Consider the following 144,179-nt stretch of genomic DNA (forward strand, 5'->3'; position numbering starts at 1 on the left):
ATTATTAAAATGTAAAAACATTAGAAAAAATAAGAAAACTAAATGATTTGTTATTATTATTTAAAATATTAAATTCAATATAAAATTGTTCCCAACTGTTACTGCTAATTAACTCGCGAGTTCGGGCCGGGTTACCCGATTTAATAAACTATTATATGTAAATGCATGTACAACAAACTATAGTGCACACTCTCCAATAAGGAAAATTCACGCGTTTGCAAATGAATACGCAAACGACTTAGATATATTGAATATAACACTTTTGAATCTTAACAGGCAGTGTATCAATTTACTATCTTCAAATTGAAATACCTTAACAATAGAGTGAGCCGATAATGTATGAAGTTTTTTTTATTTAGATATCAAAGTGAAAGGGGTCTGAAAAGTTGCCTTTTGGATCGAATTGAGCGTAAAAATTATTTGAAAAAATATTCCATACTACTTTTGGCCTTCAACAGAAGTTTGAAGTTTATAACTGTCTGAACATTTTTTTATTATCTTTATTGATAAAATTATTTTTTTGTTCGTAAAGATATAATTTAATAACATTACAAATTCAAACAAGTTTTAAAACTACCGAAATGCAAAAAGTTTACACTCCGCGGAACTGATTCCGTTGAGCGCCTGACGAATATTCACAAAAACAATGGCACATTAAAACAATGCCACCCATTTATTACAAAACAAAGTGCAACCCACGCCCTTAGATGCTTATAAAATAAGATTTAATGCAGATTATACAATTTAATTAGACTGATTTTCTTACTTAAATACGAAATGACAGCCGTCTTAGGGCAAAAAATGAACTTTTTCGAAAATTTCAAGCTCTGGTTGAGGGCCAAAAGTAATATCAAATATTTTTTGCGTCCCGAGTAATCCAAAAGGCAACTTTTTAGACCCCTTCCATTTCGAAATTCTGAAAAAAAAAATATCAGCCCACCCTACTAAACAATACTATATTGATTTCAATTGTGTACCGTTAATTGACTTATATCTGTATTCGAAATTATTATTTTTCTAACTTCTTCTAATTTTAAGATTCTTTAAATATAACTTATCCAAAAAAATGCAATTCTTTTTTCTTCACAGCAATAAATATTTGTATTACTATGCACACCCATATATTTTTTACTAATATGTTAACATGATCATTTTTATATTTCATTATTTTTTTTACTCTCCTATGTATTTTTTTTTTGCTACTTTTGTGTAAAATGCATGTCTGTCTTTATATTGAAAAATGCATTTCTGTTCTTTCCACTGCAATAAATGTATGAACTATATGTATATACATATATTTATTTATTATTTATTTATTTTGTTCATTAACGCCCAAAAGGCATTTACAAAAAATAAAAATAAAATACATGTTAACATACTAAATAATAAACACAGAATAAATAGAACAAATATGTGGAATTAGTTAAAAAGGATAAAATAAAAGGTTTTACAAAGTAAAAAAAAAAAACAATAATAACAAAGGTATGCAGGAAAAAACAGTAAGCATATAAACAAAAAATGCAAATATATAAGCTTACGAAATAAATTCTGTAAAGCAAACAATAAAAAAAGTGTTACGGTAAGCAAGAAAGACATTTTTAAGTTAAATTAATAAACAAGCAAGCATATATTATCACGAAAAAATAAGAAATAAAAATATGTATCTATGAAATGCGTATTTGCCAATACTACAATGCACTTTGATATAACAGTAAAAAATAAAAAAACAAGTATAAGGTAATAAAAAAAAACAAGTAAGTATTTTTTTAATTTATGGAATTGAATTGTCAATAATAGTTTGACGAGCAGCTACAAATAAAATATGTATTGAATGTCTGCAGCCGTTCCATAAGTGTTACCTAACCTATGCAGTCTCGGTATCGATTAATTGTTTTGTTGGTTGGAAGAAGTACTGGAGCAATGAAACAATAAAGTACTCCTAGTGTTGACAGCAGGTACTCTAAAATTAATCAATTCAAGTATTTTTGGTGCGTCAAAAAGAGAGTTTACAATTTTATACAGTACAATGAGATCATTAATAGTTCTTCTTTCAGAAAGTGTTGTTAGGTTAAGCAGTGTTATTACAGTGGAATTAGTATAAAAGAATCCTCTGAAGAAAAGACCACATAAGTCTATGGCAAAGAAGAAGAAGAATATGGAAGTCTAAAGTTCACAGTTAAATAAAAGGGAAATATGGGTATTTAAACAAAGGGAAACTGGTGAATGTTTCACAGTGTGTAAAAATATCACTTAAACCAACAAATGTTGTTGTTTGTTGTATTTTTGATCCTTTATTAATATTTGTGATGATATACTCGTATGTCAACTCAAAATTGTTAGTCTAATGGAGTAATGTGCAATACACTACCTTTAAGTAGATAAATAAATAAATAATACATGTCATGTCATAATTAAAAATATATACCCATATATTTTATACTAATATGTGAAAATGATTATTTTCATATTTTTATTTTTATTTTTCTTTTAAATATCATTTTTATTTTTTGCTACTTAACTAACTAACTACTAACTAACCATCACGCCATTTCCCCAGAGGGGTAGGCAGAGAGGATAGAACGCCACACCACTCTGTCCTGGCACACTTCCTTTGCTTCCTTCACATTCATACATCTTCTCATGCACGCACGTCGATTATTCCGACTTTTCACATGACCACTTTCAAGAATTTGTTGTACTTGATCATGCCATGTCTTTCTCGGCCTTCCTCGACTTCTACAACCAGACACATTCGCATCATAAATCTTTTTAGCCGTTCTTTCATCATTCATTCGCTCCACATGACCGAACCATCGCAAAAGACCTTTCTTAATTTTGTCGATAATGCTTCTTTGCTACTTCTGTGTAAAAAACATTTTTATCTTTAGTTATGCATATAAATATATGTAAAACATGTTAAAACCTACAAGGCGTTTAAATAAATAAATAAAATCGAATCATCACCCCCGACTTCTAATCATTTAAGCCTATATACATACATTGGAGTATAAACTGAATGTTGATTTACTTGGTAAACGCACTCGTGTTCATGAGGAACAGAAATTTGAAGAGAAGTCTTAAACAAACCTTAGAAGGAGTAATTCAATCTTAGTTAAGAGTCTCGTAAGGAAGGGAAGTTTCGTACGGCCCTGTTAACACTTAGCTGGAGGGGAAAACTTTTAGTACGATTTCTTATCTTCCTGTGGATTTTGAAAATTAGCTTACGGAATTCAGAACATTTTGAATTACAAATAAAACATCATATCTATGTTATGTTACGTGTTAAGTTTTGTTTCGGGCAGATATTCATTATGCTTCATTCCGGAAAAAAATATTCACATAATTTCTTACAAAATAAAACCTAGAAATATATTACTTAAGTCCCGATAAACCGCTTTACAGGAAGTCATTGGGTGGTCAAATATACCAGTAAATTTTAAAAATATTTTTTTTATTTCAAAACGATAAAGTATAGAATTCATCAGTTAAGAACACCTTGATAAAGAAGCTTGTGTTGCTTTTAAATAAATACAAATAAAAAAATAAGTTGGTAAAAACAAAGTTGTTTTATATTAATTTTATTATAACTTTAATTTTTTACGCAAAAATCTACTAAAAACTGATAAAAATGCAAAAATGTAAAAATACACAAAAAGACGAGTACAATAGAAAAAAAACCGGGAGTAATACGATCGTTAAAAAAGAATAATAAATAAAAACATAAATACACACATAAAATCTACAACAACGTTTACAATCAAGCAACTTGTCAGCACGATCAATAAATCTGGAAATACTTGAATGCACTCATAACTAAAACCACGGTAGTCAGCAAACGGGGAGGCACCCACGTCGACCTTACTTTTGATGGTGGAGCAATAGAACAGGTCTCCTGTTTTAAATAGTCGGGCTGCTGGTTGAATGATGAGTGCGACTTGTAACGCTATCGCTTTTCGTGGTAGGCGGTCGCTTTTTCTTCAGTTTGCAATAAGATGTAAGGAGAGTGGTTCGATTGTGGGACCCTGTAGACACTTCTAAATATTGAATAATTGTGGATCAATCTTCATCCCTACCTTTACATTCGACTATGAAGTTATAACTCGGTTATAATCAGTTGAACGAGCAGGATTCCTTAATCTCAGATTTGTGAGTGGATATTAGATTGCATGATTTCGTCATTCAGTTATAATAAAAGCATATGGAACGAAGGTGAATCACAAGACTTTTTTTTCTACCAATTGAAAAGCAAACCTCGAATTACAAGCGTTTATTACCAAAGAAATAAAATAAAACAAGTTGTTTACGGTGGCACAATAAATTAAAATTTATAAACGACTAGCTGACCCGACAGACGTTGTCCTGCCCAAACGTTGGCTTGCCTTGGGAAAATACTTTTTATTGATAAGTAGGTACCTAGGTACTTGCTTGTGATTAAATTCCAAAACTAAAATTAGTTAATATTCAAATATTAAATTTAAGTAGGAACTTGTTTATGGTAGAATTCCAAAACATAAAATAAATATTTTTTCAAATATAGCATTCTTTTTGCAAACGTCAAACTCCGGTCGTCTTACCAACAAAGGGATATACTTATGTAAGAATACGATTTTAAAAAATGTATTGAAATTAATAATATTTTAGTGTTAGCAAAAATCGAATAAAAAGGAATAAATGAGTAGAAATTATAAGGAATTTAAGAAAAGAATCCGATTGAGATCCACAAAAAACAAATAACGTTTGTAAATATTCAAAAACAAACTTTTTTTATACACAAAAAAAACAACATCTTTCCATTTTTTTTGCAAATGCGTTCTCCTCAAATGCAACCCTGGTAGATCGATAAATAAAATATTTATGCTCCTAACTTATTTTTACATATTCGATTAAAGATTCTAATATCTACAAACACGCACAGCGCAAAGATCTATATTTTTCTGAAAATCGCTCGTAAATCGGTTAAGCCGTTTAGGAGGATTACGGTGACATCACACGTACAGAGGAATTATATATATAAAGATTATTATTGGGTATGTAAAGTAATTACTTATCGGGAATAATTTCTATGTAACAATAAAACGATTGGGTAATTAATCATTTCTATCGTGAACATTAGTTATGTACGCTTAACTGTAATGAAATAAGAAAATTAATAATAAACTGGAACGACAAAGTCAAATGAATAATGGGCTTAAATGACGATGATGTTGTTTGAAAACTCCGTAATTCTAACCATAAATTTAAATTGCAATAAGGTACTGTGCCAATCAAGATTAAATATGTAAGGCTTCAGGCTGATTAACCCACTTGTTGGACCGTAGAGCATTGGGGAGTGATGATACCTCGACCGGAAGACTAGTAGACTTCGGGTGGACATGACCAGGTTTGGTGAGGTGTTCGAGTCGCTGTCAGAGAAGATAAACCATAATCGAAGATCACAGCTTATAGCGTTCGATGCGCGAGTACCTATAGAGAATTATCCGGTATGTGCCTATGGACACTGGTACTGTCTAGAGTAGGTAGAGCACTGCGTATAACATTCGTACTGGAGTATCATGACGCGCGGTATTTCTGTAGGAAAATATGGACAAGCAAATTTTACACAGGCGGACAGTTCAATAAGACAGTTATTGGAAATGTTTAGTATGAAAGGTTCGCACATGCGGTTCCTCGACCCAATGATTGGCGTAGAGATGTTTATCAACGGAAAGTTCACTTTAAAGTTTGTTGTATCTATTGACTGTAGTATAACTTTCATATGCGCTGGTTGGTTCACTATAAAGTTTGTTTGAATTATGAATGTTATGAACTGGAAACTTCTACATACGGCGCGCGGCGGTTGATTAACTATAAATATCGTTTTTTTTAATTGAGCGATAATCAAAACTGCGCAGTAACGGAAATATGTTAGATTATCCGTCGTTCAAATTATATTGAGAGGTTTCTGATTATTTAAACTTGCTTAAGGCAATGACTTTGAACTTTCGGAACACTCGAAAAGGACAATTTGAGCCTAATTTTGACGACTTTTAGAATGCCCCACCCTCTTACCCGAATCTGTTTTAAAGGCCTTGTGGCCCCTTTTCAGATCCGCGCATTGCAAAAACAATTTTTTTTAGCTGTTATGAACGGTAAATTTATTTTATTTTTTCAAACAATCTTTGTTTTTAAAAGATTTTTATTTTTTCTTTTTACATTTACTACTTTCAATGCCTCGATCGCCGTCAGAGCAACCAGTCAAGTATACACAGTCAATTTGTCCGTCACCCCTAATCAAATTTTCCCAATTCTGACGGCGATTGGGTATGTTAGTTCATTCGCTTGTTAGTAAACCGGAAGAAACATTAATGAGTACTGGATGGGCGGGACACCCAAGAGTTACAGAAATAAAAGGGTGATCTGTACGCGCGCACAGGCACTGCTCGCCTCAAGGCGGCTCGCCAAGCACTCGGTAGCCGGTAATCTGTTTAGTGGATACGTGGAAAGCAAGAAATGAAGGGATTTCCCTAATATTTTTTACGGTAGGATTCCTTGGAATGATTTGACGTCATAATAGAATATTCGAGATTTGTGGTGCGTAAATTTTAGATTAACCAGTTATTTATAGGAAACGTAATGTACCATTAAAAATTCAGACAAATAAAATCTTGCATTGAGATGGCGAAGTCAACCTACTTGAAAACAAAATGCAAAAAACTTTCATGCAACCGAGACCTGATGTTAAGCACGAGATAGAGAGCTGTAAAAGCATACGCGTTATCCATACAGTATGGAAGGAAAGATTCGGAGTAGACGAGGAGGGCGCAAAAGAGCATCATGGCTTGGGAATCTTCGACAGTGACTTGGAATACTAGATGCAGCAATGATGATCAGAATGGCCTAGGATCGAGAAACGTTTCAAGTCATGGTCACTAACCATCGACAGAAGCGGCACGAGAAAAAGATGAAGACAGATAAAATCAAAAATACAGTTCTGCGTGTAAATTAAACCCAGAACCCTGGACGAGCTTTTTGGACAAAACTTTGAACGAACGTTTGAGGTCCTGGATTTAATTTCTGGCAAAGTGTATGTAAAAAAATGGTGTCAATGATGGTTATACACCGCTATAATTTATGGCGTGTGAAGTTAAATACTGATCAACTTAATTTCTAAGTAATAAAAATGATTCAAATACGCTGCAAATGGAGCACCAATGCGGTGTACTATGCACCACACTGTGCAGATAGGGAAATGATGACAATGACGGTTTTAAATACGCTATTTCTCTGTGGTTATGGGCAAATTCATATTGAAAATAAGCCAATAGTTAGTAGCATTTAAGAAAGTGAAAACCATATTTTCGGTTTATAAAGCTTTTTTAATATCATTACTTGTTATACATTTGTATAATATTTTTTGTTAAATTCGTCATGATTTATCTGTTCCTTTCAGTACTAAGGTATGGGGTCTTCGAAGGGCAGCGTATCTTGATTACTTGTTAAATACATAAGTGAAGGAAGAATGATCAGTCTTATGCCTTAGATGTCTATCTAGAGATCGTGGAATATTGCAGCGTAAAACACATTTAAAAAAAAAAGATTTATGTTCACATTTTCACGGTACTGAAAACAAATAGGTACCATACCTAAATTTTAAGTACGAAATTAATATTTAAAACTGGCAAAACCGAATTGTGCGCGCTACACCGCGAACCGCAACCTTTCAATGGGGTTCAAAAATAATTTTAAATGGCCAGACTTCGGAGACACATTAAATTTTGCTAACGCCAAGTTGGTAATTTAAAAAGTATAAGAAGTTTTTAAACTCATCACGGGAACGCAACTGCTTCATTTGATAATCCTGTTTTTTGATTTATTTAAACAGTGCCATAAATTTCAATACCTCATTAAGTAAATCATGCATGGTTATTATACGGTAGGAACTACCTCGACCGGGAAAATTCTTCTGACATAATGATAATAATAATTATGGATAACTTATATAGCGCCATTTTCGTAATATAATACCTCAAAGGCGCTTTATAAAGTGATATAAAGATATAATTTTAATTTTAACTTTTTAATATAAGAAAAATAATGTACTTTTTCATATTACTTTTCCACCACATGCTAAGAATTTATTCAGATGATTGAGAGAACAAGTGGGTTTTAAGTTTCTTCCAAAACATCACTTCGCTCTCACAGTTTCGGATTTCTGCTGGGAGAGCATTCCATGCCGTAGGGCCTGCGACCGCAAATGCACGTTCGCCGAATTTAGTGCGCTGTTTGCGTAGAGGTATAATAACTTTTCCTTTCGACGTAGATGTAGCTGATTTAAGCGTAAGACGTCTGTCAGCTAATTCATCTGGAATGCAGAGTTCCCTTAGATATTCTGGAGCAGGGTTGTGCAGTGACTTATACATAAGCCAACAGAGTTTGTATTCCACCCTCTGTGGAAAACGTAGCCAGTGCAATTCTCGAAGCAGTGGAGTGATATGACTGAATTTAGAGATTCCAAAAATAAGTCTCGCTGCGGCATTTAATACAGCCTGTAGGCGAGTCATTTTATTCATCGGTAGACCTGCGTAGATACCATTACAATAATCGACCCTATACACTACAAACGCATTTATTAATTGACGGGCGGCACCAACTGGCAAATTTTTGCGTATGCATTTAATCTGTCTCAGCTGGTAAAAGCATGAACTTATCGTTCTACTAATTTGAGCGTCAAGAGAAAGGTCAGAATTAAGGATGACTCCCAGTAGTTTAACGGTGGGTAAAGCGGTACTCCTCACATCGGGTAGTGCCGTATCCTGAATCAAATTCTGTCGTCTGGCTGAAGCCATCCATAGTTGTTCCGTTTTAGATGGATTAAGTGTTAGTCTTTTTTCAGCAATCCAGTTTGCTATTTCAAAGACATCATTCAAAGATCATATTTTGTATACTGCCCAGCTTAGCTGAAAAGTCGTAACTGTAAAATCTTCGGCAGCTCTTTGAATGATATAAAGATTAATTGTGAAACGAGGAATGTTATGGTTTGAACTATTTGCAGGGAAATAAAAGTTAATTAAATAAATAAAAAAACTGTTAAATCTACGACTTTTAGACAAAAAAGCAGAGATTCATTCCTTAAAACCGAAAGAAAATAGCTTTTTATTCTTAGTGACATCATCAAATAACAAGGTAATAGTTATCATACACAATGTCATATAAGCACTAAAAGTTGTAATACGAAATATACTTACAAAGATGCTATATTGATTAGGCAAATTCCCTATCCTTTGAACTAATACTTAAAATATATATTTGAATATCAAAATTTGAATAGAACGTTAAAAAATATGTCTTAAATAAATTATAAATAAAATACATTAACATTGTCATATTATAATGCTTATGTGCGCCCTATTTCAAGATTTAAAATAAAAAATATGTTGTTTAATAACTTACAACGTTCCAAATAGAGATAACCGTTATTGTATCACAGGTAAGGGAGAGTTGTGAGTAGTTTCAGAGGGGTTGAGTTGATTACGGTTTAACGGGGTAACTCTGTTTTCGTGTAATTAAATCCACTTTACTTGACAATAGCTAAAATGGACGAAAATTAATTTCAGTAAACAGAAGAGCCAGTAACCTAATAGCTTTTCTTTTCAAAAATGATTACAAAAGAACAATGACTTAATTAATCGAATCACATTTCAATGAAATATTATTAAATATTTGTAAATAACTCAGAGTAATAATGCGCCAAGCTATAGAGGAGCCCAAACGTAGGAAAACTATTCTATTTGGTATTAAGCTAGCTACAGTTTGTAGCAAAACAATAGGCCGTATTTAGGTCGAGAATTTATAAATGGATAATAATTTGCATTGTAATTGCTTTTAAATATGTACCTGTGTATTTATTATTGCAGGGTTATTCCAATTTATTTTTCTATAATTTGCCTTTATTTATTTTATAAAACTGAAAAAACATGTGTGTGTTTATTTTATATTTTATTAATACATTTTATTCATACTATTCTTATGGTTCATTTGTTGAGACATAAATCCCACCTTCATGGAACCAAAGTCCTGTGTTGAGTTTGTTTGTTTTTTCGTCACATCTCCGAAACGGCGAGTCGTAGCGGCCTGAAACTTGGACACGTCATTTTAAGTGTAATTTCAAGGTTAACATTGCTATTTTCGAGTAAAATGAATCGACCTCTACTCGATTAAAACTCAAAATTTATATGGATGCCTAGTGCGGCCCTGAAATATTGTCCATAATCAACTATCATTATCAACAGTAAACATACTTTAATTCACAAATTTATTTCCTAAATTGAGAAAAAATAGTATCTGAAGTAAATATGTTGATATAAGGAAAGTTTTTAAGCGACATAATACACGTGTCGGGACAATAAATGCCAAAAATCAATGTTAATCATGGGAAAATATTCGAAATCGATTACCTGTGAAAACTGACTCCTTTAACACCTTTGACGCTCCTACTGCTGCAACCAAACATACTGCAATTGACCATAGTCGATTTTTATTTATTATCACGTAAATATCCAATTTCTTTACAAACAAAGCCAAGCATAGCTACAAAAGCATCCAATCGAGCCGTTATGTTTATGTTGTCAAATAAAACAAAATGGCCACCAATTGGTTGCTAACCAACACACCAACATCGCTTGCGTTCTATGAAATATAGTGATAAGGCTTCTCTATAGGTTCACGCATTATTACTCTGAGGTATATAACCACTTATCGAGTTTTATGTCTACCGGTTTTGAGACGTACCTGCCTCTTCATCAGGACACCAATTAAACCAACATGCAAACCAACATGCAAAACCCACTCTACACCTTCATCATAGTTGTTGAAAAAAAATTAAAACCAACACGACATGCATTTTAATAATCACATTCAACGATAAGAACAAATTTGCACTCATTAAATTATGAAAATATTTTATGTTGTTTCAGAAATAGTTGAAAAAAGGTAGAGGGAATGATGAAAGGAGAACGTTATTTCACCCGAGAAGCGCAATTTACAATCAAGTCATAATTAACAAAAAAACTGTCGCCGGATATAATTTACATTACTAAATGTGATTTTGAAAATTTATGTAAAAGACAATATTGTGCAAAATAAAAATTAACTATTATTATTGTTTATTTCTGATAACACACATGGTGAATACGAAAAAAAGATTGGAGGCCTTCGAGATGTGGACATATAGACGAATCCTAAAGATTTCCTGGAGATATTGCATTACAAATGATGAAGTTCTCAGCAGAGTCGAAGAAACCAGGCACCTGTCAAATACTGCATCCGAAAGGCGTGCAGAATGGATTGCTCATATGCTGCGACAAGAAAATCTCATGCATAATATACTGGTGTGAATGATTGAGCGATCGATTGGCAGAAGGCGTGCTCGCTGAGAGCATCTGGAGCAAATATGCCACTATATGGACTGTACGTCATTTACTGAGATAAAAAGTATCGGCGAAGACCAAGTGGAGTGGGAGAAGAGATGCGGGGCTTAGCTGCCAACCAATTCCCAGGATAGCAATTAAAGAAGATTTACGAATATAAAATGTAAGGTGGGCAAAAGCGTTAACCTGTATGCTATGAGGCCGACTGATATTCAATAGTTTTTTTTTTTGGATTTTTACTCGAGTGTAGCCATCAAATCGAATTTACAAGTCCTAGAATCCGTTTGCACACGGAACTGTTTTTTTATTTCGCCTGGGCACGGCATAGTTCTGAGACTTCTAAAAGCAGTAAAATTATTTGTTGCAAAAAAACGAGCTATCTTTTAGGGCCTTACTAATAAATCTAATACAAAAATTACGCCAAGGCATAGTGGTAGAATAAAGATGAGAATATCATCTTTATTCGGTCACTATAATAAGAATGGTTTTCCTATCCGTATTCTACCACTATGCCTTTGCGTAACTAAATACCAAGTTTATGAGTAAGACCTTCATTGTTTTTGTAGAAAAAATCATATGCACCTGTCGTCATAAGTGCACATTTAATATAAAACTTAATGACATGACCATCCATTTCTAGGTTTTTCTTATGTTTACTTAACCCATCAAAATAAAGAGAGTAATGTTTTTGGAGTAAATGTGAATGTATCTCATTAAATGCAGGTTTTCATAGCAAAGAATACTAATTAAAAAATATCGTGATCCGTATTTATTCTACATATAAATAATATTTTTATAATACCTGGAAAATAAAATGTTAAAATCGATTAAAAAATGTTATTTTAGGCGGTGAATTAAAAAAAATAAAAATAAGGTTAGTTGAAAAATGAAAAATGTTGAAAGTTGTTGTTTGAAGTAGCTGGCTGTTGATGAACTAATTTAATGCACCCCGGATGTTAATTTAGTTTCTAATCCAGTGCCAACACAGTAAATGCAACTATATTAACTTTAGATGCAACTTAATCGTAGTTCCTATTCCTAAACTCAGGAAGTTTACCTGGGAGAATTTTAAATTAAAAATTTTAATACGCCGGGCTCTAGTTTTAGTTTTCTCTATTTTAAAAATAATAAATTTACACATATAGCGAACAATCGAAAAACGATGCCTAGCAAGTATATAAGGCAACCATTATTTTACACGAATTAATTTGCATCAAGTTATTAAAATATTGTGTATTTTAGAAATCTCGGTAAAACACGTTAATAAAAACGTATTTATGATGAATTGATTTATGCAAATGTTCAAGTATTAATATTTTCATTTTTCGTAAATAATTGGGTTGAAAATGGAAAAAAGGTTGTGATAGAGCGAGAAACAAACTTCGGATATCTGATTTATAATTCTCTTAATTACAACAAAACCAGCCGTTGATCAAAAATGTATTTCTTATGAATAATAAAAAGTCTGTATAGATAAACTATTATATTAGTAAAAACCATTTAACTTTTTATTCTTATGCCATAAGAGAGAATATTTCAGTTTAAAAATATGTGTGTTTTGGTAAGCAAATTTCATTTAACATCTCAAGTCATTAAATAAGCTAATCATTAGGACGTAATATCGTCTTTTGTTATTTCAATTAATTTGGTTTAATACATATTTTCTTGTTAAAAAAATAATAATCCATCTATTTTGAAGTTGACATAAATCTTGATAAACTTCCTGATATATTGATTCCAGTATTTTTTAATGGTTATAATTAAAACATGCTAAATATTAAAAATAAGATTTGTACCGTGTAATTTTTGAAATATCTCTAAATAAATAAAATTTATTTTTATCGTTCACGTTTTCAAATTAGAGGATAAACTAACCCTGATGGCTTCAATCGTTTTCCATTTACGTGGCCTTTTATGATTCGGTATACTCCCTTGCTAACGTCGATCACGTGGGAAAATCAATTATTATTACGTGCCATGGCGTCTTCGCAACCCCTTAACTGTTTACCGAATCAAAATTCAGATAACACAATAAAAATGTTCCGCAAGATGTCAAAGGTTAAAATAGGAAAATTTCTGCTTTCGAGAAAACACCAACAAAAAAACCCAAAGAAAATCTGATAAATTTACCAAAGAGTCAAATCATTTTTCAAATACTTAGGGGTATGTTTTGCGTACATGTCTTGCAACATCGTAAAAAATAACTTAGCGATTTAAAAAAAAACCTTATCTTCATCATCATTCTCTTGTCAGCGTGTGAATAATTTATAGTGGCATACAATACGATGGCAAGAGAATTAAATCCGGGTAGGCAAACGCGCAAATTACTCTACCACGTGGTGGAGTATTCCATACTAGATTTTTTTTTCAAGAGTTTTACCTAAATGAAGTTATTAAGTCTTAAAAACTCGACCAGGATTTTTTCCATTTCAAAATATTTTTTGCTTATGCAACCCTTTGAGATCTTATGTATGTTCACACAAGCACCAATTGCAATTTTATTTTTCTAATAAATCAAATATCCATGTCAATTTTTTGTTTTTTATTTTCTATTAATCTTTTTACTATTTGTCCTCCAGGTTGCAATACTTATCCCCGCATAAAATCTTATGGAAGCATCTCCACTTTTCTAGCAAAATGCTATTTGCATATTATATATGGTAATAATTAATTTGACAATGTTTTAAGTATGTCCAAATGCTTGCAGACTGGCTGGATTTAGGGAGTTTATATTTAAATTTGTTGTAACAGAGAGGGAAAACATTTTTGAGGAGGGAATATGGGAGTCTAGGTATTTACAGTGTTTATAACCTATCATTGGCTGGTTTAAGTGGCCACTTCACACCCTGTGTAACATTCACCATTCTGCCTATGTTTGAACATTCACATTTCCTCAACTCTTCTATCTGTTGACTTTTGTGAGGTAAAAGAGCTGAAACCCTTGGAGAAAATCCAGCCAGTTTGTAAGCATTAAGACATACTGAAAACATTGTTGAATTATATATCTGGTAAAAGAAGAAGTATAAAAAATCGAAAAATTGTTTTCAGGCGTTGCCTAGTAGGTGAATTGGTTCAGCCGGATGAACCTAACTCACATGATGAAGGTTTTAGCTCTTTTACTTCACAAAAGTTAACAGATGGAAGAGTTGAGGAAATTTGGATGTTTAAATATAGGCAAAATGGTGAATGTTACACAGTGTGTAAAGTGGCCACTCAAACCAGCCAATGACAGGTCATAAGCCCTGTAAATGCCTAGACTCTTTTTAAGAAATGTTTTTCTTCTCTTTTTATTTTAATAATAAATTTGTGTATTATGTAGTTTTTTAGATAAATTTAGGTTTATTTTGTTAAATTATTAATTGATCATATTGTTTTACTGGTAAGAAAATTTGATAGTTAGACTCTCGCTAGACATTCTGATTTCTGACAACAACAGCAAGCCTATGACACCAATATGTTACAATTTATGTATTTTTTATAGATGTTTTTGTTTTATTTGTTTTTTCCATTTAATGAAATGCATTTCAGTAACTAGTCCTGATTTTAAGTAATTCCCACAAGTAAAAAAACACCTTTGGTATCTTACATCAATTTAAACTAACCTAGCAATAATTTACAAACTATATTAAAAAAATCAACGAATTTTCAAAAATAATTCTCCTATTTCAAATATTTGTTATAACTGCCTGATTTATTTCAGGGTTCAGAGTGTAAAGTAAATCTAGACAAAAAAATGCTCTTAGAGTAAAGCAAATGTCTAAAAGAAAAATATAGGTCTTGCTTGGAATCTACTGTACGTTCGAGACAAAATTCTTGCACAAAGCATTTGATAGCTGCACTTCCGGATATCCGGAAGTACGTCCTTTGGCTTCCGGTCTGGGCAGTAATATTTCAGGGCTCATACAAGCACGGCTTCGTCGTTTCAAATAGAGGATTGCATATAGAATTCTCTGATTCAATGCATTGGTACAACGTAGCAAAGTTATGTTGAGTGGATAAGAAATAAGCATTGAATGTAATTTTAGAGTGTTAGTGACATGGATATATAACACGGCCTCGAATTTTAATCGGTATTCAAAGTAAACGTTCACAGTTCATTAAGGTATTTGTACGCTTTAATATTTTATATTCCATTGGTTGACACGATCAGAAAAATGCTTGAAAACCTGCATTGAAATTCGAAATTTATTTAATCATAAAAATGTAGAAAAATTTTTTTTTTTCTAAATTTGTCGCAACAGAAAGGGACAACATTTTTGCGTAGGAAATATGAAAGTCTAGGCATTTATAAGGCTGCTTTAAGTGGTTATTTTACACACTGTGTAACATTCACAATATTGTCTTTCTTTAAACATCCACATGTTCTCAACTGTCTCAATTGTTCATATCATCTCTATGCAGATGATTTACAACTATATCTTCATTGCAGATCTGAAAACACCAGCGAAGCAATAGAATCGATGTCTAATACACTAAATTGCGTGTCAACATGAACAAAAGAGTATGGTTTACTAATAAACCCATCTAAAACACAAATTGTGTTTGCGGGTAGTCAATGATTGCTTAGTAAGCTAGACGTATCTTCAATTAATCCTCTTAATGTCAATGGTGCCAATATTCAATACAGGAAATCCCTAAAAAATCTAGGAGTACAAATGGATGACCATCTCTGCTGGCGGGCTCATACTAATGAATTAAGCCGCAAAATATTTTTCAGTCTACACTACACTAAATTCACCCTTGTACAAGCATTACTACTACCCATTCTAGATTACGCTGATGTTTCCATGACTGATTTAAGCTGTGAGAAACTTGATAAACTTGAACGACTTCTGGTACATTTTTGGTCTTAGGAAATATGACCACATTTCTGATTATTGTAGGCAACTGAAATGGCTCAAAGTTAGACAGCGGAGAGACTATTACTCCCTCTCACTTTTGTTCCATGTACTTCATAGTCCTAACGCTCCTATATACCTGCGTGAAAAATCTCAACGCTTATCAGTTCATGGTTCACCTCTTCGTTCTAATTCTCAAGGCACTCTCTTAACCCGTCCACAATTTCTCTTTCTTCTCTAACTCATATAGTGTCCATGCGGCTTGACTGTGGAATCATCTCCGATCCACCATCAAAGATGTTACTACATTATCTCTATTTAAATTACGTCTGAAGAAACATCTTCTTTCTCTTACTTAATCTCTCCTCCTTTCCCTTTTCCTCTTTCCTCTTTTTTTTCTTTTCCCATTGAGTAATAGTTTTAATTTAAGGTAATTTATAAACAAATACGTTTTTTTTCTATTTTTATATATCTTTAGGTTTTTATTCTTTTTTTTCTATTGAACATGTTCTGTGACTTGAATTATAAAGATAAAACTTTTATTTTATTGGTTGGTTGGAAGAAATTGCCATTTGGCAATAAGCCCGCCAATGTACAAATAATATTTTGTACAAAAAGTTAAATAAATGAAAAAATATTCTGTTGATTTTTGTGAATTACAAGAGCTGAAACATTTTCTACGATCAATCAAGTGGAGACAAGTCTACTTTGTAATGTAGTAATTGGTGCGCAAAGTGGCCACTTAAACCAGCCAATAAGAGATCATAAGCCCCGTAAATGCTTAGACTTCTATACCCCCTTCTCAAAAATGTATCTCCTCTTTGTTTGATTTTAATATCTCCCTAGAGAGTAAGCTCCTAAGTTTTTTTACCTATTTATAGAAATAAAAATATTACAAACAAGGACATTTCCCTAAATGTATTTTTTTGACGAAAAAATGGATGTACCAAGAAAAGTAAAATTACAAAAAGGCATAGAATTAAGAATAGCCCAGAAACCGCATACACACATCAAACAGAAGGCGACTCAACTAGTCATAAATAAGTAGGTTTACGTTTTGACCTATTAGTTTCTTGGTAGACGTCGCTCAGTACGCAACTCCTGATTTGAATTTAACCATGCCGTGTTGTGTCCTTTTAAAGTGTAGAAATACTGCTAGGATCTTAAAAAAACTGGATGCAATCACATTTCATGTGTAATTATTAAATGAAAAATTAACAAATTGTTTTTTTTTTACCTTACATTTGTGTTATGGTTATATTCTTCGCGACCTGGCAATATTACTCGGTGACTTCAAATATGCGCGCGGCGAAAGTGTGTCTAAGTGGGGGAATTATTGGACACAGTCCGATGTATTCAAATATGATTCTACGCTCCTTCTGGACTATTCTTAATTCTATGCAAAAAGGTTTGCATGAAATGAGGAAGACAAAACAACCCATTTGGACGAAAACGTAGGACAAATGAATTTTAAACTAAATTTTTGTAATGCTCCTAGCTGTTAATTATTTGTTGAAATTTGAGTGTAATTTCAATATTGAATTAACATTTTGATGGGCAAAACAGGCAGGTACTTTTTGCGGTTGTAAAATGAATTCGTGTTATCTATGTAATCAAGTTCTTCAAAGCGGAAACAAAGCAGTAATCTAAACGGATTTACAAGCTACTAATAGTTTAGTCATCGTTTTTTAATAAGTTGATTGTGTAAATCTAAAACTTATGTTTGGTCAGAGTTTCACAGAACCATGCGAACACAGCTTGATCGGACAAGTAAAGTAAATTAGCGCCACTTCCAGATAAATGAAACAACACAACGCTCATACGTAACTGGCCGTAAATTACTTTTCGGCTTATTGCCTCTAGAAAGGAGTTTTCTACAAGTTGTGAAAGTCTCGAAATTTTCGCGATAGCAGTTTTCCTCGGTTTCCTGAGCCGAGAGGACGCGTTTTGCACGTGGGATGACTATCGAAAATTCTCGTAATAATACGCGGTACAATCAAAACAACCTCCTCAGCTGCTTTGCCACTGTTTCTTGTTTATTTTAAAGACAATTTTGATTAATTCTTTCATTTAATTAATTAAAATGATCAAGTGCTGTTGTGAGTGCACCAAATTATTTATCTAAGGAATGACGGTAGTCTTATATTTTATTACTTTTTTTTTAAATAGATTATTTTTGTTATAAAAATTGTGAAACTATTTTTTTATCGCCATAAATAAATTTATATTTTTTGCGGGTATGAAAAGTAAATTGACCTAAAAGGATAAATTAATATCTTAAGATAACGATTTTCCATGTTAAATAATATAAATACGTATTTACTTTAAGTCAAATTACTAAAATATATATAATTAGTTGACCTGATATAGAATATGATTGTTTCTTTCTTTATCAAATCTTTAAAATAAGAAAACTAATATTTTGAATCCAGTTGGCATACAAAATTTATTTTAGCGATTTTACAGTAAATACGTAGTTATATGTTTAAGCCTTAAAAGATTTTTATCATACGAGAGAATAATACACTATTTTCAATCAATTAATAGTTATAGGTTTACTTTATTTTAGTTAATATATTTTTTGAAACATTGTGAATAATGTGATTATTATTGAATTTGATCGATTAATAATAGATTTAATTCGGTATCATAATTATGCACTATCGTAAATTATATGCACAAAATATATTCTGAGAAGCAGATAATTGTTATGATCCCGTGGAAATTCGCAAATTTACCGATCAGAGGTCCGAGGTGCGAACCCCGCTTTTCTACAACTTGATTCCTGTTATCTAATAGTGAATTATTTTCGACTCGTCGAATTTTCTTTTTTTTCACAAATATTTTCTTGAATCAGTTGATTTACGACTAAATTATTAATGTTATCAAAAATACTTCAAAATGTTCGTAGACAAGGCTAGATTAATTTATTGCAACAGAGAGGGAAAACATTTTTCAAATCATTAAAAGTTTCAAAATCATCACGTTTTTATAAATTAGCTTTTTTACCTCACATAAGTAAACATATGGTAAAAGTTAAGGAAATATTCCCGTTTAAAAGTTTAAAAAAATTGACAGTATTTTCAGGCTTTGCCCAGTTGGTGAAATAATTCCGCCAGATAAAACTCGCCTGCATTAATAGAGGTTTCAACTCATTACTTCACAAAGGTTAATAGATTGATAGAACAGTTGATGAAAAATGGATGTTCAAACTAAGGCAGTAAAATGGCAACCGAAAACGACAGTTCATAAATCTCTGTAAATGCCCAGACTGCCTCGTTCCTCCCTTAAAAATGATTTTCCTCTCTGTCGCAATAAATTTAAGAATGATAAATATTTGCCTATTATGCTTGTAGTCCTGGGTTCGATTCGAATAGGGTATTCCACCAAAATTTTGCGGATTAGGGTTTCATGATGATAATATGTTTATGTTACACGGTGTGTAAAGTGGCCACTTAAAATCAACCTTGTAAATGCTTTTACTTCAATATTCTCCTCTCAAAAATGGTTTCCCCCCCAGTTTTAATAACAATAATAAACGAGAGTCGTTATTTAATAAAATACACATGTCATAAAAAAAATTAAAACATTTTAAAAAGAAAAACATAAAGTATTAAAATATATTTGTCCCAATAAGTAATAAAATAGTATATTGTTTATGTTCAAAGCATTAAGTCTGTGGTCAAACATTAATTATTAAATTTTGTCATCGGGTGCTCAAACATTAGTTCTTATTAAGATTCAAATAAAAGAGTACGGACATAATATTGTACACACATAGGATAATGAAGATATATTAATTTTGTTTTTGATACTTTAGAAAAATAAAAAATAGTATTATGAAGGAAAAAAAAACTCAACAAAGCAAGATTAAATGGTTAAAATTATTTTTTAAAAAGTAGAAAAACAGAGAAAAAAAACTATTAAATTAAAGAGGTGATTTTCACAAAAATGGCGATATATAAATTATCCAAACATTATTATTATTATCAATAAACGTGTACTTGAATATATATGAAAATTTAGAAAAAAAAAAATAATACAGTGGGTTGTCATAAATAAAAACATTCCGCAGGCAGTCAACATTTCAGACGGTTGGTTGACACAGGCTGAAATGAAAGAAGCCTTGTCAAACTTGAAAAACGGAACGAAACCAGGGCTGGTATTCCAAACGCTTTCGTGGCCGTATTATCTCGTGTATTTACATACAAACATACGAGAAAAACTTTTTTCTCCTGCCACGAGCGTGGTTAAGAATAGTACCCCAGGAGTTGACGATATACACCCGCAATTTCTCAAAAGTAGCATCACTGACATTGTTGGCCATTTACACCAACTAATGACTGAGGTGTGTGATCAAGAGGGGTTCCCGAGAGACTGGGTAAATGGGGAGATCGCCGCATTGCACAGGAATGGTGATCCATTAAACTGTGATAACTATCGCGGCATCACGCTACTTAGTGTACCGGGAAAGCTGCTTACATATAATACCGAAAAGAGCTCGAGGACCCATTTTGAGAGTATTGAGAGAGAATAAGGCAGGTTTTGTACCTGGATAAGTCATGCGCGGATCATATCCACAGCGCTGTATTATATAGGAAAACAAAAACTAAATAGATTCTTGGCCATGTGATTCGTAGATTACAAAAAAGCGTTTGATAGTCCGCACAGACCTACAGTCTGGAAAATACTATTGTGGAATCATGTCATTTTTCTTCTTTTTCAACCTTTTATCCTCCACTGCTGGATATAAGCTTCTTTTATATTTTTTGGTCGGTTGCTGCTTGTAGTCAATTTTTACCCCCCAGAGCAGCTATGTCATCGGACCATATTTTTTGAGGTCTTTCGACGCCTCTTTTATTCTCTCAAGGTCTCCATCTTAAAATTTTAGGGGTCAATCTTGGGGGGTTTTGGCTCACAACATGTCCTGCCCATTGCCATTTCAGTTTTGCTACGCGATCCATGATATCCAGTTTTCAGGTTTTGTTCCTAATTTCTTGATTTCTTACTCTGTCTCGTAGGCTTATACAAAACTTGGATCTTAAAATCATATGGGGTCATATTTACATTCCCCTGCCCCTTAATAATGGTTTTTACGATTGGTAATAAAAGTGAGAAACAAAACACATTATTAAATATTTCATCTTGTTTCTGGCTCATGTTACCAAGAATTTAGAAATTTCAATTGGAAACAAAACAGTATTACAGAGAAGTCGGCAACGAATTTAAAAGATCTTGAAAAAAATTAACGAAATGTGGAGATATAACATAAAAACACCATATATAACTATTAATGCATTAAATACCTTATGTTTTGTGTCTGGAATATTGACGCAGTCGTAGGGTTGAATGTTTGGATAATGGATTTGACTATTAAAGTTTTAATGACAATGCATAAAATTTACGTTCATTGTGTGTAGTAGATGGTGCGGCGGAATTCGCAACTAGATATATTTACATGTAAATTTTGTACGTAGAATGATTCCACAAATAAGTTTATTAATTAAAGTAAACAGATTAAATGTGTGGGAGACATTAAAAAAACTTCTAATTGCTTACTATGTATAGACAGTGCCTTTGTATTCGCTACTATTACATATTATTCATTCACAAATTAAACTGTTCCGTAAAAACTGTAAAAATACTATATTATTTAAAGCAGCGTTAGCAAAACCGTGACGCCTTCAGAAAAAAACAAAAAAGTAGTTTTTTCGTTACAAGTAAGAATTATTTTTTTAATTTATTTTTGTAAAAATGTTACGGCAGTTGCCTACACCAGATTTTTACCACGTTAATCTAAACTGTTATTTAGAAACCGTCTCAAAAACACTTTAATTTGTGAAACGGTAACTATTGCTACTTCTTTTGAATAACCGAAACGCTCATTTCAAATTCTTTTATTTAAAAAATATTTAACAAAAGTGATGGAATGAAAAATTTTATAGGCATCCAAGATAAAATTATTTATTTAAGATAAGTAAAATTGATCTAATTTTTTTGCAACAGAGGGAAAATATTTTTGAGAAAGTAATATGGAAGTCTAGGCATTTACAAAGCTTATTACCTGTTGTTGGCAGGAAACTTAGATATGAATAATTTCCTATGGAGAAAATCCAGCCAGTCTTAAAACATTTGGACATGCTCAAAACATTGTTAAGAAAATGTTTTGTATCTGAATTAATTACCTAGAAATAAAAAATTTTTTTTTGATAAATAAATATTTAAAAAAAAATTGAATACATCTCGGTGTCTAAACATTCAGAGTTTTACGAATTGTTTAGCACATTAATTATTTTAGGTATTGAGTTAAACGCAATGAAAAAAAGTGAGAATATATTTTTATTTTTCTAATGTAATAAATTATATGGGACTAAAGATCAGATATTAACTTCCCGATTTATTACAAAAAAATATGTGTCCAGGAAGACAAAGATACAGTTCTGTGTGTGAAATAGAACCAGATCCCTGGACCAATGTTTTCGAAATAAGTTTTATAAACACAATGTTTATTTTACACTCTATATATTTTACAGATTAAAATGTAAATAACAGCAATATTTAAACCGCGGAACTCTTCAATAAAAATACAAAAAGATAAAATTGCAGTGATATCTTATTGCGCATTTCTATAATCCCTTTAATTGATTATATTAGAATAAATAAAATAATGATTCTGTAACCTGAAAAAAAAAAATTTTTTTTTTAAAACAGTAAAATTCATTTCACAAATTCAATTTTATCTAAAATTTCAAATCATCTTATATATTTTGTGATAAAACTTCGTAAAAAATTAAAACCAATAATATTTTAAGTATATAATCCTCACACTTTTCATATATCTTGTATAAAAATATTATCAAAGAAACTAATTTCTTTTTAAAAAGTAGGTAATATTATTTTTAAACCTGTTACAAGTTGGGGTGACTTTCCATAAACCCCGAAGGAATTTTGGATGAAATGGTGAAAATTCCAAACAAAAAAAGGGCTTTTAAATGTCTAAGAAATTTGCTCAGAATTTTATATTCCGATTTTGCAAATAAAAACAAAACTAAGTTTCCGTCAAATTACTACTAATAATTTACTAAAAATGCCAATACATTTAATCAATTAACTTTCAATTGAGAGAATAGTTGGTGTTAGTAAGTTTTTTATTTACTAAAATTTTGGGTAGTAGGTAAAAAAACATCTTCATAAGAACATGTTATAAATTTGTTTTGGATACAGAATATCATTTTATTCCGTGATTTAAACAAATGAAATATAAACCTAGTTTTATATAGAAACTAAGGTTGAACAAAGTTTGCGCTTTAAATATTAATATTATTACGTATGCTTAGAAACACAAGTTGTCAATACAATTATTACTCTTGTAATCAATTATAATTAAGAATTTGGGAACATGTAATTGAAATTCAAATTGCAAATGGGTGAAATGGATTGGCTTGGGTCTTGATCATAAAAATATAGCATGTGTTTGTAAAATCTGAACTAAACCAAATAACCGTTCAACGCTTATGATTTAAATCGGTTGAATTTCCGCCGAAGTTATTTTGCACGACCTAGATGGAAAATTGCCCTAAATTCCTCTTGATGTCTTCCTTATTATGAGTAGCGGAAACAGAGCCTTAAAAAATATGTTTTTCCACTTTCAATTGATATTTAATGTGCTTTCTTACGCTACGACGTTATTATTTATCCATAAAAGATTTTTAGATAGTAACCTTGAGTGCTTTAAAAATTTGTAAGAAACCACTCTAAATACATGTATATTTGTAAATGCCCAAAACTCATTAACATGAATGGCATTCGTTAAAATAGACTGATGCATAAAGCCTTAGACTAGGCATCTTGCCTTTGTATAAAAATGATTGAGGTATGCTTCACTGATGTATTGACGTATAATTTTTTGAAGGAATTTTATTTGAGAGTAACCATTGAGTCAAAATCAATCGTCCAGGGTTCTGGTTCTGTTTCACAGACAAAACTGTATAATATAATCTGCCCTAACACGGTCAGTTAATCAGATGACAATCCGTCGATTGATTGATAATATTGCTCATAGGTATACTTATTATCATTTTTAGATAAGTGGTCCATTGTATTAATTTGGAAACGGGTAAACTATTTTATTTCTTGTAATTATTTGTGTTTTACATCTTAACGAGCTAATAAGATTTTTTTAGGTAAACAGTATGGCTCTTGATAAGTGTGACCATCTTCAAAGAATTTTAATTAAAAACACAAAGATGACATCGTTATCTGAATTTTAATTTGAGACCTTGAACCGTAAGCACTGAATCTCACGAAAGCAAATATTATTTTAAGATGGCATAGCGGAAATTAAATTCGTAGCTTTTTCAACAAATACCACTACTTAATAATAATGATAAGACAAAATGGTTATAGTTATTTCATGCCCTCTTAAGTAAGCCGAGGGGTTATATTATTTTGTAATGACTATTTAAATTCAAAGAAAAGAGTACCCATTAGAACGAAAGGATTCAGGGGATACTTTGTTTCTCCAAAGAACTTTTATTATATGCGGGTTTACTAAACCGAGTTGCACATATTAAATTCACACTGTACAATATATGTTATTGGATTTTACTATTTAACTCTGTGTGGTAAATGGTGTCACATAAGTCTACATATAATACAAGAAATGATATATCTCTCTTATATTTTTAATTTAAAAAGTAGTATTTTGGTAAAACGACCTAAATTATATGATTATTTATAGAAATTATGTAAAATTGATAATAAAACCGTATATTTACGTGTTAAATTTTTGTTTTTAAGTACCGGTATGCTTTGTCTTTTACTTAGTCTAACATGAAGTTACATCCCCCTTTTTAGATGAATTTTTTAGCATTACCAGTCTTTTAAGAGTAAAGATATGTCCATATGTATATGGATTAGAAAGAATTATGTTTTTTTTATTGTATTTTTCTGAAGCAATTTTTCTTTTTTCCCCTTTATTTTCCACTCTGCCTCAAATTTTAAATTCATTGAACTTGTTGAATTGATTAAAAGAAGTTTTAATATGCATTTTTTTCAAATAATTTAAAAAATATTTTAATGCGATTTGTAATAGCTTTTATATTTTTTTACAGAAATAATGGAGTGGCCTGTAAGAAGGTCATGAAGTCAGCAGTGCTTTATCCTTACGGCGCGCTGCAGGGCGGGGGGTGCTGCCGGCTACACGCCAAGCATGCCGCCTACTGTAGCGCCCTCTATACTCTAGTAAGTATTTTTCTGTACTAAATAATAAAGTGGCCTTCTAGAAATCTATAGTACAAACGTGCTGCTGCTAGCCACACAGCAAGCATGCCGCCTACTGCAGTGACTGCAGTAAACTTTGGTCAGTGTTTTTCACAGCGCACGGACGCGCTATGAAACCAAATTCAGAATTCACAATAAAAAATAAATAAAAAAGTTTTTTTATGCATTTTTTTATTATTTTCAACTTATACACAGACAAATTTTGTAAAAAATGCGTTTTCAAAACCAAAAATGGTGGTCATGAAGTGCAAGGGGAACACTGTGAAATTATGCGTAAACCCGTTGCTTCAGTCATATTCCCGTATCTTATATTAGCGTGTTGCGAAGAATCCCCGAGTTTGGTGTGACCGTATGTAATGTTTAGGTATTTTTAATTAAATTGTGAAGTTAGTGATATATTTTGAATAAATTAAATACACATATTTATATAGAAATATTCGAAATATAGGCAAATTTTCGTACATTATTTTTGCCAAAAAAATATTTCGCGTTGATTTATAGCACACTTTTGCCCCCTGTCCTAGACATCTTATTTTGCAAAAAATGTTTCTTAATTAATCTTGTAAAAAACCTTTAATAATTATATTCAAGTTTATCCAGATTTTTGAGGGAAAAATTATTTACCTAAAGAAGTCATTTTAGTTTCCTTGCACATGTTTCATCAGATCTGTTTTTTTTTTTTTTTTGCAAAGTAAATTAATTTTTATCTTACAGGTTTATAAACATAACTACATGTATGTCTCGTAAAGAGCTTTATGACATTATAAAATATATATATATTTTTTTTAAACCAGTGCAGGTATTGTCGAAAAATATTGGGGAAACGCACTAGTTTGTAAATAATAAATCGTAATTTGTCAGGATTATTAAAAAAAAAAAAATGGATTGCTAGTCACCAAATTTCTAGCATATTTCAAAAAAACGGTTACAATATGGAATGGGGATTATTATTTTTGCCTCAGGTACGAACAACAGGTACGAATTAGAATAAGGAAAAACGGCCTCCATTTGATTTTTCAGATCCCTGCAAACAATAAAAAAAAATTGAAATATCGTATTTGACGTCAATTTGAGTTATGCTTCATAGATGGGACACAAAAAAATTAAACTGGAAATCAAATTGAGGTTTACGCATTTAGCAAATATGCCCTGGAAACAGCTGAAATGGTTTTTAAATTATATATTTGGTGTATAATGGCTACTTACTTATTATTTCATGGTCCTGATGTAAAAAAATTTGTTTTTTATCAATCGAAGAACTTTCAGAAACAGCAAGAAAGAGGCAAGAAATAAAGACGTGAAAATGTTTCGTGAGGAAATCCTCAAGAATCATTACCAACCAGGATAATATATTTAATAGGTTATTTATATATTATCATGGGATGCTTATGTATTTTTATTCCGAGATATAAAAAAATATCTCATAAGAAGCGCTGTGGTTGCTTATACTACCAAATTTTGAAAACGCAAAAGAGAGCAGTGCAGAAAAAAATATTAAAAATGTTGAAATAGAGACTAATGAGGAAGACAGTATTGTTGAATCTGATTCAACAGATAAAAAAGCAATATGATTTTGAACAATATAAATAAAATAAATAAGAAAATCCATAATAATTTTATTTATGTATACATTTTTTGTTACTTATTATGGCAAAACCTTCAACATGATTCAAATAATATTTTAAACTTATTTTAAGTCATAAACCGTTAAAAAATATTTTTATCGTTTTTTTTTTATTTGGGCCCACTGCGGGATTTTAAAAATCTAGCCTCTATTTATTTTTTTCAAAAAAAGTGACTAAGATGTATTTTCAACAAAATATAAACGTTTACATATATATTTTAGATTACAACATATCCCGCAGCTACAGAGCGCATGGACAGTTACGTATCTAGAACTTAATGATAGTTTAAGTTTATGTGATAATAGATTTAGTTAATTAATTAGCATAATAAACAAGTTATAAGTATACCGAACGTATTGCAGCAACAAAGCGCATGGGCGGATGAAGTTTTAGCAACTAAAAACGATTGAAAAAAATTACCAGAAATAATAAATTAAATTAATCGAGCATACAAATAAGTTTGGCAATGAAGAACTTCAGCCCCATGGGAAATTGGATACGTAAAATGTTTTGTCGCGCGGGGTAAAAAAATAGAGCATTCAATTGTACGGCAAAGTTTCTTGAAAATGTACGTCAAAAATAATAATTGAATAAAAATGCACTACTTTGAATGACGTCACGGGTTCATATGAATCAACCTATGATTTCATTTTTATTTTATTTATGCAAATATATACATATAAAAAAAAATACTTATGTATCCCAAACTCTATGAGGCCAAGGGTCCTGTGTTAATATGAGAGCTGTGGAAGATTTCCGGTCTGCTTGTTGTTTCTGGACTAATGGGAAGAACTGAATGAGAATAAGCGGAAATGAACCTCTGACGTCACACGCGGAGTTATTTCAGAAATACAAAACTTTCAAAAATCGTAGCGCTGATAATACGATGCATAAAAATTTTTTTTTTTTTTTTTGCTAAGTTTAGTAGTCAATTAACAAATAATAATAATATTTATAAAAAAAAACAGAGAACTTCTTCGTTGTAAATATACAACGGTACAAAAAGTAAACAAAAAAAACTAAACAAATAGAGCATTCCTCAACATAATATTATTATGGTTAGAAAAATGACAACTATGATTACAAAATGGTAACCATCATGATGTAATGGCTAAGGTTCCGGGTTCTATTTCCTGTGAGAACATAAACATTTTAAATTGTTGTCAAGAGTACGGTATTCCCTGCTCATTTACTGACATCTGGCTAACAACTCGGGCTGCGGCTTCCTGCAATGATTGCTTCCTGGTAAGTATAGATGCATAATGAACATGTCATTTTCTAGCAGGAGCAAACCGTGTATAGAAGCAATTATGCGCAGCCTACCATTATATTTGACTAACTATAATAGTGTTTTATTGTCACTTTATTTACTGAAAAACGGATTAAAAATTAACATTTATTTTAAATCATTTCCACCGTTTGTATTTTTATCCTAATATAAATATCAATTTTAATAAAACGCGCCAGCGCCTGCGGTGAGCCAAGAAACTAGCCGATCATTCCAGCTAATTTTTTTATTCAAATAAGTTTACAATATTTTGAATGTATTAACCCCAGTGCGGGTTTTCTTTCTCTTAGATTAAACTTGCAGATTACACAAACTATTTGAAGATTCTTGATTTGGAAAACAGTATTTCAAACATTGTTTCTTAAGTTATTTTTCTTTGAGATGGTACTTTTGACATAAGACCATAATTACTTTCATGCGTCATACTACAGGACATATAGCGCTCCACGCGGCCGTTTTTAGCACTATTAATTACTAGAACAATTCGGCCAGTTGACATTTCAATTGAATACCTAATATCGACTGAATTCATGGTGGTATTTTTTATTTATTTTTTAATGAATTATATATTAAAGTAATGAATTATATAAAATATCTATAAAATATAATATATCACGAAGTTACATCGTTTGAGTAGATTTCATGGATGAGAGTTTTTGAATCACACAGAACCACAAAAAAATATAAATTCATAGTATATATTTCTTATAGATTGGAAAACAATAGAATAAAGAATATTTGTACCAACATGGGAGGTTCATAATATAATGTCAGTAATATGTACTTCAGTTGAACAATATTTGGGTTAGTTTCATGATATGACGAAATATCCAACTTAATATTCTTGTTTTTCGAATATCAAAATAAAACAATTAGAATCCTGATAACATCTTGATTCTAATTGTTTTATATTGATATTCGATAAACAAGAATATTAAGTTGGATATTTCATCATATCATCAAACTAACCCAAATATTGTTATACTTAATGTCTTACTTTCAAATAATAAAATAATCTTTTAAGAAATGCAATAAAATTGAATTAGTTTTGTAGAAAATTGGACGAGGTGTGAATAATACCTTGTCATAAGAGGAGGATTTAGAGTAGACTGTATTGTAGGGAAAGGAAGGTTGCGCAACTCCACTAACCTGCTGATGATGAGGCGTGACGTATGCTGGAACTTAGCTGTCGTGAGACGCTGGCACAGCTTGTATGGAGCTGGCGTTCTAAATGAAAGCTGGGACAGGTCGCTTCATAAAAGATTCGTAAAGCACTTCACTTGGTTAATAGTCGATTAGTACGGCTATTTTAATGTTGTTTCCGGCACTCGCACGTAGAAATTTTGTTGCGTGGAGTGCGCTAGGAAATGGGAAAGATAGGTAATAGGTATATTATATATATATATATATATGTATATATAGATCAGTTTAGCGTTGGTCCGAACGAGTTTTATTTTTTCCCTCATAAAATTAATTATTAATTGTAATAAAAATAATAGATTGTTATTTTAAATAATTCATAATAAAAAAGCTAAAATGCGCTGCTAATGAAAAAAATAATTAAGGGATTTAAAACGAAGACCTTGTGTTATTTTAAAGAGACCGAAAAAATAATTTTGGTTTCGATTGTTATAATCAACCCTTCTAAATACCCCGAGGTGACAAGCCTCTTCCTTTGTTTAAGCCTTTAGTAAAACAAACAAATATTATAATAACTACCCCTTTGATACGTTTTTACCATTATTTTAAATCTTATTAAAGCTAACTACCGATCCCCTTTAAATAAATTTTTAAAAAAAGCTTTCAGTTTTTAGAATAAAATTTTAAAGAGTGACTGTAATCAAATGTACGAGCTTCTAAAATATAAAATTAACTTAGATTGAAAGTTACTTTTCGTTCTTTTTTATTACTTTGTTAATGTTTAAAATAATATAAATGTAAATTATTGAGTACCTTATCATTTGAAACATCGCATTTAAGTTCGTATCGGACACCATATTTAGAATTTTAAATTTTTAACATTAAAACTTAGTTTAAAAAGAAAGTCCGGCACGCTGCTCTACGGACAAGAAATTTATGTACATTACATTGTTTTATGAATTTAGTTGCATGTTAAATTAAGACGGTTTTTTCGTTTGCCAGTGTACGTCCGGCACTCTGCCAGTACGGGCGCGTGCGCGTCGGTAACAAAGTTTTTTTGTTTATAAAGCTATATTATCACATATACAAATATGAACACAATACAAAAAAAAAACACAACAATAAATACCAAATCCTATACATAAAGTTCCTAATTCAGTATTTTTTACAGCAAATGACTTTATTATCCACTGCTACAAGTTATGTATAAAACGGATCTTAGTCATTACAGTATTTATTTAATCGCTGCGCATTTTCTGCTATTTTGCTAAATTTACATACATTAATTTTCATCAAATTTATACCCTTTTAAGCTCATTTGTTCATCTTCATTCATCATTCATTCATAACAAAATGGAAAGTACCGCATTCAATTATTTAAACAAAATACCGACGTGATAATATTTATTTTATCACCTTCTACAAATTCATTGATTGAGGAGGAAAAATAATACCCCCAAAATGAGTAAGAAAACACGCTTATTTGTATATCCACTCGTACACAGTAAAAGGACAAACACCTTTGTATTACGAATGAAATAGTTCTCTCGTCAATCTAAAAGAGTAGTAACAATCAATAACAACAGGCTCTTGAATAGCTACATCAAGAAGAAATAAGAACTTCACCAAAATTCAATCCAAGAAAGGAAAGCGCTTTCTTTTAAGTGCCTATAAATTATATTGAGTTCTGAAAATATCCAAACATTCCGCATAACAAGTTTATTTTTTTCCAAGTAAAAAACGTCCTGTTTTTTATTAAAACTATTTTTCAACTAAAAGTGCTTCATTAATGAACTCGTTAGAAACTAATAATATAAGGTGTTCGTTAATTTTGTGGTAAAAATTAAGGAAGTTTTATACGCAGACTTATATGAGAGTCATTCACAAAATAAGGTTTCCATATTTAAAAAAAAAGCAGTTTTATTGTTTTCATGGTATTATACATCATTTAAAACTTAAAACTAATTATATTTTTCTACATAATTGCCGTTTCTGTTTAAACACTTTTGCAGATTATGCTCCAACTTTTGTATCCCCAAGTCATAAAATTCTGCCGCCATTCCTTTGAGAAATCGAATAACCTCATCCTTGAATTCATCATCAGTATAGAAGCGCCTTGAATTCATCATCAGTATAGAAGCGCATTCCACCCAAGTGTTCCTTTAATTTTGAGAATAAGTGGTAATCACAAGGGGCTAGGTCCGAACTGTAGGGTGGGTGGAGCAAAACATCCTAGCCGAAATCTGTCAGCAGTTCTTGAGTTTGATTTGAGACATGAGGTCGAGCGTTGTCACGAAGAAGCCTCACATCACTGGACAATCTTCCTCTCCGGCGGTTCTGGATCGCACGTCTCAGTTTTATAATAGTGTCGCAATATCTATCGGAGTTTATTGTTGTTCCATGTGCCAAAAAGTCGATCAACAGTAGGCCTTTTCTATCCCGAAAGACGGTTGCCATGACTTTCCCAGCAGACTACATCTGTTTAAACTTCTTCGGCTTCGGTGAAGTTAAATGACGCCATTCACACGATTGCTGCTTGGTTTCGGGGGTGAAGTGAAACAACCATGTTTCGTTGCCTGTTATGATGAAATCCGAGATTCTTCGTTGTTGTCTTATTGATTTATTTAAAAATTTATATACATAATGTAAAAAGAAAGAAATGGGTAGAAATTATAAGGAATTCAAAGAAATAGTCTGCTTGGGATCCAACAAAACCAATGTTGTTTGTAAATATTCAAAAACTTTTTTTTATATACTAAAAAATAACATCCATCCATTTTTTTGTATCCGCTTTCTCAGCGAATGCAAACCTGGTGATGAATAAAAAAAACCCTTACGCTTCTAAATTTTTTTGTACTTAATAAATTGAAGATTTTGTGAACATAAAAACCTTCTCGCGGCAAAGTTGTACATTTATCTGAAAACCGCACGTAAATCGCTCGAGTAGTTATCGAATCCATCGAGGACAACCATTCGAACAATGCCTTTTATATATAGATAGATAGATAGATTTATCACGTTGTATATTATGGTTGATAAAGATGTACTCCAATTATTTTTAGCGAATCGGGTTGTGGTCCCGTGGTAGAGTTGTGGGCTCACGGGCCAAAGATCCAAGGTTCAAATCCCACTCTACCACAACTCGATTTCCATTTTTCAAGCACAAGTTATTTACGACATTTATTAAATGATCTGAAACTTTAAATATTTGAGTAAATAATAAGAACTCACTCACCCTTTGATGGAGGAGTTTAGTGGGATTTTAATATTAATTATGTCCCGATGAAGAGACGGGTGCATCTCAAAACCGGTAGACGTAGAAAAGACAGTAAGTGAATCTTATCCCAATTTACGTGCCCGAAAAATAAAAATTAGAAAATGTATCATCATCCCCCTTGTTATATTAAATACTTACCCTTTATATCGCTTTTTTTTATTGAATTTCATAACTGATAGTTTTATTACTGTTAATATCGCAATCATATTTTTTAATTACATCTTGTTTAAAATCTACTGTCAATATTAATTCTCGAGATCCGCACTCGCCTGGGTCTCGATCAACGGTTACCTGTTCTTCAAATACTGTTATTTTTTCTTTCAATTACTCTGAGCATGTTTTTGGATATTTTATGTACTTTTAATTAGTTAAAGAAAATATTTTTTTCAATATTACTTTTCTTACTGTATTTTGTTTTCTTTTTTAAATCAACTTTATTTTCTTTTTTTATTGCTTTTTATCTGTATTTTTTTTAAATTCTTTAAAAAAAAATTTTCCCTTTTTAAAATCATTTTTTTTGCATTTGAGTGTGTTTTTATTCTAAATTTTACTTTTTAAATAACTTTTAGTTTTTTTTTCGTTTCTATTATTACTTTCAATTATGGAAATATTAATAGGATAATATAACGTTTTTAAACCTTAATTATTTTTTCGCGTAATTACTTTGAGCATGTTAAAATGTATTTAATTTTGATTCTATAATAATATCATTCTTGTACTTGAAATAATATAAAGTGGGTTATTGATAAATTCAGCACGAATTATAAAATAGAAAATTTACTAGTCCATTAGAATAAAGACTAATTTTGGATACTCTAAAACTATGAAATTGTACTGAATGTTTGTGAATGAAAGAAAACGAATTAAAAAATATCATCATAATTGACCATTTCGCTTATAAAGTTGTTGCTGCAATTTGATTATATTCTAATTGCGGCCAATCGTTATAATTTAAAACGTAAAGGCAAGACGATCGGTCTTACGGTTCAGATGCAGTTCAGAACCATGAAACATTTCAGTAAAGATCACCTTAAAAATTGAATATCCACATAGTTCTATTTTACACAATGAACTGTATTTTTCATTTCACGCGGACGGAAAATATAATATAAACATATTGACATACATGTTTCAAACGGCATTTGTGGCTCCATACTGAGGAAATTCACGCTGTGTTGAGTTTCTCATCAACAGACGTATCGGGTTATGTTACAGTTCACTTCATCGGACCTGATAATACATGTATTTGGAAAGCTGCCCAAAACTTGTACCTGCATGCAATATCCAATTATTTTAAAAGCAAAATTGATTTGTATTTTTAGCAAGAAAATAATATTTTGCATCAGAATTCATTTCAAAAGAATAATATACACTAACTCAATTTATTTGAATAGTGTTAAAAAATATAAATAAATAAAATATTTAAATGACCAATATAATATCTATAGTCTTGTAGTGTAATGGAGAGCGCGTTTATCTACCATTCAAGAGGTATTTTAAAGGGTTTTTTCACACCAGCATATTTTATTGTCCCTGGACAATAAAATATGCTGAAGCTAACCTGAAGCGTACGACTGATCATCTTACCTTCATGTAACAAAAAAACATGTGATCAAGATACACTGCGAATGGTGTACCAATGCAGTGCTCTATGCACCATTAGGTGCGGAAAAAAAAAGATGATGATAATGATGAGACTAAAGTTTTCAAAGTTGTTTTGCTGAAGAGGAAGTTTAGCGTTTTTTTATTATTATTTAGTAACAAACTAATGAACACGAACAAATAAATATGTATCGTATTATCACCGCTTTTTTTTTTTAAATTAAGTATTTTTGAAATCACTCCGCGTGTGACGTCACAAGTTCTCTTCCGAAAATTCTTCTTATTGGTTAATTGGCTTCCCATACACCGAAAATCCATCTATAAAATAATTGACGATACATAAAAACCATCAAATTAAGAATAGTCTATGTAGAAATCATATACGCACATCGAACTGAAGGCAATTAAACTACTCATTAAAGAGTTGCTTTACGTTTTGACCATTAGTTCCTTTGTAAACGTCGCTTAGTACGCAATTCCCGATTTAAATTAAACTATGCTGTGTTTTGTCGTTTTAAAGTGTAGAAATACTGAAGGGATCAAAAAGAAACATGATGCAATCGCATTTCATGTGTAAGTTGCAAATTCACAAATCATATTACTAAATTTTTTAATTATTTTGCCATCTATCAGAATGTCAAAGAGAACAAAATGGTCATTTTGTTATTGTTGTCAGGGTAGTCAATAAAGTTACGCTGCTTTGCTCATCTAATGGGAGAACTAACGAGAATTGGACCTCTTGGATTGAACAATGCCATGGTGGACATTTGACCGACATTATCTTTAAAAAATAATGGCATCAAATATTATTTAACATTACATCCGCTTTATATAAAATAAAATTTGTTTAATTTTTAAAGTTCAAAGTTAAATAACTCTTATTAAATAGTCTTTTACTTATCTACTCTGTTGTGTCAATCAATGTTTTCACGTGTACAGTAAAATTTTAGAGACATTTGTTTTTTTTTTTTTTAATATAATTATCTTACATTTATGTTATGATAATATTGTTCACGATCTGGCAATATTACGCAGCGACTTCACGCATGCGCACGGTGAAAGTGGGGCAAAGTGGTGGGCGATCGACGGTTTTTTGGACACAGTCCGATATATTCAAATATTATTCTACACGCCTTCTATATATTATAATTCTATGGTAAAAACATTGAAAAAAAAATGGTATAATTTAATTAAAAAAATTTAAGTCATCTTAGATGTGTGTGTGGATAAGATCTTTAAAAAATATTTCATTAAGTAGGCTGTGCCAACCATTTCAATTTGTAAATTATAAAAACACAAAAAACATTATTTTTCCTGATTGCTTTCGTGCCTAAATTGTTTTGTTCAATTTTGTGACGGAATAACGTATTACATTATTTTTACTAAGTCATCTGTCGCAATATGGCTTTATATTTGACGAAAAACTCATTTTCCATATGACGCGACGCATCCCTTGTGTATCGCTCGGGATAGGTTGTCGCAACCCTTATTTTATTTATATTAGTGAGGATTACAGGCTGATTTTGGAAATAAAATATTGTTTCAAAATTTATGAGCAAATGAAAGATACGTTTAAAAAACTTACTCATTTTTTTGTTTATTTTTCTTTTACTGCATCTCTAAGCGGATGATAAGCCAAGTCTTTTAATGGACCTTGAAAATTATTAGCTTACAGAATTTGGAAGGTTTTGATTAATAAATTAACTCAATATATATCTTACATTCTGTGTAAAGTTTAATTCCGAGCGGATAAAGATTACAGTTCTGTGTTTGAAATAGAACTGGAATCTTGGATGAGTGTTTTCGACTCGATAGCTTCTTTCAAGTATATTCATCTGGAAAAAGAAAACTGAGTGAAGATAAGTCCGCAAGGTGGTTTTAGACTGCAATATGTTATTATTCCTTGATTTCTTAAGTTAAAGATCTGTTACTTTTTACCATTCTGATAAAGTTTGTAAAATTATAAATCAATAGTCAAAGTTCATTCCACCACATTTCCAAAATCGTTTTAAGAGCGTGATTCTTCCTTTTTTTCTCTTTATTTCAATAAACGAGTTTTTTTTTAAACTTTAAATTTTATGTACCGAGATTATATATAGTATAATTAAATTCCACGACTTTCACGGCCCTTTTCTCGGAAAATTTGGCTAATTATACGGAGAGCCTTTGTCGGATATTGTCATTTATTCTCACGACCATATTGCAAACATTAATGGCAGCAAAAACTGCATTTATTTTTATCACTATAAAGTATGTCTATTACAGCATTTAAAAAATAAATGACGTAAGATTAGGTTATAATTATTGTTATTTATAATTGTTTTAACTCCGATGGCTTTCATATAAGCCAACAAAAGATAAGTCCCAAAATCAAGTTGATCGCAACACCACACACTAAGCGGGAAATTTTTTTTTAGTAAATATGCATTTCTTCTTTTCTCCAAACTACTTACAGCATTCCCAGTGTGAAGTCTGACGGGTACAACCACGGCAAATATTTGTAATATCTTAAGTAAGGATATCTTTTTTTTTCCAAACCATCCCCAGCATATCGAAGTACTTCAACTCCAGGGGCGCCCAGATCAGAAATCCTCACTCAAGTCTGCTTCACACCAATGAGTTTTAAAAAAACATACGAACACGAGTATTCCAGAACACCTTTGCTGTTTGGAGAACAAATTTAAACATTTTGCACGCATTATCACAGACGCATTTAGCTTCAAACATTGCTCCAAAGTCTTTGACAGTGTCAGTTTGCTTGAGGGAACAATCTCCCATACATGACCGCATACAAATAGTTTTTAATGCCCTAGTGCAGCGATTCTCATTTTTTTTACAATGGAACCCCAATCGATCCCCATGTCGACAATAAAAAAGCAAATTGACATAAATTAAATTTTAAAGTACCATGTCACCTTGTTTTTTGCATATCGTAATGTTCGACTTAAAGAGAATGACAGTATTTTGAATTGGAAATTTTTGCAGCACGTATTGAAGTGAAGATTGTATGTGAAGAATGAAACTGTTTCTCAGTTTTGCTATTAATAGAACTAAAATTAAGTTTAATGTCCAACAGTTGAATACGGAGATTTGCACCCGAGCAGCACACAATCTAGTTCTGAACTTGTTTTTAGTGCAGGCAAAAGCTGAAAATATAGTCTCACATCGGTAAGTCATTACAAACGAAAGCAGAACTATAATAGCCTTTACAATGACTGCAGGGTATGTATTTTTCTTTAAGTCCAATCCAAAAGTCATTCATATTTGAATCAACTGATTCAAATTTTCGTTTTGGAGACGATAAATTCTTAATATAAATCAAATTTTCACACTCCGATACAATAAATATTGATGGTTTGGTCTGATTTTCGAATGAATTCTGAATCCAGACGATGTCTTGTAACTTCTCAGGATTTTTTGAGGTTCAATTGTCAGTAGGGTCGCAGTGAGTCAAATCTCGCAGGAAGGTGTGATTTTATAAAATGCTGCGAACGTCCAGTTGAATTCCACCGGCAACACTTCTGAATATTGCGACATGTAAGCGTCCATTTCACAAACACTGGGTATTGGGATCACACTCATAACGGTGTGATCACGAAAAAGACCGAGATGATGAAAGGCGAGTTTCTGGCATCTCAAAACCAACCAGCCAAGGGAAGGTAACCCTGACTGACTAATTCACCAGAGAAGGCAACGGGAAACCACTCGGGTCATCTTTTCCCAGGAATCACTATGGCAAGTACATCTAATAAGCAGTTGTCCTGGTTGCGAAATATAAAAGTAGCGCAGGATCGAGATGCTTTTGCTGTTGTGATCATCAAAGTCAAAATGAATCTGACAAGGCGCCGCAAGAAGACGAGATATGTAGATTTATGGTTTTTTTCCGAAACCCCTGTGACCCTTCTACGGAACCCCAGGGTTTTGCGGAATACCTTTCAGGAGCCGCTACCCCAGCGTGTGATAAAACATAACATTTAAAAACATTAAAACTTGTTTGTTTTTGAATTCCCCAATCTAATAATTAAATCACTTCTCAGAAGTTAAAATCTTGTATTTGTCTTCAAAAAAATTGATAAAATTAAAATATTGCTTGGTTGTTTTACAAATGGTACATTTTTAGGTATAATTTTAGTATAACATAACAGTACTTTTATGTGAATATTTAGTATAATTCCACTACAATGCGCTTTTTTGTTTCAGAACATATCCTTACTCGTAGTACTTCTTTACACTTGGAGGATAGGAGTTAATATAAAGAAATATGGCGATCTAGAAGATGTATACTATGGTAAGACATAATTATTAATACTAATAAAATTATCTTTATTTTTACATATTTTATACCTACGTTATTTGCAATTTTAATAAAACGTTTGAAAAATGAAATTAAATTGAAAATAAGGAAAAAAAACGAAATAAGAAAACTAATTTGAATGCCATCGTATGTCTTAGGGTGGCTGGACACTAAAATTGAATGCAATAAATCGTGTTCTTAAAATGTTTTATTTTAATTACGTACACAAAAATAATAATACTGTCTCCGAGGTGTAATTTCTAATATGTTGGCAAATGCGTATTGTAGAGTTTCTGCGAGAGCTAGCACATGCACTGGCACATGCGGTGGCGCGTGATCCGTCAATTTTTCAACACATCATAGAGCGCTGGCTGAACGCTTGGCAACGCGTCCTAACGTTGGGAAAGCTTTTATTACGCTACGAATTACGCTTTGCCATCGTACTGGCCCACGTATTGGCCCTTTAAACTTGCTTCATGCGCGAGATTTACAGGTTTGTTTTTTGGTAAAATTACAATCACTTAACGAGATTATTCTCGAACCCGGGCTCGGTATAAAATGGAATTAACAAAATTTTTGTACGATATTGTAATATTTGTATAAAAATTTGAAAAAGTTTTTTTAGTAATTCAAAATTAACCCCCCCTCCCCACCCACGATATAAATAAAGTAAATATTTCAATAAGTAAAACCCGTAAATATGTTTCTAATAATATGCAATATATATGATTGTTAAGTGTTCAAGATTGTTAGTGATAATTCTCGATTGAATGAGTTCATTGTAATTTATTATAGAAATAAAAGACAAGTAATACTTAAATTCACGTATTTGGAATAACCAGTGACCAGTTTCATCGCTTTCACAAAATCTTTCATTTGACCAGTGCATAAATTCTTTGTTAAAAAAATTTTTTTTTTCTTCCACTATTGTAGATAACTTTGTAACACCTCATTGCAATACGGGTCCTGGGTATTTAATGGTATAATTTAAAAAAAGGTGGAATGTCGTTTTGCATTATAAATTCTTCTTTCTTTTATTTATGATTTTATTGCAAAAAAATAATAAACATACTTAATAACAGGGAATCTATATAAAACTAATTAATGTCAAATGAAAACGGAGTGTTCTCTGTTTATGATAGTCTCCATCTAACATGGCACAGCCTGTTCTAAGATGGAAATATATTATTATTTAAAAAAAACATTGACAATTTCCTAATTTTTTAATAATGATGCACAGTTTACTTGTAAAAACCTAGAATACTGATATTTATCCTTTTGAAATACTTCATGATTTTGAATCGCATAATATTGTAACATACGATTTTACTATACTATGTCGTAATGTATTCTCAAGGTGAGTAGATTGACCATAAACCGGTAAAAAAGGATAGTTTAATACCTTACTGATTCCAGTTGGTTATGCGCAATCGCCATAGAAAATTTTTCAATAAACACAGAATAAAAAATATTGTTAAATTGAATTGGTGTGCTCCTCAAAGAAGGCATAAAATTTTATTAATATTACTTTCTTTTGTGGTTATATTGGATCCTTTGTTCGTTCAAGGATAATAAATGATGAAGTGGTCGAATTAATTGTCCTTTCAGGCACCGGGTCAACGACAATGCGAGCTTCTGTGATGTCCTTACATCCATGCCAAGGATCTCCATCTAATTCTGTAGAGTTCTCGGCGACAACTTGAATGATTATCATTAATAATGAAATTCTTGTGTGGGGTTGGGCGTTTTGGCCTTTGTTGCAATTAGAATGGAATTTTACAATAGAGAGAGAAATATTAATCAAGGAAGATAATAGCTATAATCCTCGTTTACCTAACATAGCTCTTTACTTATGTTTGTAAATTTATTACGTTGTTTCGTAATTTCAATGCAGGTATCTGAATTATATCATAATTCTGTCAGTTTTATGATGTTGTCAAATACAGCGATAAATAACAGCGTTCATTGTACAAATTTGATGATACATATTATATCAATATAGTGACATACACACGATGTCAATTAGAGAAATTTTCACTTGGTTCTAAGTACAAAGGTAAAATATGTACCCAATATAGTAGTTAGAGTTAAGTGTTTTGAAATAAACTAAAAAGCAAATTTATGCCAAAACTTCAGGATGAAAATGTTGGATTGTGTGTAATATTGTGATAACTTTGTGTCAACCGATTAAAGCGCTAAATTTGCTATAAAACACTCACAATTTATGAAAAATAAACCTGGATTGGTTTGTTAGAATTGCTTCCACGAGCTAGTAAGGTCTTAATTTGCGCTTGGGCAGACTTGTAAATTTGGTAGTAGTAGTCTGCCTTATAAAAAGCAACATATTTATGTAGCTCCATATTTTAGACGGAGCAAAATTAGGTTAAATCGAATTCATCTCAGATCACTACAATTAACAACATACTAATTTTAAAAACATCTGTTGTAATTACTAGAAAGATTTGTTAACTTAAAACTGATTTTATTTCATTAAAAAATAAGTACTGATTGTTCAAAAGTCTAATTTTTAGGAAAGCATTGGTTTCATCAAATATATGGACGGACCACGCATTCTACACACACTATAAGTTTTCTGTATCCGGGCGAATAAAGAGTATGAAATAAAACCAGAACCCCGGACAAGCATTTTGGACTCGACAGTAACTCTTAGATAAAAATATTAAAAAAAGAAATCGACCAATGAGTTCGTGGTTGACGCGTTTGTCAAACATGCTTAAGGTCGCAAGTTTGATTCCTAAAAAAGTCGAGATGAAGTATTGATTTTATATTTTCTCTAACATAGCTATTCTTATTGGAGCTGCGCTGCATTAGTGCTTTTTTTAGAATAATTATTATGTATTACACCAACATAGCACTGTGTGCAAAACAATATTAATAAATGTATAAATGACGATGGATTTACACTACAATTTTTCATTATTCTTTGACTGACATCTGAAGGGTAAAACTGATATATATTTACCATACCTTAAATATAACAAAACAATCAGATACGCTTTTATTTTAATAAAAAGATATTTTGTGAATTGGAAAAATAAAACGTGGAATATTACATTATAATGACATTAACAAAATATGTATAAGTGATTTTTAACTGGCGTTTTTAATATCACAACTTGCTTGATTTTGAATAAAATACGAGTTGTCGCACGTGATGTAAATACTATTTCTGAAATGAATTTAAAAATGAGAACATTGCGCATTCATTTCACGATGATTCATAGTTGAAAAAAATTCATAATGTTTAAAAAATACTTTGAATAAGATATCATAAATCATACAGTAGAAAGAATAGCGTGCTTTGTCATTTTTATGTACAAAAAATACTGTATGATGAAAAATAAAAAATATTTATTCAAAAAAGATCAACTAAGATGTCACAGGATATGCGATACACGGTTGAGTGTATACGAACGTGCTTGGAAAGTTCAAGGGGTATAAAACTTATTATTCTGCACAGATAAATGGAAATTGTACTTGATTTATGAAGAAAGTTTCGGTAAAATGAATAAAATATGAAAATTTTCCATTCCGATATTGCTCTTATGCCGCCCTAATCGTATTTCCATGTAGCAGGGTATATGGGAACTCTAAAGGGGTACTCGTATTTAGTGAGAAGGCATATTATAATCAGCAGATCAGAATGTGCCTTTATATAGTACAGAGTATAACATATAACACTTACGCCAGTCAATTGTTTACACTGATTCGTTTTGAAATAATATTTTAGGAGTAAGCAGCCTATCTGTGTCTGGGCGAAAAACCAGAAACCTGGACGAGTGCTTTTGAATCAATGGCTACTCTCAGGTAAAATCGAAAGAAAATAAATGAAAATAAGTCCGCTTCGTAGTGTAGTCGTCGAGACAACAATAATTCCGCCTGAATTTGATTCCTAGTAGCTTAAGGTTAAATTATCGGTTTTTATGGTGAGTCCACACTGCAATATTTAATTGTTTCTGGATTTGTACCGAAATCGTAGGACATATCACCTTATCTTCTAAGTAACAAAAATTACCAGATACGATGTCTGTATGTAATTGGAGTGCCAATGTAGTATCTTATGCACCATTTAGTGCAGAGACAGAAATGATAATAATTATGAAAAACTTTTCAATATCATCTAAACAGGGTAGCTGGAGAAGTGACGTCCAAAGGTAAAACGTTGGTGCCTTATATTTTTTTTATTTTATTTGGGATTTTTACAGCTGTTACATAATCAAAATAAGTAAAAAAATATTAACAATACTAGAGCCAATTAAAAAAATCCACTGTAAATCTAATGACACATAATATATAAGAAAAGAGTTGACGTAATTGTATGTGTGTGATGTTTGTATTCATGTGTATGTGAATGTGTGTATGCGTGAAAGAATGAGGGAGAGGATGCGTGTGTGTGGGTGCGTAAGTATAAAAAATAATTGTTTAAAACTTGTAATTATATAAAAATGGCACAAGAAAGAGCTTGGTAAAAAGTTTAAAACCTTTTTGTTAAAATTCAAATCAAGAAATGTTATAAATTGTATTTTTTTAAGTATATTACATTTCAAAACCGTATTCTGAAAAAAAATATTTTATTTTAAAATTTAACTGATACACACTGAATGAATAATGTGCGACGAGTCCCATACAATACGAGTACGTAGGTAACCATAAAATGCAGTAAATACGATATAATGTCAACAATAAAATAAGGTTTGACAATACGCGAACGTTGATTCAAAACGAACATACAAATACATATTTAATGCACCTACATAATATATAAATAAGAATAACATATAAGTTTGATAGACAAGATTCGAATTATAAAAATCAGGTGTCTCAAACAGTTGGCCCGCAGTACGGGGATACTTAATTATATTAAAAGATCTTCTCACAATATTGAGGGGTATACGAATCACCCCCATGTATGTCCCGCAATATTAAGTAATTTATGAGCTATGATTTTTTTATTTAGTTTTTGAAAATTTTCGACCTGATCAGTTTTTTTTAAAAAAATTCTGGAAAGTTTTTTTAGGATTCTACTTCGGTATCTTTAGAGGCTGATTTCAGCAAATAAAAGCCTATTAAGTAATATTATTCCAAAAGTTTAGAATTTAGCGCAGTTTTTAAAATTACTTAAAAACTAAAAATATGACATTTAGATTTTTTATTTAAAGTTGAGAATTCAATTCTGTCTCGCTCGAACTTAAATTTTGCATTTTAGGTCAAAACTTTTTTGGTTTCATTGATGTTACGAAGCTGATTATTTTATGCGTGAAAGTAAAACAAAAAAAGAGTTAAAATTTTTTTAATGGAAAAACCTTCCAGAAATTAAAAACAAAAAAATAAAAAACCGATCAGTTCAAAAGTTATCAAAAACCCATTAAAAAAATCACTACGCGAAAACTAGGCAAAATCACGGAACATACATGGGGGTGATTCGGACACCCCTCAATATAAGGCATCTTCATTTAACCTATGGACGTCAGTTCTCCGGCCACCCTGTATATATTTTCAGGATAATACCGAGATACCCATGATTAAAAAAAAATTAAACACTTTATACACGTTCTTGTTGGCTTCGTGGTGTAGTGGTCAGCGCATTTGCTTACCATGCAGGTGGTCTCGTATTAAATTAAAATTACGTATTTAAATTAAAAATGAAGATGTTCCGTCTATTTTTATCAAACTATAAATAAACAAGTTCATGGTCGGGTTAGCGTAACATTCATACATATTATTTGATGTAAGTTTTAATAATGCATTATTACTTTGATTGCAGGAGTCCAGATTGCTTATTTTGCCATTATCGGCACGCAGCTGTTCATGATAGGGCTAAGTGCAGTGCTTTTCTATGGAATATACAAGGTAAGGGTCATTCATGTTTATTTTTAAACTCCCCCATCAGAAACGATAGATTTATAGAAAAATTGCTTGAGTTGCCCTGAGGTACAAATCACTCATAATTTATTTATTACCAAATCTGTTTTCAAACTGAATTAAAATATTTCTACTGCATGAAAATCTTTGGCGAAAAATTTCGGATTAAGAACTAATATTAAGATTTAAATATATTTGCATATTAATAAAATATGAACGTTATTTGATCAAGAAACGAATACGGAATTATTTTTGAGTAAAATGGCACAGTACTCATTAATTTTTTAACTATATTTTCAGTGACTTTCTCAAATGCTTGTGCGATAATTGTTTGGATAAAACACTATTCTATCTGTTGACTTTTTTAAATTAAGTAGTTAAAACCTATATTGAAGTGGGTGAGATTCATCAGGCTGAATTATTTCATCTACTAGCAACGCCAGGAAATACTATTAATTTTCATGCTTCTTTTTTACCAGTCAATTTAATCAACAATATTTGGAGAATATCCAAATATTTTTATACAAGAGTTCATAAGATTGCGAAGTTTAAATGCCTGAACTTCCATTTTTTATACTCAAAAATATTTTCCCTCTTTGTTACAATACATTTAAATCTTAATGACTCTCCTCGGAGTGAAATCTAGCCTTGTCTACGAACTCTACATTTGGACATACTCAAAACTTTGTCGAAAAATAAAACCCTTGAAACCGGTGTTACTTTTAGGATTAAGATACAGATAAGGATAAAAAATCTCCCAAAATATCAAACTAATAAACTTCAATCTGTTTTCAATGCAGCAGCAAGGCTTATTACGGGAGTAAAAATAATATTCTCACATCTCACAACATCTTCGAGATTCGCACTGGTTAACAGCCCAGAGAGAATAAAATACAAGCTTTGCTGGACAGTATTCAAATCCCTTCATGAAATGGCTCCAAAATACCTATCGGACCTTTGTATTAGGGAAAATACATGTCAAAAAAAATCTTTTCTTAGGTCAGCATTTGATTCAAGAAGAGGAAAACTTGTCGAAATCCGGCGCTCCCCAAACACTAGATTTGGATATCGTGCTTTTGCCGCCGCCGGCCCCTCTGTCTGGGACCAATTGCCTTCAAACTTCAGTTTAGATCCCAACTAAAATCCCACTTTTTTAGACTATCATACCCTCAATTTTAAATATGGAAATATAATATATCACTTTAGTTTAATATAAGGAATGATTTTGTGTTTTTTTAAATATATTTTTTATTTCCTTTTTAACTACTATAAAAAATACCATTTTATCTTTTACAGAATATTTTATTTTTTCTTTCTTATGTTATACAAAAATATTAAAACTGTCCATTATTTATTATAGGAGCAAACATTCATTTACATTTTCTTGTATACCCACGAAAAGGCCATGCCTTTGTGGGATTTTTCGTTTACTATTTTTCGTTGATATGTAATAATGCTTTATTTTTTTAATACTCTGTTTTATTATTATGTTTATTGTAAGAAAACAAAAAAAAAAAAAATAATAAAAAAAAGTTTATTTAGAATGTAAGTTTAGGTATACAATTGTAAAGCGCCCTTGAGGTGATTTTTTACAAAAATGGCGCTATATAAATCAGCCAAATATTATTATTAAGAACAGGATAATAAAAAGAGAGAAAAAGATGTTACGATATTATATAGGTATGCGCAAATAATCGATTATAACACAATACGTTGAAAAGAAAATTATATCATCGATCTTCGAACACAAAGTAGGTAGGAATAATATACATTTCATTGCTTTATGAACAAAATAGAAAGATTGAGAGGTCATACTCATCTGCGACACATTTTCTTTCTATGTTCCATGGAATTAATCTTCAGAAGTATCGCTATAATATTTCTTCTCAAATCGAATAATCTTTCTCCTATCGATTGTGTCATCCATCTTTATGTCAATCTCTTTCCAATCTGCGAAATGTTCGCATTCGTTTTTATAGATATTATGTATTAACGATAATGGCCGATAGAGTTGGTTGTAATAACGTTATCGCATAAAATCCGTTAAATGTACCCGTTTCAAGAGGCAATTACATCAAGATTGGACAGTAAAATATTAAGTACATTGCTTCCGAAATGTTGTTTTAAGTATACGGTTTAATCATCATTCTTAAGGAGCTCAGATGTTTCAGAATAAATAAAAAAAAATACTTAAGTAATCAAATAATGTACGAAAGATAAATAAATCTAATCACCAAAATGAGCCCTTTAGAATATCGAGTTACGAAAAAAATATATATCCGAAGACCCACGATGCAATATTTTCCCCTTTTCACATAAACAGTTCGAGTAATTGACATAAAGTTTCTCAAAATGATATATTATGTAGTTTTTGACAAATAAGTCTCGAAAATTGTTTTGTCGTATGGTTGAGATACGGTTTTCTAAGAAAACTGTGCCATTGTCTGTGTGTGCCAGATGTATGTCTTAACGGTGACTTAAGATAGTAATTCTTGTGTAGTTGTGATGTCACACTAGTCTACATACGATACAAGACATGATATATCTCTCTTTTATCCAAATGAAGAAGTTTATTTTTTTTTATTCTTCAAATGGACATTTTCACACTGAACTAGGAAAGTAAAGTGTGTATAAATATGCAGGATTTTATTACAAAAAATATTTATCTTTGTAAAATAAGGGTTTCCTAGGACAGCGGTGCCCGTATCTGAACGGTCGGAGTGAACGGTGACTAGAGAGTGGTTTTCTAGAAGAACGTTGTTATCAATTCCGTTTAACACTGTTTTCCTAGGAAACCACTCTCTAGTCACCGTTACGACGGCTGTCCACCGCATTACCGTTCACTACGGCCGTTAAGATACGGGCTTCACTTTCCTAGGAAACCCTAGCTTAAGATAGAGCACGAAGATATAACTCAAAACAAGAAAGACAGACGCTGTTCTGTGACCGGTGTTTGTCGTAAAGAGATTCAGTCGGTTATTGGGAGTGAGCGTGGGTGCACGTATGTAATTTAACCGGCGGATTTATGATTTTTAAGTCCTCTTTATAAATTATGTAAAGGAATTATTGAACAGTATGTTTTTTTTTCCAAATGTACGAACTTCAGAATATTTCAACTTTTGCTTGAGGTAACTCAATATTACATCACTGCGCGCGAAATTTTTTTTATCCTAGACTTTTAAAAGTTGACAAAGAGAGTAGTGTCGTTATGTAGCGGTCGTGATCACCAGATTTTACCAGACTTGTTTTTAAAAAACGAAAATGTATTGCGGTGGGAAATTGACAAACTAAGCATTATAAACAAGTACATTTGGAACAAGGGTCATTGGAAGTCAAAAACTACAATTTTTGGACGAAAGTGAGATGTTTAAAAATCATGGTACAGAGAGTTCATTTGAAAGAATAATCAATGAAAAATTCGTCATTTTTGGTAAAATCACGTTTGCACTTATTTTCAGATACAAAAATGTTCACCGCTACATAAGAAAAGACGTTCCAATACTGTTTGTACCACTATAACGGCCGTTTGGCAAATGGTGGCACCGTTGTTTGATGTTCTGCTTTAAATCAACGCTATTAAAAATACCCGCCCCCTCCAGTTTGTGCATAGTTTTTTTTGTTACATGAAAATAAGATGACCAGTTTTACGCTTCGGGTACCAGTCCAGGGACTATGAAATTTTGCTGGGTAAAAACACTCTTTCTAAATAAATATTTCATGTCAACCATGACAGAAATCAAACCCGAGGCCTCTTGCATGGTAGACAAACGCGCAGACTGTTACAGTATTGCCAATTTGTATATATTTAATGCCGAAAATATTTTTTCGATTCATTAATCGGTAGTTTTTTGTATTGTAATAGAGTTCTATAAATCTGAATTAAATCATCATTCTGTTCAATCTGTTACTTGTCTACCAGGTTTAAGACATACGTTAACAACAGTTGATTGAAAACAGTTGATTGAATCATTGCAATCGAGTTATATAAGTTAAGTTAAGTTGGATTATGGATTCATAATCAGAGGTCTGAGTTTCATTTATTTCTTCATCACAAATCGATTCCAATTTCAGTTTAGTAATTAACAACTAATTTATTTTAATTACGTGTATGAAAAATTTGATTGTTATTTATATGATTTACGTATACATGTTTGACATCAAAAGGCTTATTAATTTTAGCACGAAATAAAGTCCTCTGGCCCCGTTTCCCAAAAAACTTTAAATTGTTTTAAATTAAATTTTGGTGGGCATTTTTGCGGCTTTTGACGCATTTAAATTTATGAGTGAACTTATCGATTTACACTGCAAACTTTCAACATGTACCTCATACAAGACTATATAGCTCAAGGGGCAGAAGTGTTATGAAATACAATTTAGTAAGCAGAAAGCTTCAAGGAAGCAACTGGCAATCCAATGGATATCAAACGGTGGATTTTCAAAAAAATTTTAAAAACAAATTTTAACACGGCTCATTTTTATTCTAGATGGAAATATGGATGTCTAGGTACACATTCAAAACACTTATTGTAATGTGTCATTGCCTACTTGTAGTGATCACTTTACATGCAGTTTAACATTTATTATTCTACCTAATTTAAATCACATTATTTTAAATTTTTTTTTGTAAAGTAAAAAACGAAAACCTTAATTTATGGTAAATTCATTTTACGTAAAAGAAAAAGCCTAAATTTTTATTTTTTACGCTAACAGTAACTAAAATAAACAAATAATAAGAAACTACTATGAAATTGGAATAAGGTTTTGGGAGAGCGGGATCCAAGATGGCGCTGATACGTAAGTCCGCAATACTGCCACGGCACCACATCCCGTTCCTAACTTACAATTAAAACCAGCCAATGTGGGACGACCAATGATAAACTCAACTTTGTACTATGCCTACCCATCAAAGGAAGAAGTGTTGCATATCTAACCCTTGGTGAAATTGTCAAACGAAGTACTAACAATCCTTTCAGTGTAATAAAAATTCCAAGAAATGCAATATAATACATTTCGAAACACAAAAGAAGAACCATAACATGAACATAAAAATAAACAACGAAACTCTTAAAGAACTAGAATATGTGACTTACCTAGGATTCACAATGGACAGACAATTAAAATGGACAAAACACAAAGACGGACTCACTAAAGTAATGGCATCACTACATAGCCTCTTCTACAAAATTAAAGATTTTATACCAAGAAAGGAAAAAATTATGATGTACGAAGCCTATGTCAAAAGCAAATTGAGTTACATGATCGCCTTCTGGGGAACTGGTAACAAGACAGACATAACAAGAATACAAAGACAACAAAATAAAATTCTTAAACTAACATACAACCTACCCTACCTGACCTCTACGACTGAACTGTACAAAAAAACACACCAGTTTGACATAAACTACTTGACTAAAATTGAGACCTTAAAAACTGTGCACAAAATAACACTGGGAAACATACATGAGAAGACGACGACATAATATTAGTCAAAAATGCTGACATACACAAATATAACACCAGACAACAACAACACTGAAATTAGAATGTACTTTCCTCACCTTAAGTTTTGTCTCTGCATACGGGTATTAAACACTACAACGTACAACCTTACTATTTGAAAACTTTTACTGGAGACAAATTTAAAATCAATCTGAAAAAGCACATAATGACTGAACTAACTAGACTAGACGAGACATAAAATGACTAGACAATATTAAATTTCTAATGTAACCCTAACGGGTTTTTTAAAATTGTAAATAAATAATAAAATAAAAAAACTTGATTAAATATACGAGGGGGTACCCAAAAGAAACCGAACTAATAATGTGGTGGGCTAAGTTATTTTGGTACGGGATTCTACTGTTAGAATCATGTAGGCTACCTTTTAGCCGAAATCCCAAGTGTCGTTGCTGAAGAAGATTTCGCTTGGTTGGTGTGAATTTTATGTGAGAGTTGTTTTGTGTGCTCGTCATTTTTGCCATGGATGATCGAGGGCGCAGCCGAGAACTTTTGCTTCCTGCTCGACTGGCACGAAAATTCTTGAAATGTTAACAACGGCCAAAGAAAGGTTTTGAGTTGTTTTCTGATTTTAAAAGAAGTGAAATGTCGATTGATACCTATCCTACTCTGAAAGTCTTTTGACTGTCCGAATCGATGAAAATGTCGTTAAAAATTTCCAAATTATTCTGGTAAACCGACAACCAAAGAAGTTGTGGAGCTATCTGGAGTGATTTGGAGTTCAATGAAGCGAATTTTTAAGTAAAAATTTAGGAATGACGAGGATGATTGCCAAGTTTGCTCTCACATAGCCCGCTGTACCCCACCTTTCCTATTTACCCGGTCTAGCCATCGGTGACTTTTTGAATTCCTATGAATGAAAAAAATACATGAAAAGATAGCATTTTACCGACGTTTCTGAGGTTACGATAAAAGCTGTGAAGCATCATGGAAAATATTTTTTTAAAATGTTTTCATCAATGAAATAAAATACGGGGCAAAGACATTAGCTCTAATGGGAAGTAATTTAAAGGGCATCAATGTAATGATTTAAATAACTTTAAAAAAATTAAGTTCGATTTTTTTTAGGTACCATATCGTATGTAATTATTAAACTTGAGATAAACAGCGTTAATTGTACGATTATTGATAATAAAATTCACCTTTTGGTGACTTGCATAAAGGACATTGGAGTTCAGAATTGATAGCAATAATATAATTTGATTATAATTAATTTAATACTGTAAGAGAAATGGATTTTTGTTACTGAATTTTCAAGTGATTAAAACAATTTTTTTAACTAAGAAAAACAATATCCGACATAAGTATGATTTGCCAAACTCCCAGTAAAAGAGAGAATAAAAGCAAAAGACTTAAATAAAATTTAAATTGTGGTTTATAAAATGGAAATTCAAAAGAATAATTTGATTTTTGACAGAAAAATAGTTTTTTTAGTATGAGCGAAAGCGATAAAAAGACTTTCTGTCTTTCCGTTTCTGGGTAAATGTAAGCAGTACTTTCACTGCGAAAAATGCCAATGGCGGATCTTCTACACTGTAAAAGAACTTCATATGTTTCTTCTTAAAATGTTATTTATCTCCGTTCATTTGAAAAAAATTCCGGATAAGAACCAGTAAATGCCAAAAATATTTCAAAGTTATCTACTCAAAAAATATTGTTAGCACACGTCTCTAATGAGGATTTTTCTAATCTTAAATTAAACTAAAAAATTAAAAACTGGTTTATAAATAAACTGTTTCAAACATTTTATAAACCACTGTTTTAGTCTATATTTCCTTCTCCATAGTGGGTAGATACATAACCATAAAACTCACTTTTATTGGAACCATTAATAACAACGCTTTTCTTCTGTCCCATATAATTTGTAGTGTGGTGACATTTCCCCCCCCATAATGGATACCATAGAAAAATACCTCCACTTACGTAATGTTGTATTTTATTTGGGAATATAATGTGTGATGGGTAGTTTTATTTTGAGACACCCGGTACAGGAATCATAAATAGTGTTAATTTTTTGCTTATAATATATTTCACTTACGAAACAGGAATACATTTTTTTTTTGTTTTCCTTTTTTCATCCCTTCTAATACAAGCGCTTTTTGTTGACTGACGTAAGTTCTATTATGAATTGACGTGTATAAATAGGTTTCTTCGGTTTTTATGAAAATGATTTACAGCTTAAGAAAATACGTGTGTTTTTGTTAAATTTTTTATGGGAATAAATACATAAATAAAATAACACAAAAATAGCAAAAAAACTACACTGAGATTTTTTTTCTTTTTTGCACCTTATCAAGCTAAGGAGTAAAAGTAGCAATTGGTCGACAGATCAACAAAGATTGAACAAAAATCAGATATATTATTATGATCTCACCGGAAATCGAATCCGGGTCCCTTTGCAAAATCTTTGATATTACACTACAGGAACATAATACAAAAAAAAATCTAAATTCAAATCATTTAATTAAATATAAGCGTCCTTCTGAATGTTATTTAGATTCCAAATGACTTCTTTTTACATCTATAAAAAGCAAAACTCTTTTTTTTCTTATATTTATCCAAGCTTTATCCTTTGGTGCATTAAGCATTGGATTTTTACTATAATTATTTGTTATATAAAGGAAATATTATCAGTCTATCGCCTTAGATGACTGTCGAAGAAAAATAATAAAATTAATTAGAAAAAAATAAGTCAGCCGTGTAGAAAAATTAATCTCTAACCTCGGTAGCTAATCATTACACTACGAGGTGGGTAAACTTGAAAAATTTCATTAAATCGGTGGTGTAAAGGAAAAATTGCCTATTTGTCACTTTCAAAACAGTCACTTTTACATAAAACACGGTAAAATCATGCTCTTTCATGTCACAAAATGATATATCGGTATCGACCATTTTCATAATGGCCATATTAAAATATGGAGTTCATCTATTAAGGAATGATTTGCTTCATCCGTATAGTTTGGAAAATTAGGGATATATATACTCTCTTGCAAACCCTTACCTAACCCACTAACGAAATATTTAATGAGTTATTATTTATAAATAAACTTGCAGATAATAAAGACGGTAAAATAATCTGTTATTTTAAAACAGTATTCTTCCAAAACAGTTTCACAAAAAAATACTTGGAAAAAAATACAGTTAAACGTAACAGTTAAATTATTAATATTTAAAGCATTAACTTTGTATTCAAACATTTAACTAAACGTTTTTAAATATTTGTATTTAACCACTTACCGACTTTTCTATATCTACCGGTTTCGAGACGTACTTGTCTCTTCGTCAAGACACCAATTGTTGACACATGCAAAACCCACTATACACCTTCACCATAGTTGTTGCACAAAAATTATTAAAAATGTAATGGTCGCCGTATAAAACCTATTAAGCTTACCCCCCCCTCCATCCCCTCTACTTTTTTCAACTATTTCTCAAACAACATAGAATATTTTCATAATTTAATCAGTGCATGTTTGTCCTAATCAGTGCACGTGCTTATTGAAATGCATATCGTTTTGGTTTTTTATTTTTGTGTTACAAGTATGATGAAGGTGTATAGTGGGCTTTACATGTTGGTTTGCATGTTGTTTTGCATGTAGGTTTAATTGGTATCCTGACGAAGAGACGGGTAAGTCTTGAAACCGGTAGACATAGAAAAGTCGGTAAGTGGTTATTTACAAATATTTAATAACATTTAGTAACAGTTATATCTCAGAAACAACTGTAACAGCTTCACAAGAAAATAAAACTGTTTATGTATTGAAAGATGAGTCATAAAATAACAGATATTTTTATTTTTTTTATTTTATTTTATTTTAATTTATTTGGATAACCAACAGCTATAATTATCTCATATTTATATAACAAAACAAATAACAAATAAGCCAATTACAGGTTTTTACAAGTAGCTTAACAGTAAGTTAAAAAAGAATCTCGTACATAAAATGAATAGTAATTAAATGTAAATTTAAAAGAAAAGAAAAAAAATACTACGAGTTATTTCGAAAGCAAACGCCGCATATTAAAGCAGAGTGACCACCCCTTCCCCCGCATGAAAATGAAGAAAGCTATATCACAAGAATACAATTGTCAGACGACACCGGCTGGGAAACGAATAAGGAGAAAGTAATGTGTTCGGTTTTCTTTTATAAGTTTTTAGATTAAAAATCTAAATAACTAACATTATTTTAAAGCTTTAAAAATCTGACTTTTTGTATTTTCTTTTACCTAGACATAGGACTTACAGTAATGTTTTGCCTAAAACTGTTTAAAATAACAAATAAAAATAAAATAAAATTCAGCACATAAAAATTAAATATGTTTATTAGATAAATATTGATTCGACTTACATTGTTGTCTTGTTAGCATGTATCATAAAACGCTTAATTTTAATTTTGTAACTGTCACTTAAAAACCCTCTGGGCCTATAAATATAGTGCTCTGTACACAATTATATTCATCATCATCATCATTCTCTTTCGGCAACTGATGGCGCATCGCGTACTGCGTTGGTACACCAATCGCAGAGTATCTTGATCATTTTTGTTACATAAAGGTAAAATGATCAGTCTTACGCTTCAGGTCCAGTCCAGGGACTATGAAAAAAAAAAAGTTTTTCAAATAAATACTTTACTAACCATGTCGGGAATCGAACCAGAGACTTTTTGCATACTAGGCAAATGCGCTGAACACTACACCACGAGGCCACTGACTTACATTCAGATGAGAGTAATAAAATAACTTTTTTTAGAATTTAAAAAACACACAATTGACAAAATAATCGTAGTTGGTACACTTTACACAGGGTGTACTGATACGATAACCTTAGAAAAAGAAAAATAAAAAATGTATGTGATCGATTCGAGCGGACGGATAAATAGCGCCATAAATCAAACAGCCCATTATTTGTAGAGACAATACGATATTTGTGTTGTAAGCATATTTGCCCACACCGGGTGACAAGACAAATATACATATTATTTACAATGTTTCCTATGTATTGTGGACATTGTGTGTGTGGTAGTTACTAAATAGCGATGCAAATCGCTTATAAGCATTACTTCACTCGTACAAGCATTACTACTACCCATTCTAGATTACGCTGATATTTCCATGACCGAGTTAAGCTGTGAGCAATACGATAAACTTGAACGACTTCAAAATACACGCATAAGGTATATTTTTGGTCTTAAAAAAAAGGCCACATTTCTGATTATCGTAGGCAACTAAAATGGCTCATAATTAGACAGCGGAGAGACTATCACTCACTCTCACTTCTGTTTACTATACTCCCAAAGCTCCTATATACCTCCGTGAAAAATTTCAACGCTTATCAGTTCATGGTTTACCTCTTCGTTCTTATTCTAAAAGCACCTTCTTAATACCCATCCTCAATTCCTCTTTCTTCTCTAAATCAAATAGTGTCCATGCGGCTCGACTGTCGAATCATCTCCCATCCACTATCAAAGATTTTACTACAGTATCTCTGTTTAAATCATGTCTGAATAAACATCTCCTTTCTCTTCCTTAGTGTCTCCCCCGTTCCTCTTTTCTCTTTATTTCCTTTTCCCATTGAGTAATTTTATTGATTTAAGTTAATAATATACAAATAAAATAATTTAAATTTTTCTATATCTTTGGTTTTTTTTTATTTTCTACTGGAATTTTTTTTCTACTTGAATTGTAAAAATAAAGTTTTTATTTTATTACTTGTTTGGAAAAAATTGCCGTTTGTTAATTAGCCCGCTAATGTACAATTGACATTGTGAACAAAAAGTTAAATGAATAAAAAAAATATATATATTACGCTGTACTTATATTTTTGTAAATGGAAAGATGAGCGTTACTCAAAGTATGATATTACCATAGGCCAGGGGTTGGCAGTTTGTCAAGTGACAAGAGCCAAATTGTCATGGAAACGAAATAACAAAGGTACCGGAGGACCGCATTTATGTAATATTGTAACGAGTAACATTAAATTTGTTACTCGTCACAGAAAATATTGCAACCAATCTTTATAATGTTGTCAGCAGCGAACGCATCCAATGCGGTTTTTTTCTAAGCTTTCTTCAGTGACACAACGTGAATCAAGCATGAACGGTCGTGTACCGATCTTCAATAAAGGAACTACCTTGAGTGTAATTGCATAAGATTACATTGATTTAAATAAATCCAATGACTCTAGACATCCTATAAATCTTTCATTGAATCCATTTCTTAAATTTTACAAATATATACATATTTTATTTATTAACCTTAATCCTATGAGACACAAAATTACACGGCCACGTTATTGTAGTCAAATTGATTGCATTACACTGGCCCGGGATTTAGAATTATAATGTAATCCATAAATTTATCATTGTACATTATTAAAAAAGGCAACAAATGGGTTTTGTCAACGGACAATGAAACGAATCAAGAAACTGTCGTGTGGATCAAAATGAGGGTGTCTTTTGAGAACTTTCTGGGCGAAAAGGTCATGGCTTTGAACCGAAGCATCAATCACTGGACATGATGACAGATCCAACCAAATTACCTATGATTTCAAATGGAACACTTCAGATCATTGAAGAACCAGGCCAGGATGACATTTTTCAAGATTTCGATTTCTACGCGTCGCCATACTTATTTATTGATGCCAGATTTCGGTTAAATGAATAATTTAATGCATTTGTGATCAATAATACTTTAATTGTTATTTTTTATAGATTCCACCAATATGAGTTAAATAAACATATTTAATGCGATCTGAAATCACGTAAAAACTTAAATTAAAAACAAATAAATGTATAAATTTTATTGTAATAAATTCTTATTCTGTAAGGACAGTGTTTTCATTTGAAATATTTTGTCTCTAATTTATTTCTGTGGTTCATGTAGTAAACTTCGAGTCTAGTCAACCCTGTCATGTTCTAGCGTTGTAGCCGGTGGCGATTGATTTTGTGAATGGAGGATAGCGGGTTTGGGAATACAATTTCGGATAAACCCTTTCAAACTCCAAGTATTTTTTATTTATCGATCTTCCACGAACAAACCATTGCAACATTTATATTATGTATGTGGATATGAATGCGAAAAAAAAGTGTAAGAAGTTTTATTTTAAAATTTAATCAGAACAATGCGCCGTCCATGCATCGGTTTTGATAGCTTTATTATATCTGGCAAATAGCTAGTTTTTTAAAAATTGAATTCATGATTGAAAATTTTCATATGTTATTCCGCTTATAAGTTTATTTTTCATTTGGTTCATATTTGAGAATGTTTGTTCCCATAAATATCTAAAGCTAAAGATTAAGCAAAAACCAAAAGTTAGTTTTTTAAGACTTCATATGTTTCAGACAAACTTTTCCATGTATCAAATATTATTGTTTCTATTTCACGCAGTTGTTTTCTAGCTGTCCGCTTGTGTTGAGAATTTGAATTTTTATTTTTCGACTTCTTCTAAGCGGCTGATCAGATTTGTGAATTTGTTGCTCCTCAGCTCCTTGTATTTTAAAATCTATTAACCGCATCTTTCTTTCACCCTGCCAGTAGTTCAACCCGGGACTTCAAGCACGTTAGACGAATGGGTCAATCGCTGCACTACGAGGCAGACTTATCTCCATTATACTTCTATTTTTAGAATAATTCTCCGAGAGCAGCCACACATCGAGTCAAACACACTCGTCAACTTATAAAAATGTTATTGTAAAATTTCCTGATTCAGTAACTTTTTTTTCATTTATCATACTGTCCAATTTAAGGTTTTAGATATAAAATCGTTATTTTAAAAAAAATGTACTTCAAATCGATAAAAACAACATAAATGGTGGTGTTTTTATGTCACAAAACGTAAGTTCGCCACCTAGAGCAACTGGTAATATCTTAATTCCGAAATAAAAAACAACTACTGCACAACATAATTATTCTTAGAAAAGAATATTTTTCTTCAATGAAATGAACAAAGGAAATAAAAGGTGCAGTCAGAAATACAATTAATTTAAGAAAAAAGTGAAAAATCATATTTATATTTCTTTTACAAGTAGCTCTAATTAAAAACACCGTTAACATTGTTTTTGTAATTTATGTTATACTGAAAATGGTTACAAATTTAAAATAAAATTAATATATTATTGTAAAACGTCATCCATCAATTAAATTGACAAGCACACTTCTCTCGCCTGGTTTGCAATAAAAATAAATCTGCGTATCATATGATGTTTATCTAAAGAAATTATTTTTCACCGCTTTCGGATAGGAACAATTTGGATAATGACAATGCAATGTCAGTATCAACCCGCAAAAATAAATATTGTTTATGATGTAAGTAATTTAGTTGAAAATTAAGGTTTTATTTCAAGCGTAATTCAATAGATTTGTAAAACTTATCTGTTTCAGTAAAGTTTTCATTAAATATTTTTTTTTAAAAATACAGTTTAGACAATTTATGATTACTCGTATGCGTTTCACCCGGGGCGCAAACTATCGACGTAATAATTTGATTTGACGCGTTATGTATGTATATTACTAACTTCCAAAATCCTTTTCACCAAATCTTTAAATACAAATGTTACAAATCCAGTGTATTGATGATGTATTTTTAAAATTCCATTCTATAATAGGGCTTTTCTTTTATTGGAGCATGCAGAATTTAGTTCAATAATTGTTTTGAAATAACTGTTACACTAGTATACTTTATATGTCTGTGAGGCTTATTAATTTGTTCATTGATAGAATTAAGTAAATACTTGTTTTCCGAGAAAATTATTCTACAGTTGTGTGATGAAAGTAAATAAAGCAAGGACAATATTAATGCGGGATAAATAATACCGTTAAAAGATAAAGTTGAAATATTTTTCTATTGTTTAAGAAGTGGTTACAATTCAACATAAAAAAAATCTAGGTTTTGATTGATTAAATTATTCTCGTTTGTATGTTTTTTCTACACTGTTCATTAACAAAAATTGTTTTTACAAAATTTAATATGTTACTACTGTAAAATCATGTCATCAAAAATCCAAGCAAGAGAATGAAACAAAACAACCAACCGACCGATAAAGGTTCGTTCCGGTTCGAATGCCCTTTAACAAGTATGTTTGATATTCTTTAAAACGTTAACACGTTTTGAAAAATCTATTTTCGTATCGTTTCATCATGATATACTTGCGAAGATAAAATATGTTCTAAATTGATTTTTGTCACATAGTTGATTCAAAGTCCAATATTGTGCCGGGATAAAAGGTGTTTAAATCAAATATTGACGTACAGGTAATTAATTATGCGACGTATTTTTGAATTGGCTTTTAATGTTAAAACAATTGTTTCTTCAAAACAATTGATTTATTTTTTATTGGATGCTTTTGTTTTATAATCAAACGCAGATGATACGATTAAAGATGCGTTATTACAACAGAAATGGAGAACGATTTAAACTTTAAATATAGAAGCGCAGGCATTTATAAAGATTATGACGTGTTGTAGGCAGTTTAAAGTGGCCGCATCACACACATGGGTAACATTCACTATTCTGCCTATGTTTGAACACTCATATTTCTTCAATTCTTACATCTGTTGATTTAGTTTGTTTAGCAAAGGGAAGTAGTGTTGCTAACCTTTGGTGTTGAAATTGTTAAATATAGTACCTACCTACTAACAATCCTTTCACTGTGACTTGATTAAATTGACGTAATTAATAACTTAAAAATAAGCAATGCTACGTGTATGATTTTGGGATTTATCTTTGGGTGACTAAAAGGAAATTTGAATATTATAATAATTATAATCTAATATGACGTTATTGAATGTATCAAATTAGTAAAATGGGTATAGGCTAATGTGATACAAGTATATACAGTTTTTGTTACCATTCGTGTTTTCAATATGGGCATAAGGATGATTAAAAATATCCGATAAACGCCCTGCATATAATTTGTCAAACTTATGGTGAAAGGGCAGTGAAAGTAGTAGAGTTGAATTTAATTAAAATTGCCATTTACGAAATTAAAAATTTAAAAAGAGTAATTCGTTTACTAACAAAAAAACCTGGCTTTTTTGTACGGGTGAAACTGACAGGAAGACTCACGTTTTTAAAACGATTTCGGGTATGCGGAGAAAGTACTTTCCCTGTTAATTTAGAATATATCAAACATAGGCATTGTGGTAAATGTTAAACTGTATGAGACATCTTATTTTATTTTACTATAACAACTTAAGCAAAATTAATTGTTTTGGGTAGTTTTTCGTGCAACCTTGAAAATAATTATCTTAGGAAACATTTCTTTACAAAAAAAATATATTTGAAGCACTGACTTTGTGGTTATTAATTATAATAAAATAAATAAAACAACTTTATTTTTAAGCACTAATTTTAAATTTGTGGTTGAGAATAAAGTTGTTTTATTTATTTTATAACATTTCTTTAAGCTGATTTCTGGAAGAATTAAATAATCCAAATGTACTGATAGAGATCGGTTTGTATGTTCCCAATAATAATACTAGAGCGGGATCTCATGCACTGTTTTACACACCCAGAAGCCGTACAAATGCAAGTCAGAATTCACTCATTAATAGGGCGATTTGCTTGCTAAATATGGCTTCAGCGGATAATACAATCTATTTTTCTGTACATGTTGACAGTTTTACAGCTATCTGCTTTCTATTCATTAGTTCTAACTTATATTTACAGTCTGTATTACGTAATTAAGTTAAACCGCCTGTAAAGTAATGCAAACAACATTTTGTCAAATAAATAAATGAATAAAAACGAGTAAAAGAAAAACAAATTACAACAGATTTTTTACTACATCAATTATCATTAAACTCCTATCCCCACTTAATAATGCGTGTTAAGTGATAACTTAAATCAGTCAACGAGAGAAGAAGAAGTAGAGCCCTGTAAATGCCTGGACTTATATATTTCCTTCTCGAAACAATTCTCCATCTCTGTTGTAATAAGTTAATTTCAATTACTCTCTAGAGGGTGAAATCCAGTACTTGTCTATAAACATTTGGACAAAGGTATTGTGGGTATGACCTAACATTGCCAGAAAGTAAAATGGCTAGGACCAAATCGAATTTTGAATTTCTTTTCGCGATTTTACCCAAGCACATACATTAATATTTCGAATTTCTGTTAAAAGGTTCGAAAATCATAAACATTCGTTTAAATTCCCAGAAATCATAAAACACGTTTTCCGATACAAAGCTTTAGAAAGTTTGAGTATGAGAACAATATGTACAATGTCGGTGCCTTAATAATTCGTTCCGTTAATGTTGCGAGTTTAAATACATTTTTCCCTTCATTGTTCAACTCAAACGTTGCCTTTATAGATAAAGGTCATTGGAAAGTATCTAAAATATTGCCAATTCCTTTATCAGAGGGGAACAAAATAGTACTTATTTAAAATAAAATATGTATTTTTATTTTTAAAATGACAAGGTGACTCTTTTATAAATTTTTCCATACCCAATGATGGATCGATAAAGTCGTATGCTTCAGGTGCCAGTCCAAGAACAAATAATTACTGCAGTTCAAAAAACAGGCCACAAATCGAACTCAGGATCTCTAGAACGGTAGAAGAGCGCGTCAACCACTACGGAGGTGGACTTATCTCCACTTGATTTCTTTATTCGAGATTGAGCTGCCATCGAGTGATAAACAATTGTCCAGGGTTCTGGTTCACGGATATCTTCAATTTACTTAAGAGGAAAGGCGGTATTACTTTACGTCATACAAACGTTATCCCATATTTTGTTCCTGTATTATAGCACTAGAGCATTGTAATTTTTACACACTATAAGTGAATCTCTATGGTTTTGCTTTTTTGATAAAGTGTTTCTAGGACCATCCAAAAACCCAAAAAAATCCCTAGTCTTATCTGCCGTCTTCGGACATATGGTATACAAATCTAATAAATAATTTTGAAAATGGAAGAAGTACCGACACATAATTTTTTTGCACCACAAAGGCCAAAAAGCCCAATTTCAGTGGTGAATTAAATCATAGGACACCCAGCCTTGAGAAAAATCACATTGAATTTTTGTGTTCTCACCGGAAATCGAACCCGAAACCTTCCGTGTGCGAGTCAAGCATCTTGACCACTGCACTACGGAGGCCGTCAACAATATTCTTTCAGAAAAAACGTTTAAATTGGTTTTGTTTTGAGGTGCGGAAAACGGGACAGAAAAATATTAATTTTAGTTGCAACAGAGGGAAAACATTTTTGAGAAGGGAATATCGACGTCTAGGTATTTACAAGGCTTATGACCTGTCATTGGCTGGTTTAAGTGGTCACTTTACACACTGTGTAACATTCAACATTCTGCATATGTCTAAACTTTGGTTTTTAATGAGTAAATATACAATCTTCTGACAGCCTTCATACTAATGAATGTGGCGTTTGCTATTCCTAGTCGCATTCCAAGTTTTTTGTTAAGCTGCCATTTTCCATAACATAAACTCCCATGAAATTAAAACTCTCGACCCTTTCGATGGCATAGTTAAAGGTATAACCGGGACTGTCAGACATAAATATCAAGCAGTAAGCGTATACGACTTCAGATTGACTAGAAAAACCTGTTTCATAAGGTTTTAAATGTGTTCAATGAGTTTTCAGAAAGTCCCAGGGAAGCTAGAAAAGTCTCTTTCTTTTTGGCACTGTCCAAACTCATTGCCTAGGTAGGATTTTGGGGTCGGCTCTTTTCTTTCTTAGGCTGTATATTTTTCGGTTCGATGCTTTCATCTAGGCCTTTTCTCTGCAGGATTTTGGAGCACTGAGTTATTCAGTTTTTTGGTCATCCTCTGGATGACTGTCAAGAAAGATCCACTCTGACATTGCCTGATTTACTTTCATAAACATTTCCACATTTGGAAAAAAATTATAAATTGGTATAATTTAGTACATAAGGTGAGGATATTTATGTTAAGATTTAATATGTAATATGAGTTTGTGAAACGTATATTACTTCTTGATTATATGCCTCTCCGAACTTAGTGGTGCATAGGATACTACACTGGCACTCCGACCGCAGCGTTTCTAGATCACTTTTGTTACATGGAAGGTAAGATGATTAGTATTACGCTTCAGGTACTAGTCCAGGGACAGTAAAATATTGCGGTGTAAAATCACTTAAAAAAAATAATAAAAGTTCACATCGACTCTGCCTGGGATTGAACTCAAGACTCCAAGAGTGGAAGGGGAATGCGCCAATCACTACACTAAGAGGTCGACTTATCCCAACTTGATTTCCTTTTTCAGAATTTTTACCTGAGAGTAGCCATCGAACCGAAAACGCTCATCCAGGATTCTGGTTCTATTTCACATACAGAACTGTATTTGTCATCTGCCTAGATACCGTATGTATATTACTAACAACTAAGAAAACGTTACACAACAACAATAAAAAAAATATTTCATAAAACGATTGTGTTTATTTACATGATTTCCTAACCTTACACATTTTTTTAAAAACTTTTATTTTGTTGGTCTAAAGAAATTAAGCCAAGGTGATAAAAACGCTTTTTTACTTTAAACACAAATAATTTAATAAATAACAGGAGTTCTCTTTCGAAATAACAGGCATGTTGTTTCAATGAGTCAATTAAGTGACACTAGTAACAAACTATTTAATTGAAATATAGTATTATTATTTTGGAGCCAGGATTTAAGTACCTACATATATTATACTTCTGATTACATTATTCAAGACCATGTACCGTTAATGACATAAGTCAGTTACACTGTCACAGAAGCTTAAAGCTTTAATATCTTACCGCAAATACGATAGTACCTAATAATATTAGTCTGTAGAATAATTCCAACCAAAGCTTATTGTTAATCTGTGCGGTGGTAAGAACATAAAAGCTCTTAGATATAATACGTTGCTATGGAGAAATTGTAATAAAATTAAGTTGGTAATTTACTGTTAATATTTATATTTTTAAAAATTAAATCATATTTTATCAAAGTTTAAAGCAGACCTGTCCAACCCAAATTGCACCCCGGGCCGCATTGACGACCTACAACTTTTCCAATGGCCGCACATACAGAAATTATACACAAATAATTTAATTTTTTAATTAAAACGAGTTTCATACTTGTTGATTTTTTTCTATTATAAAAAAGTATTTAAAAAATTTTAATGCAAAGGTAATCTGAAAGTACCATCAGGGTAGTTGGGAAAAAAACAATACCACCGCAATACAGGTGTGAAACGAAAATACACATTGAACTTACAGAAAAATGTGTTTGTGTAGTTATTTTTAACAATTTCAACAATCAATATTATTAATTAAGACTCATAAATCAAATAATTTTGCAAATTTTATTTGAAATAAAACCAATAATCAATGATTACTTGTTTCAGAGCGAGATAATTTTTTTTCACTTACTTAATTTTTCTAAATCTATTTCAACAGTTGAAATTGCACACCTTAACTGCTTTTTCGGATTAACGTCTGTTATTGACACCTTTTTTTCATTTTTATTGTTTCATTTTAGAAAAAAAAGCTTCACAAACGTACGTAGATCCAAATGCATTAATAATTTTTTGGGCAAAACATCTTATATTAGGATATTTTGTTGTTTTTTTATTTTATTTTATTCAGAAAACATAGTCATACTTAAAAAGTATTAAAAACAACGATTTTCTCGCATAAAAAGACAAATTAAGTTTTCATAAATTATGAAAAAGATTTAAACATTGAATGTGACAAAAAATTATTAACATTTGCGTTTTCCCTGGAGGTTATCATTGGTAATAAATAAAAATACCGAATGCACACCCCGAGCCATCCACGCACACACACCTGAACGCACATATAAAACATACACAAACATATACACTACATGCGGTACATATACATAGCACAAACCACTCAAAATGTGCATTCAGCAACTATCCCAAATAATCAACTCTATGAAGAAATTTCCTGTACAAATGCAACGTGCCGTGAAAAAGGTCAGCATCAATACTGAGTCCATTATAATTTGTTGTTAAGTACCTACAACAAAATTCTATTTTTGGAATCGGGGGGTATATTTTTTAGTTGAATATTGCATTGTGGGTCAATTAATTCTATTTGAATGCTTTCTCATAATTTACTTGTTCTAAAAACATATTCGTTATACATGGCCGCGGGCCGCACGTAAGGGCGCCGCGGACCGCATGCGGCCGCGGGATGGCCAGGGCGGGTTTAAGGCATTAACTTTGTGGTAAAATATTTTGACAAAAGTTTGTAAATATAAGTAGACTTTATGTATTAAATATTAGTAGACAAATGTTTGTAAATATTATTATTTTATGAGTAGATTTTTTTATGCAATGAACTCATTCTTCAACAAAAAATCCCAGAATAAATGGACATGGAAAAATCCTAACAACTTGACGAGAAATGAGATTGACTACTACATCCATTGTACTCACAAACACATTGTCAGTGATGTATCAGTGCTAAATAGGTTTGCAGTGAATAGCGATCATAGATTGGTAAGAGGCACAGTTATTATTAATACCAAATTGAAAAGGCTGAAACTTATGAAAAAGCCAAAACATAATAATGTGTTCGAGATACTCTCTTCTAAGACTCTAGAATACCAAGCAATCCTCGCAACATAACTAAAAAAGTCACCTTTTCCTTATTCAAGTACATGCGAAGAAATGAACCGGTGTATAACAGACACAATAAACAAATCTGTTAAAACAATAACTTCTAAATCAGTTTCGATAAATGACAAATTAACTGACGCTACAAAATCGCTTGTTAAGAAGAGAAATGATATGCGGAGTGAAAGAAAACAGATTACACCAGAATATAAAATATTGAATAAAACAGTTCGTAAAAACATAAGTAAAGATGTGGCAAAGTACAAGGAAAGTGTGGTCAATGACATTATAAATGACAGTGGAGGAACTAAAATTTTACAGAAAAAACTTAGCATTGGCAGAAAACAAATAACGACGTTGTGTAAAAAGGATGGTAGTGAGAGCAGAAATAGATCTGAAACACTAAATATAGCAAAAGAGTTCTACGAAAAACTTTATACCTCACGAAAACCTAAGAGTGAGAACCAAAATAAGATTAGAATTAAAAATATCGAATCAGAAGACATTCCTGATATAACATGGGAAGAAGTCCAACATGCCATGAGACAGATGAAAAACAAAAAAACCCTGGCTCTGATGGTACAGCTATCGAAACCATAAAATGTGGAGGAGAAATTCTTCAACAAGCAGTTGTGACTCTATTAAACAAATGTCTGGAAGAAGAACGTATACCAGAAGAATGGAACAACGCAACGATAATTCTCCTTCACAAAAAAAGTGACCATAGGAAGTTGGAAAATTATCGACCTATTAGTTTGTTATCTCACTTGTACAAGCTGTTCACAAAAAAAATTGATAATAGACTTTCTAATAAACTAGACGCATACCAACCGGTAGAACAAGCAGGATTTAGGAGAAGTTACAGCACGAATGATCATATACAGACCCTGAAAAATATCATCCAGAAATATAATGAATATAATATGTCACTACAACTAGCATTCATTGATTTTGAGAAAACTTTTGATTCTGTAGAGATATGGGCAGCAATGAAAGGTTAAGATAATTGTAGAGTAGATCACAGGTACTCAGAACTCCTAAAAAACATATACAATAATGCCATCTCTATTGTACAGCTCCATGAACCAAGCAAAAAGTTCCGCATAAGAAGAGGAGTAAGACAGGGTGATACAATATCCCCAAAATTATTAGCACTAGCTCTGGAAGATGTCTTCAAAACTCTTGACTGGAACGACAAGGGTATTAACATCAACGGCGAACTCATTAGCAATCTCAGATTCGCAGATGATATAGTCCTATTTGCTAAAGATGAGAAAGAACTCGAAAACATGATAAACGAAGTTAATACAGCATCCCTGAAAAAAGTCTTGAAAATGAATGCTTCAAAAACTAAAGTAATGAGTGATGCAAACCAATCATGTAACATCTTAGTAAATGGAGAAATAATTGAAAATATTGATAGTTATCTATACTTAGGACATAAAATAAAGCTCGGCAAAGATAATCAAGAGGTAGAAATAGAAAGAAGGCAAGGTTTAGCATGGGCCGCCTTTGGTAAGCTCTCATATATCCTAAAATCTCCGAAGTATTCACATTACTTAAAGAAGAAACTTTTTGATGCTTGTGTTCTCCCTGTACTGACATATGGCTGTGAAACTTTTGTGTTCACGAAAAAAATTTACACAAATTATCAGTGACACAGAGAGACATGGAAAGGAGAATGCTGGGTATTTCGTTGAGACAAAAAAACCAACACATGGATTAGAGCGAGAACAAAGATCACCGATGTGGTCCATAGGGCTGCCAACCAGAAATGAGGCTGGGTTGGTCATATAGACCAAAAAAGTCCTGGAATGGTGACCCAGAACGGGTAGAAGAAGTGTCGGCAGGCCTTAGACAAGGTGGTCTGATGACAAAAGAAGAGTTGCAGGAAGTGGTTGGATGCGGTTGGCTCAGGATAGGGAAATATGGAGACTAAAGGGGGAGGCCTATGTTCAACATTGGACAAGAGACGGCTGATGATGATGATGATGATGATTAGTAGATTATCAGTAAATACTTAATACCCATTTCCCTTCCCAACCTCCTACCGATTTCCCAACATACCACTGAATATATTACCACCCACACGGACAAAAATCATTCTAGGATTATAAATCACGAAATTTGCTATGGTTTTCAGCAAAACCATGGGCCGCAGGTACTCAGATCGAGAACTGCAATCCGTCCTTTACACGTATGTTGTTAAACCAGAAAATTGCAACGCTTTTATTCTACACAATAGAGAAAAATGGCGTTTTTAGAGCTATAGCGCATTATTACTTTGAGGATTGGACTCCCTTTTTTCCATCCATTAATAAAAGACACTACTCATACGATTACCAGTTCGAACACAGGGCTATGTCCGTGTACTGTACATGCTAAACTTTGAATGGATTACTTTACTTCCTCGTGTATTTGAGTTACGTCACTTCTGCGCTGACATATGCACATCAACGATGAATATATAAAAAACGCACGAAGTCATATATTGTTAACATTTTTGATTTTTTAATCCATATATTTGACAACAATAGTGATATTCACATTGAATCATTATTCTTAGCAACGGTTTGAAATTTGATAAATAATTGATATTCGCAAAGCGGATGTTTTGCTAGCCTGTCAGTAAATTCGATTAAAAACATTTCTGTGTAGCTATAAATATTTGATTTAAATGAAGTGTTGACTTTAACAAACAGACAAAACGAGTTTATATAAGTTAGCATTTAAACATAATCTGAAATGAAAACGTTTCTTAAGGTCGAAGAGAGGACAGAAGGATTTTCTAAATTCACAAAGCGTGATTTCTAAATGTTACTTACAGCTCAGTGAATTTTGAGCCAAGTTAAGAATTATTGACATATAAATGTATTTCGGTAGTACTTCTTGAGACACTTGTGTTCTATTTTTGGCTTTCGAAAATCGTAAAGATATCTGCACCTTAAAGGATAAATCAAGGGAGTCACATTGAATGAAATGTTCAGGAAACAAGATTTTGTGATCATACGGTTTCCAAAACACCATAACTTTTTAACTAAATAAGATGAAACGGCCTCCGTCGTGTAGTACTCAAGACGCTTGACTCACGCACGGAAGGTTCCGGGTTCGATTACCGGTGAGAACACAAAAATTAAAAATGTGATTTTTCTCAAGCCTGGGTGCTCTGTGATGTAATTCACCACTGTAATTAGGCCTCCTGGCCTGTTGTGGTGCAAAAAAATATATTCCATCAAATTTTAAGGAGATATAAAAATAAAATATCTTTGTTTTATGAACCTCTTTTTACTAACACAACCGACTAGTTTCAGCAACTGTAACTATAACGGTTATATAATAACTGTTATTAAATTATAAGGTTTGAACCTTGATAAATTATAGGTTTGAAACCGGTCGGTAGAAAAAATTAAAAATAAGTGGTTAAAAACAAAGTTATGTTATTTATTTTATTAAAAAGTAATTTAATTTATATATCTCTTAAATATAACAATGATCTACAAAGTTAGTACTACAAATATCCGAGATAATTTCAATTTAAAAAGAATTTTCAATGTAAAACATTTTTTTTCTAATAAAAATAGTAAATTTAAAAAAGCGCATCAATTATTGAAGTTTTTTCAATTAAAAAAAGGTTGCCTTGAAATTTTAATTTTAATTTAAAAAGCATTTTTAAGCCGAAGTTGACTCCGTGTTTTATTTTCGTATAAAATATCTAATTGCGATAATTTCGGCATTTTCAACTTCTAAACGGCAAAGTTATTAACACTAATATTTTAATTTTTAAATTTTACCAATACTCGCGTCTAACCTTTATTATTCTCTACCGTGAATGATATAAATGATACTGTATTAATCAACAAAATATGATTAATGTTTAAGGCATTAACTTTGTGGTCAAACATTTTACTAAATGTTGTTAAATATTAGTATCGGTTTAACCACTTACTAACTTTTCTTTGACTACTGGTTTTAAGACGTACCCGTCTCTTCATCAGGACATTAATTAAACCAACATGTAAAACCTACTATACACCTTCACCATAGTTGTTGCACAAAAATATATAACCAACATGACATGCGTTTTAATAAGCACATGCACTGATTAAATTATGAAAATATTATATTTGGAAGAATAACCAGAAATGTTGATATACGTGTTAAAGAACATATGAAAAGTCTTCACAATAATAATTTCTCCGAATTTGCAAATCAATTTAATTCATGAATTTAATAAAAATCCAGAAGTAAAAACCTTACATACGAATAATAAAAGATTAAAAGTAAATAATACGGAAATATTTCACATTAGGAAAGCTTTAAAAAATAATGTTCCTTCAATCAATAATCAAACAACATTTCAATATAGTCCGTTATACGATATTCCACTGTAATGGTCACCCAAAACCTATTAAGATCATCCCCTCCTTCCATCCCCATCACATTTTTTTCAACTATTTCTCAAACAACACAGAATATTTTCAAAAATTAATCGGTGCACGTTTGTCCTAATAAGTGCATTTGCTTATTAAAATGCATGTCGTGTTGGTTTTATACTTTTGTGCAAAAACTTTGGTGAAGGTTTATAGTGGGTTTTGCATGTTAGTTTAATTGGTGTATGCAAATATTAAATGCCATTTAACAAAATATTTTTAGATTTTTAAATATTATACTCTACAGACGTGCTTTATTTTAAATTGCCAAGAGAAGGTAAACATATGGATAGTAAAATAAAACTAAGCTAATATACCTAAGCTAAGGCATCAGCCTATAGTGTATAAGAACAGGATATAGAAGGGTGATTTTACTACCTTATTTACGACCCAAGGATCGTGGTAACAAGTAACAGTAAGGGAGGGACCCAAGTATTTATGTGAGGGTCGTATTAGCTTAGTACGGAGGCTTTGACTATTTACAATGTACGTATCAATTTAGGAGTTAAGAAATGTGTTAATTTTGCAAGTTACGAGGTAAAACTTAGCTATCTCGTTCGGTTTCCGATGAACTTTGTACTGAGTTACGCTTATTTAACCCTAGATCACTGAATATTAGTCTGACAGACTAAACACCTCCGACATTTTCAGGGTTAAAGTGTGTTCCCGGTGCACCTTCACCTCGCCCCGCTTAGCACCTTTATAAGTAAGAAAATTAGTGTAATTTGTGTGTGTATCGAATATGGTTAGGCAACAACAAAAGCCTTTGAAACGTATAAAGTTTGTACAAAAAATTTCTTATTCCCCCATTAGCTATGGCTGCGGCTAACGTTTCAATACTGTAACTTTGAAGAGGGATATTAAAGCTATTATTAATGAAATCTAGAAAATGGAAAATGTTACGTCACACGCAAAGTCAAACAATTCTACCAACAATAAAAACACAGAGTAAGCACGAGCTGATTTGTGGAGCGACTCTGTTTTAGTTTGCAATTATTGCAAGATATTAAGATTTAGATATCGTAAAGATAACTTTTAGGCAAAATTAACTACACGTTGCTTGACGTACGACATTTTTTCAACAATCAAAATGTTTCTAAAACAAATATTAAAATAAAATGTCATTAGTGTGGCAGACTGCCACTGTCACTGTCACTTAAAAACATGTTAAGTGATTCAAGTTTAAGAGGTGAGAGCAGTTAGGAAGCCGCTTATAAAGTAAATTAGGATAAAATGAAGAGTAAAGCTATATGCAAAAGGAGGGACATTGATCAAGGTGATCAATTATTTCAGATAATTGATTGTGTGCATAATAAAGAGGTTCTTATTGATTTTAGCACATTTGTCTCAGATAAAATATTTGCGACAAAGTAAAAAAGTGTTTTTTTTTATTTACTGCGACGCAAAACTAACCTAAAAATGGTTATAATACAGAGTATAGCAATTTACTCACCTAATAGTATTGTATCACATGTTGAAGTATTTCGCAAGTAGTATATTTTATGACTGAGATAAATACCTACATGAGATTTAAAAAAAATAAATTTTTTTTAAAATTTATTTCAACAGAGAAGCAAAACATTTTTGAGAAGGGAATATGGAAGTTTAGGCATTTTCAGGGCTTATGAACTGTTATTGGCTGGTTTAATTGGCCATTTTACACACTGTGTAACATTCACCATTCTGCCCTATTTCTGCCCTATTCTGCCCTATTCTGTCATAAGCCCTGTAAATGCCTAGACTTTCATATTTTCTTCTCAAAAATGTTTTCCCTCTCTGTTGAAATAAATTTAAATATAAAAACTCCCTAAGGAGGAAATCCAATCAGTCTGCAAGCATTTGGACATACTCAAACATTGTTAAAATGTTATTTTATTTATGTGTTTATTATTTATTAATACTTTTAGAATGTTTGTATTCTTTTTTTGTACAAAATGATGTTCCCTCACTGGGTGTCTCGTGCCGAGGGAAACATTTTACAAAAAGTGAAACATGCCTTAGATGAATTATTCAACAAAGTCGACATAGTAATAAAAATTAAAAAAACGTAATTAATCTATTAAACCTAATTATCATTAACATAATAAGCAATAGAATCATAAAAAAAAACATAACCAATTTATAGACCTGTAGACCAAATTTCATATACAGTACACAAATTTTACCTATTTTGCTTGATCCACTCATCGATCTGTCCGTATGGATAATGGAAGTAGATTGTTCACTTTAACCGAGTAGTAGGCCAATCCTCTTTGACCGAAGGTTGTTTTGATCAGTATCAAGGATTTGGATTTTCTGTTTTTAAACTCGTTATCAAGTAAATACAGAATATCACCACTTTTCCCTATCCTCAATAGTGTATAAAGTAATGCAGTATAACACCAAATTCAACGTATCTCGTTTATTTATTCCATCAATGTGAAGTGATTAGTCCAACGTTGCAGGTGACATTCCAAGGATGCAAATCTTGCAGTGTAGAACCACATTAAATATGAACATTTCAGGTCAACCCTTCCAGGAATCGAATTTGGGACCTTAGGCATGGAAGTATAATACGCCAACCACTACACTTCACGGTGGACTTTTATTCAATCATTTGAAAACACTCGTCTGGTATTCAGGTTCTATTTCACATGCCTAACCGTATTCCCGAATCCACCCAGATGCAAAGCGCAGTAAAAAGTCGTTTTATTTCAGAAAATAAAACCGTTATACATACCATAATTAATAAATATTGCAACGGAGATAGAAAACATATTTTTGAGTAGGAAATATAATAGTCTAGGGATCAATAGAGTTTGCGAGATGTTATTAACTGATTCAAATGGTTTTACTCACAATGTAACGTTTACCATTTTGCTGATTTAAAAAACATGTATTTTTTAAATTTTTACATAAAATTGATGTTGTTGATTTGAAATTAAATGACACGGCAAAATGAAATTCTTCGTTGCAGAATTACACAATTTAATAAATACGGTTTTTGTTACCGTTTATATAATTTATTGCAATATGGTCATGGGTAAGAATCAAAATATCTGAATTAAGTCTTTCATTTAAATTTCCAAACTCATAGTGTACGAGACGATAAAAAAGGTTTATTTAAATTCAATTAGAATCAGGGTTTTTGAAATTGAAATGTTTAAAAGTGACTTGATTTTAAAAATATCAATTTTATTTATGATAGTCCCTCGGTTATTTGAATGATTTTTGGGTAAGTGGAGGAAGTACTTTTACGGTTGATTTTTATGAAGTGAAAAAACTGACACACTTATAAGTAATAGTCTACCAAATTATTTATGAAATATGGATCTGATTACGAATGCCAAAAGTACGAATTTTGCACTTTTCCGTCGGTTCGTCCGGACATTGGTATCGCGTTGAGAGCTCCTTAGATGTGCGGATGCCTATGTGGGTTAAATATGGTGGGACAGGCAGATGTCCCTGATACAGTTGGAAATGTACTTCCTTCCGAGCTGAACGCACACGTTCTATTGTTTTGTGCTCCCTTTACGAAGGCAGTCTTTAGATCATCTGTCTCTGTTTACCCTGGGAGTCCTTCTTTATTTATGGGAGTTTTCTTATTGTAAATAACCGTGTTTTTATTCTGTTCGTTGTAATTTTAGATCATTTCATCCAGTTTCTTTGAAAATGTATTAAGTATTGATTTTACATTTTCTATACTGGCAACTCATTTAAGTCTGTAAATATTCCTTTCCTTCCGAAATCCTTCCTATTTCAAAACTCTTGTTGCTTCTACCATTCTGTGAGAAAGTCACATGTGAAAATTCTCCTCTCTGATAAATCTTTATCATATACTGCGTCAGCATATACGTACAAAGTGAAGTTTAGTGTGTTATAAATAGACTAAATTGTACAGTTTATCATCATCTACAATATCTACACGATACCGGTATCCGAGCTGCAGCAATAGTGAAGTGCTTCATATAAGAAACAATCGGAAGAACAGTAAAAGTGAGTCAAAATTCCATACAGTCCACTAAAACTCTAAAATCCCGCTGTTATCAGTTACTCAATGCCTGAGAGGCATTGAACTGACCAAACATAAAATGTGTTTCTTTTTTGTTTACGTCCCAATGTTTTTGTATTTTTTCTTCCAGTACTTATGTATAAACACAGTTTTTAGGGTAGACCGCGAAACTTCAGAAGAACATTCTTCACGGTAAGCTTTAAAAAATCCCTAAGAAATTTTTCCAATAAGTCATTTTAATTTATTTTTTAAAATCTCAAAATGTAGTAAATCCTTTATTTCTCGGACAAACAGTCCATCCACAAACCCCTACCCAGTCGCTTCCCTTTGTCCGCGTCTGATGCGTATTGTTTCGTTGGTCAAATACGTTTTTATCTCAATTTTTTTATAGGGGAGGGGTAGGGGTTTGCGGAAGGGATACTAGTCCGAGAAATTAAAAATTCACTCCATTTTGAGACTTTTTTGTCTAGAAATATTCGGATATACTCAAAACATTATTGATTAAACTAACTGGTAGAAAAGGAAGTATGAGAATTGAAATTTATTTACAGGCGTTAAATAGGTGAAATAACTATTACATATGAATCTTACCCACATCACTAAAGGTTTCATGTCTTTTACTTCACAAAAGTCTTCAGATGGAGGGGTTAAAGATGAGTGTTACACAGTGTGTAAAATGACCACTTAAACCAGCCGACGACAGGTCATAAGTCCTTTTAATAAAAAAACTTCTACAAAATTTAGAGCCAGCAGTCTTGATTCTTAAAAGGGGGGGAAACGTTATCTTTATTATGAAAACGAATAAAAAATATCCATTATATACAAAAGAGCATTTGAAATGTTTGACATTTAAATGTAAAAAGAATTATTGACCACTGCTTAAATAATTTTCAATTCAAGTTACAAAGTAGCCATGCCTCAATATTTTTTTTGGTTTTTAAGGTAGTAATTTTGAAAACAGGAAATCAAATTTGATTGAGAGCTTTAACACCTGTTTTAATATTTCGTATCACGTTAAAAAGACACAATTATGCATCATTTAAATTTTAAATTAGGAAAGCTGAAAACATTGATGAATACCTTATTTCGGTTTTATTAACCGCCAATTCCGGCATAAAAAGCATTGTGATAAAGCTTTTAAGGCATTTTTCCACCATTTGAATAAGCTTTCAAATAAAAAGCTCGAATATTTCGCGATTCAATTCAAAACGCCTATAAATTGGTTAAAATTGTATTTTATTTACTGTTTTAATTAGAATCAATATATAACACCACATATCTCAACTGACAGGCGTAGGATTTTTTTTAGATAAATGTCTCAAGTGAGATGAAGGAAATGTTGGGAAATGAGAAAATTTAAGCATTGTTGGCTAAGGCTGGTTTTTGAAATCACTTAACGCACTGTATAACATTTAACATTCTCCCTATCATGTTTGTACATTAAAAAAATGGTAGATGTGAAAATCAGTAATTAAAAAATAAAATAAAAAACTTCATTTATGGGAAGATAGTGAAATGTAATAGATAAAAAAAGTAGTACTCTTAAATATAAAACAATAATATGTCTAGACATAAATTACTGTTTTTCCATGTTTTTTTATGTAATGAAGGAGAAGTTAAAAATATACAAATTCTTTATAATAACTCGATGAGAATTATACTCAAAAGAAATATCTATTCTAATGTAGAAATAATGCACGAAAAAATTGAAATTGGCTTGCTCACAGTAAAGCAACAAATTAAATATAATGTAGCAATTTTTATACATAAAATAATTAAGGGGATAAATAAAAGAAAAACAATAATAAAATTTAACCAACAATGTCATACATACGAAACAAGGGGTCAAAAAAAGATAAAATTACCAATGAGGAGAAAAACAGAATCTCAAAACTCATTGCACAAGGGATTGAAGCTACACAATGAGTTACCTGAAGAAATAAAGGAGATAGAAAAGATCGAAAAGTGTATAACATTTATTTGAAAAATATATTATCGAGAAATTATGATAAAAAATTGTTTTGCTATTAAAATTTTATATTAGTTCTTAAGATGTACTGAACTAACTTAATAAAGCAAAAATAAATATTTGGGAGAATAGTGAATGTTACGCAGTGTAATGTGTTTACTTAAACCAACCACTGATAGTAAGTCACTCTCCAAGCACAAGAGTTAGTTTCTTTTTTTGGAGAGTTACAGTGATAAAATTTACTAGATGTGTAAAAGTAGTTATGTTTAGAATTTTACAAAAACTCGTATTTTTTATGAAGTTTATAAATAAAAATAAAAAAAATAAAAAAAATAGATCATAAGTCCTGTGAATGCCTAGATTTCCATATTTCCCAACAATTTCTTCATCTCGGTCAAGATGTAAATGAAATATTGATTCTCTTCATAAATGATGAGATATTGGTACCTTTAGATAAAATCCTACGAGAGTTCCAGTATAAGCCTGCAAATATTTGGTTATACTCATTGTCAGTATTCAAAACAACATTATTATTATATTTTACGGAAACAACACCAATGTGATGTGTGTTATTGATAAAATAACAAAAATTATAAATAATTCAGTATTTTGTAAATAAATCTAATGAATTAATATGCACAGGTAATTTTATATTTTGCGTATGAATTCCTTCAAATAAAATTTATTTATACTGTTTTATAAGTATTTTTCAATAAAAAAATCGCACTTAAGCAACATTTTTCAAAACTGCAGATTAGCGCTATATATGTAACTTGCTTAAATTAAAATTATAATAATTGTCGAAAATTTGCCGTTGGCAGACTACATTTAAAGCTGTCTTGATTTTAATCCATCGCTTTAGCTGACACAGACAGCTTTTGTGCTTTAGTGACAAATGCAATATTTCGAAGCGAAAATAACTGTTCCACAATGGTTTTGAAATTAAACGAGATATTTTTCACTAGCAGAAATCAAGATTCATTTTACTATAGCATAGACTTGCATTAAAGTTTGTATGTCCTTTTTATATAATGCTTAAAATTATTCTTCGTCGATAGTATTTGTATTATTTTTGGATGAAAACGTTTGTAAACAACATAAAAAAAAACACTTACTGATTTATTCATATTTTTTGCTCAGCAATAGACCAAAAAGTTTAATAATACAGCACAGAACTCCCAGGTTTAAAAACAATTCACGTTTTTGTTTTTGTGATAATTGTAAATAACAGTACAAAACACTTCAACTTCGAAATTATTTTTAATAAATGCGGATTATATTTACATATTATATAAATTCAAGTAAATATTAAATTGTTAGTGACATTTTGTGCGATAAAATTAATAAATAAATATTAACGTCTGCGAAAATTAAAAATCCTGAACAACAAAATGTAAATTGTGTTACAGAGGGGAATGAAAGTCAAATATAAAAATATTTTTGTTTAACTAAAAGGACATGAAACAATATTGTTTTCGTAAAATATTAACTCATAATAAATTATAACACATATTGTATTAAGCTTATTCAAACAAACAAATAGGCTATCACGCTGTTTCCCCTTAAGGGTAGGCAGAGACTGAACAGGGAACGCCGTATCAGTTTGTATTTGCACACGAACCTTGCTTTTTCTACATTCATGCATCTTCGCATGCACACACGCTTATTATTCCAACTTTTGACACGTCCGTTTTCAAGTATTTGTTGGATATGGTCGTATCTTGTCTTTCTTGGTCTTTTTTGTTGCTGCATTATCAACATTTACATCGTATATCCTTTTAGACATTCTTTCGCTGTCCATTTGCTCTACATGGTCAATCCAACGAAGAACTAATTTCTTGATTTTGTCGATGATGCTTTTTTCTGCCTTAGACAATGTGTAGATAAAATAAATATATGTACATAAAAAGATCTTTTAACGATTTGTCTATTAAAACATTTCAAGTTCATGCCAGCGACATGTTTAAATTAAAAAAAACAAAAAATAAGGTTTCCTTCTTCGGATTTAACGATGATAGATTATTGAGTTAAAAATTATGTATTGAGACTTTATTTGATTAAAGAGTCGGTTAAAAAGGATTTATTGTTGAACTAATTCGACTTCCCGCTTGACTTTACCTTTTATAAGAATGCCTTGGTTGCGATAATCTTAAACCCACTCAGATTCGGGACAAAGCCTTAGGATTTATTTAATGGTACATTTTACCCCTATGTGTCCACTAGAAATGTGCGATATAACAATATTTATTACTTAATTACATGAAAAGGAACGTAGGATGCCAATTTACTATCACAAAAACACCCCTTTATATTTTCGACGTAAGGGCTATTAAAGAATTTACGGTAATGCATGCACTCTCGAAATTACGTTTTTATACAAATTAAGAAAGCCCCTTTTTATCTCTTTGATTAAAAATATATTTAAAAAAATATTAGGAGGTTATTATTTATTTAAATATGAAATGAAAAAATATGTATTTATTTAATCTCAATTTTAATTCAATCGTTTAAAAATGAGACGAATAAATTTTTTTTTTTCATTTTAATTATTATTTTTAGAAAATCCATATAAAATAATATTTATATAATAATCAACAGTTTGTATTCTCCAATAGTAGTTTTATTGTTTATTTTTATGAATTTTCAACAAATACGAAAATATAAATGTAAGAGTTTATACCTAAAATAATAATATAAAAATTATTCTGTACCGTCAACATAATATAAAAAAAGATATTGTGTATTTAATCTATCAATATTAGTGAAAATTTAGAGTTTTTTTACTATCAATAATGATTCGTTAGTGGCTTTTTTGGGAAAATCACATTAAGTAAATTTGTGGTTATCGAAAAAAAAACATGTCTCCAAATGGAAAGGGAAGAGAATTTTTCTTATTGAAGAATAAAATTTAATGATTTTTATTTTTGTATCAACAAATTACAACGATATTCCACTAAGCATATTTACTAATACTATTCGCTGTTCAAGCTTTGCTGGTTTGAATTCAATGTTTGCTCTTTTGTTCCAGGAAAATTCATCCTTAGTAGTACCGTGGATTATAGGCTGCATTACCTTCATGTCCTTAGAAGCCATGGCTATGGTGTATTCAAATGTGCTAAGGGATCATGTCAACAGGGTAAGCCATTTTTTTATATTAGGCATGGCAAATAATAACACTTAAAAAAAATCTGTAAGATTTATACATAAATAATTTGAAACGTGATAATTTACCATAGTTTTGCATTTTAAGGCCACTTAAAAACAGTAAATATTTTGGCCGAAATTCATTTACATTATTTTATTACACGTTCATTATCTAGTTTGAACACAATATGGAGAGAAAATACGCTCGCACACATTTAATAATGTACCATAGTTTAAATGTTTGATTTTTATTTAGAAATATTTCTGTAAAATAAATAAATTATAAAATTTCTCCAGGCTTAAAAAAAATACATACATAACAAAATGTCACAAAGAAGACAGAATTAAGAAAAAAAATGTATGGTTCATAAATGAATAGCTAAAATACTAGAAAGAAAGCCAAAAAATATGTCTTAAAGGTCGGAGAATAATTATAAGCTTTAGAATTCCTTGATATTTTTTCGTTTCATGGTCATTTAAAAAAAAGGATTTCTTATTGATAATTTTTATTGATAAACAACTTTGTTTTTTATGTAAGAGATTCATAAATAAACATAATGATTTATTTGACACTCAAGATCATGCCTATGAGTGATGTGGTTGCATCAACAAAAAAAGTGAACTTAAATAAATGATACTTTTGTATTTTTTGTTGCCGGATTATTTAAATAAATAATATTTGAGTTTTGTTGGGAAAACATAAATATATTTATTTTATTTATTTAAAATTTGAAGTACAAAGAATAAGTACTTTGGCGGACTTATTGCTAAAAATAATATCTTCCAGCCAACTAAAAAACAGACTGGTCAAAAGAAGAGTTTGTCAAAAATGTGCACTTTGAAACGAAAATAAGTGCTAAAAAAAATTTTATCATTTTATAACATTTTTAAAAATTAATCTTTGAGTTATACGTTGCCAACTCAGAGGTTCACGCTTCGTTACGGACTCTTAACTCACTTAAAATTTTCAGCGTAGTTATTTATAACAGCTTAGTTAAAAATGGCTCTTGTACTAAAATATAAGGGTAATCATAAGAAAGCGCATATCCAAAACATTTACTTTTATTTACAAATCATCTCCGATAGTAAAGTTATCATTAGTACTAACGTTTTCCGTTAAATATTATTCCGGGCATTATCTTAACCGACCTTGGGTTAATGGTTAGTTAGGAGTGAAATACCATTCTGCGGAGTAATTCTGGTTACTGGTCTTCAGGCTCTCGCCCTAATTCGCCTTAGCTTTATTCAGATACCGATATATATTATGTATTGTGGTCACACTCCGCTCCCAAATGATGGAAGTTCGTAGCGCGTGACTCAATAGGAGAAAGGGAATTTTGTTTGGATTTAAGGTTCTTGAACTGACCTGATTTGGGAACCATTTTGTATAAGTCGGATTTGTTCCCAAGTCTCTTACACTTCTATGTAATACTTTTCACAATCTCAGGGCGCCTAAATATCTGTCTGGAAACTTTGTTTATCTGCCCAAACATGGGTTATTACTTCCCATTTTCAATAAAAGCTAATAAACTGAGAAGGGTTGTGAAACGGTGGTAGTGTAGTCATATATGTATGAATACAAATCTACTATTTTTTCCCCCATTTTCTAGAACAGTACTTACGACTAAAGTTCGTATAACGTGGGTCAAAAAATGGTACAAAATCTTGTGCAATATTTGATCCAATCAATATTACATCGTATAATACACAAATGTAATATGTATATATTATAAGTACACACTTTTAAAATTTTCCATCTTTTAAAAAACAAGCACTATCCTGGATTCAAACTAAAGATATTAACTCTTTTTTTCTACAATATAATTTGTTGCCCTTTAATAATAAGGATTGTTTTTAGGTTTTTTTATATTTTTTACTTACTATAAAATAAAAAAAAGTACCCCTAATCTTTAACAGAATATTTTATTTAAAAAAAGTATTCCTGTCTATTTATTATAGAAGCAAAAAGTTCATAAATATTTCTTGTATACCCACGAACAGGCTATACCTTTGTGGGAGTTTTTGTTTACTATTTTTACTGTTAATATGTATTTCATTGCTATGTAATTATTCTTTATTTTTTGAATACTCTTATTTTACCACTTATAAGAAAAAACAAAAAAATATAATAATAAATACAAAATAAAAAATATAAAAAAATCTGTGGTCAAATTCATAAAAATTAGAAAACTTCCTACTTAAAAAAAAATATTTGAACTAAGACCTGTGCGCGCATTTCAAGCTTGTGATGATGTAAACTACAAACTTCAACTGTTAACGTGTATTTGTTGTTGCTTAAAATTTATTTTTCCTCGATCTTTTTTGTTTCACTAAAATTTTTTCACTTTACACTTGCCTTTCTTTTCTCAAAATACTGATTTTTAATAAGGTTGCGGATCCGTGTTATTTTGGAAAAATGTTGTGGACTGTTGGTCGCTGCAAAATAAATTGTTAATTGCCAGTAGTCGCGTACAAGATAGATAGTTTTATCAATTGTAAAACTGTACGTTATCCGTCATGGTGCCTTAAATATATGTATGCTTGATTTTTAATTTCAAAAACTGCTTCGTGTAAAATAGCAAAAAAATGTCCTTTGATTCGGCACGAGAATTATTGTACAAGCACTGCACAATATTTTGCTCAAAATCTTGTATCGTTTTCTGATATGATTCTTGTCTTGCTTTACATATAATAAAGCTTTAAATCTTGATTAATCAAATATTTTTTTTTTGAATAGCTGACTTCATTTTTCAACAAATTCATTTAGTGGTCCTGGGTTTAAAAGATAAAAACTATTTGAAATATAGCTGGGACAAAAATTGTAAACCTTCTGAAACAAAATACGACTAAAAGTTTGTGACCTTTAACGACCACCGCAAGTCACTATCTTAAAAAAAGAAATTTTATTAGTTTTGTGTAGTTGGTTTGCACAAAGTTTAGAGAAGGATAGTAAAAATATGTAAATAAAATATTGAAAACTACAAAAATTTGTATTAACTTTTTTTTGTCAATCTTACTGATTGATATCTGTAATTTATTTTTCACATTTCAACTTTTTCTTACTTTACACGATAAACTCTTAATTTTTTATCTACACATGTTCAAATGATCCAAGTTTTGTAAATAAAACAGATATTAATAATTATTATAATGTATTGCTAAATATTTTATTTACAATTTTTTTTCCGATTTATCCAAAAATTAATATGAATATATGTGCCAGCTATTTGATTGCCGAAAATATTGTATGTTTGAACAAGTTTTGTAAAGATACATCCCATCTTGATTAATTGAAAAAAAAATTTATTCAATAAAATTAAAATAAAAAAAGGGTCAGAAAATTTTAGAAATAATTAGAATTTAAAATTATCGTAACTATTTTTTAAAAATCGGCAGCAAGCTCATTTTATTAAACTTTTGAATATGTTTTGTAAATTCATTTGTTCGCCATAAATCTATCTCACTCTAACACAATCCGAATAGTATTTCGCTCTTGCTCATACGATACGAATAAAACGAATTAGTTTAAAAATAAGGCAAGATATAAACAACAAACAACAACAAACAAACTATCACGCAGTTTCCCAATAAGAGGTAGGCAGAGAGGATAGAACACCACATCACTCTGTCTTTGCATACACATACCTCGCTTCCTCTACATTCATACATTTTCTCATGCACGCAAGTCGATTATTCCTACTCTTATAATGTATGTCTCAGTCTTACATAGTTCACGGATCTTGACATTTGTGCACCTATCATATACCGTTTGACCACACATTCGCCCGAGGGATCGCATTTCGACAATAAAATATATAGACTTAGGCAACATAAAGACTTTAAAAACTCACCCTTAGTTTGACCCTGTACATGAAAATATAACATTTTTTTTCAAATTAAATCTTAGCGTGCAATACGCATGTATCGTATAACTTTTTTCCCTTTTTTTGTATTAATATTTTATTATTTCTCTTTCGACTTGATTTTTATTTTATCAATGTACCGATACTTAAGATAATATTTTGTTTTGTACCTATAAATGATCTCAACGCTGTATGATATTTACCGGTCTAAAGATGTCTGTTAGAGGGGGAAAGCATTAATTTGTCAAATAAATAAGTAGAATAGAAGCAAGTATTTTTAATTTAATTTTCGCAAATCCGACCGAATAACCGAATACCGCAAGCAACTACACTGGTATTTGAATCAGGCATAGAAGTTACATTAACATTCTATCACTTCTTTACAATATTTAAATAATCCCATTTCGCCTCTTTATCTGAGAGAACTTATTCCACCTCTATCACAGCATGGGGTAAATCTTCGTTCAACTAACGAGATAACCCTTTCAATACTCATTCACCACTCTAATTTTTTTGCCTCCTATTTTACAGTGGTAGCTGGTCGATTATGGAATAATCTACCAACTAATGTCAGTAACATTCAAATCACGTTTAAAATATCACTTCCGGAATATTTCAGTTTTTTTTCTCCCTTCCTCTTTCCTTCTCTCCTCTTTTCATTGTATAGTTTAGATATAAAGCCAAATTTTATTTCTTAAAAAATATAAATGTTTATTAATATTTTGTTTTAAAATGAAAATATAATAAACGAACAATATGTTCATATACCACTGATTTTCTCAAATTGAACGGTTTGTCATCGCGATCGCCATCGTTTAAAATTTTAACAAAACCTTTCAATGAGATATTAAATTTATTAAATAACGGTTTTGAAATCTGCTTTCAATTTGGCGAGCCCTTTAAAAAACTAATTAGCATCAATATCTATCAAACCATTCCACGGTTCTTTCATTTTAATAACGCCGATGGGTTAATCAAGGTGAATCGAACCCTTTCAGGTATTAAAAATAATTAGTATCATGGTTTTGACATAATGACGTAAAAAAGCTTAGCGTCAAAAATACCTTTGTCGTTAACGTAAGTTTTTCTTTAAAATTTTTCTTTTTTATTTGATTGTACATAGCTTTCTTTTATCATCGCCATCACTCATTTATTTTTCCGTACCCAGTGGTGCATAGGACATTCCAATAATAAAATTATTACGTGGAGATAAGGTGATCAGTCCAACGCTTTAGGCGTCATTCCAGGAACAATGAAATATAGCATTTCAAAAAACCTTTAAAAATCAATATTTTACGTCCAACCTGCCAGGAATCGAAACTAGGATTTGAAAAATTATGAGCGAATGCTTCACCTACTACAAAAAAGGTGGATATGTCTCCACTTAATTACCTTATTCAGGACTTTTACATAACAGCAACCATCGAGTCGAAACCACTCGTTCAGTGTTTCGGTTCTCTTCCATACATACATATAACAACTGTATTCATCATCCGCCTGAACACATAAAACATTCTTTTTATACTTAATAATTGGACAGGATTCTAAATACTTTTTTACAATTTGTTGTTGTATCGTGGGCTCAGGTACCGAGGTTTGAAGTTCTACCTACCACACCTTGATTCATATTTGCCATCATTTAGTTACTAAGTCTATTTGTAAAACGCCTAGACCCGAAATATTTGGGTAAATCATAAGAACGTTTTTTAAATATTAAAAAAAAAACTGGACACACTATGGGTTCTGCCTACTTAAGCGTGACTATGATACGTTTCATTTCAGACAATATAAAAAAGTATTTTTGACAATTGTCCTTTCAGATAGGGTAAATAGGAACGGGTTTTCCTTACTAAATAGCTTAGTACGTAATGGTTTAACGCCAAAATTATCGTCGATTGATTTTAATTAGAAGGATTTTTTTTTTATGTACTCGTATGATTTTTAAGCGTTCCATTACCACTTTCTGTTTTTTATGTGATCGTAAATTAAGTTTAAACGTGCTTAAAATTCACTTACGTTTTGTAATTTGAACTGAAAATCAGTTTACTGTTGTAACTCGTATAATATATTCAGATTGCGCAAAAGATATGATAAAAAAATCTCGCATTTGCCATTTTTCTCTGTAGTGTAGAGGTAAGTACATGCATTGTGTTCGTAAGTATTTTGGGTTTTTTTAAAAATATATCTACGCTTTCCTCTTCTATTTTAGGTTTGTTCTCTACTAAGCTGGATATAAGACTCTTCTGAAACTTCTTACTTCTTTCTGTCTCCCACATTTTTTATCCATGCTCAACCTGCTATAGAGGCAATGTCGTCGGCCTATCTTTTTTATTACTTTCAAAGACTTTTTTTGTCAGCCCATGGTCTTCAGTTTTTATCCTGGGTGTCCACCTGCCATCATTTTGCCTCCTTAAGTGTCCAACCCACTGCCATTTTAGTTTTGTTGTTCGAACCGGGACATTTACGACTCCGGTTCGGCGTCTAATTTCTTCATTCCCTATTCTATCTTTTAGATATATGCCGAGCATGTCTTTCTATGGATGGTTGAGTGTATTTCAGTTTCTACCTCTTTTTCTGTATATCGGGCGTGGTTTTTAGTTTTTATTTCATAACTGGCAATAAACACGATTTTTTAGACTTGTCTTCTAAAACATATAGGGACTTGTTGATTGTCAAAAATGTACTTTAGCTTGCCGAAAGCAGGCCACCTTAGCACCATTTTTCTGTCTGGTTGTCTTGATCCGCTGTCTGGTTGTCTTGATCAAATTTGACTTTGTCACCCAGGTTTACGTACATATCTACATACATGAACACAATTCAACATCAATGTTTATAATAGCAAAAATGGTTATTTAAAAAAAATGAAATTACAAAAACTAAATAAAAACTTTAGATTTTTGCCGTGTTAAACCACCTTTAAATCAATATTTCATGTCCACCTTCACAGAAATCGAACCTGGCATCTCAAGTATAGTAGGCAAATGCGCCAACTACTACACTACAAGGTAGACTTATTTTCAGTCGATTTCCCTTTTCAGAAATTTTATTCGAGAATTACCATCGAGTCAAAAACCCTCGTCCAGGATTTTGGTTCTATTTCATACCAGAACTGTATTCTTTATCCTCCCGGACGCTGAGTTAAAAAAGTTTAAACATCGTAATTCTCTTGCTGCTTCAAATGGTCACATAGCACAGCATTGGTACTTCAATTGCAGCGTATCTTGATCATTTTCGTAAAACGATTGTAAGAGATAATTGGTCTTACGCTTCAGGTACCAGTCCAGGGCCCGTATTACAAGATTGGGAAGTCAACATTTATTTTCAATTTTATCAACAATATAAATTAAGTTTTCTCTATGAAAAAAAAAAAACATACATTTTTTTCTAAACATGTTCAATAACAGGTTACCGACGAAGACACTTTAAATTTTCATACAATTAATTAACATTATTAATAATCATTGCGAAAATTTTATTATTTTATGTCGTGATCAGCATACTCATGTTTGAGGATGCTGATCACGCCTGACTCCAGGCATGGTCATCTGTGGACAGTCTCCCTCCACCTGGAATGGTTTTGTGCTCTTACGTATTCTGTAAGCTTCTTTATCAAGGTATAATAACTATTTATATAATAACTATACTTAGTTTATTATACCTTGATAAAAAAACTTGAGTGCCTTTAAAACCGGTCGGTAGAAAAAAAAAGTGGTTAAAAACAAAGTTGTATTACAAAACAACAGGCTTTTACATTAAACCTGCAAATAATCCTATGTGACAGTAGTGCCACAGGAAAATATGTTAACTGTAGAGATTTTATTGAGTTTAAGAGCAGGAACACGTTATAAATTAAAAATACAGGTTTTTTTCATTGGTAATTGATTTGTTTTTAAAAATAAGTGAGTTAACATGTTCATCACTATGATTTGAAGTTGTTTTTCTTATATTTGATTTTTAAATTTGGTTTCATTGGAAAGAGCATACGATAATAAGTTTAGACGGATTATTTATTAATTATATATACGGCCTAAGCCAATTACAACAATTATATGAAGAAACATATGTACAAGAAACTGAACAAAAGAACATAAAACTATGAAGCAAAGACAAACAAAGGGAATAAAATAATGTTACACAATATATTCATAAACACGATCAACATATAAGACTTCGAGCTAACCCATACTAAGACATTTTCATCTCACTCTGTATTAATGACAAGGAGATCTACGAAGAGCCGGAAGATCTATCCCAAAGAATTCCAAATTGTGTGAAGAATTGGCTTATCTACACATTCTAGACATTGAAGCATAAAAACAAAACTTACTGTTAGACAATTTAATAAATAGCAAATTTAAACTTTTGGTGATACGGTTGGGAACATGAAAAGAAATTGATTGCAACAGAGATAGGACATATTATTTATTTAAATACATAGTATTTTGAAAATGCATTTAAGTTACATCTCCTTGCTACGTCTCTTCAACGGAGAGAGATTGATAAATCGCTCTATTTTAAATAGGAATAATTACATCTTTGCAATCCTAGCAACTGTGCCACTTTTCTTAGAAAAGGGTGTTGGACAAACTCGATATGGTCAATATGAGTCTAGTCTACTATAATAATGGATGCCAATATATTAATTTATTTTTGTCAAAAAATTTAGTTAACAGATCATTGCCTCGGGGTCTTGTTAAACAGCTAAAAATAAAATAATGAAATAATTTTTCTCACCTCATTGCGTCACAATTCGTACGGAATAATTTTAACAAACAAATATTTTCCAGGACAAATAGGCCCATATTTCTAATGAATTGGTTTAGACCACGTTTGGACAGTAGTAAGATCGATTGCTTCCTACAAAAAGTATCCCAATAGGGTTTCTTTTTAAGAAATACCTTTTGAGATGAATGGCGGTACTTTGAATATTGATATTTTCTAGAAAGCAAGGGTCAAGTGAAATATTTTTGTCAACCCACATAATTTGATACAAGCGCTGGAACGCGGCGGGTAAAATTTATTTATGCAAAAATCCACCTACTGGGCTTGAGAATTATTTAGAAAAAATCATTTGCCTTTTTGAGATTTTGATAAAAAATTATCGAAACATGTGAGAAAATAAATCACATTTTAATTATTTTTATCGTTTGAATTTACCGTTAGAAGGTGATTTGCAAAAGTGAAGCGCTATTTGGTTTGGTAATTAACTTCTAAATCAAAAATAAAACTAAAATATTTTTTTTTCTGTGAACTGATAAAATATTCAGGTTGTTTTCTTAAACTTTTAATTTATTTAAAAAAAAGTGTTTTTAAGATTCGGTTAAATTGAATATCCGAATCCATTTCTTTAAATTTGAGAAAGAAAATAAAATATCACTTTTTTTAAATCTATTTTATTGAATATGTTGAGAAAAAATCGTTAAATGAATAATATTTTTTTTCATAAGATAAAAAAAAACTACTTTTAACTAGATAACACTTAACAAAAGGGAAATATCAAGTTAAAAAAAAAAAAGAATTATTAAGGGTCTATAGAGTACTGTAGAGTAAAAACATTTTTTTTTATATCTATTATCATCATATTACAATAGAGACAAAGAACATTTTAGATAAGTAATCTAGAAGTCTAGGCATCTACAGGGCTCATAACCTGTCATTGGCTGGTTTAAGTGGGCAGTAAAATATGAGCAGAATGGTGAATGTTACACCGTGTGTAAAGTGGCCATTTTAACCAGCCAATGACAGGTCATAAGCCCTACAGATGCCTAGACTTCTATATTACTTACCTAAAATATTCTTCACCTCTCTTGTAATATGTTGATATTGGCAGCTCCCCAGTGAGTTGAATCCGGTCTTTGTCTGCAGAAATTTGGAGATGCTCAAACTATTGTCGTATGTATTAGTAGCATAGAAAATATTTTTAAATGCATAATTTCAAATTCCCCCCAAAAACTTTTTATTACATTGGCCACGGCCCTAATACGTTACGATTCTTATCGTCGCTTCTGACCCTTTGGATTTTGTCAAGGTCAATCTTATCGCGTTTTTGTGGAGACGTTATTTTTAAACAAGATTATTAAAAAGAATATAAAAATCTATATTGATTTTTAACATATTTTTTTTTCTAAATCCATTTAACTTATTTTCATCGGTATTCGAAGTATGAGATATTTCCCTATTATCGTTTAACATTTTTGTATATATATTTTTATATACGTTTGGGGTACCTCAAAGTAGAACTGCCTTTTTTTAGAGGCATTTTGCAGTATTGGGCCCTAGAGTTTTTAACATGTTGGACCCTAACATAAAGGCTTCGGTCAGTTACAGTGTTTATAAGAAGAAGGTGTAGTGGATAAGGGTTAGACCTTTTTACATCCTGTAAATTATTTTCATGACTAAAAATTGTGTTGCTTTTAATTGCCAAATATCTTTTTATTGTTTTAATTTATATTTTATTATTACTTTTTGTGTTTATTATTTTAATTTGTTTTATTTTTCTTATTATTATTAGTATTTACACGTTTGTTTAATTTTTTGATTAAATATGGTATATTCTCTCTAATTTATAATTTTTCTTCAATTTTTTTATTATAATCGGTAAATTTTAAATTTATATTTTTGCTTAAATTTTTATTATTATCGGTATGTTTTCTAATATATATTTATGTTTAATCTCTTAATTACTAATGCTTTATAATTTGTATTTATGCTTAAATTTTATTATTATTTGTATGTTTTCTAATTTATAATAATGATGTCCCATTTCTTAACAATTAATAGTATATTTTCTACTTTATATTTACGATTCAATTTTTGTTACTATTACCTGCTTGTTTTCTAATTTATATTTATATCGATTATTTTCAATGTTATTATTTTTCTTTATATTAATTAAGAATCATTTAATTAAATAAAAAAAAAACACATGTAAAAAAAAAAGGTCCTTCCTAAACACAGGAATTTCCTAGCTAGTCAGGACCTGAAACAAAAAAAAAACTATGTACATTTTAAATCTGTGAAATACATAAATAAATAAAATAAATAAATGTATTAAAAAGCGTTATTTAGAGTTTATTGTCTTCTTACATTTGGACTTTATTAATACTTTATGTGACTGGTACGCATTTCAATTATGTTTATTTTTTTGTTTTAGCAATTCGATTCCCTCTGCAAAGCTGAAATGGCGTTTTTCACATCAAGAGCTATCATAAATGTAAGTAAAAATTCGAAAAAATATTATAACATACATAGATATTAGACAAATTTAATGGGTCAACACGATTTCCACTCTCTGAAAAAACAATAACACCAAAACAAATTTTGTCGTACTTTAAAAAATCTTATTTGCGCATTTTTTAAACAAAAAACACTTGTCAACCCTATCAGAAATTAAACCTGAACACAAACTTTGCAGGAAAATGTTGTACCTAGTACTTCATAAGGCCGACTTAACTCCATTCGATTTCCGTTTTCAGGATTTTGACAAAGATCAACCATAGATTTGTCAGGGAATTTAATTTTATTTTTACAAACATAATTAATTTTTGAGTTAGTCAAAAAGAAACTAAATAACAATTAGGTCATTTTTTACTTATTGATTTATACATTCGCTTATTGGGATTTTTTAAGGATACATATCACATAAAAGCACAATATGTTTATGTGTGCTTTATTTTAAGATTCAAAATAAAAATAATAAATAAATAGAAAGAAAAAAGCCATAAAAGAAATTATCATCCATGTAGCGCAAGAGGTTAAGTAACATTTTGGACAAAACCGAGTAAGGAGCCTTTATGGGTTATTTTTTATGTAAAACTATGAGAAAATTAAGTCTTCAATACGTTTTTTGACATGAAACGGCTTTTTTGCGGATGAAAAAAGTCAATAATTTTATAAAAAAAAATAGAAAGCATCAGGTTACTTTTATAAGTTATCATCATCATCATCATCATTCTTTTTCCGCATCTAATGGTGTCTTGATCATTTTTGTTACATGAATTTAAGGTGATCAGTCTTGCGCTTCAGATACCAGTCTAGGGACTATAAGATATTTTAGTGTAAAAAAACCCTTTTACATAATAATACATGTCAACCATGTCGGGAATCGAACCCGAGATCTCTTGCATGGTAGGCAAACGCGCTGACCATTACACCACGAGGCCACGAGTTATGGTTATTGTTTATTCAGAAATACCCTTTTTTCGTTTGTGCTTGGTAATAATTATTATTGTGTTAAGTATTTACGTAACTAGAAGCCACTGCATGTGTTTTTTTTGTATTTTCTAATAATTAATAAAAATAAAACAAAAACTTTTAATATTAAATTTTTGCCAAAAAGAAATGTTTTTTTTGCTGATTTTGTTACCATAAATAAAAAGTAAAAAAACGCTTTTGTCGGGAAGCAATGTTTTTTAACATATATAACGTAACATAATTAATCTATAACACCGGAAAAGCTAAAATCTATTTTAAATAATTATTGCTGGTTTAAGGCATAGAAACTTTGGTAGCAATTTGCCTAAAAACAATAATTTGTAATAAAAAAAAAGAAATAAATAAAACAACTTTGTTTTAAACCACTAATTTTTATTTTTCACCGACCGGTTTCAAAGCAAACAAGCTTCTTTGTCAAGGTTTACGTAACCAATGAATTGATTCCTTTTTATTTTATTTCTATCATGTTCACTAAATACTACACGTGGACCCAATAAATGAAGTGTTTTTTTTCTTATACGAGTGGTAATCTGATATCATTATTTTCGAAGTAAGCCAGGAGAGGGCTAAAAGAAATATTGTTTATTTGGTTATTAATTATTGTTTTCTTATTATGAATCGCTTTTTTAATTTCTAAGATTTCTAAGTTGTCTAATTTAATATTTTATTTTCAACATGAAGTACTTTTACTCCAGTGTCTTTATATATAATAATTTGTTAATTTATTAATGACTTCCTGCGCTACACCGACGATATATAATAAGCTATGTAAGTGAGAATGAAAACGGAAAGAATGTGGTTATATGTAGTTAAATTTTATTCAGTGATCGCATGAAAGAAGACAACTTGTAATCCAAAAAAATTAAAAAGGGTAGTTGTTGGCAGAGCTATGAATTCTGAGTATGGGAGAATGAATATCATAGTTCTATGGTTTTCAGTATGAAAAAGAAAATTTTGTATTAGATTTTTTATTGGGATATTTCATTATAAAGAACTCAGTAGTTTGGGCACATCAAAGAGTTAAGGATTTGGAATAGGACTAAAATGTCTATTTTTTTGGCGTTATTGAAAAAAGGATATTTTTAACATAATTTTTAGCTCATTTTATGTACAATATTGGATTTTCCAGTCGAAAAAATCATATAAACTTGCACTTATTTACGTTGAAATCTAGATTAATTAAAGAGCATCAAGAAGAAAAAGATGTAAATCAGATTGTAATAGTGAACAATCGGAATGGTTGTCAATATAAAATCTTATTGTCCTCAGCAAACAGCCAGATTGATAAAGATGAAAAAAATATTTTTAGTTGTTTTGAAAAGCAAGGAAGCAAGGTGAGCATTCTGTGGTATACCCAAAGATAATGCAAAAACAGAATTTTTAAACCTTGAATAATTCTAATGTAGTCAGCCTCGTGGCGTAGTAGTCAGCGCGTTTGCCTGCCATGCAAGAGGTCTTGAATTTGATTCCCGACTTTTTTGATGTGAAATATTGATTTAAAACGGCGTTTTAGCGCCAAAACATTTTATAGTCCCCGGTCTAATATCTGAAGTATAAGACTGATCATCTTTCCTTTATGTAACAAAAATGATCAAGATACGCTGCAATTGGTGTACTAATGCAGTGCCCTATGCATCATTCAGTGCGGAAAAGAGAATGATGATGATGAAATGATTCTTATTAGTCCGTGGCAATATGTTCTATGTTAATTCTTTGCTTTGTGGCTGTACGTAAACAAATGAAATAATTTGATGAGCGTTTTCTGCTAAGATATTATAATAAATATATATAATATGTACCTTTTTGTACTAGGTAAAAAATATTTGACTTCTAATTGAAGATGTTGGGTAACAAAAGTTTGAAGGTCACGGAAACAACTATTATGGGTAATAATTTTAATTTATTAATTTTTAATGATTTAGGTTCTGGCAATGTGGGGAGTGATGCGATTTTACCACCTTCTTCGGTCCGGTGTGACGTGGAAAGGTCCAGAAGCCATAGAGCTATGATATCTACCAGTTCTGGTGGCAGATGCATCAGATAGACCTCCTACTGAAGACGACTCCCTGCTTGAAGAACACGAAAGTTCCACAGACGAGAGTGGACCTGAGTCAGTTTAAACAAAAACACTTAAAAAAAGATACCTAATCAAAGGGTTTGAGTGCTTTTACGTTCCTTATGTAGAAATTGTATTTTTTTAGCAATAGAAACTTGTATATACAAAGTCGTATTTTTAAATTAAATATACGAAAAATATACGTAATTTCTGGGGAGTTTTTGAAAAAGATACGAACTATAGTGCTTGTGAAAGATTCAATCTTTCGCGTCAAGTTAGTGTCTAAAGTGATTAAATGATATAATAAGACGCTTCATATCTTATAAATAAAGAAATCTCTTTATACGACGATAAATTTAATTAAGACAATATGAAATTTAGATTGAAACATTAAGAGTTACTTGTATAAGCAAAGGAGGACTGTATCTTTCTAAGAAATCAAAACACTTCTTATCAGATGAACAAAAGATAAGATTTAAAGGCTCTACAAAGTAAGGGATAAAGCCTTTGAATTATTTGTTTGTATTGCTTGGAGGAGCTTTAGAAAGTTTTTTCAAGAGGGGGGTATAAATATTGCTTCTGTTAACAAATGAAAACTTTGACTGATAAAATTTAAGGAAGAAATGAAGTGTAATTAATGTTTTTCCTTTGAATCTATAAAGGCTTTCTATTCTTAAAATTCTTTAGTCATAAGTTTCAAATAAAGTTGATAGTTATGTTTGAAAGTTAGACGTATTACTTAAATAATAATTATATTCATCCATTTATTAATTTTATTATATTTTTTCCATCGGTATGTTGTTTTTTATTAATTATTATCTAGGGTAAAATGTTTTAAATTTTTTAATACAATTAACAATATCAATTACAAATTAAGAATTCTTGTAAATAAGAGTAAATTATTAAAGTAATGTGCTTTATAAATGTGATCTTTGATTGCTGAAATCCGATAGTACTTAGTATAAAAAAAATATTTTTAATTAATTTATTTATATGTGAATAAATATTGAATACTCCGTCTGTATTGTAAATACAAAATTCAATCAAATTAATATGCCATGACATGCTCCCAGAATAAAGTATTGTTATTACATTTTTTTTAATTGTTTAGATGTACCTTATTGGATAAAAAAAGTAATATAAAATAACCAGTGTATAAACAATTATTTTTATGTGTTTATTTAAAACATGCTTTTTTCTTAAAAAAAAAAAACTTTATCATGTTACTGTAATCGCATCTGTTAATAATTCCACTTTTATAATATCGGTGTAAGTGGAAACAATATTTTGCTTAGTGTTATAATAAAATTATCGTGAACATGTTAAATTTATATCAAGCTCATCGTTGATAAAACAATAAATATTTTTTCAAGTACTCAAAATAAATGATTTTCTTTTGTTTTAATAAATAATTGAACCAAAGTAAAAATAAAGTATCTGTAGTAGAGTGTGCTGGATATATGGAAAAAAAGGAGAGCACACCGTTTAAATGTCTGACGATATATGAAAAAGGCGTGGTTTTGACTAGAGATTGGGGAATGCAAAACTTTAAGGACTTCCACCAATTAGAAAAAATACGTATATATATAGAACTGAGAGGAAATAAGGAAAAGATTATGTCTGGCAGTAGACCAACATATAGTGATAAAAAAGATGGTGAAATGATAAAAAAAAAAACTATAAACAAAATGCGTGAAACTGTAGAAAAACAGGTAGGCACAAAAAGAAACCGGTGTACAACATTAATTCACAAAAAGATATAAAATAAAATATTTGAGAATGTCAAAAAAAGGAAATGTAAAAAATAGGTTAAAAAGAACGAATAAAAAATATTTTTTATCATTAAATTATAAAATAAATATTTAAGAGTTTTTTTTTTATTATGTTAAATTTAAAATATTTATTTTTGCAATCCAGCTAAGATTGGTTGTACCAAAAAATATGTTGAAGGTAACGTATTAGTCGAAATCGGCAAAGTGTGTAGCATAAAAAAACAGTATTCGTAATAAATTTAGCTTATTTTTATGAAAATTTAACAAATGTTTATTTGAACTTTTCTGTAAATAATATATGAATCGTAACTTTGAACTTGGGCTTTAGGGTAAAAATTATGCAATATTTGCAAATTAAATAAGAAAGGTAAATATGAACCACCAATTTTATTTTCGTCTGTAAAATTCAAAATAATTACAAAAAATACGAATTTCGAATTTAATTACAAAGATATATTCGTATGAAAAAGGAATACATAAGAAATGGTTAATAAGTATCAGAATATAATTGAGAAATAAAAGAAACATATAAAGTAGAGAGTAATATGGACCAATGTTCTCTATATTATCAAACATGGTCCGTTTTAACATATCTCTGTCGCAACCAGCAAATTCTTCGTGGTTCCAATGTTGGCAAAGAACACACTGAACCCATGCCTCCCCACCTCGATCATGGGAAAATAATGCACAACAACACATACATTTGGCATCATTTTTCTTTATTCATTAATTCATAGGCATATTATTGTCGGAGTTCTCATGGCTTTTGCGAGTCTCGCCCTCATCTGAATTCAGATTTGCCACTTTCAGTATTCAGGACTAGTGGTCCATATTGGCCGACCCCTTTGTAGTCAATTTTAATCGCAACACGCGTATTGAACGCGCTTCAGTCTAAAATAATAACGGTCATTCAAAACCACGCACTACTTAATAAAACAGATTTTGAAATATTCTTTATAGGGTTGACTGAATGTTCGAGAAAATAAAATTAAAATAATAAAATATTCGAAAACACTTACCCGTAAGTAATAATCACTAATCAATGTTTGGAAACATTACTCACAACAAGGACGTACGTCTTTACCGGTTGCTCTCGTGAACTGAGATCAAGTTTGTGCATGTCAGGATTAAACTGGACCAACTTTTGTATAAAATTTATGGTTTTGCAAATATCGCGGTGGTCTTTATATATAATCAGTCTAGTCTATAATACCCGAAGTTACTTTATTAATTCACAAATAGGTATTTAGTATATTCTGAAACTCATGTACACTCAGTGATGTACATAAAATAATAATTATACATTTTGCTATACCAAAGCGAGATGATAAATTTTACACTTAGGTACCAGTCGATGATTACAAACGATTTGTAGTTTATAAAAACCACTTCTATGTATAAGTCTTTCATCTCAACTTGTATATTCAGAATCCGATTCCGAAACTTTATGTGTGGTAGCTAAGTACCTTATCCACTACACCACGAAACAGAGAAGTAGATAAAAAAAATCACTCAAATCGATTTAACGTATGCACGTATTTTTATAAAAGATTAATGGCTTTTGTTATGAGAATATTATAGAACATAAACAGATTTTATGGTATTAAAGAAATAGGCGGGAAAAGAAATGATTTATGAAGAAAATTTTCACACTTCGTTTATTTCTTATTTGACGCCGCACATTTTTATTAAATTTATTTTATAAAAATCAAGCCAACATAAATGTTTGATTCCATAGCGTCATGCTTTTATTATAGTTTACAACAAAAAAATATTTTATTGAGTTTTTCTACTGACATTTTTTGATGGAACTGCATTATAATGAAATTATATTAATAAACATAGGTTTATAGTTTTATTCCACTTTTACTAGTGACCGGGTTTCATTGGGACCGACTTCATCAGACTAGATCCCTACAATAATCGTAGATAGGATTTAGATCGGGTTGTGGTCCCGTGGCTAGTGTCTCGGACTCACGGACCAAAGGTCCGTGGTTCGAATCCCACTATACCCCAACTTGATTCCATTTTCTAATAGTGAGTTATTTACAACTCGTTGAAAATGGCCCTCAAAATTAAATATTTGGGTAAATCATAAGAACGCAAATATTTCTTTTTTTTCTAAAAAAAAAAAAAAAGGATGGCAAGTGCACGAGTTGTTCCAAAGTATGCAAGGAAGCGGCTACTTGCAGCTTAGGCAAACCTTCGTGGTATAACTCCTTTGGAGTGCTGAGAGTCGACTCAAATAAAAATGCGTTCTGGGAGCTAAATAAGATAAATAACTCTGCTTTCTTAGGCTGGTGTATGAACTTTAACATTTTTTTACATTTTTTTGGCACCACAACAGGCCAGGAGGCCTAATTACAGTGGTGAATTACATCACAGAGCACCCAGGCTTGAGAAAAATCACATTTTAATTTTGGTGTTCTCACCGGGAATCGAACCCGGAACCTCCCGTGCGTGAGTCAAGCGTCTTGACCACTACACCACGGAAGCCGCCTTTATAAGGTAAATATTTCTTTCAAGCCTTCGTGGGGAATGAGGCGCATAAAGGTAGCCAGTCAGCTGCGATGTTAAAAGAGTAGCGTTGTGAGACCGAGACAGCGATAAATGGGAAAAAAATCGTAGGTAACCGTTTACGTTACAACACCTAATTTAACTGTAATTTGTTTAAACATATTACACGAGGCCACAAATATTTTATAAAGATTTGACCCGTTCATTGCAAATAATTTAAATCTAGTCTAGAGATTAATTTTGAGAGAGGTGGCATCTTTTTCAAAATTTGAGCAATTGTGTCGCAAAAATAAAATAAAATAAAAATAAAAATTTGCATTATGTCAAGGAAAAGTAAATTAGAATAATTTCCATAAAACGCCATGTAAATTATTGTAGTAACAACTTAAAATCATGCAGATTTGCAGATTATGCGAAGATTCCAGGTCACGAGTGCTTTTGAAAAATCAAAAATTTATTTCTCAAAATTTCTGGATCACCATCTAATGACTATCTTTCTTCTTTTTCTTTGTGTTTCATGTCAGCTTCCTTCAACGTCGGCTATCACATGAGAGTACGCGTTCCTGTCCTGACTAGCTCTAATCAGCGCCCTGAAGCGTCTTAATTGCTCTAATCCCGTCCAGTCTCTAATGTTCCAGAGAGAGATCTGGTTTTTGCCCATGACTATCTTTAACATCTTAAATTTTAAATATGAATGAATAAATAGTTTTGAAAAATGACTTTTCATAGTTTATTGTCATTCAATCATCATTAAATTAAAAAAAACTAGGAAAACATTAAAAAAGCGTTCTTTTTAGACCACCTTGGCGCCTTCAAAATTCCCCTGGTGCTAAGCGAACCACTACACTGTTGCATAAAAAAAGAAGGAATACATCAAGTTTTATAAATGTTCGATAGGTTTGTCTTCGACAGGTGCTTTGTCGTTAAACTCATGGCTGTTAAAAATGTTTAGTGCAACGATATTGTAGTTCAATCTTTTGGTTTAGATATTTGATTTAAGTTTGTAAATACTCTCGTCACAGTATCAATTAATCTTCTTAGATTAGTTTCACTATTTTTTATTTACAATTGGGCTCTTTGCCTTAAACAGGTTTCACCATCCTAAAAAATGCGATGTTAATAAAGGGAACGAATTATCATACCATTTTATAATAAGTATTTGATGATAAAGAAAAGTAACAAAGAAATTGAATAAATATAATAAATACGTTTATAGAGAAGATGTATCAAATATGGAATAATATGGAGAAAAAATCAAATTGTTAAATATATATCACACAATATTAAAATGATTGAGAACATAGAAATGAAACATAAAGAATCATCGAGATATAAAAGAAAAAGGCTCATCAAATATTTTCATGCCCTTTTCCAGGATGTTCATTTTGTTTTTCAAGCCTTCCAGTTTTGTTTAATGAAGAACCTGAATAAATCACTTTGAGGAACCTTGTAGAAAACGACAATTTTCTGATATCTCACAGTCTTTGATTTCACAATTTCAACGGCTTTTTCTATTTTTCTTTGTTCCACATTTTTTGTTTTTTATTATCTGACATTTTGAAGTTTGCGTTAGTCAAAATATAATCGGGAAAATATAAACAAATTAATTTCTACTAGAATTTCAAATTAGAAACAATGTGCCTAATATGAGATAGTATTTCTTATAAGAGTCGCAAAGGTATTTCACATTAGGAACAAGATTAATATAAACAATTTTATTCACAAAATAAAATGTTTTTAAATTTAACTTCAAAACATTATGAAAATATTAATATTGTCGATCAGTATAAGATTGATAATTTTAGGAGGAAAAATAACAAAGTAAAACTTACATAATAATCGAATCACTGATGCCTAAAAACACAATGACTGTTCACGACTCTTGTGGTGCGTCTGGCATCCGGGTGTGTACTGACGCGTTTTGGTCGGTCGGTAGGGAAATGGTTACTCTGAGTTATAGAGAGCGTTCTTGCTTAGATAAAAATTTGAGAAAAACTACTATCTCATATAAGGGACGCATGCCATATTCGGTACATCTCTTCATTAAATTGTAATGAATTACTCTTTTTCATTGTGATTTATCTTGAATTGTTATTTTTCTTGTTTGTTTATACCCCAACTCATATTCAAGCAAGTAAAAATGTCACATCAACATGAGACATAGTTCATAAAAAAAAAATATGAACGTTTTTATAATTAACTCAAATATTTCAATTTAAGTAATCATTTTCAACGAGTAGTAAATAACTCACTATTAGAAAATGGAAATCAATTTAAGACAGAAGGGAGTTCGAATATGGGACCTCTGATCCGCAAAACTAGCCATGGGACCACAACCCTTTATAAACCTTTTTGGTTTGGTCAAGAACTTCATCTCAAAGAGTTGAAAAGTAAATGAAACTTTATGATAAGGTAAGAAACATTTGGGTTTGGTTGTATGGATAACAAACCAAGGATGGGTCGTATAGTATAGATAATTAAATGGGGCTAATGTAAAAAAAATATTTATTGAAAAGCTAACGGTGGGTTTCCCTTTGTCCAATTACACAAGCACCTGTTCAAAAAAGACAATTCATCTAGTTAGACATGTGTGATTGAAGCTACGGGCTTTTGTATAATGAATACAAGAAAATTACTTCATGCAAACCGTTTATTTGTAGTACCAGATATAAATAAATTACAGCAAAAACGTAGGACAAAAATTATCAACGTCAAAGGAAATGGCGTAGTTTTTTTAACAATGGGCCATATCCAAAAGATCCTGAAATTGAAAACTTGTCAACAAAACAAAAAAGTAATTTCGCGAGTTTGCATCTATATTTTCAGGGTTTAAAATGACGTAGAACGCCAATTTATTTTATTATTTATGTTTCATTTTTCAGGTAAACATTATGTTTGAATCAAATATACATTATTAATCAACAAACTGAGTCTCAATATTTTTAAAATATTTATTTATTCATTCACAAGTATTGGATTATTTAACATTTATTGGAAAATTAGCCCTTACTCCATGGAAAAAAAGCTCTATGTTAAGTTGTGACAAAAATATTGTTCAACCAAATATCATTTCAAAATAACACATCAATATATAATTAACAAATAAAGAAAAATATTTGATTTAAATTCAATCATTGTAAATCATATTCGAAGTTCGAATGGATTCGGGGTTCGAACCGTCAGCGTCGGTAGGATCGCAGTGAGTCACATTTTGCTAGAGGGTGTGATTCTATTAAATACTGCATAAGCATAGTTGCTTTCCACCGGAACACTACTGACTAGTCCAACTTGTTAGTGTCTACGTCACGAACCCTGGTCAGTGGGATCACACTCATAACAATGTGATCACAGCAGATAACGAAGCATGAAAGGCGAGTTCCTGGTACCTCCAAACCAGATCCAACTAAGGAAAGGTAACCCTGACAAAAAAATCCACCAGAGAAGGTATCGGTAAACCACTTTAGTCATTTTTTTACTGGAATCACTATGGCGAGTACATCCAACAAACAGTTGTCTTGGCCTCAGAGTAGAGCAGTACCGAAATGCTTTTGCCGTGGTGATCGCCAACGTCGGAGGACATGCTAAGGCACCGCAAAAAGAAATCATATTCAATATTATACTAAATCATAATCATATTAAAATACACTACCGACCGGGTAGGTCGGTAGTGTATCTTCGTAATCACTCGTACCTTGAAGTTTTAGGTAGGTATATCGATTTGAAACAAGGGGAAGCGTACGTCACGGTACACATATCTAGGCACTAAAATGACATTGCTTCAGTGTGACGTAATAGTTGAAGATAAAAATTTCCCGACCGATTACAAAGATACACTACCAATCCTCCCACCATCAAGTTTTGATGTAAGTACATTGGTTTTTATCGACGGGTCTAGAACCCCTCGATACGTTTATCTACGTATTCAAAAAGACAAAAATTTTGTTCCACCGAGCAATTTTTCCTTTAATTAGGATTTATTTAAATTTTTAATCGTTCTGAAGAAGCTCATTAAAAAAACCAAGATAAAAATAAGTTAATTTTGAAGTCGAATTAAATTCTAATATTACTGTCAGTTTGAAAAAATGAGCGGCTAGATGAAAAAATAATGACGATAAATTCTTATCTTATCATTACATCTGTCTTAATCTTGACAATTTACGTCAAGTTTTGTATATAAAATCTGAATTGTTTAACCCGATGACGAATGTCGGATTAAGTTTTATTAAGAGGAATGACGCGGACAGCTGTGGCTTACGCTAAGATGTTGGTCGGATGTACCTTTCAAAACTGAAACCTTTCACAAAATACTCCGGCTATTTGAAACAAAAAAACCTTGAATGTATACAAAGTAGATTTTAAAAAATTAACGTGGATTTAGCGTGTCAAAAAACATGTATTTAATGTTTTATTTTTATTTTTTTATTTAATTTCCAAATTATCTGCCATTTGGACTTCTAGATTTTATATTTAGCTAGTAAACGCACAAAATTTTATAATTTTTGCTTCTAGGAATAAAGTGGTAATTTCGAGAATATGTCTTCCCTATTAACATATATCTGAACGTTAGAAAGTTGCCATTGTAAAAAATAAATTTAGTTAATATCTTTTTTCCATCTATTTTACTATTTTTCTAGGAGAACGTATCGAGAGTCGGCTTTGTAATCGCTCAGGAGATAAATATAGAAGATTTTTAAGCATATCGTCTTGGCAATTGTCAAAAGTCACATAAAAAACATGTTCCAACGAGCATTTTTATTTGAATTGGGATTTATTGGAGTTTGTAATCGCTTTGAAGTGGGCATTTTCTTTCACATAAGCCTATTTTGAATATAAATGAGAACTTTTTTCAAAGTTAATGAAGTAAGGAACGTGGACTGTTTTTTGCGTTCATTCATTTGTTTATTTCTGTCATATCATATCGACAATCGATGACAAGTAGATAGAACATACCGAAATAGATACAGATAGTACAGAAGTTGAGTATACCGTCTCGATTTTATAACGTCCCTTTGTGAGGAGTGTGAAAAAATTTTGATAAAATAAAAGAATGTCAACACTCAATGTATCAACAGATTTACAAAAAAAAATGAGCCTCAATTATATAAAAAAATTAAATGGTGCCCTTATTGGTTGACAGCTTCGCTCTGTGCATTGTGGTGAGAAAATGAATAAAGTGAGCCGAACAAATAAATGCAGATCAAATTCATCACAAAATATACGCTATTCACCAGTGTCGCTCAACCAGTGGAGAGTGAGAATGAGAATTTCCAAAATGTGGACAGTAATTATGTCTGACCTTCACACAAGATGTGTGAAGAATAAAAAAAATTAAATAGGATTCAATATTTGAATAATCTCGGAGCCTCAATAATCACTGTGTATTGCTAATTAAAATATGTAGACCAGGTAATTGCAAAATAACAAAGGCATTTTCTCAAAATTACCATTTAATTCCTAGAAGCAAAAATTATAAAATTTTGTGCGTTTACCTAGCTAAATATAAAATCTAGAAGTCCAAATGGCAGATAATTTGGAAATTAAATAAAAAAATAAAAAAAAACATTAAATACATGTTTTTTGACACGCTAAATCCACGTTAATTTTTTAAAATCCACTTTGTAGACATTCAAAGTTTTTTTGTTTCAAATAGCCGGAGTATTTTGTGAAAGGTTTCAGTTTTTAAAGGTACATCCGACCAACATCTTAGCGTAAGCCACAGCTGTCCGCGTCATTCCTCTTAATAAAACTGAGACCGACATTCGTCATCGGGTTAAACAATTCAGATTTTATATACAAAACTTGACGTAAATTGTCAAGAATAAGACAGATGTAATGATAATGACATCATTTTTCTCACCGAAACATGGCTAAATGATAGTATCGAATCTTCTGAACTTGGGCTGACTGACTACAATATTTTTAGATGCGATCGTTCTACAACTTATGGCAAGACGAGAGGAGGAGGTGTTATGATTTGTGTCAGCAAAAGAATATCTTGTAATGTAATTGATTCATCAAACTGTGTAGCTGATCAAATATATTTGTGTGTTAGAATTGGTCACAAAAAACTTGTAATTGGGTGTGTCTACATTCCTCCGACATCGTCAATTGATATTTACAAATCCCATTCTGACATGGTGGAAAAAGTATCGGTAGTTTCTAACTCTATTTTCATCTGCGGAGACTATAACTTGCCTAAAGTAACTTGGATCAACGACAATGAAGGCGTTAATGTGGCAAACCCCATATCTGTAAATGCTTATCTAATTGTTAACATTTTCTCATATTTAAACATGTTCCAATTGAATTCTATACTTAACTGCTCAAACTATTGCCTTGATCTAATCTTTAGCAATAATTCTAATTCTACTGTCATTGAATCCATTGATCCATTATTACCAGTCGATAAACATCACCCTCCACTTTCTGGAGATATTTGCCATTCATTTTCTAATAACTTACTCAAACCTAATGACTCATTATATCTTAAATTTAAAGATGGTGATTATGCTGGCCTCAGTCAATATCTTTCAGAAATTGATTGGAACAGTATTCTAAGCAATTCTCATATAAATGATGCAGTCATCTTATTTAATGATAAAGTCGCAATTGGGATGGAACAATTTATCCCAAAAGGAAATTTTATTCAACCTAAGTTTCCAAAATGGTTTAGCTCTGATTTAAAGACTCTGATTTTGAAAAAGAAAAGGATCCACAAACTTTATAAACAAACTGGGAATCTCAAATTTTATCAACAATTTTCTCAACTAAGAGAACTTGCGAAGTCTGAATCATCCAATTGTTATAGATCATACATCAATGAAACTGAAACAATGTTGTCCATAAATCCCAAAAAGTTTTGGAGTTTTGTTTCTAATAAGCGTTTCAATAACGATCTGCCAATAAGTATGTTTCTTAAAGATAAACACGCATCTAATGGTACCGACATAGCTAATCTTTTTGCAACGCATTTTTCTTCAGTATATGTTAATAATTCTTCCAATGTTAATTCCTTATTTAGCTATACTAATACTGTAGACCTGAATAATTGTGAAGTGTCAGCTGAGGATGTCAGAATCGCTCTAAGTAAACTTGGTAATGGTAAATGTATTGGTCCAGATGGTATTCCTGAAATACTACTATCAAATTGTAAATCTAGTCTTGCCAAGCCTCTGTCTTTACTGTTTAATATGTCTTTAACAACGAGTGTATTTCCTGATATTTGGAAAATTTCTATAATAAGACCGATATTCAAATCTGGTGATAAATCTAACGTAACTAACTATAGACCCATTTCAATGATATCTCCTGTACCTAAACTATTCGAATCAATTATTACAAAAAAATAACACCTATATTTAAAAATGTGCTGATTGAGGAGCAGCATGGATTTAGGACAGCCAAATCAACGACGACCAATTTGCTTTCTTTTACTGATACTATTTTTACAGCGTTCGAGAATAATCTTCAAGCTGATGTACTGTATACAGACTTCTCCAAGGCCTTTGACAAAGTTGATCACAACATTTTATGTGCTAAACTTCGTGCTGTAGGCATTAGAGATCCCTTTTTATCGTTTTTAAAATCCTACCTCTCACATAGAAAACAAAGTGTAAAAATCAATAACTTCATATCAAATAGCTTCCTAGTAACTTCTGGTGTACCACAGGGTGCCCACTTGGCCCCTCTTCTATTTAATCTGTTTGTTAATGATGCTGCTAATGTTTTTTCTTTTACAAAATTCTGGCTTTTTGCTGACGATAACAAGATACTTAAGCTAATTAAAAATATTGATGACTGTGTCAGACTCCAAGAAGACATAAATGCATTTCATACTTGGTGCAAAACTAATAACATGGAACTTAACATCGATAAATGCAAAATTATTTCATACCATAAATGTAAACATCCTTTTATTTTTGATTATAAACTTAATGGCCAAGTTCTTTCGATTGTCACCTCTATAAGAGATCTTGGAGTGATCCTAGATAATAAACTAACTTTTCTGGAACACTTTGATAATATAGTAAACAGATCCTTAAAAATTTTAGGCTTTATTAATAGAACTACGTCTGATTTCCAAAGCATGCTTACACTTAAAACACTTTATTGCTCTTTAGTTCGCCCTATTCTTGAATATGCATCTGTAATCTGGTCCCCTCATTATGCTGTTCATATCAAGCGCCTTGAATCAGTTCAACATCGTTTTATAAGAAAAATTGCATGGAAGATGGGATTGGAAAGAGGAGACTATTCATATTCTGATATGGAGAGGTTTTTAAGCATATCAAGTCTTGAAAAACGCAGATGCATTGCAGATATAATCTGCATGTATAAAATTATGAACTGTCTCATTGATGCCCCTGAAATTTTGCAAAAGATTCTTTTTAACGTTCCCACCCGTAGACTAAGAAATAATGAAATGCTTTTCCTCGGTCACTACAGGACCAATTATGGTGCACAGTCGCCTTTGCCCAGAATGATCAGGCGGGTGAACGATCATCAAGATCTTGATTATTATGGTGTAAGGATGTCTTTCTTTACAAATCAGCTAAAGAATCTGTATAGTTAGCCTATGCTTTTTACTTAATCTAAAAAATCTATCATCTGTCTTTGCTGCTTATTTCTGTTCCTTATATTTTTTTATTCCTTTGTAAAAATTTCTTTTAATTGTAATGTTTATAATGGACTTTGTCCGTAAATAAATAAATAAATAAATAAATAAATAAATAATCCATTGTATAGATGGTAATATACCATAAATTTTAAATATAAAAAATATAATGGGGTTTTTAGGAAGCCTGTAATTATGGACAAAAATACATCATTAGATTCCGTGTTCTGGCAAATTTAAACGACAATACGATTACAAATTCAATTTCATAGTACTTACATGCCGTAAGGCGATGCTCCCTCGATATAACGAATAACATCTTAACTTTTGTTAAGTTACACGTTTATTCACGAATTTTACTTGTCACGGGCGGTCTTTGCTTTTCAAAATGCACGGTCTGACGTGGTATTGCCATACTTGAATTTTGACGTACCAAAAAATATTTTTTGGACCCGTGTTTAATTACGCGCAGCTTAAATGGGGGAGGATGAAATATAACCGTAACAATATATACAGATGAAGATGGCGTTCATAATTGAGGCCTAGAACTGAGAACGGACATATTAGACTATGATTACAATTAAATCACAATTGAATCTAAGATTTCCACAATTAATACCACTAGTGTATGTATTTCTTCAATAGACTTTAAAAGATCGTTTCTGAAATAACTGGTTCATTTTCTTTTGAACAAAACAACACGTTGAGGGTGAATATCCGGAAAACAGAAAGTGCGAAGTATATGATTTGAAGTAAGATGAACACGATATCGACGAGGTGGTTACCTAGCGGATATAAAGACTGTACGTGAGAAGTGCTAGCTTATGTTTGTGCGTCACGGATACTTTAATTTATATTCTGACATATCTATAGTATGTGGTCAGTTATTCACAAAGAATGATTACCAAATAAAATATAGGTTCATGTACAGTTATACAATTTAAAACACCAAAACCTTTTGTTTTTTTAAATTTTAAGTATAATAATTTGAGTAAGCTAGGAAAAGTTGTTTATTAGAAAAAAAAAATTGCAGTAATAAAAAAGAGCAGGAACTGTAATAAAAACGGAAATCAGATAAAAATGGATACATCCAACCTGTATCCTTGCGATAAAATATTATGTAAGATGCTAGTGCACATTAATTTTGTTTTATTTGTATAGATTCTCAGGACTCATTTTATCAAATATATGGAAATTTTTTTTAAAGGAATAACCCGCTATGTCTCTATATTGAGGCTTGTCAGCAGGTGGGATAGAGGGGATATGGAAGGAAGTAACGGAAAATACACTACAACACCCAGACCAATTGAGAAAAACATATTTTTCTTGGATTTTTTTCTTGCAATTGGCGGGAATCGAACCCGCGACGCCAGATTCACAGTTGGCCGTCTAACCAACTGCGCGACGGCGCCTGTCAAGTCTATTCACTAATAAATAATTGTGCCTTCACTATTTTTAAATAAATTGAGAAATAAAGTTATGCTACCAATAGTTTTTTTTAAATATAAAATAACGCTAGTAAATATTAGGAAAAAAACGTAAAATTGCAAATAGGATAACTTAATTATTTAATTTAAAAATAAACGTATCGTCATAACTTGTGAGTAAACAAAGAAATTAAATAATTTTACTTATGTTTTTTTCTTAAATAAAATGAGAAATTTTAGATAGAAAAACATGGAAAAATAATTTTACAATTTTCTGACGTTATGAAAAGATTATTCAAGTTATTAAAATTCGTACGAAAATAAAAACAAAAAGTCAATGTTTTGTTATTTAAATTGTAGTGGAAATAAAGTTAATTTAAATAATTGACCTTAAAAGAGATGGATAAAAAAACCCACTGACATGCGTTGCATTATGCAAAATAAAGCAACTTTCTATTATTCAAATAATAATTCAGATTTTATATGCGATGATACAAATTTGCTACAATAATTTCACGCTTCATACATTTTCACATAAAATATATGTTTTATAAAGTTGTTTTCATTGGTTATTCACAATTCAAGAATAAAAGTACCAGTCGTTTTTTATTTTAATAATTAATAAAAATAAAAAAAACTTCTAATGACGAAAAAAAAGATTCAATAATATATCAAACTTCTTTCTAATAAATATTTTACGAGTTTCATATTACTAATAACTAATGGAATTCAGAAATAACTGAGATTATCTAGGGAAAACAGATAGAACTTTGCATGATGAGCTTTTGGCATGTGCAATATATATGAAAAGCACATGCAGACAGAAAGAGTTACGTTACACAATAAAATAACTCTCGCAGAACACCATAAATTAAGCGCCCTAAAGGATTGCTGCCTGAAAAATAGTGGGAAGAATTTAATTACAAGAAGACAAAAGGCTTAGGAACTCTCGAAGGAAGCCTCGAAAATATATTTTCCTGATAAAATTCAAAAATAATTATTATTTATACATCGCTACTCATTACTAGCGCGTAAAGTACAATTATAATATACGCATGTGTATGGTTAAGTATTTAAAAATAATCAAATTGATTGTAATTAAAATTAAAAAGGGCATACTTTTTTTGTCCATAAATAGTACATACCACTTTAATTGGATAAATTCTGATATTGTATACTTGTAATGCCGTATTAAATAGACTTCATGAACTCGGCAATGGTTATTCTCACGTATCTGATATATTAAGTGTAGGGTATTGTTCCCATAGAACAAGCCTTTTGAACTTTTTCAAAGATGGTGAATGGTAATTATATTTATTTATTCATGCATTTCATAATATATATATATACAGTTTTTTGTTGATTTTGCCTAGCTGTGTGAAACAGTACTTATGATTTTCTTGTTGTTTTACTGTAGAATATTATATTCTTTAAACTTTCTACTGAATATGCTGTAAAATTTTTAGGTTAATTTTTTTAATATAAATCTTGTATTATTTTTGGTATATTTTTTTAATATAAATCTTGAATCTAAAGAAATTCATGTTTTAAAAAAAAAATAAACAATATTAAGCCAAATATGTTAATGTTCTAAATGTTTGTAAAAGGCAGATTTGCCGTTTATGTTTATAAAATAAAATAAATAAAATAAAACTGGGTTGAACCAATAATGGAACACAATATGAAAAAGGTTTTTATATTATTAAAATACATAGGGCCTTACTTATAACTTAAACCTTACTTATAACTTAAACCTTACTTATAACTTAAACCTTACTTATAACTTAAACCTGGTATAAAGGTATAAATTACCACAAGTAAGTTATTATTTTCTTACATAATTAGTAACTAATTAAAAAGAAAATTGATTCTAAAATGAAAATATTCGGGAAAAACTTAAAATAATTTGAAACACAAACAAAAAGAGGTTTTCATTTATATTTTTATTATATTAGTTGTTTATGGAATTTTCATAGGCGACATTCACATGTACATATTAACACGTAACACATATTATTTCAACAATGTTTGAGTATGTCTAAATGCTTGCAGACATGTTTCCTTGTTCAAACATTATTCAAACATGAGCAGAATGGTTAATGTTACACAGTGTGTAAAGTGGCCACTTAAATCAGCCAATTACAGGTCATAAGGCCTGTAAATGCCAAGACTTCCATATTCCCTTCTCAAAAATGTTTTCTCTCTTTGTTGAAACAATATAAATAACTCTCTTGGGAGGAAATCCAGCCAGTCTGCAAGCATTTGGACATACTCAAACATTGTTGAATTAACTACCTGGTAAAAGAAGTAGAATAAACATTTAAAAATTGTTTTCAAGCATTGCCTAGTAGGTGATTTGGTTCAGCCGGATGAATCTCACCCCCGTGATAAAGGTTTCAGCTCCCTTACTTCACAAAAGTCAACAGATGGAAGAGTTGAGGAAATGTGAATGTTCAAAGATGGGCAGAACTGTGAATGTTACACAGTGTGTAAAATGGCCATTTCAACCAGCCAATGACAAATCATGAGCCCTATAAATGCCTAGACTTCCCTATTCCATTCTCAAAAATGTTTTCTCTCTCTGTTGAAGCAAATTTAAACATATTATTGGTTTATTTGACAACTGAACGTAGTTATGCAGATTTTGAAAAAATGAGATATTGATGTTATCGGGTGCAGGAAGGTCAATTCTATGTTCTGCTAAAAACGGCCAGACCGCTTTCGTACAAAAAACTGTTTTAATCACCTTCTGAAAATGGTGACGATTACAAAAAAGTATTTTTCAATTTGCAGAAAACACCCACATCTCTAGAAAAAATTTATGGTTTTTTAAAAATTATTGAAACTGGTTAAATACATAATGAGATTCTTGTTTGTTATATAAAAAAAAATACGTATTCATTATTAATTATTTGTTAAAGTCATAAACATTCTAACTGTTGTTTAGATTTGATAGTTCACTCATTTCACAAAAGTGCTATTATTTCAGTTTCATTTTTAAATGGCTGGCTGCTGCTACAGGTTGTTTTACCCATCACGTAATGCAGACGGTAAGCTTATGGTTAAGTAGTTAATTAATAGAAAGTAGACAGCTGCTAAGCTGCCAATATTGAACGGAACAAAAAAAAAAATCATATTTTCTACAGAAGCCGTATTCAGCACGCGAATTGTCCTAATAATGGGTGAATTCTGACATTCGTACGGCTTTTGGTTGCATTAAACAGTTTTTTTTAATTTAAATTTCATTGATAAACCCTTACGGGTTACATACATTTAACAAAATATTTTCACTTTTAAATTCACATTCTACTGTTAATAATAACATTTTTATCATCTTTTGTAAAGGTTGTGTGAGTCTTTTGTTTAGTTTTGTCTGGTAGTTTATTCCAGAATTTCAGTCCATGGTTTATTAGTCTCGATTGTCCTTTTCTCGTTTTAAAAGATTGTAAATAAAACAACTAGTATAATTATTTATATAGTTCTAAACAACTAGTATAATTATTTTATACACGTACAGATTTACGTTTATATACACGTTCCCACAAACTCACTTAAGTTCACAAACGCATATTCACATACTCACTGTAATTTGAAAAATACAACTCATTTAATTCAAGGAATTTAGAGTGTTTTCGACTACTTTCAGTAAAATTTTCAAAATAATGAAAAAGAGCAAAGATTAGTCCTCTTCGTAGTTAACTGGTTGGCACGTTCGACTTTTATACTCGAGGTGACAGGGTCGATTCCTGGAAGGGTAAATTTAAATATTTTTTATAAGGTAGTTCGAAGGTAATAAATATGTTGGAGGCCAGCGAGTATTTTAGTAAAACAGTTCGTAGTCGTAGTGACGAACCCCTGAAGCCAGATATTAGACATATAACTGAGTAAACTATGGACAAATGGCAGAGACGTTGGAATTTCTCTACAAAAGGCAGATTGACTTATTCCTTTTACCCTGACGTGAATACAAAAGTTCAAAACAGGCCTCGGCATACGAATTATCATGAAGTTCAAATGATTTCGGGACAAAGAGAATTCAGAGGTAAACTCCGTTATTTTTGAAAGAGAAAAGATAAGTAATGTTAGAAGGCCTGATAGATATAACTAGACAAGACCAAAATCCAGATTTCGTTAAAAACTAATTCTCACTATCTCAGTTGTTGACTCTTGGATTGAGTAGTGGGTGATTCTCAGGGGTACTTCATAGGTAGTGTCAGGTGTTTGCGGAACTAATATTTTAGAGATTCGTTGGATGATTTGTAAATCATATTTTCCGGAGTAGCCCAATGTCTCTGGGTATGAACTGAACTTATATTTTTGTAATGTCTTTTCCTATCAAAGGGAAGTAGTCTTATTTTTATAATATATATTCACGCTCAGCCACCATACGGGCCGGGCATGAAATATAATTTCTCTCCAACCGTAGCTAGAAAATTTCAAAAAAGTTGTTTACTGTTAGAAAACATCGAGTTTGTGTTTTTGAGTCGTTAATGTGAAGACACGTTACAGGCAAACATTGGAAAAAACAAGAATACTTAAATTTATTTTTAATTTTTTATTTATTCATATTAAGAAACATTCAATTCAATTTTCAATTCAATTCAATTCATTTATTAAAATATAACATTTACATTACAAACATACATTCAATGCGTACATATTATAAAAAAGAAAAAATACATGAAAGAGACTTATGTCAAAGTAGTTGGAGAATCCTGCTCCAGATAACCCCTTCGGATACATGGAACAGATCAATATCCAGAGCGATGTTGTTCAGCATAGCGGTAGCCATTCCAACAGGCATAACCATAGGCAGGTTGGTCCTGAATATCGGAATATGAAACAATCTATGCTGACGCTGTCTTAGGTAATTATCAGGAACATACAAACCAATGCTCATCATAATCTCAAGATTATCGACAATACCGCGCAACAATCAAACATATTACAAAAGAAAAGTATCTCTAACTCTATGAGGCCAAGAACCCAGTGTCGAGTTGAGATACAACAAAATAGAAAGTGGAAGCATGCATATTATTAAAAAATACTACAAATACAAAGTATTTGTAGTATTTTTTAATAATGTAGACAGACAGATACAAAATAAGTAGACAGATATACACCTATTGTGAAAGAGTCGTACAACAGCATATTCTAAACTTTGATGTCTTAATTACATTGTTTATGTCATTTTCCAGTTATTTCTGTATGATTTTTAATGGCATTGTCATATTTGTGTTTGTATACCAAAAAATTCACCAAAAACAATAACAAAGGAATGGCCCACGCTCAGACGTTTAAGTCTTTGTGGGCATTTTTTCCAAATTTAAGGCTATGTTTATTTTTAGAATATGTATTTTTTCTTTTTTTCTCTTCTAATGTTTAATAAATATAATGTATAAAATATGTAATTTAATACATGCATAATATGTAACAGTATGGAAAAATAAACAAAAAAAAAAAAATTACATAAACGTAAATTCAGCATAATTTTATAGCATTGTTGTATACTTTATGCTTACTAAAATATGTGACAAATAGTGAACAACGGAAAATTTTAAACAATAGTGCAGCTGTTACCTCAAAATTATATAAATCCATGAAAACCGTTTAAGAATACATCAACTTTTGAGGTGAAAAATACAAAAGGTGTACCCAGATTTAGCTATAAGGAACACTACCCTCTCTAATTAATAAATTAAAACAGTGCTACTAAAAGTGAATTTAAGTTTATTTATGAATACATAATTATTATTATGGATAACTTATATAGCGCCATTTTCGTAATAAAATACCTCAAGGGCGCTTTACATGGTGATTCTATTGTTAAGTTAATTTAATTGAAGCTTTTAAATTTGTAATTTAATTAAAATAATTTATTTTGTTGTCACGTGCTACGGATTTATTCAAATGATTTCGACCATGCTTCCATGTCGACAGCCAAACCGAATCTAACCCTGGACACCTAACGTTCGTACGTACCCCATTAAACCTAATCATTTGTCAATTCGACGAACAATTTAGAGGTGGATATATCTAATTAAAAACAAATGTATTTGTTATGTTTATTAGACACATATGTGAAGCAAAAATTATATTCATAAAAAAACTGATTTTTATAAAATTTGGTCAAAAACGTATTTTTATATAAATTTTGTCAGAAACGTATTTTTATAAAAAAATATAATGGCACTAATTTTTAGAAATCGGAGAAAATGACTTAATGGGCATATATAAAATACAGGAAAAATTGCTTTACTTTTGTTAGCGAACTTAAATTATAAAATGATCTTGATTAAATTATTAAAAAAATGTAAAAAAGAATTTTTAGAAGAGCAAGTTATACAAATATAAATTTTATGCTCACCACAAATTGCGGTTTTACATTTTGATTGATGCACCTTTTTATAAAGAAAGAAAGACCAAAATTGGATTGTTTTTCTTATTATTGGTGCTTCTGTAGGTTAAAGATCATTGCTGGACGTTGACTGACCATCGCTTTGACTTTCAAATTTCTTTGCAGTAAGGAAATCTTTCTTTATGTGCGTTGGAATTGTGTGAATTGCTAATCGAAAATTGAACCAAAGTTCTACTTATTGCGAACGCAACTTCTTCTTTTTTTTCTCATACCTGATTGGTCATAAATTATTCAAATAATAGGAACGAATCTATCATACTCTTAACTGCATGAGCTGGTTCTTTGGTAACTCGTGCAATATTGATTGCAACTGCTCTGCGTGAAGAACGTCCTTCACTCGTGGTTCCATCATGACGGTTCCGACTGTGGACATTACTTTGTGATAAAGTCAAAATACTTGAATTATTGAAGATGTCTTCCGATAGAATACGCTGTATTTGTAGTTCCAACACATAATCCAGTGAACGGGATGAGAGTTGTCCTAGAGCAATCAGTAGGTTATCCTTACTGTCGGACGGGTCGCAGTCAGTCGTCTCGAATATTACTTTCCAAATCATCAATCTCCACATTGTCGTCTTGTTTGCCATCAGACAATCCTCTAATTTACTGGTAGCATTATTTTCTAATAATAAACGCGTGATATCACCATCAGGGGTAGCAAAATACAGTAAAAGTATTATGACTTGTCATCAAAAAATATTCACAAATCCCAACCATTTGCAAAACGACGAGTAGATTTGCAATTCCTCGAAAAATTGTGTACTCACCCGTTAGACAATCGTCGCCACCCGTCTTTTGGAAGACAATTATTGTCGATTCTTCGATTCGACATTCTTCGATTCAATTCTTCGATTCAACAATGGTAAGGTTTCTAAGGTTAAATACCCACCTTTTAATAACACACAAACTCACAGTGAATATGGCAATAAAAGTAGTTGAGTGATATTATATTAAAATCGTGATTTTTTAAATTGAAATTGAATACAAATAAAGCTAAAAATGTTTTGAGTACATCCAATTGTTTGTGGACAGGCTGGATTTCCTGCCAAGGAAGTTATTAAGATCTAGATTTATGGCAACAGGTAGGGAAACACATTTTTGAGAAGGGAATATGCAAATCTGGGAATTTACAGGGCTTATGACCTGTCATTGGCAGGTTTAAGTGGCCACTTTACATCGTATAACATTCAATATTCTGCTTATGTTTGTGTTTTCAGACTAATGAATCTCACTCATATCAATAAAGGTTTTAGCTCTTTTAATTTATAAATTTCAACAGATTCAGAGTTGAGAAAATGTAGATGTTTATATATGGGCCGAATGGTGAATGTTTCACAGTATGTAAAGTGGCCTCTTAAATCAACCGATAATAGGTCATAAGCTTTGTAAATGCTTAGACTCCCATATACTCTTCTCAAAAATATTTTTTCAATTTGTTGTAATAAATGGAGATAAATATAGCAATTAGATTTTTGACAAAAAAATATGTGTTTTCTAGTATGAGCGAAACTGATAGGAAAACCCTTGGTCTTTAAAATGGTTTTCGGTTATGTGGAGGGAGTTCCTACATTGCAACATTTCACTCACCTTAGACTGGCTGACTGATTGATTGACTTTGACAGGCAGAGTCATTGATAGGGTAAAACGTTTTCAATACCTGGGATGTGTAATGTGTACGTAACGGAAAACGGCACCTTTAAAAAAAAGTAGCATAAAAACTGTCTGGGAATAAGATGATGAAAACTAAATGTCACATATACAATGCATAGATATCACCAACTTTCCTTGACGAAGGTGAATCGAGACACACCGCTATTATTCTGTTTTATGTTTTGTCTCTTTGATGAAATAAATGCAAATGTATTTGAGTCAATCATTTTTAGCCGTGAAATGTTTAAGCTCGATAAGCCTTAGTTATGATCTCTCATATTTTATTTTGCAGTCAAAGTTATAGTTTTCACGTTTTATTGCAGAAATATTGAAGCGAAAAATTGGCGAACACAAGGTAAACGCAGTCAGTAGTCATCCTTTAGGGTTACAATGTCGGGCCGAAGATAAAATTTCACCCCAAAAAACTTCACGCCTAAATAAATATCCAATATTTTTCGTTGTAAAAATGTTTCAATCAACGAGAGGAGACGTCGTTTTCATATTTCAATAGACTTCAATTTCATCAGAATATTTTGTGAGCGGCAGGAGAATACCTTGGAGAAAATATTAATCGTGACAAAGGAATTTCAACACGTGGCCCTTATCCCAATAGAATTCTTGTTAAAGTTTGTCTAAGAAATAATATTTTGTTTAAAGAGCTCAGCCATAAAATCTCGGCAATGTTTTTGCGACCATCGAAAATATTTTACAAAAACAGATATTTATGTAGTTTTTTTCATGATCATCATATTTTACAATATTGGTTCCAAGCTGGAAACCCTTCAAAGAGGTGGCGAGACAGTTGCTTCAAAAATATCATAGTGATGATATTACGATGCATATTTTTTTTTCATGGCTTATTTTGATAATTTATTAACAAATTAAAAAAAGTAAAAAACCACTGAACTTCCTCATTGAAAGTTCTTGAACGACAAAAACAACAACTGCTATGTAAATACAATACATGATTTAGCGACATTAAAAAAAACACAATCTACGTTCAAAAAGCTTATAATTATTTTATATGACACTAAAAAATAAGGTAAATACTATATTTTTTTAACAAAACAATAAAAAAATACAAACTGACTCTAATGAAAGAAATAAGTTGTTAATATGTTTTAACTGTTTTCATTAGCTTAAATTTAAAGAAAAAACGTGTTCGAATGCAACAATGAGTAAATTGGTGTTATTGGTGTTGGTGGTATTGTTATTGTTAATTTTAATTTACAAACTGCTTTAAGATTTGTCCCAAAAGAAAATTATTTTAAAGAGTTCATGTTAATACAATGATTTGTTTTTAATAATGTATGTAAATTATATTATTTTAAAAAGTAATAAAAGGAATGCACGAGACTAGGGAGGTAACATAAACAACCCTTGTCACTCTCCCGGTTCAGCAAATGTAATTTGGCTGTCACCCGAATAAAGCTCCATGTTACTACAAATGTATATGTGAGAGTATGTGTTTCAGTGTGACCTTTAGAGTCACTTAATTACAGAACCTTCATGCGCTTGTAAACATTGTAATTGATAAATTCATCGTAATTGAATTTTCATGTTAGTCAAGTATAACTCTAATATGACTTATTTCTTGTAAATACTAAATATTCAGTAACTACTCAATGCATTCGATTCGACTAATTTACTGTAATACAGCATAACGTCAGGGCGGTTTTAACTAACGTCTGGTTTTCACTTAAACAAAAAAAAATACAAAGTGCAACGAAAATTAACTTTAGGGTACTACAAAGTTGATAATAACGTGAAATGCTTTTTTTACAAGCATTTCACGTTATTGGGCCCTAAGCCCTAAGTAAAAAGACGTCTGTCAGTTGCAATGTACTATAGTAGACAAAGTATCCTGTGAATCGTTTTCTCATTGACAATAAAATAAAATTGTTTGTTTTTGTATACTGAAAGTATCGTGGTAATATTGATAGCAATACGGATATTTTACTTGTATAACAAAATCTGCTCAATAATGAATACGAGTAGGATGTCCGCTTGTTGCTGCACCAGTTCAAGATGCCAGAAAAAAACGTTACGTTACATTTCGAAGTACATTTAAAACATGTTAAATAATTTATTAAATCAGCAATAGAGCGAAAAAGTGATTGAGAGAACTGCAAACTGTTTAATTCTCCAAACTGAACGATCTGATTAACTAAACTTTTAAAGATGTCACTATTTTTATAATAGTTGTCGCTAGTTTTATTTTGTCGTTCAGGAAATGCGCAAATAACCATCTGTTATCTGTTGAGCATATGACAGGAGGCGTTGGCTTCCGGGTGAGTCCCACAAAAAGATTATTTGTAATTAGCATAAGTACCTGTTTATCTGAGAGATCTCTTCTAACCTCTATCACAGTATAGGCTATCTCTTCATTCTAGTAAAGAGAGAACCCTTTCAATATCCATTTACCCCTTTAATTTGCCCTCTTTTTTACAGTACCTAGTATCTAAACAATAATCTACCCACTAACGTCAGAGACGCCCCTCTTTATTCACATTCAAATCACGTATGAAATATCACTTCCTGAATATTTTAGTTTTTTCTTTATCCTCCCTCTTTCTTTTCCTCTTTGCCCTCTTGTCACTTCATAGTATAGTGAAGATATTTAGTCAATTTTCATTTAAAATATTTATTTTTATACATATATATATATATCAATTATTTGTTTTATAATGAAAATATAATAATACGCCTACAGCTTGTTCAAATACCATTATTTTCTCAAATTGAACGTTTGGAGTAGGTATGTAGAAATTGCCTTACGGCAATATGTCCGCCTCAATGCATATGTTTATTTATGGAATATGTTCATGAAGTGATTACATAAATAAATGTAAACATAAATGCTTTTTGGCCAATGTTCTAGAATTTTCCAGAAAGAGTATAGAAAATTCTGAATAATTTATGACATCAAGCAGTTTCTTTGGTTGTTCCACGTAGTGTGGCAATTTTTTCTTTTATAATTGCGAAGCTTTTAATGTACACATCTCAAAAGAATTTTTAAAAGACTCCGAGATTGTGAAGTGTTGACATTAATGTAGATGGCAGCAATAGGGTTAAGTTTGACGCCTTCTTAAAAATACGCCTTGAAATATGTTTCCTCAAAGAAAATGTTTTTAGGTGGAGTGCAAAGTTTATTTAGGGAAAAAATATTAGAAGTTCTCGGCTTTATTTGGATAGCGCAGATATTAAAACGTTGGCAAATTTTATTATTGAAAATGAATATTCATTTATTTATTTTACAGAAACAAACATTCAACAATGATAATATAACACAAGAAAGATTAGGTTTAAAGACAGACCAGCAAGTTTCTAAATAAAAATCATACATATAAAGTTGTGGTACAACAAGAGGGTGTGTTTGTGTGTATTTGTATGAGAATAAGTATTGAGTTGTGAAGGTGTGTATTTATGTGAGAGTAAGTGTTTAGGTGTGTGCAAGCGTGAGCATCGTTAAATAGCAAGTGAGAGCGTATTGCAGTCAGAAAGAATGAGTAATAATTTATTTTAAAATAAATTAAGGAGCATGTTAAATATATCAATACATGAAAAAAAAAATAGTTTGAGCAAGAACGATAGAGAAAAGAGTGTTGTGCATAGTTAGTGCTACAGACTGGCAGGTGGAATAAATACTTACTTCTTGTCACGCGAAGGGGATATTAAAATTAATTTAGAAGAGAAGGTTAAAAAAGTCTATTTTCATATTTAATAATTTATATAAATAGCATAATTCAGAAATAGTGCGTCTATTTTCAAGCGTAAAAAATCAATATTGTTTAGAAGCAATCTTTGGTAGCTCTAACGCTTTACACTTACAGCTAATGCTGCAAGTGCAAAGCATTTTTTTGTGTTTTTAATCTAGGTATTTAAAAAATTTTCGTTGATCATTTTCAATCCTTGTTATGTATTATGGGCTCCACACAACGGATGCACACTCCAAATTACTGCGTACTAAAGTGTTGTGTTGAGTTTTCATTATATTAGGTGTTTTAAAGGGTTTGAAAACTCTTAAAATAAAGCCAAACGTTTGGTTAGTTTATTTAAACGATATATAAGCATAGGTTTCGATAGAAAACTAAGATCTAAAATTTCAATGAAAAAAATATACTCCAACTATCAAGTACAATGAAGAAAATTAACGTTTTTTTACCGACTGAGAAATCAATCCTAGAATCTTATAGATCCTAGAATCCTAGAATCTTAGAATCTTAGAATCCTAGAATCTTAAAGATAAATCTTAAGTTACATTTGACGAGTCAAATTAAATTAGCTCGACGTAAACAAACAATATTATTATAAATAAAATCAGAAAAGGATTTTGCAAATTTTATAATTAATTTGGGTATGAATTATTTTTGGGAATACTGACAACAAAGACAACAAGTATATTAAGAAATGTAATTTAATAATAAATAAATTCATAGTTAAATCATTTAACGACGAAAATTACAAAGGTTGCTTTCCGGATATGTAAATTTAATTGAAATATCGGAATATTTATCAAAACAGGATCATTTGAATCAATTAAGGTACGCAGTGGTCAATTTGATAATTGATAAGTTGAATCTAATTTTAAAGAATACAATTTAAGAAAAACATCTATTTAAAACATTTTTTTTATTAATTAAGTTATGAATAGAAAACTGTTTTTTAATTCGTTAATTTTTTGCAAACGGTTTTCACTAAAATAAAGTAACTTTTATAGGTAGGTTCTTATGATTTTTGGAAGATATTTATTAAATTACCTTTAAGAGTACTGTCAAAAAATTTCTAAGTGTTTTACATAAGATTGATTGATTTTTACTCACAAATTAGTTCTTGTTATATGAGCAATCACTCAGTTAATTAAATTTGTCAGCAAAACGAAGGCAAGTGCTATCTTGATAAATGTATAGAAAACACACCCCTTCTTAATCGAATTGATTAAACGAATTAGTACTTGGCAGCATCAGAGGGAGTCACCCTAAACCTTGACTTAAAATAACAACCCTTACTTATTACTTTCATTAGAAGGACACGGACATATTTTTTGTTGAAATTAATATCTCAAGTGATTTCGTTATTGACTCTATTTTGCAATAAATTAAGCATAAAATTTAATTTATTTTCACTATGAACTGATGTGTGAAATAAAATAAGAGTCTTAGCTTATTCCTTCTTTGGAAAGAATATTGCTAGGTGGAGAAAACAGTATGGACACATCAGAAAGAGACGATATTTGGCTAAATAAAATTATAATAGCCCAGAAACCGCGTACGTGCTTCTCACTGAAGCCGCCTAAACTACTTATAAATGAGTAGTTTTAGGTTTTGGCCATTAGGTACGTAGACATCGCTTAGAAAGCAACTGCCGATTTAAATTCAATTACGCCGTGTTGTGTCGTTTGTAAGTGTCAAAATACCTCTGGGATTAAAACGGAATACGGTAGGATCACATTGCATGTGTAAGAAGCGAATCCCTAAATAATATTATTTAAGGAATCGATTATTTTAGCATCTGTCAGATTGTTAAATAAAATTAATTGGACATTTTGTTAGTGTTGCCAGGGTAGTCGACTTTTTTACCAGGTTTTCTATTAATAAACCTTAGTATAATATTAAACTGTATTAATTTATTTAGTAACTAAATGATAATTAAATTATTTTTTTACGTTTGCCTAGTAAAAGTACCTGTTTTTTTTTTAGTTTAGACAGTTTAATTTTTTTTGTGGTAAAATATAACATAACATAACACATAATTGTCTTATATTTGTGTACATTGTTCACGGTTTGGCGACATTAAGCGGGCCACTTCACGCATGCTTGCAGGCATAATATTAAAATAATATGTGTAACAAGCGTTAACATTTAATTAGGGTACCTTAAAGACATTTTTTTAGTCCGCAAGTTTTTTGACATGTTGGACCCTGACATAAAGCCACCTGTCAAGTGCAATGTACGTACATAAAACTATAGAAAGATGAGCTGAACCGAGCAATGCTTTGCTATTGCTAGATTTGAGTACATACTCGTATATAGATCAAATTAATGAACACAATCGAAAGTTTTATATCAATTATTGTATTTAGTCCAAATTAAATATGGACGAATACATGATTATTTTTGTGTTTCGGTTTACATAAATTGTGAGATGGGAAAATGCCTCCCCGATACTGTGCAAAAAAGACAGTTGCATGTCAAATCTTTTGTTAGAATAGACAAAATCGACGTTTCGTCGTCCCGTTTTCCGCACCTCAAAAGTAAACAAATTTTGTTTATTTTTTTAGACAGTATCAGAATAAAATTTTCTGTGTCTGTACGTTTTGCGTTTTTTAAAAATAGTTTGTAAACGGTGCCCCCAAAGACAGCAGATAAAACTTTGTCATGTTTTATAATAAACAATATTCGTAAAAACGAAACAATAAGGACACGCTAATAGTAAATATCCAATAGAGAAAAAATACGGGATTTCATTTGTATGAAGAAAAGTCGGACCGCGTTTCTTCTTAAGACTAAACACTATTAAGTATACTTACAAAACTTTACTTCATATTGCTTTTATGTAACCTTAAAAACAAGTTTGGTGTTCTTTATTAAAACCATTTACCTATTAAAACACAAAAACGCACTCGGAACCCTCTAAAATTATGACACTTAACTCATGCCCAAACGCTCAGTCTTGCCCTACATAAATTTAGTCGTTCTTTAACCGCCGGCCAAAGTCAAAGATTGTCAAAGAAAACAAAATGGACATTTTGTTAGTGTTGCTAGGGTAGTAAATTTTTTTACGCTACTTTGTTCATCTAATGAGAAAACTAATGAAAATTTGACCTCTCGGATTAAACAACGTCGTAGTAGATATTTGACCGACATTATCCTTAAAACATCAAATATTACTTAACATGACATAAAAATATCCGTTTTATAAAAACTAAAATTTGTTTTATTTTTTAAGTTCAAAGTTCATTAATTAAATTACTCTTATTGAATGACCCGTTATTTATCAACTTTGCTGTGTCAATCAATGTTTCTGCGTGTACAATAAAATTTTAGATAAATTAACTAATTGCTTTATAAAATAATACAATTATCTTACATTTGTGTGATGATTAGATTTTTCGTGACCTGGCAACATTTTGCGGTGACACGCATGCGCGCGGCGAAAGTGGAGCAAAGCGGGGGGGTTTTTTTTAGACACAGTCCGATATATTAAAATATGATTCTACACTCATTCTGGACTATTCTCAATTCTATGTATATAGATATACAGATTATGAGCAGATGGATAGCATTAAGGTCTTTAAATATCATGTAAATTGTTTTTTCTTTGACATAATATTCGTCTGTTTCATTTAAATAGGGTTATTTTTAATTTTTTCAAATTGGTATTGTAATTTCTATAGCTGTTTTAATTTTTATGATTATTATTATTGATTCGGATTATACTTGCACCATCTAATAAAAAAACACATGAAACAAAAAAGGTCCCGACAAAAACACAGAAAATTGATGTTAAAAAATGAACCTCGCTACATTGAAAAAAGAGTCAAATAAATCCATTTTTCTATTAATACCGAACGACCGTGAAAGTATAAAAAATATTTTATAGACTGTATTTTCACAATAATATCATACTGTGTACGTAAATCTTTTCGATTTGAATATGTCTAGATTAATCATGTACTATTTGAATCGCAAATTCCATCAATTCGTGTTATAAGGAAAGTTTTATTTGAAAGCAGAGTTAATCCTTCATTTGCAATTCCTTATAAACGTAAGCCGGTAAATACTTATTTAACGTCCTTTTCTTATTCATGGTTCTTGTAATATTATAAGAAATTGAAAGGTTTTCTCAGTGAAATTAGTTTAGCTTTTGGACACAGGACGTAATACAATAAAGAGATTTGTTTGAAGGTATTAAGGGTTTATTCCGTAAGTACACATATTAATAAGATTTGTTTTTAAAAAGGATTACCCAGTGAGTAATGTCATAACCAATTAAAATAAATGCAGGTTTTGTCGTCACAAAATTTGAAAAAAAAACAGTAAAATTATAATTTAATTGAATTGAAAAATAATATTTTCGTACAAATAAGGAATGATGAAAAAAAACGTGAAATAAAAATTTGTGCAGATTGTACATGAAAAACAATAAAATTATAATTTCATTGAATTGAAAAATAATGTTTTCGTACAAACAAGCAATGATAAAAAAAAAGTTAAATAAATCATTGCATCATAAAAAAGTCGAACGCATAAAAATACAATTTTGTATTATTTTCGTTTCTTTCCTACTCATTCAATTATATTTTCAAATTTTGTGGTAATAAGGCGGCAAACATAATTGCTCAAAGCTCATAAAATCATTGGGACTTAATTTCCTTTCGTGGCCAAGAAAGAGTCGAGTTTTAAACTTAATTTGAAATCCATGGGCCTTAAAGGGAAAAAAATGAAAAATCTCAGAAATCGGTCTAGGAATTTAAAAACATTGTAAAAAAAATGGTTTAAAGATAATTTTTATATACACTTTCCATGCCGAGACAAATGAAAAGTGTGATCAAGGCCAAATATAGTAAAACATATAAAGTAGTATTCTTTAAATCACATAATAAAAAAACATGCTTTACGGTGGATAATATGATAAAGCAGTGTTTTTAAATCTTAACGATCCCCAAGCCCCCTTAAGCCCCCCCCCTTCCCCCTTACGAGTAGGAAAAAAACTAGAGGGCCCCCCCCAATCAACTAGGTTGCAATACGTTTCCTTCTAAAACGGCATTCATATGTGACAGTTTAGCTCTCTTAAGATCATCTGATTATCTGCATTACTTGGTCAAATGATAACTGGCCTGTGACCAAATACGTTTAAATTTATGTATTTTTTATAAATGTTTTCACTACAACAGTAATTGGTATTTTTTTCTCTTACTTATAAAAAACAATTTAAAACCGTACGTATGTATGTTCAAACTAAAAAAGCAATAATTTCCAAACTACAAGAAAAAAAACAACGAAAATTTTCATGTTATTCTCTTAGAATAAGTGTCCACTTGAGACAAAATAGTCTCGAGACCAGACAAATGTAAATGGGCCTGAGAGCACTCTCGGAGATAAGTCGTTACTGGTCGCCGAGACTACACGTGCCGCAAGTAGACATGTTCATTCCTGCACTCGGGATCTAGTCTCCAGTCTTCCGTCAACGTCAGAAGAGATGAGAGCACTCTCAAACAGACCATTGCATTTTTCACATGTTTTTGTGTTAAAATTGATTTGATTTATTTGATAAATGAGCAAACGACAATGAACAGATGAGAAAATTTTTCAATTAGTATTTTTTTATGGAATGTTAACCACAAGTTGTACATTTTGTATCTCGCTCAACAATTTGATGTTTCGTTTTACTCAATCTATAAGCAGTTCAAACTCCACTATACACATCCGAATAAATTTTTTAAACTGCTGTGCATTCTTTAACCGCAACTCATTTACGAGAGTTAAACCGGCTCCAGAGTCAATTCGAAGATCCACCATTTCCTCATTAAATGCTTCGTTTTTTCCTTTGGCATTTTTACACAATCTTATACGCATTTAAAAAAGCTAGGGTCTGAATTCATTTTGAAAAATAAAAACACACGTACGTGCGATCAAGTCACACAGCAGACTGCGCGTTGACTCTGTAGCCAACATGGAATTCTCTTGGTCTATTGGACTAAATGTCGAGTCTCCCATACGTATCTTGAAACCGCACCCTGACACCGATCTCGAGACTTTTTCTCGAGATTTTATTTTAGGTTGACACTTAGCCTTATATCAATTTCCTCTTTACAAAACTTTCATCATCGTTCCATCTCCGCTCTATAGTTGGAGCATATAGTGTTCGCAAAGATTCTCCAGGCATTTTTGTCAGCTGCCAGCTCCTGTGTATCCTCCCAAGTCAAGTTCCCGTCCCGTAGTTCAGACATGAACTGCCAACGAACAGTCAGTAGTGAATGTCTAGAACTTCGAGAACTTGATGCCTTGTAAAGTAGATAAGCGTGGTTCAGGCTCTCAGGAGGCATCCTCAGTACATGCCCAAGCCAACCGTATCGCCTGCGCTTTATGACCGTTGTCACTGGAGTTTGCTGCGTCCGTTTTCTTATTACTTCATTACAAATTCAATCCACCGCATACCCAAAACTCTTCTATTTTTTACAACTGCCAGATTGAATAAGTAATAAAAGGGTTAACCGTTCTTCGGTGACAAAAAAGTATGACGCGGATTTCCAATAATTAAAAGGGTTATTTAAATAGATCTTTTGTTCCGATCTCAAATTTTAAAAATCTTAAAATAGCTCCAGAGTTCCTTCATTAAATAAAATGAATTTAAACACTTAAACATAAATGTCACAAAGGACTCGATCGATTTTTTGAACAATACTTTAAAATATTTTAACCCTAGCATTGTCTTTATTATCTTTCCAGATAGCCTTTTAGGATGGAACACCGATTCTCAATTAAGGCACTAAGGGTAGAGGCTTTGTTTTGGCCTGAGTATAACCTACATCCAAATAATATTAAGGCTTTCAATTTTCCTCGGGTTCACTCTTTTGACAGGCCCCCGTTGGTTCATTAGTCCATCGAGATATTTAAAAGGAACTTTCATTTTAATTTGGCGCCGATTGTGATCTTTTCAATTACTGAGATTTCTTAAGGTTTTAGTGGTATGAAAAATAATTTTGTTTAATATTTAAGAAACATAAAATAATAATATCTTTTGTAGGGTACTTTTTACGATAGTAAACCAATACAATAGTAATAATTTAGTAAAATTAGGAAGAACATGAGGATTGAAAAAATTTAAAATAAAAAAAACCCTTTATTTTTCCGGATTCACTTTTTTTTTATACATTGCACCTTTGATGAAACAAAATCATTGTTTGATATAAAATATGGAACAAAGTAAAACGTGGAATATGAAATGTGAAAAAAAGTGAAACAAAGTGAAACATGGAATATGAAATATAAAACAAAGTAAGACATGGAATATGAAACGAAGTGAAACATGGAGTATGAAATGTGAAACAAAGTGAAACATGGAATATGAAATATGCAACAAAGTAAGACATGGAATATAAAACAAAGTAGAACATGGAATATGAAATAAGAAACATTGTAAGACATTGAATATAAAACAAAGTGAAACATGAAACAAAGTCAGACATGGAATATAAAACTAAGTAAAACATGAAATATAAAATAAAATGAAATATGAAACAAAGTGAAACATGGAATATAAAAACTGAAACGAAGTGAAACATGGAACTGGCAAAGGAAGGATGAATGTGCGGGAAATCAAAGTATGACACAATTACGAATGATGGAATCAGGCGATCCAATGAAGTACATATTATGTACTTCTGGATTACTTTCTTTCAGCCCAAAGATGCTAAGGCTACCAGATTTCAGAGAATTCCTTCGGGTAGCTTTTCTCGTTTGACAACGAGTAAATTTTTCGTGTATGTGGGCTCAGATGCGGTGTGCGGTATGTGGTGGGCAAGCTGACGGAGTCAGGCGAGAGTGCAAATCTGAGACAGGTACAATCGATAAAATTTAGATAGGGCTTCTGAGATGATTTGGTCAAGTAGAATGAATGGATGAAAAAATAGCAAAACAGAGATATATAGAGAGATTGAACGGTAACGTGGGACGAGGACGACCAAGGAAGACGTGGCATGATCAGATAAACCAAAATCTTAAGTCTGGTGTATGCCAGGATAGGTGTGTGTGACGGTCCATCATCTCTGCCTACCCTTACAAGGAAATGGCACGATGGTTCTAGTAGAAATAAACTAACAAGAATGACTAGACAGGTGCCACCGTTTTGTAGCAACAATTCACGGACAGTGTATACTTGTTATGCCGTATTAAACAGACTTCATGAACTCGGCAATAGTTATTCCCACGTATCTGATATATTTAGTGTAGAGTATTGTTTCAATAGAACAAACCTTTTGACCTTTTTCAAAGATGGTGAATGGTAATTATATTTATGCATTTCATAATATTATATACAACTTTTTGTTCACTTTGTCCAGCTGTATGAAACAGTACTTATGATTTTCTTGTTATATTACTTTAAAAAAATTTATTATTTAATTTGTTTTTTACATTTATTCTTGAATCGTTTAAACTTTCAACTAAATATGTTGTACAATTTTTATCTAAATATGTTGCAATATTTGAGTTTGTCCAAATGTTTGTAGACAAACGACTGAATTTCACCCCCTCGGGAGACATTAAGATTAACAAATTACAACAGGGATGGAGTATACCTTAAATAAGGGAATACGGAAGTCTAGGCATTTACAGGGCTTATGACCTGTCATTGGCTGGTTTATGTGGCCACTTTACACACTGTGTAACCTTTAACCATTTTGCCTATGTTTGAACATCCATATTTCTTCAATTCTTCCATTTGTTGATTTTAGTGAACTTTAACTTTAACTTTGCTTAAATCAACAAATGGAAGTCATGTTGGAGAGACTTCGAAATTCGAATTTTTCGAGTTGATGGCTGATGATGACTCTTTTTTATCGACAATATTTTAAGGATGTGAAAATGTTTGTAGAGAGGCTGGATTTAATGTTACGCAATGTATAATGTGGTCACTTACTAGCCAATGACAGGCCATACGCTCTGTAAATGCCAATACTTCCATATCTAGTTTTTCGGATGTCCGATATGCGAAAAGTACGAGTTACTACGTGTTTTTGCTGGATCGTCATCCGGCGTCTATCGCAGTCAGGCTTCCCGGCGTAAACGGGAGGCTGCCCTCCTAAACACAGCCGGAAGGAAGGCAGAACGCGCCGACTGCAAGTCAACCTCAATAGCCCTGATAAAGGTTTTCCACTGGGTCCGAGGGATACAAAGAGGCGAATGCAGTCAGAGCGCAGGCAGGCAGAGTGCAGTCGAAGAATGGTACAGCGGAGGACACACAGGGCAAGACAAGTATAGTACAACATCAAATTAAATAATAGAAAAAAAGGCTAGTGATGTTATTACACAAAAACGGTGTATTACTTTTCGTAACTACCCCCCAACTTTTTGTTGAAAGGTCATCCGACAAACATAATACAATTTTATTACCAGTTCATAATTTTAAATGCTCTTTCCTTACGCTTTTTTATAAAAACATATTTTTTTATAAATTCAAATATACCAGTCTCAAAAATTGTCGAAAAAACGTAAGATTCATAACCGGTTTTTCTAAATTTGCCAATATAAGTATCCCTCGTCTTTTACTTTTATGACGAATTACAATGAACTTTCACCAAAAATGTCCACTAACAAACTTGAATGTTTTTGTATTAAAAATATGTATTATTATTTATATTAAATTTAAAGCACTAAAACCGGCATTCTTCACGAACAAAAATAAAAACTGTTTTGCTTAAAATACAAAAAAAATCAAAAAAAATTGTAGGAAAAACATCGCATTCATTTAACATTGGATTACGAGAATACATGAGACTGACTATATTTTGACAAATAACCAATCCTTTAATTTTGAATATGGAATCAAAATTGTAGATTTAATTAATAAAACCAATAGACTAAATAATTTGGAATTTTTGAAACAAAAAACCCATCAAACAAAATTTAAATAAAATCAATAACCAATTAAACTGAAGTTAAAGCCATATTTTTAATATTTTTCCCATAAAATCTAACCATACTTATACACAATTACCCCCTCCCCTATTTCTACCCCTAACTCACTGTAAATACAATTACCCCCCCCCCCCCTATTTTTTAAAATTTCTATACTTCTTTATGGACCAGGTGGATTTATCAACAATATTTTGAGCAACTAAATTAAATTAATTTAAAGTAATTTTTGTATACATAGATAGTTTTGCTAATATTGGCCTATATGGAGAGCCACATTGCGAATTGCAATGTTCGCACATATACAGGGCCTCACTCCTTTTTCTGTGCTTTGTATCCCGGAGACGTGTAAACGCGTGATTATAATAACCATGCGTTGTGTCCCGGTCCCGTGTTTTCACGTGGTTTACCAACAGTAAAAAAGTACTAATAAAAGTCACTAAATGTCAATAAAATGCACTTTTTAGACAGCTGGTAAATCATGTGAAAACACGGGCCCGGATACAACGCATGGTTATATAATCACGTGTTTACGCGGCTTCGGGATACAAAGTGTTAAGAGTTGAATAAAATCTTTTTGAAGTTGACGTTCAGCATTTGCTACATTTTCACTTAGTATAATTCCGCTATAATGCGTCGTCTGCAAATAAATATGTATTTTATTCTTGAGACTATTAGTGTTATACAATATACTATTTTGGTCCAAGGATCGACTCCTGTGTAAATTTCGTTTCTAATATCTTCCGAGTACTAAATGTTTTATTGGTTTTAACATTCATATTTCTGTTAAGTAAACAATCTTGTAAAAGTGTTTTGGTGTTTCCTTTTATACCGTTTTCTTCCGTGGCTCTAATAAGTTTTTTATGATCCAATGTGTCAAATGCCTTATTGTAATCTATAAGCAGTATTTATTTATGGTGTTATTGGTTAAATTCATTGTTTATTTTATGAGTTAATTTTGAAAGCAATAATTCACAAATTTTACCTTTTTTGTAAACGTATTGACAGTCTGATATATAAATAGTCTAGCTGATTCGTCCTAGCTTTTGAACTGTCCATTAAGCACCCAAGAAATCATCCAAAATTTTAAATACGCAACGTTAATACGAACGTTTGTCAGAAATCGTTTTTATACAGATCTTTTTCAACCTTTTATAGCTTTTTCAATCATATAGATGTGTATTCCACATAACTACAAGTCTGAAAAACAATGTGTTGAAAACCTTTGTACAAAACTCACATTCATCTTTTTATGATAAGTATCTACCCCGTTTTCTATTGCATTACATTACATATAACTTTCTGATATAGATTTTTTTAAATCATAAATTTCTTGATTGCATTTTTTTATAAAATAATATCACTATTGTTTTTTCCATCTAACTTCAATTTTAAATCTTTTGACTTAATTTAATATTGAATAGGTTTTATTAAAATAATTCCTGCCAGTATTGCTTTTTTTATGGTATTTTTTTTACTTTAATTTGTTATTATTTTTTTATATTGTTGAAATAAAAAAAATATTCAATATAATGTTCTTTAATTTCTCTAACTATTGATTTTTCAGTGTCATATTTTTTAATTGCTTAAAATATATACTTTTATATTTTTTTAAATAATTTTGTGTATTTAGTATGTTTTTTATTCTTATCTTTTTAAATTCTTATTTTTCAATTCTTATTTTTAAATTACGTCTACTAAGTATTTATTTCCCTTTACAATAAACGCTTACTTTGCCATTTTAACCTGTTATTTTGGGTTACGTAGCATGTTTTTAATTGTATTTTTGTATTGTTTTTTCTACTTAAAATATGAATCTCGTTATTATAAAGAGAGAACTATTAATCAAGTTATTGATAAATTAAACATATAATACTATATGGAGACTTCACTGGTCTATTACAATTAGTTAATTTTGCATATACTATTTTGTTTCAATCTTTCTGTTTGTTTTCTTGAATAAATCAAACTGCTTGACACAGTTATTTAAAGAAATAAATTGCAAAAGGTTTTTTGCCTAACAATGTTTTCGATTGCAAATCGACTGATTTTGTATTTTTAACCTCGCTCAATAAGGTCGTGTTACAATATTGGAAAAATATAAAATATCTCGCCATAAAGATTATCTCGTTTGAATGACATACTCGAGGCATGGCTCGCTGGGCTGTGTAATCAGCTAAGTGGTGGCCTTTGATAATGGCTGGTGGAACAACAGACCGCAAAATAACTGCTCCGAGGCAGTGCAACGAGCTGGGATAGAAATCTAGGGGCGGCGAACTGAGGTGAGAATTTTTTTCGAAAGAATCAAGTCATTGTTCGCAACTTTTCAAAAAATTGAAAAATATATTTTGAATGTGCCATCCCTTGAACTCTGAATGAAAATGCTTTTAAAAAAATTTAGAATAGCTTTACCAACTGGCTTCGCCTAGGATAGACTTAAGATTTTTCTTAATTAGAAGTCCGTGACTCATACTAGTCTACCATTTTTTTTGTATATGTTTTTTGATTTTGATAGTTCGAAATTCGTTCTTTTGTAATATATGTAATTATATTCGATTTTAAATTATTTTTCTTAGTCGTTTGCTCTTGGCAAAGCAGTCATGGTCACGTTGGCAGGAGGGAAGCACGTCGTTAGGACCCGCCTCCATTCGCTTGTCTTAAGCGCTTCTGGAAGCCTCTTGAATAGAGACGCCATTTGCTTCTATCCCCAAGTCTGTCTATCTGGTAAGACTTCAAGCGCAAGATTGAGTTCTCTCTATGACTTATTTTTATATGTTGTCTAATTGCCTCGTAAAATGGCCTGTACGTACTTGAGAACATGGATTTGAGTAATGGAAGAAAGAAGCTGTACAAAACCCAATTCACGGATTACAAAAAACATTAGTCCTTTGAGTTGTCCATAGTATAATCGTATGTCCATAATATTCAGTTTACGTTTGTTTATATTCAACCAATTTTATTTTTATTTGTACTATTTTTATTTGTTTAAGTGTTGTTTTGAAAGTTGAATTTAAAGAATGTGTATGGTGAACTGTATGTTATTTGTAATTATTGTTTTTTTGTGAAACCTTTAAAAATATATAGTAAAGTTAAGGTTTTTTAATGCATGGTGTTTTTATTTACAAAGAGTAACTATTCCATTTTTAAAATTCAACAGTTTTACCATTATCAGTGATGTACGCTGAAATTTGTGCATTAGAGCAGTGCCTTAGCACTAGAAAAAAGTCAAAGAAATTAAAAAAAAAATCAACTTTCAATATGTAGTGACACCATAAAAGAATTTTACACACATAATCGTTTTTTCTTTCAGGCAGTCAAATGAATGTTTATGACGTAGACGTTTTCGCAAATGAAGATATGTACGTTGTTGAGCAATAAAATATTTTATAAAGAAGAAATACGATGGTCTTGACAGGCTTTACTTAAACAATGAAACTGCAAGCAATGTTTCTTCTACGTTTATTTTTGTTCCACAGGAATCCACCATTATATGTTACGAAAATACACATATTTAGTATTAAGAAAAAAAACGTTTCTCTATTTTGTGTAAAAATAAAATATCCTTTAAAAATACCATAACTATCGATATGCAATGAGCATATTCCAATCTGCACTCATAAGTGTAAAGGGCACCGTATTAATACTCCAAAGCAGCGTGTTATTTGATACAGGAAAGTAAGATGATCAGTTCAACGCTTTAGGTTCCAGTCTGCGGACAGTGAAATATTGTAATATATAACAACCCGTTCAACAAAAAAATAGTTCCAATATTGCTAGGAATCGAACTCGGATCCTCAAGCATGGTAGGCAAATACGACAAACACTGTAGTACAAGGCGTATATTCACTATTTTTACCTGAGAGTAACCAGCGAGTCAAACTCTGTAGTTCAAAACCCTTGTCCTATTTTACACAAAAAACTGTGTACTTCAATCTCGCTTACAAGGACCGATCGATATTTATTTCATTTAAAATATCGATATGTATTTTATTAGATGTGTAGGTGGGTATGTTTTTGGCAACAATAAACATAGCTAAAGTATCTACATATCCACATATCCTGGCAGGGCCATTCCACGATAGTTTCTCATAGAGTAAACAGCTAGAGTTGCTAGAGTCATTTATTACAATAAACGACATATATCAACGGCAAAGGAAAAAAGGAATATGGGAGTCTAGGTGCTTTAAGAACTTATTTGATTTTATAGAGAAAACAAACAGATTATTACAAAAAAAAAATATTTTCAACTTAATCGAGTCCCGTGGCTAGTGTCGCGGACTCAGAGGTCCGAGGTTTGCATTCCGCTCTACTACAACTTGGTTCCCGTTTTCGAGTAGTGAGTTTATAACAACTCGTAGAAAATGGATAAAGTTAAAATATTTGGGTAAATCATAAGAAGGCAAATAATCTTTTTATGAAAAAAAAATCTAAACATAGTTAAACTGAAGTCAAATAAATGTATACTCTAAAAATAAAGTATTAATTTGAGTTATGTGGGTAAACCGAAACGAAATCCGTCAGACATGATCCTTTCATCTATTCTTGACGAGAGTTCTAAAGAGTTAAAAAAAGTATTGGCATTCTATCGGTCATATTGAGTTGTGTCATGACAATAATCACGCAGTCAATAGTTCATTCTAGTCGCAATGCATGTTCAAATTTAGTTGTTATGAATTCAACTTTTTGTGATGACTTAGCTGAGTTGCAATTTTAGGGTTGAAAAAAATGGATTTTTTTACGAAATGTAAAAACAGCAGAGGTTTTTAAACCATAAAATCTATGGTAATTAATTGTTTTTTTATTTAAAAAAAATTATGATATGAAGTTCATGAAATTTATTAACTATTCATGTAATTTAAACAAATTGTTACTTAATAAATCACGGGATTCAAATTGAACGAAATGTTCAGGAAACAAGATTTTGTGATTGTACGATTTACAAAATATTATACATTTTGAACCAAACGAGATAACCTCAATCTATTAAGAATTTTCAAAGTAAAGTTATGGTTAATTGAGAATAAAAGTAGGTACTTATTAATAAAGCGTATCTGGGATAACGGATGTTTTTCGGATTAAAACAAAGTAGACTTCAGATTTTTATTCCAACTTTATTTAAACTTAACTTTATCAAAACATTTTAATAACGAAAGTGGACATCGGTGTTTTATTCACGTATAAAATAGCTTTTTGCGATAATTTCTGCATATAGAACTTCAAAACGCCAAAAAATTGGACTCCCGTGTTATGACATGTAAGAAATTGTTTTTCTGGAGGCTCTCAAGGGGTGGTAAAACAAAATTTTATTTTAATAATAACCATTCTCTAAAATTTCAGCACGAAATTCGAAAAAAAATCTTCGTCATGATTGGGTTAAAATCCAAGCCATAAAATTAGGTTTGCTTTAAAACTGAAATAATAAAATAAAAGGTCAAAATGCGTTTCAATCTCTTACGATCTCCATAACGGGCCTTATAAACTAACTTCTTAGTAACGGAAATAACAAATATCATACTTTCTTAGTACTTACGCTAGAGGGAGGTTTGTCATTATCCTGAGAGGGCTGTGAATTGATTTCCTTCGGCTGAGTCTTGAATGCTTCTTCTATCATTGTGTTTCCCACAGCCTTAGGCCTAAGAACTGTCTGTTTGTGACCGCTCAATTTGCACGAGAAAAATACAAGGACGCATCAGTAAACGCAAATTACGTTAAAATCTGTGATTGACATATTTATTTTGCCGATAAAATCAGGAAATGAAATTTGAAGATCTTAAAACAGCCTAGCAATTATGTCATTGATTGAAATATACAATCCCATAAGCCTTGTTTGTAATCCGTATAATATCAAGATTTGAATTTTTATTTACAACACAAATACATATTTTTTATATCCCGACAGAGACGAAGAAATCGTCCTCAATATATAAAGTACGAGTATGTATATATTAAAGTAATATGATTTATATATTGAAGCAACGGGGTAAGGAATGTAAAAGTTAAGGCCTTTATATGGCTTAAATCTATTAAAAGACTGAGTATATTTCTCTTTTCAAGTCACTGGCTACCTACGGTATAGTAGGCTGGGGAGGTTGTACGACGTCTGTCACGAGCCTCCTAATAAATGTACAAAAAATAATACTTACAGTGATGTTTCGATGTCTCCCCCCTTTCTCATCATAGACATTGTTTCAATTTATGAAAAAACTGGACAATAGAAATTGAAAAAAAAAAAAAAAAATATTGATATATTTCTGGTCATGCGGTTACTAGAGAAGATGCTCGTATGAAGTTTTCTAAAAATTTGAATTATTTAATACCAAGAACACGTACGAGTTTTGCTCGGTGAAATTCCTCTTTTGCGGCCCCAAGAGTGTTCAATGTTCTGAATGAACATATTAAGTTCTCCAAAACGAAAACCGTTTTCAGAAAGAGTGTGCAAGTTTGGATTTTGTCTAAGGGAAGAGACTATTGCAGGAGACTGCTGCGAGATATTGCATAGATTTAAATACTATTGTCGTGATGTCCAGATGTTTATTAGAATATGTGTTTATGTAATAATTTTTATTTTTACTTTTATTATTGTTTAATAATGTGCATGCTTTCACTTTCCATTATGTTTTATCCCAATTTGGCACAACGTTCTTGGCCTCATAGAGTTAAGGACGCGTTTTTTTTTTGTAGCATAAACATACATTTGTAAGATTAATTAACTTTAAAAAATAATCGGTAAAGCATAATATGTTACTTTTGATATATTTTGAAGAAGAGCAATTAAAAAAAAAAAGAATTTTAGTTTACTAGCCTAATTTTAGCGTCAGTTGATGCATTAAACATTTGAAGAGTACCTGGTAAGAACGGGTTTATTTACAAATAACGAATAATAAAAAAAACATTTTAGAAGGACACTAGGTTCCTGTATTTAACAAAATAGGTTTTCAATTAATGGAATACATATTTTTATATATAATTACAGAAACAAAGAAATACAAATTATATCAACTTCTAAGTAGATTTTGCATTAAAGTGAGTTGGACCTCAGTGGCTTTTTAACTAGTTAAATCAGTCGATTTAATGTTTATGGTCTTTAATGTTTCATTCACTAACGTAAGAAAATACCGTAAAATGTTCTGCATATTTAATTCAGAAGCACCAAAAAGTGGATTTCCGTGGTTCATTCATTAAGGTACAGATATATCTTCATATAAATATATATTTATACGTCTTTACTCGTTGTGAGTGCTTTTGACTCTTAAAAACAAGAATAAGAATGTTTAAGAATAAAGAGTAAATGAAAAAGTTAAAGAATAAAAAAATTCCTTTAATGCAACGACGAAAAAAACCCTACCCCGGAAAAAATTATATTATGTAAGAGGTTTCGAATCAGTTAAAGAGTGATGTGACAATAACATATTATTAACGTCTAAATTAAACGTAAATATCACATGCAATTGTGGGCTAAAAGTAAAGAAGGACATTCAATAATTATAGCTAGTGAATGCTTTCTCATTTAATAAGATAAATACAAGAATCAAAATGATACCAGTGTCGATATTCGCTAATAAGCGGAATGGGGAATGTTGTTAAAAACGTAAAGTGGCCACTCAACCCAGCCAATGACAGGTCATAAGCCCTGTAAACGCTCGAATATCGATAATCCTGAATTTGAAAAAATTCTACCTCATCTCTGTAGGAATATTGATAAAAAAAACATTCAATAATTATTTGTCTTATTATTGAAAACTTCAAATAAAATGATATAAATTCAAATATTTTTATTATTCGTATTTAAGAATTTTATCATCATCATCATTCCCTTTCCGTACCTAATGGTGCATATGGCAGTACTTTGGTAAACTAATCGCAGGGTATCTTGATGATGTTTTCGTTACATTAAGGTCAGGTGATCAGTCTTACGCTTCAGGTGCTAGTGCAGGTACTATGAAATATTCTAGTGTAAAAACGCATTTTAAAATAAATATTTCATGTCAACCATGTCGGGAATCGAACCCGAGACCTCTTGCACGCAATAGTAGGCAAATATGTTGACAACTAAACCACGAGGCCGATGAAGAATATAGCTCGAAGTAAATTAGTATCCAAATCATTCTGGGTGAGTAAAACTTTTACGTTAAGAGGGAACAGTTTGTATTCTTCACAAATATTTTAAAGGAATTCACTTCTATAGTTGAGGAGTAATCTCAGAGATGTAATGCGTATCCTAGAGAGGAGTCCAAATATAGAAAAACCATTCTATGACTATGGGGTATTAAGTTAGCTACAGTTCGCAGCAAAACAATGGGCCGTACTCAGGCGAGAATTGTCAAATGGATATTAATTTACAATGTAATTTTTTTTAAATATGGACCTATGTATTTATCATTGCAGGGTTATTCCAATACCGGACCAACTACTGCTTCACAAAATTATGACAGGAATAGTTGACTGTCCGGAACTACTTTTTTTATATATTTTTTAAATCAACAGGCTTAAGAAAGCCCTAATAGATCGGCATTAATGAGTAATACTTAATCTAAACATTTTAAAAATATACTTAAATTAACAAAGTGTATAATTAACAAAAGGTATGTATATAGCATAATCTAGGCGGAAATGGCAAGTGTGACATTGCGAGTCAGGAGAGACAACACCGCTTGCTTCTTAAATGCCTGCCCTTGCTGTAGGAACACATCGACAGTACCGTTCACTGTTCTGAGAATCCATGGCAGAGGGGAAAAGAATCCGATGTTAGTTTTATAATTTCCCACAGCAAAGACAGGATTGGTACGCAAGTTACGGCGAAGTACATTAAGGTTTACCTAAGCAAGGATATCATGGGCATCAATATAGTGAGATAGTGATTGTGCAAGAATATCAAACCAGCCAAAATTCTTCTGAATTCTAAGATAAAGATGTGAAAGTACTCTAAACGATCATAATAGTTGATTATGTAAGTATTTGATCCGATTCTAAATACAAACGATTTTAAAAATTTACCTTACACCGATTCAATCCACGTTATATGAATATTATAATTAGGAGACCATATTATATAATTAAATTCAAGCAAACTACGAACAAATGATTTATACAATATAATTGTAATTTTTGAGCTTTTAAATGCCTTAGATATTCGCAAATAAATCCACAGATTTGAGACGCTTTCTTTGAAATGTGGTCAATGTGATGGTTAAATTTAAGTTTGCTATCAAAAAGTTTTGGAACTGTATTTTTCAGCCGCCCGGATGTGCGGAGCGGGTACAATGAATTAATATGAAAAAAACGTATTGTGTATGGTTGGACTGTATGAACAACAACTGGAATTTGTTTTTTTTCCCTATCTGTGTTTCAAAAATTAGAGACCCTTTTAAAAACCAAATTTTAAATAAAAGAACGCCGTCTGATTGTAGAAGTAAATAAAGTCGTAAACTGAAATTTGTTTTTCGCCAAAGAGTTTTCAAGCGCTCGGCGAGATAACGGTGATTGATAGTACTTTCAAAAGTGTTGTTTTCGAAAAATACACCGCTATTTTTTCAATATAACGTTTTTAAAAACGTATCTTTTTTCAATATAAATTTAAGAAAATGATGACTGGTCAATTATTCAAAGAAAATATACTGAAAATTTATGAATCGCCATCTTTGCAAAACACAAACATCTTTAATACTTGCATCTATTCAATCACTGAATCAAAATAATAATTTGCGGAAAATACCAAAATCTTAGAACGAAATAGCAAACCGCGGCATGACTATGTATGAAATGAAATATTAATTTATTTAGTAGAAACTTATTTTTTAATAAGTGCTAGAAAAACTTATTTTATTAAAAAGGCACAATAAAAAAGGTGTTACACCTGCATTGTGTCGAAAAACAGTTTGGTGATTATTACACTCATTATTTTAAAAAAAATTGCGTTCTAACAATTCACACAAATATTTCGGGGCTATTTTCAACGAGCTGTAAATATCTCACAATAAAAATATGGGATTCAAGTTGTAGTAGAGTGGGGTTTGAATCTCGGACCTTTGATTCGTGAGTCAGTAACACTAGCCACGGGACCACCACTGCTTTATATTATTTTGAAGTTTGATGATCGAATATGCAAGATATGGCTGTTTTAACTAATGTTTATAATATTGGTTGCATTATAATGTTGGAAAACTACCAGTTTAGTACGGATAACTAAAAGATTGATAACGGATTATTTTTCTAATTTATATTTATAGAAGGCATTTTTTAAAACACTTGTATAACATAATATTAATTGTTTGTTTCTTTTTTAGGTTAGTTTATTTAACACGGATGATGGAAAAAGTTCAGAAAACGAGTTTTCACCGGATGCGAAGGCTACCAGCTTGTGTAATGATTAAGAGATATAGGTGGACTGTATTTTTTTAAGATGTGTCATGCGATAAGCGATGGCGGTGATCGTGGCGTCAACTACATTGGTGTTAATTATCGTTTACAAATTCGACTAGGACTAGGATAGTATAGCCACTCACCTGTTCCTGGCTTTTTTCTCCTTTCTGCAGCACTTTCCTTTGCATTAGACCCCAACACTAAACACTTTATAATGGCGCGGCGGCGGCGGTCGTGTGGTCTGGGTTAAATGCGACCGATATGCGTAACACGGAAGGTCTTAAGCGGCGATCTTTAAAACACAGCGTCGGCGTTAGCGGATGAACATATAAAACGGTGGTTTAACTTCTAGATACAGCGGCGGTTGTCAAAGGACTGATGCGAAACGGCATGACAAGTAGATGGATAATGAATTTTTGTTAATTTGCAACAATAACAATAGACACAAAAACGATCTTATATTTATACAATCTATTAAGTACTGAATTAACATTTCTTACACTGGCAACTCATATATAATTGTAAATATCCCGTTCCTACCTAAATCCTTCCAATTTCAAATGAATATTTTTTTACCGTCCTGTGAGCAAGTCACATCATATGTGTTTCTCGGATAAATCCTTATCATATTCATATCCAGTAAAATGCAATTGGTGTTACGTAAGCAGCCGAAAATAAACATCTCATCATCATCTACACGATACCGGTATCCGTGCAATAGCAAAAGTGAAGTGCTTCATAAAAGAAAGAATCGGAAAACATAGAACTAAGAATATTCCAGAAAGAGCGTAGAATCATATTTGAAAACATCGGACTATGCTTCACTTTCGCCGCGCGCATTTGTGATGCCACCGCGTTATGTTGCACGATGGGAAAAAATATAATTATAACACAAATGTAAGGTAAAAAAAAGTAATCAGTTAATTTCTCTAAAATTTATGAAAATTTTGATTGACATAACAGAGTAGACTAGGAAAGGGTTATTTAATAAGAGTAATCGAATTAATGAACTTTAAACTTAAAATATAAAACAAATTTTATTTGACATAAAACGGATATTTTTATTTCATGTTAAATAATATTTGATGTTTTAAAGATAATGTCGATCAAATGTCCACGATAGATTTGTTTAATCCGAGATCCAATTTTCATTAGTTCTCTCACAAGATGAGCAAAGTAGGGTAAAAAAAAATACTACTTTGGCAACACTAACAAAATGTTCATTTTGTTTCTTCGACAATCTGACAGATGGAAAAATAATTAAATTTTTATGTAATGAATTTCTTACATACAAATTTATTTACTAATTACACATGAAATGTGATTGCATCATGTTTCTTTAAGATCCTAGCAGTATTTCTACAATTTAAAAGGACACAACACGGCATAGTTGAATTCAAATCAGGAGTTGCGTACTGAGCGACGTCTACAAAGAAACTAATGGGTCAACACGTAAACCTACTAATTTATGAGTAGTTTAGTTGCCTTCTGTTTGATGTGTGTGTGCGGTTTCTGAACTATTCTTAATTCTATGTGGAAGAACTTAAAAGTGAGTGAACAATTTGTATACAGTCCACGAAATTCTAATTTCCGCTGTTATAAGTGTACAATGTCTGAAAGGTATTGAGCTGACCATACATTCCTTTTTGGTCCTATTCGAGACGGATAATATCAATATCACTTCTTTCCTAAAACTTATTCCTGATTCCCATTACAGCTAATTTGAAGTTTTCATTGTTGTTCATTTGTTTTTTTTTTTAATTGAACACATTGTTGTTCTTTTGTTTTTTTTCAATTGATAAAACACAAATTCAAATAACGTTCGAAAATTAATTCAATTTGTAATTTATGTACTAGGTAAGCAAGTACCTACATAATATTTCTAGTTTATGCGTAAGGCAATGAATTACTTTCTTATGGCAAATTAGGTTCGTCATAAAAATAATTATAACGTCATATTTTTGTATCAACTATCATTTCTAAATATTGCGTTGATTTAAACAACGTTGCAACGCTCGCAACATTGATAAATGTATAAATCTTGTATTTTAAAATTTTGGAACCATGTCTTCTGAAATAAAATACCGTTCGACTCGATTATTATTAACTAATTTATTGTATACTACCGAATCTGTAAATGATGGCAATACACTAGAGGATTTTGATTGACTTAGAAAAAACAAGAAATGATTTCCTTGGCAGTGTTCTTGTAAAAGAATGAACACTAATAACGAAGTTTTGAAAATGTGTAAATGTTTGTCTTTTTTTCATAATAATTCATAATTAGGTTATACGAAGTGAATGCCGATTTAATTAGAAATATAAGACATAGTTTATTCATAAAACAGTCGAAAGATATATAGGAAAAATATTCCATTATTATTATTTTTTTAAATATAACATATACATTACAAATATCCATTTAATACGTACTTACTAGAAAAATGATACAAAAACTGACGTCTTATAGCAAACAATCATCTTGACAATATTACGTTTTTATCTAATCAAGGTATAAAAAGCAAAATTACATTAATAAGCTTTCTCAACACCTTGTCTGAGAATTTAAAAATTTTATGCTCTCCCATTTTCCAGTCAATGAATGGTCGTTTTTATTATTAAATATAACTTCTAAAAAATCAACTCTAACTCCGTTCGAACTTTTCCATAAAATTTCCATAAGAAATTATAAGGTATTCCTACTTTCGATAACCTTCTAGAGTTTTTAGAAAATCAATGTAATGCATCTGAAACATGTATGTCAATTCACATAAGAGACAATCAATAAATTCCTACTTTTGATAACCTTCTAGAGTTTTTAGAATATCAATGTAATTTATCTGAACCATGTATGTGAATTCACAAAAAAAAGTCTATGAGTTTCTTCTCAAAATCGACGCACGAACGCTAAAACTGGAAGCTCTAAAACATTTAAAGCTCCTTTCACCATCAAAGTTATGAAAAAATGTCACTGCTGTAATAAGGATATTTTTTATATGCATGCAATAAATTCAAAGTCTTGCCTATCGATAATCGAAAATCGTTGATAAAACAACGCAATTTAAGTTACGAGCACATTTTACAAAGGACTGTACTAGTAAAATGTCATGAAAAATCTGTTCTAAACGTTACCATATCCTATTGCATACCATTATTGTTCAAACTAAAGAACCTTCTACGTCATCTGCAAATGGAAATAGCAATGAATGCTCTTAATTCTACGATTACACAAAACTCTGTTTTACTGTCGACCGCCATAATACACACATGTGACGACAATGGATAGTATCATAATTTACGTGTACTTATGGATAACGGTTTCCAATGTTAAATTATTACTGATTCTTGTGTTTTACGCTTACGACTGAAACGAAAACGTAATCTTGTCTCAATATCTGGTGTCGGAAAAAACTCTGCCCAGCGTTCCAGCGGTTTTGTCCATTGTGTTATAAAACCACTTCACACTTAACTTTTAAAACGCATTACTAATAATCTAACTACGAGTACTTGTTTATTATCTGAGAAAATATTTAGTATATTTCGTCATTTAGAATTAGCTTATAAAACATTTCATTAACCCAGTCCAATTGACATCGGGTTAGGGGCAGCTCCACTATTATCAGTGTACAGTGTCTGAAAAGTATTGAACTGATCATACATAATCTCTATATACATACAATATAACTATATTAGTCGTATTCCCGACATTTTCTAATATTATACCATATTATTATTGTATATCGTATTGTCACGTTCTCATATGTCTTTTTATTATAAAAGGTATTGTCTATTACTTTTTCTAAAGCTTTTTGAGCGAATTTAATATTCTAACGTATGACATACAATATTTTATTCGTTTTGTGTGGTCGAGGCATTATAACATTGACACGGACAGTGTTCAAAATGGGTGAGAGCTATCATGCGGTTGGCTCGTGGTTTGCACGTGTCTCGGAGTCTAATTTCAATGAACAACCTATCGATGGACATATCTGTGCTCTCCGAAACTATTTAGTAGTGCTCAAAGCATTTTATTAAAAAGATTTAATCATATATTGCCACAATGTAAGTACCAATTTATTAAATGATATATTATCATTATAAATCACGATTACAATTCCTCATATTAATGTGGTAAATGTTTAATCATTTGTTTACTCTGGTAAATAATATCGCAAAATATATGTTACTCAATTTAGTTAGGAATTAGTTACGGCAAATACTGGTGTAACCTTTTAATGTGTACACGAAAGATCTTTCGTTGAATTGATGAAGAGTTTATGTAAAATGAACTATATCGTAAATAATATAATATATAGAAAATGTCCTTATATCAGATTGACAATTGCGAGATTTAAATCCTTGTAATATATAATACACTCAAG

The 144,179-nt window shown here is 31.1% G+C and overlaps 1 protein-coding gene across 1 annotated transcript; it reads left to right on the forward strand.

Annotated features, from left to right (window-relative positions):
* Positions 1 to 18,180: 18,180 nt before the first annotated feature.
* On the forward strand, positions 18,181 to 94,415 carry LOC148277053 (uncharacterized). Its single transcript, XM_088233398.1, has 7 exons — positions 18,181 to 18,377; positions 25,357 to 25,486; positions 38,658 to 38,745; positions 44,537 to 44,622; positions 79,155 to 79,262; positions 90,287 to 90,346; positions 93,270 to 94,415. The coding sequence occupies exons 2-7, from the start codon at positions 25,385 to 25,387 to the stop codon at positions 93,354 to 93,356; spliced, it is 531 nt and encodes a 176-aa protein (XP_088089524.1). The 5' UTR covers positions 18,181 to 18,377; positions 25,357 to 25,384; the 3' UTR covers positions 93,357 to 94,415.
* The last annotated feature ends 49,764 nt before the right edge of the window (positions 94,416 to 144,179 follow it).

This window comes from Micrasema longulum, unplaced genomic scaffold, assembly GCF_059751315.1.
Source record: "Micrasema longulum isolate JH-2025_06_02 unplaced genomic scaffold, ASM5975131v1 h1tg001094l, whole genome shotgun sequence".
NCBI lineage: Eukaryota > Metazoa > Arthropoda > Insecta > Trichoptera > Brachycentridae > Micrasema > Micrasema longulum.

Bases quoted from the DNA above. Each gene is read 5' to 3' on its own strand.
- LOC148277053 (XM_088233398.1), top strand. From the start codon at position 25,385: ATGAAGTCAGCAGTGCTTTATCCTTACGGCGCGCTGCAGGGCGGGGGG. The intron at 38,746-44,536 runs GTAAGACATAAT...CTTTGATTGCAG, and splicing joins TCTAGAAGATGTATACTATG to GAGTCCAGATTGCTTATTTT. The intron at 90,347-93,269 runs GTAAGTAAAAAT...TTAATGATTTAG, and splicing joins CATCAAGAGCTATCATAAAT to GTTCTGGCAATGTGGGGAGT.